Source organism: Desmodus rotundus, chromosome 1, assembly GCF_022682495.2.
Source record: "Desmodus rotundus isolate HL8 chromosome 1, HLdesRot8A.1, whole genome shotgun sequence".
NCBI lineage: Eukaryota > Metazoa > Chordata > Mammalia > Chiroptera > Phyllostomidae > Desmodus > Desmodus rotundus.
The window spans coordinates 3,230,113-3,366,416 of record NC_071387.1 but is presented as its reverse complement, the minus strand read 5'-3'; the positions used below and the strand labels follow the sequence as shown (position 1 = coordinate 3,366,416).

The 136,304-nt window shown below is 55.6% G+C and overlaps 2 protein-coding genes across 20 annotated transcripts in view; one reads left to right on the top strand and one right to left on the bottom strand.

Annotated features, from left to right (window-relative positions):
* The first annotated feature begins 23,423 nt into the window (after positions 1–23,423).
* Positions 23,424–79,619, top strand: NTNG2 (netrin G2). 11 transcript variants are annotated; one of them, XM_053919462.2, is made up of 11 exons: positions 23,434–24,011; positions 27,619–27,742; positions 27,981–28,663; positions 48,068–48,711; positions 66,245–66,417; positions 68,160–68,186; positions 72,023–72,097; positions 73,492–73,596; positions 74,973–75,140; positions 76,634–76,768; positions 77,398–79,619. In XM_053919462.2, the coding sequence occupies exons 3-11, from the start codon at positions 28,451–28,453 to the stop codon at positions 77,631–77,633; spliced, it is 1,776 nt and encodes a 591-aa protein (XP_053775437.1). In that variant the 5' UTR covers positions 23,434–24,011; positions 27,619–27,742; positions 27,981–28,450; the 3' UTR covers positions 77,634–79,619. The 11 variants fall into 11 exon arrangements, 10 of the variants coding, with proteins under 10 accessions (XP_071076979.1, XP_053775437.1, XP_053775438.1 ...); XM_053919464.2 differs by lacking the exon at positions 23,434–24,011 and adding an exon at positions 25,401–25,630; XM_053919465.1 differs by lacking the exon at positions 23,434–24,011 and adding an exon at positions 26,142–26,420.
* A 4,504-nt stretch (positions 79,620–84,123) lies between these two features.
* Positions 84,124–136,304, bottom strand: part of SETX (senataxin) — a 58,671-nt gene continuing 6,490 nt past the window's right edge. For 2 of the 9 annotated variants that reach the window (XM_053919455.2, XM_053919457.1), the window contains 25 exons: positions 135,628–135,723; positions 135,319–135,520; positions 133,915–134,125; positions 130,903–131,012; positions 129,544–129,763; positions 128,731–128,850; positions 126,156–126,327; positions 125,944–126,031; positions 120,829–125,442; positions 119,139–119,238; positions 111,766–111,939; positions 109,652–109,884; positions 108,353–108,520; positions 107,655–107,805; positions 101,395–101,496; positions 101,079–101,194; positions 99,192–99,263; positions 97,441–97,590; positions 96,493–96,600; positions 94,297–94,484; positions 93,611–93,703; positions 92,384–92,548; positions 91,086–91,184; positions 90,082–90,169; positions 84,124–86,640 (listed from right to left, as the gene is read on the bottom strand). In XM_053919455.2, coding sequence (XP_053775430.1) covers positions 85,906–86,640; positions 90,082–90,169; positions 91,086–91,184; positions 92,384–92,548; positions 93,611–93,703; positions 94,297–94,484; positions 96,493–96,600; positions 97,441–97,590; positions 99,192–99,263; positions 101,079–101,194; positions 101,395–101,496; positions 107,655–107,805; positions 108,353–108,520; positions 109,652–109,884; positions 111,766–111,939; positions 119,139–119,238; positions 120,829–125,442; positions 125,944–126,031; positions 126,156–126,327; positions 128,731–128,850; positions 129,544–129,763; positions 130,903–131,012; positions 133,915–134,125; positions 135,319–135,513 — 8,472 coding nt within the window. In that variant the 5' untranslated portion in view covers positions 135,514–135,520; positions 135,628–135,723 and the 3' untranslated portion in view covers positions 84,124–85,905. Of the gene's footprint in view, positions 86,641–90,081; positions 90,170–91,085; positions 91,185–92,383; positions 92,549–93,610; positions 93,704–94,296; positions 94,485–96,492; positions 96,601–97,440; positions 97,591–99,191; positions 99,264–101,078; positions 101,195–101,394; positions 101,497–107,654; positions 107,806–108,352; positions 108,521–109,651; positions 109,885–111,765; positions 111,940–119,138; positions 119,239–120,828; positions 125,443–125,943; positions 126,032–126,155; positions 126,328–128,730; positions 128,851–129,543; positions 129,764–130,902; positions 131,013–133,914; positions 134,126–135,318; positions 135,524–135,627; positions 135,724–136,304 lie in introns of all 9 variants that reach the window. The other 7 variants (XM_053919456.2, XM_053919461.2, XM_024562016.4 and 4 more) reach the window with 5 other exon arrangements.

Genomic DNA, 136,304 nt, shown 5'->3' with positions numbered 1-136,304 from the left:
GCTATTGATCGCCACCAGCAATCCATCATTTCTTTTCAATAAGCACCTCTCACGGTCCACCCCACTCTCCAGGAGTCTCCAAAATGAACCCAGCCGCTCGTGAAGAGTCCCTTTCCCCTGCTTCCTGTTCAAAGTATGGACTTGAGTTTCTTTCTTTTTTTAATTTATTTTTAGAGTGAGGGGAAGGGAGAAAGAGAGGGACAGAAATATCGACTGGTTGCCTCTTGCAAGCACCCATTTGGGGACCTGGCCCACAACCCAGGTGTGTGCCCTGACTGGGAATCATGTCGGCAACCCTTTGCTTCATAGGCCGGCGCTCAATCCTCTGAGCCACACCAGCCAGGGCCTGGTTTTAAGTGAGGATTTCCTCCACCCTCAGCCAGCGGCCCCCTGTTCCTGAAAACATAAAATAGAAAGCAGAAGCAGAGAGCCGATGTCTTTGCCATCGGTAGAAGCAGGGACAGCCAGCCAAGCCAGGCCCGCTGCCTTGCTAAGGATTTGCAAATGTGCCTGCTCTCCTTTCTCTCAGAACAAGGCCACGGAGAGCTCCTCCTAGCTTCTCCAGTCACACTGCCGTTTTATTGATAATTTAGCCCTGGGGTGGGGAGGCCTCGGGGATCAAAATACTACAATGCTACCAATTCATCAGCCCCAGCTGATGGGGTGTCAGAGGTTGCTGGTCGTTGCGGGGGAGGGTCACCTGTAATAATAGGGAAGACCTTGGCCGATGGCAACCTCTGGCCTGTCCTGTGCCCCTGGCCTTCCTGGGACCCTTCAGGACCCCAGAAGACTGGCTCAGACTTTGGCGTCAGCTAGACCCTCCGGGGGCCAAGGGCAAAGGGGAGAGGATGGTGCAGCAGATCTGGTGGTTTGGATTGCTGAGATCTGGCATAGGGACCCCCCTCGGAGTCTCCTTATGGATTATTTCACCGCCTGCCAACACGTGGTATGCTGGCCCTGGCGGGAAGAGCAACGGCTCCTGTGGAACTGGGCATGATGCTGAAGAATGCTAAGTCACAGTGAGAACGACTCCCTTTCCAAGTCTTTTTCAACCTTCACGTTGCTTAAAGGGAAGTTCCTGACTCAGGGCTCCTGCGTCTTCCACGCCTCCATGACACCCGCTACCCCCCCTCCGCAGCAAGGGGAGCCGTCCTCGGACTCCCTGGCCTCCGTTGGGGACAGAACCCCTGCAAATGGACAGCGTGGCTTGGCTTTCATTGGATTTATTTTCATAGTTCCCTCATGTTTGCAGCCAGTTGTAGTGATGGTCCAGTTACTTTCATGATATAAAGATTCCTTTCAAAGCACACGTATCGAAGGCGACTCAGAATAAAACCATGAAATAAGCAATAGTCTGGGCGCGCGCGGGCACAACAGTACGGGAGCAGGTGCGCCACCGGGAGCACGCACAGCAGAGTTTATTCTCGTGTTATCAAGCACCGTATTATTTTTCCACGCCCTGTGTTGGCCCCACCCTGTGCACAAGGGGGTGTTGGGAGGAGGCTTGGAGTTCCGGACACCTGGGTCGGTTGGAGTTGTCATAGAGATGAGGCCCTCGAAAACCGCCCCCAGGGTGGTGCTGGGAGAAGGAAGGTGGGGGCATTCAGGGAAACGAGAGGTGCCTCCGCCCCTGCCTTGCCTCCCAGTACAGGTGTGGGTGTCATACTGGACATGCAGTATATCCTTCCTGTCTACGCAGCATCCTCCTCCCTTCTCCTGGTATCAAGACTCACTTTCCTTCAGGGAATAGCAGTGATTGGTTCATAAGTGGGTGAGTGACACAGACCAGGCCAATAGAGTTCTTCCCTGAAAGTTTTCATACTGAATATAGGGGGGAAATCCTCTTTTTCCCTTGGTAAGAGAGAAGAAGGCTCCCCCACAGAGAAGAGCTGAGAGAAGAAGAGACAGAAAGGAAAACCCACTGATCCCCGTCAAGTCCCTGGACCTAGGGGACCCTTCCACCAACCTCTCTGTCTCTGTGGTCTCCTCCCCGAAACCAGTCTGCCTGCTGGTGGTCCTTGGCATAGAGGACCCTCCAGGACTTCAGAGGCCACGGCTACAGGGATGGGACCTAGGAACTATTACCCTTTTGACCTGGAACTTTTATTGTTCATAGAATTTGGTGGAAGGGAACAAAGGCATGCTAGGCAAAGGGCATTCATGCAGAAACAGAGGTACCTCATGGACCAGAAGTGGCAGTCAGCTGATCCTGGAGGGAGGGGCTCCTGGTGGGGGAAGGAGACTCCCCGAGGGCAGAGGGGCCGACTTGCCTTTGAGCCCTCCCTCAGCATTCCCCCTGAGAGTCCTCAGGGGACTCACTGACCGGCCGACTCTCAGGGCTCCAAACACACCTCCTACAAGAGTAGACTTTTACCCAGCTGCCCCATCGCCTCCTCTTGGGTTCAGTAGGAAGCAGGAGTGAGCCTCCCGGGGCTGGGTCTGCCCGACGCCAGCACGTGGGCTCAGGCGCTTGACCGGCCAAGAACAGCTTTGGGAAACACAGTCTTGCTGCCTCAGTAACTAGTGATGATAACTAAGAGCTGGCCTGTATCGGTCCCCGCGAAGTGCCAGGCTCTGGGCCTCACGCACCACGAGCCCTCTCTCGTCGAACCCTGCACTCACCTACGGGGTGGAGATTATTCCTACCTCATAGATGAGGAAACCGAGGCCCAGAGAATTTAAATAAGTCAATTATTCATGTATTGAGACATTAATTCCAAACCATCTGCTTGGGGGCCCCCCTGTAGGCAGTTTACATGAAATGTAGGCATATGGTGTCACTTCCAGTAGAGCACAGATGACAGAGAGAAGGAAATCATCCCAGCTCACCACTTACTGGGGGCCGGGCGTGGGTCCTCGTGCCTCGCATGCCTCGTCCGGGGGCGTCCTCTCGGGAGGGCTGCGGGTGTGAGACACAACGTGAGCAAGTCTAGTAACTCAGCCAAGGTCACTGGCAGCGGCAGGATGGGGACCCAACCCCAGGGGCATGTCAGCGTGAGCCTCCCTGAGTACACGGCACACTGGGGCGCCCGCCGCACACCCTGCCGTGGGCCGGGCCTTCCCCGGGGCCTCCTGTCTCTCCCCGGCTTCTCTCGCCAGCCTGCGTCTCCATGGCTCTGCCGTGAGGACGGCCACACCTGGGCCTGGGCACAAGTCGAGGCCTGGCTTCTCGAACGAGGCCAGGGTGGGGCAGGGGGAGCAGAGGGTGGGGACCCCCTCAGCATCCCTTCCTAAAAATGGGGATGTTTAGGTTACTTCAAGAGCAAATGAGAAAAGCCTAGGAAAGTTCTTATAAATGGGGGAGTGTGACCAAAAGGGAAGGGATGGGTACGGTTGATGATGTCATATACTACATGGATATTTCCTGTACCAACTGGGCATGGACCCCCCCTCCCACCCCAGACCCAGCTTCCCCAGAACAGGGAGATTTAGGAGTGAAGCCAAAGGGAGTCTGTGAAAAGCACCCTTGGCCATGCACTTACCCTCCCAGCACCCCGGAAATGAGGGGGCTGCCCCCAGTCTCAGATGAAGGCAGAGGCTTCGAAGGGGCGGTGACCCACCAGGGCAGGTGGCGGTCACATAGGGGGACCCAGCTCACCAGCCAGGAATCTGATGGCAAACCTCCCCTCGCACCCCCAACACCGTCCTGCGCTACAAGGTCCCAAATTGAAACCGCACAGGAAGGCGAATGTGGCGAAGTCCGGCCTCTGCCCGCCGTCCTCCCTCTCCCGCCCCGCCGTGGCAGGCAAGCATTTTACCCCCTTCTCACTCATCCTCTGCGTGCAAATGCAAACAGGAAGATGTGTGTGATGTATGTGTTCTTACTCCGCCTCTCTTGTTCTCATACAAAAGGCAGCGCACCCGAAGCGTTGATATTTGCTGCTGCTGCTGCAGCTGCTGGGTCACCAAAAGGCCTGTCCTGGGACCACCCGCAGCAGTGCATGCAGGTGGCTCCTCCTCTTTCACAGCTGCATGGTGTTCCTCCGCCCAGGGCTTGGCCCCCGATGAGCCTCCATAAATGGCCCGTTCACATGATAATATTGATAACTGGCAAAAACTTCTTTGGAGACCATTTCATTCCGTGGGAACAAAGGCCCGGAAAAGGTCATCCGATGTGTTAGCTGCAGTACAGGCCTTACTAGCCTCCTTTCCTAGTGGCCTTGACCCTGACAGGAAGGGCGGGTGGTGCTGGCCAGAGCGCCCCCCTCTGCTGCCGACTCCTGGAACCCATTCAGAGTGAGCCCACCACCTCAGCCACCTCGCCCAGGTGGCGGCAGCTAAAATGGGACGTGGCCCGGTTACAGGACCCTGAGAACCCTGAGGCACGGGACGAATCAGAGTGGGGCCTCCCCCTCCCCTTGGTGACACTCCCCAAGGACATCGCCACTTGCAGCAGCTGGGAGCTGGGCTCTGGCATCCGGGGAGGGGAGCCTGGCCCCGAGGCGACTGGGCCGCTCATGAGACCGCTGGGTCTCTGTTTGCTCCTCTCCGAAATGGAGCGACAAGGGGACCCACCCGCATGTTAGTGTTTGGGAGATTCAGGCATCACTGCGCTCACGCCAATTCCCACAATCCTCTGTAGCCGGAGGCGCGCCGCCCAGCCAGGGCGAGCACCGGTCACGGCAGGTTTAACCCCTTAGTGGTCGCTTTCCACGTCACTGGCATCATCAACGACAACAAAGAAAAGTCTGACCACAGTCATAGGCCTTGAAGCGCGAACTCACCCGTGCCAGGGGGCAGAGGCACGCACCCTCTCGCCACGTGACCTCAGGCAAACCCTTCCCCTCTCGGGTCTCAGAGGTCTCACCTGCGAAATGAGCGGGAAGGACCCCGAGGAGAAGCCCTGGGTCCATCCCAGCTCTGGGATGTGAAGATCCTATGAAGGGCTCCTGTGGCCTGTGTCCCCACATCCCCCAGGGGCGACAGATGCCCCCCCGGGCTCCGTGGAGACGGTGCCCCTTCCCAGTGAAGACCCTGCGCAGCTCTGCAGCCCCCTCTCCCCACCAACGGGAGCAGAGTGGGCTCCATGGAGAGGCTTTTAAACCTTCCTGGTCGCAGCCTGTATCGATTAGCCTCGTTCCTTAATGGGATTCTTCTGTGCTCTCCGCCCGCCTCCCTCTGCCAGCCTCCATTACTCTGGGCCTTTGCTGCTTCACACCTCCTTCTTCAGGGCCCTCGACTCTGAGCAAGGCTCCTTAAAGGGGGGTTGGGGGGGCAAGGAGACAAAACAAGCCACACAAGCCAGACTGCCCTCTGGGTGGCTGGGGGTCCTGAGCCTCTGCCTGTCACGAAGGATGGCTGATTGCTGAGCTCCCTGTCCTTGTCTGAGAGGATGCTGGCTCTTCGGTGGCTGCCCGTGTTGGGGTCACACACTCTCCTGAGCCCTGTTGATCCTCAGCCCCGGAGGAAGACCCTGCGCCCCCTCTTTCCTCCCCTCCCAGGTCCTGGTAAATGGGGACCCCTGTAGGTAGATGGCCTTGCCACAGCACCGGAAACCTCTGTCCCTTGTTGTTGCCAAAGAAGCCACCAAAAATGGCATTTGTGAGTGTTGCACCGCCGCCTCCTCCCTGGGCTCCTGGTCTTTGGGTTACGAGGTGGCTTGGGGGCCCATCTGTTGCTATGGATTCAAACTCATGGCACTTTGGTGCTGCTTCCTGGCCGCCTGCCGTTGGCTCCCTGACTTCCTCCATAGTCAAGTCAATAAGAAACCAGCTCACCCTGCTCTTTTTAGCTTTTATATTTCAGATCGATGTGAGGCCGAAGCCCATCAATGCCCCTCCAACGGGCTGCAAAAAGGCACAGCACTAAACAGGACTAGTTTTGAGATGGATCCAGGGAGGTTCCTGGTGAATGAGTTGCATCTCCCCCCCCCCCACTGCAATCTTCTATTCCCACGGCTGCACCGTCCCCCTCCGTTGCAGCCTGTTACCTCCCCGTGGCCACAGGGGGCTCGGTTTCCTTGCCTGGGCGCGAGAGTCCTGACCGCTGCACCCGTTCGTCACAAATGCTCCATCCAGGGCAGCCTCCAGTCCTGGCCCTGAGAGCCGTTGCTGTGTGCGGGGCGCCTTCTGTGACCCCCGGGGGGCATCCTCACAGGGCAACACTCCTGATGGCCAATCAATACTCCTGTTGCAAGTTACGATGTCAGCTGCCCTTGCTTCACATCCTCCAATAGCCCCCTTCTCCAGCCAGCGACGGAGTGGTGACGGGGTCACTCCGACTTTGTACTGGCCTCCGGGTTGCTTCTGCAGCTGTCGACACGTGTCCTCCCTCCAGGCCTGGGAGGGAGCAGGGCTGCCTGTGAGCTGGCCTTCCGCAGGCCCACACCGGTCGCTGCGGCGGGGCCGTAAACCGCCACACCCGTTTTGTTTTCGTCTTTGTTTTCAATAGTTTATAATTCAGGGGGCCACGGAGCGCAGCGGTTAAGAAAGCGGACTGGGGAGCCGGACGGGCCTGAGTTCAGGCTGGGTCTGCTACTCCTCAGCTCTGTGATTTTGGGCTCAGCAGCTTAACATTTCTGAGCTGCTGGTTTCCTTATCAGTAAATTGGGGGCCTGGTTGTCAGGGCTGGTGGGAGGTCACATAGGATAATACAGGAGGAGCCCCGCCTGCGTGTCTGGGCCACGGAAAGCTCTCGATCCTCTTCAGCAGTCGTCATCGTCACTGCGCACGTGTCTGCCTGAGCTCTGTGCCAGGCGCTTGCCAGAACTTTTCGGTACATACTTTAACTCACTGGGTCCTCAATAGAGGGGTAGCTAGCCCGTCATCACGACAGTTCCTAGAAAAGTCCCGGCAAATCCGAGAACTTGACCGACAGCAGTGCGGAGCTTAGAGGCACTTCTGTCAGAGGGTGGGAGGCCTTGCCGCAGGGGAGCTCGGACTGCCGGCTGGGGGCCGCCGAAAGGACGGACCACACACAGCACCGCTTGCCTGGCTTCCCGTCGTTCACTCTTTTCGCGCTGGTTTTTTTTTTTTTTTTTTTTTTTTGAGGTGACGTTCACATAACATAAATTAGCCATCTTCAAGGAACAATTCAGCGGCATTTAGCACATTGAGTGTTGTGGAACCACCACCTCTGCCCAGCTCCAAGACACTCTCACCACCCCAGCGCAAAGCCCGTGCCCACTGGCAGCCACTCCCCGCTCCCCGCCCGCGGCCCCTGGCAACCACCCTCTGCTCTGTGTCTACGGAGTTGCCTGCTCGGGACGCTTCGTGTAAGCGGGATCACGCAGCATGTGACCACTCGTGTCTGGCTTCCCGAACTTCACTGGCGATTCGGAAGTTCGCCCACGCGGCAGTGTGTCACGTTACTTCATTCCTTCTCACGGCTGGGCGATGTTCCCCAACACAGACCTAGCATAGCTTATTTCGCTATCATTCGTTGACGGACACCTGGGTTGCTTCCACTTTGGGCGGCTGTGAATCGTGCTGCTGTGAACGCGGGTGTGCAGCTCACACACTCTTGGTCTGCAGTACAGTCAGACATGCTGTTTGCACACCTGTCACTTCCCAATTCCTGCCTCTGGCCTTTGCACCTGCCTGTCTATCCCTGGTGGCCTTCTCTCCCCTCAGAGGACCTCTGCCCACACTCGGTTTCAGGCTACTTTCTCCAGGAAGCTTCCCCACTCTGCTTGGACAGGCCGGTGGCCCCTTCCCAGAAAGTTCCCATTGTGCCCAGCCATCTCCTGGCGAGCCCTTCTCTGTGTGGTTGGAGTTGCCCGGGCGTCCACCTTCGCTGATGAGGATGGGGCTGTGACGGCTCCGACCTCCGCTGCTTCCTCAGAGCCGAGCAAAGGACTGGATGCACAGGAGGTGCTTCTAAAACGTTCTCTGAGCCGGTGCCTGACCATCGTCTCTGCAGGTCTCCGTGGTAGCCCCACGGGGGTTCTGCCCCAGGAGCCATCACCAGATTTCGACCGGCCTGGGGGAGGGGAGCAGCCACCCTCAGTTAATATTCTGTGGCGAAAGGCCCCTTGGGAGACTTGTTGATTAAAAATACAATATGAAAATGGAAGCAAAGCTGCCATTAAAAATGATTAATTGGAGGCCTGCTCATTATTCTATTTGGGACAATGCTATTAATATTAATAACCCTTAAAAAATATTTCACATACAGGACCTTACGCTTTGTTTCTGCCCTTCCTATCGTGTGGTCTCATCCTTTATCCAACCTCTGCAAAGCCCGGATTCTTCCCCCAAATTGCCCCCTCTGGAGGACACCAGGCCAGAGCTTCTGCCACTTACTCGGTCAGGGACTGTCACCGTTGTTCTCCCCACCCCCAGCCACATGTGCTGGGCAGCTCACGTGGAAAGGTCGCCCCCTCCGCTGCAGCCAGGAAGCAGGTACTTGGTGCCTGTTCACAGTTTCATCTGGCAGTGCAGCGCCACAGCGGGCTGGGAAGAGGAGGACAATACCCGCCCCTGGGGGAGACAGCACAGCTGCCCCTAATGAGCCTGGCAGCAGAGAGAAGACAGGAGAATGAAAGGGCCACTTCCACAGGGGAGTTGGAGGAGGGCAACTCACCAGAGGGCAGAGTGCGAAGCTTGGGGGCAGCCTCCCTGGAGCCCGGCTGCCCCAGCTGGGACGCTCTGCCCCAAGCCCAGGAAGCTCCAATTAAAAATGTTAACCCCGGCACCAGGGCTTCGGACTCAGGGCCTGGGCGCAGCGGGAGCAGCAGCTCTGTTCTCAGGAAGGCTGGCGGGGCAGCCTGCAAGAAATTGAGGGAGGAAGTGGCGAGAACCAGGCCACGCTCGCCAGTTTGCCTGTCCTGGTGGGAGCAAGAAATCACTCCCTTGCCGTCAGTGCCTGTTGTTGGCCCCTGTGGCATCTTTGCCATCCACCTGCCACTCAGGGCGCCCTACCTCCACGATCAGAGGCAGTGGCCTGGCCTGGACCCGACGGACCCTGCCCAGTTTGTTCACTGGTGCCCAGTGCGGAGCTTGCACCCAGCCAGCGCTCCGCGATCACCCCCCAGTGATAACGATGACCTCATCGGGGGGCTGCTCCCTGATTCACAGTCACCAGGTCTCAAGTGTCTTTGAGAGCAATCAGAAGGAGGGCAGAGACTGTCCAGACAGCTCCGTTTGTCGTGGGAGGGTGGGTCTCGAACCGGCGTTTCGTAGTAGACATATACACACCAGGAATTCGGCAGGCCCTTTCTTCTCCGGGTCCATGGTGTGTTCATTGCTCCCCCCCCCCTTTAAGATAATTGGCATTCACTGGACACTGGGCACGCCGCGGGGGCTTCCGCGCACGGACTCACTGGGCCCGCGCACACACTGGGAGGCAGGCACAATGGCGGCCTTTCTCCGCAGCTGGGTGAGCACAACTTCATCAGTGTGTCCCAAAGAACAGGCAACCACGTCACCCGGCTCCCTCCCACGCACGCCTGAACTTGTGCTACGGCGTGTGCGCACACACAGACCTTCGGGGCCCTGTCTAGTGAACAGCTCATAGAGAAAGGTTTCACGAAGCATCAGAGGTTAAAAGAATCCCTCACTTTACCCACCAGGTGCCCTCCTGTGGCTGTGACCAGGGAACCAAGGCCCAGAGATTACAGGTAAATAACTTCCTGAGGTCACGCAGCTGGGAACTGGCAGACTAAAGGATACGGTGTTCATTTCTAAATGCAAATTTATTCAAACTCTAGGCTAATGGATGGCCTTCTGATCCGCTCTGATGGGAGCCTCTCCCAGCTTTTCCAGGGGAGCAAGCTGGTGCCCCCCAAGACCCCTAGCTCCGGGCAGCCACCCTGCTCCTGCCTGCTCCTGCCAGCGGCCGGCGTGTCTGCAGTCCCACCTCAGTGTGCTCCTCACCTGGTCAGATCACTGCAATCTCTCTTGATGACCAGGCGGTCTTCCCCAGCCTCCTTGTTCTGCCTTCAGTCCTCTTTAATTAAACAGCCGCTCTCCCTGGAAAGCAATTGAATTATCCAATTATGTGCTCCTAACCTGATTGCTATCATCGTCACCAGGGACCCGGTGACTCAGGTGTTGATGGGGCTCAAACAGGAACCAGCATGAATGAGCAGCAGAGATGGATGTAACTTCAACACCACTTCCCGCCCTGCCCACTCCACCCAGGGGGCAGTATATGGCCGGTCCTGAATAGTGACCAGTCCAGAACCCCGTGGCTGCACTGCCCGGGGCCTCACCTGTCACTACGCTCTCCTGAGTGGCTGCTTCCCTGCATGTCAATGTCTGCAAATGACAGGTGGGGAAGCACAGCCCCCCGGCACCCCCATCAGTCTGGCTGGACCCCTTGGACCTCCGTGTGGCCCCAGCAATATTCGGCTCCTCCCTGATCTTGTGTGGGTCTGCGCCTCTCCGAAGGGCTCCCTGCCAGAGCTGGATGTGGAAGATGAAGACTGCTGTCACCCGGCCACCGTCTCTCCCCACGGCCTTGAACCTGGGGCCTGAGCTTGGAGACATCTGATTTGCCCCCACCCTCTCTCTGCCGGGACCCAGCTCCCATCTCTGCTCAGAGGACAGTTCCAGGCATATTTGTGGGAATAAAGAATAACTATTAAAATAAAGTTCCAGTATTGTGTGCCTGTAGAGTAATAACCCTGTTATTGAATGTTTCCTATGTAGCAAGTGCTTTTAAATTAAATGGAATTGGTTTTATGTTTTGCTTTTTTTTTCTTACAGCCGTGTCCAGGTTCTGGTTGATTGGTTATTGCTTTTTTAAAAAGTTAAATGCATTGTGGTAACGATGGCTAACAGCATAGAAGTTTCAGGTGTACAGTTCTGTAAGACATCACCTCCAACCGCACCGTGCGCTGGCCACCCAAAGTCTAGTCTCCTCTGTCACCGGATGCTTGACCCCCTGCACCCTCCTTGTCCTCCCCCCACCTCTTATTTTCTGCTTTGTAGTTTGAAAAAATGTCACACCTACCCAAGAAGAGTGAAATTAATTCCCATATACCCTTCACGCGGATTGGCTAGTTGTCACGTGTTGGCCATACATGTGTCCCCATGCACACACATCACCTGTGTCGCGTGGGGGCTGCTTTGCTGAGTCATCTGAGACTGCATTTTGGACATCACACCCCTTCGTCACCAGGCACTCACACTGTCTCTATTAGTCACAAGGACATTCTCTGTCCTTAAGAAAAAAATTTTTTTTAAATTCATTGCGCTGAAATGCACGTAGCATAAAGTGGGCAATTCCGGGGCACTTGGCATGTTCTCCACGTGGTGCAGCCGCCACCTCGACCTTGTTCCAAAATACTTCTGTCACCCCAGGACCACACCCCGAGCCGTCCAGAAATCGCTCCCAAAGCTGCCCGCACCCCAGTCCCTGGCAACTGCCCGGCTTCGTGCTGAGGGACATTCTCCTTCACAGCCTCGGGACGGGGTCGGATTCAAGAATTTCACACGGATGTAGTATCACCCTGTAGAGAGAGTGTGTGCACGTTTTGCTAATTTCCCCAATATTATTCTTTTTAGCAATTTTATTTTTTTCCTTAACAAGGATCCAGTCCAAGGCTCCGCATGCATCGAGTTACCTTGCCTCTGTGTGCCTCTTTAACCTAGACCAGTGCCGTGGACCTTTAAAAGCATACATATTTATAATGTAATTATAACTATACTTATTGCAATATATTTAATGTATTAATTTTGATACATTAATATTTAACTAATTTGAGTAATGCTTAATTTATATTTAATATAATTATAATAAATATATTGTATTGTTTATTATATATAAAGCTTTAACTTTGGAAAAATTTTAGATTTATAGAAAAGTCACAAAGAGCCCAGCCCTAGCTAGTATGGCTCAGTGGATTGAACGCCGGCTTGCAAACCAACGGGTCACCAGTTCGATTCCCAGTCAAGGACTGGGTTGTGTGCCTGGGTTGCAGGCCAGGTCCCTAGTAGGGGGCATGCGAGAGGCAACCACATCGATGTTTCTTTCACTTTCTTTCAACCTCCCTTCCCCTCTCTCTAAAAATAAAAATAAAAATAAAAAATCTTTAAAAGTAGTCCAAAGAGTACAGTTTCCCCAGCTGACATCATCCCATATAACCATGGTACCCATGTCAAAACAAAGAAATCAGTGTTAATACACACCGTTAACTGAACTTCAGACTTTGGACTTCACGTGCTTTTCTGCCAGTGTCCTTTCCCTGCTCTAGGGTCCCACTCTGCACGTAGCTACGGTGGTCTTTCGTGAGGCTGATGGACTTGCGGTTCCTCGCGGGCTGTGTTGTCTGCACTTCCTCAGCACCTGTGTGATGCAGGTGTGGCGTGGCAGCTCCGGAGAGGAAGCAGGTCAGAGGAGGCGTGGCGGGGCCGAGATCACACTGTAACCGGAGAGGACGGACTCAAGCCCGTCAGTCCACTTCCCACGCTTGCTCTCCACCATCCGTGTCAATGCACATACACATTCTCGCCCTTGCTCACACACACACACACACACATCACACTTACACACACTCAGACACTCACAGCTTTATGGCCAGCCATATTCAGCAGCTGGCTAGCATAAAAAGTTTTCACGAAGCGTCAACTGTTAAAGGGATCTCTCACTTACCCACCAGGTGCATTCCCGAAGTTAGCTGGAGGAGAACCCACTGGGACGTTGGTGTGTGCCCATTGATTGCGCGCACTAGGTGCTCTGCGTGTGTTTCTTCCCCGGATCAGGGCACAGCTCTTGGTGGGAGGCGGGGTTGTACCCATCTTACAGGTGTGAGGACTGAGTCACCGAGAGGAGAAGTGATGCATTCCAGGTCGAATAGCCAGGTAGAAGCAGAGCTGGGACCCAAGCTCTGCTCCTTTTGCCCCCACTACCCCGGTCGTTAACCTCCAGGCTGGACGCGCTTCCAGATTCTCGAGCGCCCCAGTGCAGGGGCGGCCAGGAACGCCAGTGTGGGATGGCCGAGAGGCTCTGGGGCCTGGTGGAGCGAGGCCGCTTGCTATTGTGTCTCAGGGGCTCCTTTGCCTCAAGAGCGGGTGCCACCTTGTCACTCACACGGCATATGCTAATCCTGGGGCTCCGCTTTAATAACGGGCCCAGCTGGTACGAGCTTTGCTTTCCGCGAAGTGTGAATGCTGTTGCCATGGAATGCAGCCTTATACCCAGGGAGCAGGGATCGCCGGCAGGAGAAGCCGCTCTGGCTGTGCTTCCCTTACCCAAACCCCGTTTTCCTCTGTGCGTGGCAGCACCGATTTTCATCCTGGTGCGCACGGACAACCAGCGCACGCCCGATGTCCAGGCGCTCGGCGCCTAGCCTTCCCCACCCCCCGTGTGTTTACGAGCCACCCCCTCTTGGACAGGAGGGGGATGAAATAGCTCTTTTCCCCACTATGCACAAAAATAGCATGCAGCAGAGAGTGGAGCAAGGCTGGTCAAACATGCCAAACGTCAACACCTCGTTTTCAGTAGCGTGGCCGAGCTGCTCCTCCACCACCCTCAGGTCCTGTTAAAAGTTGGATTTAAAAGTCTCTCACAGGAAAGGTGGGCTGGGGACCCCAGTAGTGTTTGGCTTGGTGTGCACACACGGGACCGCCCTTCTCCAGACATGCTGTGTGGGGGCCGGGAGCCCCAGCTTCTGGACCAGCAGTCCTGGTTCGCTTCCTGCTAGCTGGGTGACCTTGGGCCAGCGACTTTCCTACTCTGAGCCTGTTTTCTCATTGCGAACAAGGGGGCCACAGCACAGAGCAGCGGGTGTGAGGGCGGCCGTTCCCGAGACGGGCCCGCACCCACCCACTGCTCAGTAAGGGGAGCAGCTCCTTTTCTTCCTGGGACTACCTCTCCTCCCTCCGTCCCTCCCTCCTTGGCAAACCGGGTGGGTGTGAGGTTGGAGGGGGTAAGGCCACCATGTGCCATCAGTGGTCCCTGCCTTCAGTTCTCCCCACCTGGGAGGGGATGGGAGCCATGTGCCCACACAGCTGCTGGACAAGTCAGCCTGCAATCACAACACACGCCAGCGTTTTCGGAGCGTGTGGCACACGGTTCGAAGCAGGCTTCGTGCACGTGCACTGTCTCTGCCGATCCTCAGAACGATCTTGTGGGGGAGGGGCAATTCTTAGTCCCATTCTGCAGATGAAGAGACTGAATTCAGAGAGCTTAGCTAACGTGTCCAAAGTCACACATGGCCTGGGGGCTGGGGCTGGGACTCAACCCTGGTTGTCTGCAGAGCCATGAGCTTCGTCACCACATTGTGCTGTCTCCCCGCTGAGCAGCCAGGGCCTCGGGGTTCCTCCAGGCCAGAAGGCTGGGGACGGCCCCTCAGAGGAGCATCATGGAGCCTCTGGAGGCATGGCGGACGTCCTGGAGACCCATGGAGGCAGAGGGCCTGGGCTCGAGGCTCAGATCCACCCTTTACCTGATATTTTGTCCCCAGCGGAAGACAGGAGACACCCAAGTATGTTCGGGGAATAGCCTCAAACATAGGCTCCCACCAACGGGAGCAAGTGGGGCCGGTGGGGCATTGTGATGGGGATGGCGGAGGCAGGCTGGGCTGGGGTTTAAGGGTCACAGGGAACCCTTGTTTTCTAGGCGACGAGAAGCTGAGTGTGGCTTGCTAAGGAATGAAAGGGAAGGCAGGGGTCTGGGGATGACGGAATCAAAAATAGGTGTCAGGAGCTGATGTCTCTTTTCACCTCCCCGACTAACACATACGTCCCCTGAGGTCCAGTGGAGGAGCCTTGTGCTTGGGTCTCACGGGGCCATCAGGGTCAGGATGTCCAATGATTTGGTGGTGCCGCTGCCTCCTGCTGTCCGTCAGCCAGCCCTCCCATCTCCAGTCCTCCTTCTCCTCCTCCTTCGGCTGTCACACGCTATCAGGAGGGATGGCTGGAAGCGCAAGCTGAGCGAACCTGGGCCCGGTGTGCTTTGAGTGGGACATGGGGCCTGTGCAGCTGGCTGTGTTTTGTCTCCCGTGTTGGAGGTCCTTGGCACCCTCGATCCGCTGTGGGAATTCCAGACGGATGGGGTGGGAGAGCTAGGTGGGCTGTTTTGATTAGTAGTGAAGCCAAGTAACATACACAGAGGCCTGTCTCTCTGTGTCTTATCGGGACGCTCAGAAGACTGTCCAGAGCGGTGGTTGTGAGAGCCTCATGCACCTCGGCAGAGCTGACAGCTGAGACGTCTACTCAGGGGAGGGGGAAGAGAGCAAGAGAGCGAGAGAGAGAATGTGCACCTCAAGAACTACAAGAATTTGATTTTAATATTGCAAATAGCTGCTATGCCAATCCTATTAATCCACTCATTACCCAGCCGAACCTGTGCACACAGGAGTCATTTACAATCAGCAGCCTCGGCCCCTCGTCATACTCGCCACTTGCTCATTCATTCATTCAGCAAATACTTACTGAGCACCTACTATGGGCCAGGCGCTGGGTGGCCTGTGTGGACCCAGACAGGCAAAGCCGTCCCATGTGGAGCTTGTAGGCCGTGGGGATGTGGAGAGGGGCCCGGCAACCAGGAAACCAAGTGCCCTATGGGAGGGTTCTGTGGGTGAGGAAGCAGAGGCTCTGGTGGGAGTGGCAGGGCCGTCTGCCTCCCGACGCGCCTGAGTCTCCTGAGGGCAGAACGAGCCATCTCGGTCCTCGTCTGTCGTTCCCCAGATGAGGCCCTTGGAGCGGGTGAAGAGCTGTCACCTTAAACACCTGCGAGGGGTCAGCCCTGGGCACTCACAGTCTGCACTGTTTCTGTCCTCATCTCCTGCTTGGAAACGAGGGGACTCACACAGGCAACGCTTCTCACAGTGGGCTAATGAGTGGCAGGGTGGGGATTCGAACATGTTCTCTCCCGAGGTCTTATTCCCCTACACCTCTTTCTTCCAAAGCCAGGCCTCTTCCCATGATCACCTGCTGCCTTCTTGACAGCCTGGGGCAGGTGCAGTCTGGGTGAGGAGGGGCCGGTGGGAAGGAGGAGGAGGGGAGGGCAGTCGGGGTCAAGATGAGCTAACGTCTGGGGACACTGAAACCCAAGGGCCCCCGACTCAGGAGGATATCAGCAGCCCTGGCCGGCCCTCGGAGGGTGGCCCTGCCAGGGCCCTGGAGGGCAGCAGGGCAGACACCACTGTGCTTACCGTGCCTGTCCCCCACACCGGCTGGAAGCGTCTGGAGCAGAGGCTGGTCTGCCTCTCCAGCCCCAACACAGAGCTTGGCATACAGTAGGCACTCAATAATAACTGTGTAGAGAAACAATGAATGGAGAGGCGGGTACCTAAACTGACCCTTACATTTCCCAGAAACATTGCTACTTTATCATCTGGGTCACTGCTCATAGGACGTGCTCCGTAAATGCGGGTTGCTTGGTTCATGGTTAACATCACCCTCGGTTAGAAGCATTTCCCAAGCACCTACTTGTATTTGGTCTGATTCTGGGCTCTCTATGGGGTGAACAGAGATTCATCCCCTGTCCCAGGCAGACATGACAAATCCATTGCCAAACAGCCATGACTAATCAACTGCGGCACTATGGCCCGGGGACTGGGGTCCCTCTCAGCACAGCCCGCTGGGCAGTCGACATTGCCAGTGGGAACTGGCCCCTTCTCTCTGTCCCCTGCATGGCTCCATGCCAGAGGCTGTTTGGGAGAGAGCAGCCAGGGTAGCCAGCGGAGCGCTCCCTCCTCTGTCAGCAGAAGCCACTCTTTTTTTCTCTGGTTATAAAGTGCAGAGTGGTGGGTGGGCCTGGCTGGGGAGAGGTTTGTGGTGACAAGAACTCACAGGTCCTGGGAGGCTGCCACGACTCTGCGGTGGGTGCTGCACCCCGAGGCACCTGCAGGACCGGATGTTGTCTCCCAAGGGGGCCAACCCACTGAGCTGGGCCCTGCCGGGTGCCTGGGGGTGGGGTCTTCCTGAGGCCACCCATAGGGGACTCTGTGGGACAGCAGCCAGCCCCATCACCCCAAACTCAGGGCTCTGCGTATGTGTGTGTAGGTGTGTGTGGTCAGCAGTGATAATTAGAACAGCTAACCACCTGCGGGCCGCAGGTGCTCACCAATCCAGGCAGGTGCCAGGTGAGCACAGGAGTGGGGGCCCGCCACCGTGCCAGGAGCTAGCTGAGGGAGCTGCTGGCTGGAGGGTTCCAGGGAAGGGTCCCAGGTGGCTCAGAAAACAGGTGGTGGGGGCTTCTCCGGGGACTCGGGGCTGCAGGCCTTACCACTTGGTAAATGATGGAGCATGTTCGTGTCTCACAAACAGGGTCTGTGCTCCTTGCATGGACCAGTTGCAGAGCAGCAGCCGCCGTCTCATGCCGAGAGGCTCTTTCTGGAAACGGTCCCGTCCCATTGGGCTAAGGAGGTCCAGTGTCGCCCTTGGGTGCCCCAGGCCCTGCAGGCACACCACAGTTGCTCGGTACACACTGGGCCGTTTGGCTACAGAAGGACGGCTCCCCGCTGTGCGCTGCGAAGGGGGTTCTGGAGCCGCTCCAGGCCCGTTTACCTGCCGCTGCCGCCTCTGTGTTTCCCCGTGGCCACGCTGTGTGCCACCTGGGTCTCACCTGTGCCTGCTCGAGGTGTGTTAATGTCAGGCTTCTAACAAGCCAGCTCTTGGCACGAGCGTCTCCTCTCCCTGGGGAGTTGTTGTTCTGTGGGTCATTCAGAGAAACGTTTGTCCTGGGCGAGCTTAGACACCCGCACCCGGAGGACCAGGGGCCGGCAGTTCCTGTTCATCCAGAGTAGTAGAACCAGGGCAGGTGGGCACCCTCAGGCAGCACCAGTTCATCCCACTCACGTGCTGGATGAGATCTGCAGCCTGGAGAGAGGGAGGGGGTCTGAGCTGGCACAGTGGGGGTCCAGGGCACTGGCTCTGGTCACACAGGCCTGGGTTTGCCTCCTGGAGGCTCGGAGCAAACTGTTTTGCCTGTCTGAGCCTCAGTGTCCCGTCTGCAAGGCGGAAACCAGCCAGGGCACCTCCCCCAGGGCATGGCCCAGGGTGCGTCACAGCCGACAGAGACTTCCCTAGAGAAAGTCCCACCGTCTCCTGTTCTCTGGGGCCGAGGATCAAGGCTGCACTGTAAGGACCAACAGAGAGCACAGGTGGCCGCTTCTGGAGGACGGGCGGTGCTTCTGGCTTCACACAGGTGCCCCAAACTGGGCTTAGAGATGAGTTAACTTGGACAGGAGAACAGGGGCTCACCACCCAATGTGGCCTAGTATTACACTCCCTTTGGCTTCTGGCGTCCCCCCAGTTTGACTGTCTCATGAATTCAAAGCCAAAGGCAGCATTTCCCCTTCCCGGTGGGCTGAGCATGTCCTGTTGCTCACTGGGACCCTGGGGAGTTGGAGGAGCCGTCCTGGCAGTGGGCACAGCATCGGACATCCTAGAGATTGTGGGGACAGCCAGCAAAGTCCACAGTGCAAGGGGACAGTGGCAGCTGCGAGCTGCCTCCATCCATTAGGCTAAGGGTCATGGTGTGAGAAATCAGACAGGTTTCCAAGGTCAAAAGTCACACTTTATGACTGATGGTCGCTGCACTGTCCTGGGGACTTCGAGCAGAGAGTGACCATGAGTGAGGGAGAGAGAGGGACATGCCCTCACACCCAGGAGCCCCCAGATGCACAGGCGTGAGCAGCAGCTGGTTCTGCCTGTGTGACCTTTAGACCAGAGACCTGCTGTCTGTCAAAGGCTCTGGGCGCCCACTGGGCACTAACGGGGCTGAAACCCCAGCTGTCTGCTGGTCCCCCAGGAACTGGGGGCGGGGGCAGCTCTCTCGAAGGAGCTGAGCAGCTTTGCTGGGAGGAGCTGGGCTTCTCCTGGGCTGAGGTCTCTCTCTGCTGCGCTGGCGGGGGCTCAGGGACAAACAGGACAGTCCCCTGTGGAAGGAATCCCAGCCATGGGGGGCGGCCCAGTGGCACATGCGCCCACGCAGCAGACCTGTTCTGATGGCCCACCCTGCTGCTCGCTGGCCGCGCGCCCCGGAGAAGAGCCAGGCCACTGGGTCCCCAGGTCTGCTAAGGAGGGGACCGAGTTGCCGGTGCCCTGCAGGGTTGTCAGGGAAGAGACAGTCCGGGAGTGTCCGCTCAGTTCAGAGAGCCTGCACCCATGACCCGCCGCAGGGCCCGGGCGCAAACACCAGCCTGCCCTCAGCCCCACCTGGGTTGCCCAGCACAGACTCAACCTGCGTGTCCTCCCCTGCATGGCGGGGAGGGTGACAGCGTCTTTCACAGGGCGGCAGGCACGCGGGAGCCCAGGACATCCTCGGATGGCTGCGGAAGGCCAGAGCCACCTGGTGTTAAGCACTTCCTAGAAACCAGCAGCTCATTAAATCCTCACACCGAGCCTCAGCATTGGACACCAGCATCATCCCTGTCTTCCAGAGGAGGCACCTGGGGCTTGGCAAGGGGAGGCCTTTGCCCAAGGTCGCACACTGGGGAACGGCGAGCGGGAGTATGAGTCCAGGGCTGTGGCACTCGGGAGCCCCAAATCCCAGCCATGACTACGGTAAGCACCATTGAAGATGTGGAAGGAGCCTTTAAAGGGAACCAGTCATCCCATTTAACAGCTGAGAAAACTGAGGCTCCAAGAGGGGAAGAGATTGGCCGCTGCCGCTGGAGCCAGGCCTGCGACTCCCGCGGCTGCCGCTCACATTGACCGCGCCCTCACCATGTGCTTCATGCGCGTCGTCGCAGGCAAATTTTGCAATAACCCTAGAAAGAGAGACTTTTACTTGTCTCAGCTTTCTTTTGGGTAAACTGAGGCAGGAAGGGGCAGTAGCTTACTCAAGGTCACACAGCTCATTAACAGGAGAGGCAGGACTCCCACCCCAAAGTCAAGCTCAAGAGCCCTGGTCCAGTGCCACCGGTCATACTGCCTCTCTGCAGAGTGCAAGCGGTCCTTGCCCAGCAGCCCGGGGCCCCAGCAGACCTACCCGACTGGGGAAAGGGGTCCTCGGGGTTCGAGGGGCCTGGCCGCACCAGGCAGGGCAGGGCACAGCAGGGCCCCAGGCTGGGAAGGCGCTGCCTGCTCCCCTCTGCCAGGGAGATGGGTGCAGAGCCGGGGCTGGCAAGCCCAGGCCGCCCGAACGCCAGTAGCCCCCTGCCTCCGGAAGAGAAGTTTATCCAACAAAACGCAGCGAGCAAAGAACACGCCTCCTCTGGGTGTCTGCGTAGGCGGCACACATCTCGGGAGACGTGTGGATGGAGGCGCCATATAAAATGCAATCAATTATGAATCACCATTACTGAATTAATCACAGCATGATTAATAAAGTAATAATAATTAATGGGAGTATGGTCTGGATGTTAGAGCGGAAAACTGACAGAGAGGAGTTAGGGTGCTTCTGGCAGCCTCTGCCACCGCCAGGGGTGGGGGCGGTGGGGGCGGTAACCGTGTGGAAGGCCCGGGGCCTGGGCCTCGGCCTCTCTCCACCGCCTCTGCCTTGGCCGTGAGGGTTGAGGGCCCAAGCTTGCCATGGAAGCCCCTAGACGGTCCTGGCCTGGTTCCCAGGAGCTCACCTCCTACTTACAGCCACGTCTCAGCTGCTCAAGGTCACGGGGACAAATCAAAATCTCAGTCTGGCATACTGGAGACGGTGTGAACAAGGCGAAGGGTGGCTTTGGGGCTTCACTGGCCTCTCGTCCGTGGAGGGAGCCCATTTTCTCGGTCTGTCTTTTTGTCTGTCTGCACGAGGATTTGCCGTGCCTTGGAAATCTCCAGAGGGTCTGGACCTCGTGTTAGCTCTCACTGCAAAGCTGGTAGACCACCTTTTGTCTGACTTCATCATTTCCTGCTCCTCGTCTTCCTCACTGACGCGTTTCCTCATTGTCAGAGTCAAGCACACAGGAAGAACACACACAATGATGCACGCCGTCGCCCCGTGTCCCTGTTCATGCGTTAGGGTGCTTACCACATGTGTGTATATGTGTACCCGTATATATATCCTTTCACAGACCTCTCTTTAAAGAACCAGACGGAAGAGAATTAAATGCATTGTTCTGCTTTTGGTGGGAGAGTCCACACGCACAATTCAAGTGAAACTGCTGTGGAGCCCAACCCCGCCCTTGAAGAGCAGGACTAGGCTGCTGGTGAGCGGGAGCCAGCGATGATTTGGGGGGAGATTCATGAACACTCTCCTGCCCCCGGTGCTCGGTCCCTTGTCATGGCTGGGAAAAGGTCATTTGTCATAAGGCACCGTGATGAAGTTTAAAAATGAACATCCCCTAACCACCTGGTCCCTACGTGGCTGGAATCCTATTTGTTCCCTGTCCTGGGAAATGAGGACATCACCGTTCACTCAAAAGGACCGTGTCTCTTGGAGGCTGCCGTGGCCCACTGTCAACTCAGGATCAGGGACCACCTCCCTGGGCCAATCCCCTCGTTATGCAGATGGAGAAACTGAGGCCAAGCACAGGGGAGTGATGACCCCAGGCCACATAGCTAGTTTGGAGCCGACCCCCCCAAAAAAACCCTGTTATCCTGACTTTCAGGTCAGAGGTCTCTCCACCACCCCACAATTCCCAGGGTCTGGAGTTGGGAAGACGGAGGGCAGGCTCCGGAGCGGGCCCCTGAGAACGCCTGCTGGCCTCCGAGTGCTGGAGGGGCGGGGGTCCGGGGAGGCGGGGGCTACAGGCTGTCATAGACATTGTTCCCTGTGGCACACAGCTTTGCCTCCGGGTCACAGAAGCCACCCTGGCAATGACAGAAGGACACCCCTCGGGCCCCTGCACCGTGTTTAAATGAACCGCAGTAAGCAGCGCCCTCCCCGTTTGTCCTGACAGCATCCAGACGGGTGCCCACGGAGGACCAGGGCGGTCCCCGGGAACTGGGGACCACGCCTGGGGGCTACAGCAGGCTGAGGGCTGCCTGCAGGCCCAGGGCTCAAAAATCAAACCGAGGACCCGTACTCCCTGAGGAGGAGCCTCCTCCTGCTAGACGCCGTGCGGCCGGTGCCAGGGGCTGCTGGGCATCTGCTCTCAAGGACAGTTTTGGGTGGCGGTGGGCCCCTCCCTGCAGGCTGGGGTCTGAGCCCACAGGCAGGAGGAGCCACTTGGCGGCCGTTTTGACCCGTCCTTAGAAAGAAAAGGCTCACTATTCACGTCTCCCAGATGGGGAAACTGAGGCCCACAAGCAACCTGTGCCGGGCCCCAAGTTAACCAGATGGTCAGGCAGTGGCAGAGTGCCACCAGGGGGGTGGGGGGGCGCCCCTGCAGGACCTGCCTCCCAGGCCTGAGACCTCCTTAGCTGTGTGACCTTAACAAGGAACTTAACACCTCTAAACGTCATCTCTACCTTGGGACTTGGCTTCGGGGAGTTGAATCACAGAGCTCTTGGGAAGAATCGGTGGAAAATACACAGACTGGTTTGCATGGAGCCTGGCATAAAACAGCCATTCAATAAATGTCAAATAATAATAATTATTGTTATTAAAGCACACGAGTCTTCAGCCCAGCGTCCTCTGCCCGCTCTGTGGCAGCGGCCTCCGTGTTATTCAGCAGCACAGCCCCTCCACGCACTCAGGGGGCGCCAGGCACCGGGAAGGGTTAGGGCGAGGGCAGCAGGTGGCGGAAGGGTGGGGCACTGAGGTGCCACATCTTGGTCCCATTCCTGACACCCTCTGTGACCTTGGACAAATCCCCCTCTTTCTCTCTCTGTCCTCAGGCTCTTTGTTCTTGATGCATCCAAACGAGGGTGCTGTCTGCTGTGCGCTGCTGTGAGAGCCCCCCCTGAAAACCACATGCCCCCTGGAAGCCCACAGAGGAGCTGTTCCCGTCACCCTGGGAGGCAGGCGGGCAGGAAACCTCCCCTTGCAGGGGGAGGGGATGAAGAGCCCAGGGCTGCCCAGGGCTGCCAACTGTGCGGCCTCTGCCCTGGCCCCTGCAGGAGTCCCCAGCACTCCCCCGGGCTGGCCGGGCCTGAGGCCCTCCTGCCCCGCTGCCCCCCTGCTCTGCGCTCCCTCCGAGATGGCTTGGCTTCTCAAAAGCAGGGCCCATCAGGGTGGAGGCGGCATGTGTCAGCTGGTATTCAGGCTCTGGGTGTGCGCTCCAATCGCTCCCCCTCCCCATCTCCCCAAATCCACCCACCCACCCCTTTACCCACTGCTTGGGGCCTTCTGGGCGGCAGCACTTCGCGGAGGGAGTCAGAGCAGCAGCCTTGAGCCCTTGGCTGTTGGGGTGGGCGGACTGATTCACTTGGTCCCCTCCCCGGTGCCACCGATGGGGCAGCCCCCACGCCCATGGGCGCTGGCACCCCGTCAGGCCCCAGGGTCCCTGTTTCAGGAAAGGAAGCTGCAGCCCTGCGGCGCCTGACCCGAGCTGGCTGAGGATGCGCCCTGCGCGCGGGGACCCGCTGGCCCCCGGGCCGGGAGGAGATGTTTAGGCAGCGACCCCCCAGGGCAGGCTCGCTCCCGCGGCCGCCTGCGGGGGCCACCCTGGCCGCGGGCCCGCCGGGACGCCCCTGCTCGCGGCGCCCCTCCCGGGGCCGTGGCGCGTCCCCCGAGCCTCGCTGTATTTCCTTCCTGCACCTTTAAGAAGACCGTTGCTCCGTGGTGGGATGGTGTGTTAAAGCCACACAGAGGAAGTTACGCAGCCCGGATCAGACCGAGAGATAAAAGCCCCGATGGTGATCGCGAGCGATGGCAGGAGGATGTAGCCTGGGCTTTAACTTGGAGCGGAGTGCAGGGGGGCCGTGAAGCGCCCCGCCACCCGGCCCGCCCCGCGCGGGGGGATGCCCCGGCGCCCCGACGAGCCGCCGCGAAGCCCACCCGGGCCGGGGGCAGCCCGGCGCCGGAGCGCGGGTCCTCTCCACGCCGCCCCGGGGGCCCGAAAAGTTTGCACTTGTTAGCGGCGACCTCCCGCTCGGCCGGGGCGGGCGATGCTGGCGGCGCGGGCGGCCCCCTCCCCCGGCCCGCGTCCCCGGGACGGCTGCGGGCGGCCCCCCCGGCGGCCGGAGGGCGCCCCAGCCCCGCGCTGACGGCCCCGGCGGCGGCGGGAGCGGCGCGGGGAAGGAGCAGCAGCTCGCAGCCCTCAGCCGGCGCCCCCACCCAGCGCCAGCCCGAGCAGGGAGGCGGCCCTCGGCCTCCCGGGTCTGCGCTCCGGGAAGCGGCTCCGAGCCGGGGTAAGGCGGGCGGGGAGAGCCCGGCCGGCGCGCGGGGGGAGCGCCGCTGCAGCTTTGCCAGCCTGGTTTCATTTTTAAAGGGCTTCGGGGGCCGTGCAGGCTCTCCCGGCCGCGAGCCCCTGACAGCCGCCCGGCGGAGGCTCGGATGCGAAAGTTGCCGGGTCGCGGCCGCCGGCGGCGGAGGACCGGAGCCGGAGAGGGGCGTGTGAGTGCGCGTTCGCAGCGGCGTCTTAAAGGAGTCGCCCGTCCTCCGGGCCGGCTTCTCCCCGCCGGGGGCTTCTTCCACCGAGCGTGGACGCGTGTGTGCGCGCGCGGGGGACGGATGTGGCGAGAATGCCTGGACTGTTCGCGGAAAGGAAATTCGCCCTCCTCTCGCGCCGCTGCCCCCTCCCCAATTTCACTGCCGCCCTGGAGCCCCCCCCCACCCCCCACCCCCTTCGCGTCTCTCCGAAAACTGGGCGTGAGTTGCGCGGCGAAACTCCGGGCCGGCCGGGACTGGAAACTTCTTTCCGCGCCGGGCGGGGTGGATTTCTGGGGGAGGGGTGGCGCAGGGACAGGCCCGGGGACGACGCGGAGTCGCACCCGAAGTGGGTGGCGCGCAGATGGGGGGCGCGGAAGCGGCGGGAAGGCGGGAAGAGGACCGCGGGCTCGCAGGGTCGCGGGCTCCGGAGTAAGTTGCCCGCGCGGGTCCGCGGCGGGGGGCGGGGGGGCGGCAGGGTCGCCGCCGGCAGCAGAGCCGGGGAAAAGGACGCGACTCGGGCGCCGCGCCGCCGGGCGTCTGCTAACGCGCGATGAGGGGCACCCTCGCGGCCGGCCCGGCCTTTGTCACGGGCGTGATTACTACTCGCTCCGCCGGCCTGCTCGCAACTTCGGAAGACGGGAAGCAGCCGTGGGGTCGCCCCGCACGTTCGCGCGCCGTGCACGCCGTTTGCGGCCGCCCCGGAGCGCGGACTCGCCCGGACCCCTCGGCGCGCGCGGCGGGAAGCGGACCCGCCCCGGCCCCCGCCGCCCCGCCGAGGCCTCGTCCTCGCGCCCCATCTTCCGCACCGAACTTTTCGGGGCTCCGCGGCCGCCGAGAGGGCGTGGGCTCGTCGGGAGGCGGAGAAGGGTCCTGTTCCGGGGCTGGGGCACCGAGGCTCCGGCCCCGCGGTGCTCGCGGTGAGAGGGGCACCTACGGAGCCCGGCCCTGCGCGGGGAGGGGAGCGGAGGGCGGGAAGGTGACCCCGGCGGGCTCCCCCTTCCCCCCCCCCGCCCCGGCACCACCCCCGAGGGCGGTTTCACCCTCCGTGGCTGCCCCCGCTGGGAAGGGCGCGGAAACCTCGGGGTGGCCGGGTCCCGGGAGCAGCCCCCAGCGCCCCCCGCCAGCGACCCCGGGGGCTCCGCGCCCGCGGCGGCAAGTTTCCCACGAGGGCGCAGCCCGCGAGTCCGGGAGGAGCCAGCTCGGAGAGGCGCTAATTCAATAAGACGGAGAAATCGGAGTTCAGAAATCCTGGCAAAATCTAATTCTCGGGTTTTAATACCCTGGCTATCAGCCCCCTCGGCTCCCGAGGACTCTTAAAAGAAAATAAAGCGCATCGATCCCATTTGTTTCGGGAGCTGCAGCTTCTTAATAATATCAGGTGAAGATTTATTTTCCGGGGAGAAAACGATCCGCCGGGATGCAAGCTCTGCTCGGAGTCCTCCCGGCTGCCTCTCCCTCCCGCTCTCCAGCCTCCGCGTTCCGGGGACTGTGGCGTCTCTCCGCCCCCTCCCTTTCTTTCTTTCTTTCTTTTTTTTCTCTCTTTTGGCAAAAACCGACTGTAATATTTGCGTGCTGAGTTCCCAATTCCCCCACGATGGCAGCAACGCCCAGCCGATTGACTGGTTGTGAACACGTTCATTACCCCGCTCCCGGCAGGTTTTGTTGTGGTCCGCCGCCCCCCCCCCCCGCCCCTTTTCCAGGGAACGCGTGGCATTTAAGCCCACAGAAGTGCAATGCAATTAGCAGATTTGCGAGTGGCCCCGCGCGCCCATGCCTCCCGGCCTCCGGGCCTCGCGGCCTCGCGTCCAGCGCGGCGGAGCCCCGAGCGGCCGGGCAGCCGCTGGTCCGGCGGGCGGAAGGAAGGAAGCCCGCAGCCCGGGCGCCCCAGGTGCCCCCCGCCGGCAGGAGCGCCCTACCTGTTAGTGAACAGTTGGGACGCCGCGGCTGGCAGATTTAATTAGGGACCTGCTGTTTCCTGGCGGCACCAAGCTCGCTTGGGTAGAGGGAGGCATCTAAACCTTTGCTGGCCCCGAGCTATTTTATTTTTACTACATTTTCTCGGGTTGTAAAAATAATCTCCAGGCGGGTTCTTTCTGAGAGTTTTCTAGCCAGAAGCGCATTCAAGGCCGGGCAGGCTCGATAACAGGTTTCTCTTTCAACAGCCAGAGGTGAGACAGGAGAACGTGGTCCCATTGCCCCTCATCCATCTCCATCAGGAGCTGCTTCAGCCAGAGGCGGGGGGGGGGGGCAGGGGCCGCCTTAATTCAGATTTACGATCTGGGCCTGGAGCTTGGGGCGCTGGCTTCTCCTGGGGAGGTGCGGCGCCGCCAGCCCCCTTGGGACAATGTCCTCCCCTCTGGTTTGTCATGTGGGGCAGGAGTGTGTTTGTGTCTTGGTGGAGAACAGGGTTTCACAGAAATGGAGCTGCTTCCTCTTCAGGGACGCGGTGTGCATGGAGGCTGGGGGTGGGGGGCGTCAGGTGGGAGTCAGGCTGGAGTGGGCGCCCCTCCGCAGCCCGCGGTGGGGAATTCGGAGCGATCACAACAGGCTGACAGCCAGGATAATCAATACCGCGGGCGCTTCTGCTGTGAGCCCCTGCGGTAACCTTTGCCCTGTTAGAGAGTATTTTGGGTCAGGACCCCACATGGGCTGGACTCACATTCTCCTGGCGATGTATCCAGTGCCCGAGCACACACCACACCCCTGGAGTCATGCTTTTGGCCCATATGACATTTGCCTTGGTTATGTCTGTTCGGGCTTCTAAAGAATTTCCAGTAGCTTAAAACGGTAAAGCAATAACCCCAGCAGCGATCCGATTCTAAACCTGCCCCGTCAGGCTGCTCCCAGAGTTTTGGCCTTGACCACAAAATCGAAATGACAAAGCACCGTCCCTTGTGTTGAAGTCTTCAACATCCCTAGTCTCTTGGAGTTAAAAATTAAACTCACCACTTCCGCGTTTGGAGAGATGCTGATCAGCACCTGCCTCCTGACCGTGGACCACTGTTTACCTGTACCTGAAAGCACTGCCCCGTGGGCACCCCTGTTTACAGTCTCACCTCTGCTTTGGCGTTTGGACATGTCGGTCCCGGTGCTGTAACGCAACCATTCCATCGTGGCTACTGGGGACGTCTCAGGGAGTCGCTGACCCCAAGCAGGGGCGCTTTGTTGAACTAACGCCCCCACGAACCGAGGAAAAGATGCGCCACCTTTTAAATAATGCACCCAGTTAACAAACGTGCAATATTAATAAAAACAACCCAGTTTCCTCGGGAGGCCGCGCTAATGCGGCCTCATTTTTTCGCACTTTGCCAGAGTGCTTTTGTTCCCACACATCTTTGCCCCCCTTCTCTTTTTAATTCGTTGCAGGTGTTGTGGCTAATGAGCTCTCCTCCCTCTTCCCATGAAAGACAAGCCAGACTCTTGAGTACCTGCCTGGGCTGAGCTGAAGTCCCAGAACTTCATAATAAGTTGCCAATGGCTACCAGCCAAGGTCAGCTGGCCCCCATTCGTGCCCGTCCCCACAAAAGCAGAGCCAAACAAGCTTCTCCCCAGTTAACACCTCAGTAGCTTTTTTATGGTCCAGTCCAGCCTCACAATCACTGTCACTTGAAGCCCGTGTGAAAAGAAATCTCGTTTATCGGTCTGAGATGCTGAGTGCAGTCCCGTAGAGGCACATGTGTCCAGCGAACACGCCCACCTCCTGATTTTCTTTTCTCTTTATGACACAGGCCGAGGGCTGTGCTGCGGTGGTGTGGGGCACATCACCCATGAAGGGCCCTTCAAAGCGCTGGACTGACTGGAAGGACAGAAATTAAAGGCAATCTGATCCGGCCCCATGCCAGATCCCCGTGGGCTTCCTCCCTATCCCATTTCCACCCTCTGTCACAATTTGAGAGTCTGCCTGACTTGATCAGATTCACCTCTGGGGGAGGTGCAATGCCAAGGTTAGGAGGACGCCGAGTTGTGGGCAACTTTCTGACCTGCCCATCAGCAGTCTGAGAAACGCTGGCTCTGAGTTTTCCGTGTCGGCCTTTTGGAAAAAACAGGCTCCTCGCTGTTCCTCCTCGGCAGCATTGCTCGAGTCCCTGGGACACCTGGCCTCTATCGCCTGGCAGATGTGGCATTTCCATGCCGGGGCCGCCAGTGCCGCCTGACCCAGCCGCTGCTTCTCCAGGGCCTCTCTGCGCACCGCACAGCCATGCTGGGCCTGCTGGCTCTCCTCCTGCCCTGCCTCCCCCTGGCCTCGGGGGACTATGACATCTGCAAGTCCTGGGTGACCTCGGAGGAGGGCCCCACCTGGGAGTTCTACGCCTGCCAGCCCAAGGTGATGCGTCTGAAGGACTATGTCAAGGTGAAGGTGGAGCCTTTGGGCATCACGTGTGGAGACCCCCCTGAGAGATTCTGCTCCCATGTAAGTCAGCCCACTGCTGTTGGGTTTGCTCAGGCCAGTGGGAGGCGGGGCCTGGGACAGACCCCTGGGATGGGCGAGCAGAGTGGGAGGGGCGAGTGCTAGATTGGCCGTCCTGCATTTTGGATTGGGGCCAGGTGTCTGCCCCACCTTGGAATGTGCCAAAGCCAAGGCCACCCTGAGGACTCTGGGATCCGGTGACATTATTCTCCGGGTGGGGAAACTCTTAGCCAGAGGACCACTGAATCCTGTTCTCTTGGGAAGACCACAGTTGTCAAAGTTCCAGCCTAGCAGATAGGCCCCGCCTCCCTTGTAGGAAGTCAGCATTCTGGGTGAATGAGCCAGGTGCCATTGGCAATGCTACACTCTGCCCTCCCTCTGCTCATCCCTTCTGCCTGACAGCCTCCTGTCCCCGCCCATCCAGCCCAGCACACAGTTTTGCCAGGCCAGGGTATACCAGGCACCGAGCTGGCACTTGGCGGGGGGAAGGCGCAATGGAAGGGCAGAGGGTCTGTGCCAGGGAGGGAGAAGGGGTCAGACCAGGATGGGCAGTGTGTCTGGGGCCCCTTCTGATGCCATCCCTGTGTGCCACGGAGCACTCTAGTACTCAAGCAATGGTAACAGCGGCAGTAGCAGGGGCCACTTCTGCAGGCTCCTTGAGTCTGTGGGCGGAGCCTGACACTCGGTCCCTTTGCAGAACCTCCCCTCCTCTCAGCCATGGTGATTCTGTAGGAGCTGGGGGGGGGGCGGGGGGGCGGGCTCTGGACTGGTGGCATCCCTGGGCCTCTGTGCCATCTTCTGTAAAATAGGCACACTAACAGCACGCACTCCTGTGCCGTTGTAAGGAGGACGTGAGCTCATTTATACATGTAAAATGCTCGGAATAGGGTCTGGCACCAAGCAGGTGCCCCCAGACAGTAGCTGTTGCCATTCTCAATCACACAAGTGGAGAAACTGAGGCTCAGAGTCGCACCAGGAAGTGGTGAGACTGAGTTGAATGTCCGGCCCCAAAGTCGCTGAGCTGACTGCCTGTCAAGAGGAGCTTTCCCTACTGGGCCTTGCTCTGGAGGCCCAGTGCCTTGCAGGGGGCCGGGCAGGAGCTTACGGAAGGGGCCCAGTATCATCTTTGGGGTGCCTGCTGCCTCCGTGTCCCTGGGGGAGCCTCCTGGTCTCTGGGTTTGTAGCTGAGCTGAGCCAGTGTCCCTACCAGGCTCCTGAGGAGGCCTCAATCCCTGGTGACAAGTCGGTCCCATCACAGAGCAGTCAGCCCAGGTGGGTAGCAGCTGGACTGAGGAGAGAGGGAGGGAGGGAGGGAAGGCTGGGAACTGGGGGCTGGAATCCATGGGGATCACTGCCCTGGGGTCCCCAGAGCTTCATTGGCTCAGGGACAGCAAGGAGGCTGGCCCCCTCAAGGTCAGGGGCAGGACCAGGGGAGCCCAGCTCTGAGCCTGCACCTTGGGCTGGCTGCCTCGCAGCTCAGCCTCGGCACACACTCCCTGGGCAGAGGCGACCTCTGCCCCTTGTGCTGGAGCCTTCACATTCACAGTATTTCTTCTGCTAAATGCTGATCATTGCCTTAATGTGCTGAGGGAGGGGTGGAGGTGGGGCTGCTAAGTCACAATTCACTGGGCCAGCTTCTGGTCAAGGACTGGAGTTGTGGAGAAGACCGTCAGATGCAAGTCCAAGGGCCTCTCCTGGCCAAAGCTGGCTTGGATGCCCATGGCCCTGGACCTCCACCCTCACCCAGAGAACCCAGTGCAGCTGCCAGGGTGGGTGGTCGCCCCATAGTCCAGCCTGAGCCCAGACAGGCATCCCTGGGCTTGTGAAGAGGCTTTTGATTCCACCTGCTTTTTCCCTGGGAAGACAGACAGGTGAAGAGGGAGGCAGGGAAAGAAGAAGAGATCTCTGACACCTCCCTCATAGGTGGGTCCTCAGTGTCTGGACACCTGTCTGATGGACTCGAATATTCCATTTTGGCCGATTGCCATGCACAGGTCACGAGGGTGGGCCACTGCCTCATCAGGTGGAAGGCGACCTTTCTTGGGAAAGGGTCCGGCTTCCAGCTCTGCAGGGAGCAGGGGGTCTCGTCCAGGTAGATTCACCCCCACAGCACTGTTGGTTGCAGTTTCTTCTGAGCAGCTCCTGTGCAAGTCTCATTAAGGGTCTCAAGGACGGTCTGAGGCGGGACTGTTCTAATCCCAGTTCAGGGATTAGAAGGTGTTGCCTAAATCCAGCCAAGGTCACCCAGTTTAGAAGGCAGGCTGGGAGCTTACCCGCCAGGTGGCTCGGTTCCCCCTCTCCTAGCTTTGGCATCTTCCTCCCTCACTGAGCAGAGGAAGGATGCAGCCCCGGCGTGTGTGTCCTGGGTTCAGTGTTGGCACGTAGTAGGTGCTCAATGTATGGCAGCTGTTACTTGCTTCTCTCTGTAGTCATTACTCCCTTGGTGGCGTCTCTGCCTTTCCTTCTTTGCCTCCCTTCTGCCTGGAGGATGCCACGCCCGGTACCTCCAGCCTCAGGGCTGCAGCAGATGGAGTGCACTCCTCCAGCCCAAACTCCTCCAGCCACAGCTGGTGTTCTTAACTGGCCACCAGGGGGCGCCTTAATGGTAGCTGGGCGGCCCACTGCCCCCTTAACCTGGCCATCCCTGGTTGGGTCCCTATTCCCAGGCAACCCTCCTGCAGCAGGCTGTGGGCTGTCCCAACATCCCACCAACTGGAGTGGGAGCCCCAGAGCACCCCGAGGGTGCAGAGGGCCAAGGGGCAGCTGCCCTTTCCAGGGTTCGCAGTACAGACCCTGTCTCGCCGCAGGCTCGTGTCCTTCAGCAAAGCCGCCTGAGAACTGAATTGTAAATTTCAGCCTGTGAGGAAGGGGCGGGGGAAGGAAGACTAAGATAAATGAATAAATAAAAACTGATTGGCTCTAAATGCACGGTGAGAATTAATAGGGATGAGCTGTCAACCGAGGGTTCTTGGGCAAGGGCGAGAGCTCAGTGGGGCTGCAGGAGAAGAGAGGCGCCCACCACCCCCTGATTCGCAGGGCCTGGCTGGAGGGGCTGCAAGGCAGAGGGCAGGAGGGAAAGGCAGTGCCCAGAGAGGGCTCTCAACCCTTGAGGGCAACTGCCACTTCTGGACCCCCCTCATGTGCCAGTGGGCATGAGGAGCAGCCCCACAGTGCTCTGAAAGAGAGGGGACTGCTGCCCTGAAAGGGGGGAAACCCTTTCCTTGCATCTCTGAGACAAAAGCTAAAAACCCTTGAGCTTCAGGAGAGAGCTGGTGAGGAAGGAGAGAGAGAGAGAGAGACGATGCCAGCACCAGCTGCAGACCAGGCAGGCGGTGTTCAAAGCGATCCCACAGATACCAGCCTGAGACCCAAAGTGTGGTCCTTGGCCCAGGTGCAGAGCCTCCCCTTGTTGGAAATGCAGAGTGCCAGGTCCCACCCCGGACCTGTCCCACTCTGCATTCTGGCCCAAGCCCACAGAGGAGAGCACGGAGACGGCCCTGGCAGTCTCTCCCCTCTCCCAGTCCCACCTCTCCAGTGGGCAGACCCGAGGTCGCCGTAGGCAAGGAAACTCGAGATGACCCCTGCAGAGCCAAGTCAGCAGCAAGAGGGACACAGCAGACAGCAGGGACAAAGACGGGGCCCTTCGTCCCACCCCACGACAGCCCTCGAGACGTGTCCTCCTCCTTGCCTGTGCCCAGCCGTCCCCTTCACCTGCAGCGCCTCCCTTTGCTTTCTTTCTGAGGCCTTCCCGTTCACCTGGATAACCCTGCTCAGTTTTGGAGGTTCAGGTGGGACTCCACCTGCTCCTGGAGGCTTTCCCTGACTGGCTGGCCCAGGTGGGTTAGAATGTCCCCATCCGGGCACGTCCCTGTCATTGTTCTCATGGACATGGCCTGATGGTCAGTGCTCAGGGCCCTGGGCTGGATAGGTGGAGGTGGGCATCCCGTGCTGCATGACCTCTGGCATGAGGCTTAACCTCCTGGAGCCTTATCTCCTTAAACTGGGGCTATTCCTAAAATACACCCACGGGACGGCCCTGAGCACCATGCCTGGCCCACGGAAGATGCTCGTTTCGCTAGTTATTGGACTCCTGACGGCTGCTCCTCTCTGGTTTGTGAGCTCCTCAGAGGCAGGGCTGTCTTGTTCGTCTTTGCCTCCCTCCCTGTTGGCTCAGTCAGGGCTCAGGAAGCATTTGCAGAGAGAATGGGTGGGCGGGAAGGACAGTGAGGTCCCGGAAGGCCTTGCAGATGAGGGGAGAGCCGAGCCGAGTCCTGCAGGGAGCACTAGGGCTCCGACCAGGACAGAGCGCGGAGGCTCTGGAGCCTCTGTTCTGTCCTCGAGCGTCCCTGTCCTGTGGGAGTCGTGATGAGATGACACCAGGAGGTCTGCACAGCTCTGTCCTTAAGCAGGAAGTGACTTTGGAACCTGAGCTTCCCCCAACCCTTCGTTACAGCCACTCAGTGTCTTGAAGCGCCTGAGGCAGGGCCCAGCTGAGGACAAGAATAGTTCCACGCGTGACATCTTGTTGCACAGTGAGGTGACAGGACGGGCGGCTCTGCTGCGAGGTCTGAGGCGCAGGAGCGAGCCCTTGCCCCTGACTCTTCTGAAGAGAGTGGGTTTGGGGCCAGAGCCCCTTGGAGGGGAGGGGGCAGTACGACTGGAGCTTGAGGTGGCGGGGGGCCGGGGGGGGGTGGGAAGGGCCTGGGGGAGACATCTTTCCAAAGAGAGTCAGAGACTGCGAGGTTCTAGAACTTTCCAGCAAACATAGACCCACCTTTCCCAGGCTCCTCCTCCTCTTCTGTATCTACACTCCCCCGCCCTGGTTTTCAGTGCATCTCCGTTTTTCTCCACGCACGATGAGGCGGGGGACGGATGATGGAGAGACGGCAGGCTGCCCCCTCGGTGGATGAGAACTCGGGATTTGGGATGGGGCAAAAGGGGCTCCTGCTTTTCCCGCCTCTCGGGGTTGTTGCTCCGAGGCTCGGTTTTCTTACCTGAAAATGGGGGTGATGCCAGACACGCCTCGAAAGCAGCTCGCGCCGATGAGAGGACCAGGCATGTGGAAGGCCCCGGCTGCGTGCCCAGCACCAAATGAGGTTCCGAAATGCAGAAGCTTCTCTCTATCCTAGAACATAGCTTGGGAGACAAGAGGGGTGAAAGCAGAAAACACAGACTGAAGCTGATCCCATTGGCCAAGTGTGGGATGTGAGGGGTAGTCGCGTGGGCCCTGGCGGTTCTGGGCGCTGGGCACCGGGGCGGTCCAGGGTGGTCTGTGGCCTCCAAGGGCTGGAAGGTTCAGAGGAGCAATGGGCCCGGGCGGAAGCAATGGCATGAACACAGATGCGGAGGAAGGGGGTTCAGGTGACATGTGGGGGGATCGTGTGAGTGACCAGGACAAGCTACTCCGCCTACTCTGCTCCTCGAAGCACCCCCCACAGCCGTAGGGGTGGGGTGTTACGGTGCCATTTGATGGATGAATAGAGCAAGGCTTCCCAAGGCCCCCTAAATGGCTCAACCTCCCTCTGTCCAGCTCAAAGCCAATCTCTAGGGTCTGGGGGAAGGCCAAGGGTGTGGCTGGAGGGAGAGGAGGAGGGGACAGTAGGCAGGCAGAGGCCTGGGGGACCCACAGGGCATGGAGGGCCCCAAGGCTGGACAGGGCTTGGCAGCTTCAAAGGATCAGCTCCGGGGCCCTGCCGTCACCGCCCCAGCAACGGCCTGGGCTGCAGAGCTCTGTCCCCGTCACACAGCCCACCACCCAGGCACCCCTGCCTCAGGCCTGGTTGAGCCCATGTGGCCCATGCCGGTGCCGGGCTTCTTCCTGGGGGCCCAGAAAGTGGGAAACGGCAGACGAGGCAGGAACCCGTTCTGTTCGGCTCTGGTTTACGGGTTCTGATTTGTTTTTCTTCAGCAGCAGATTTGCTGAAATATATGAAAATGTGTTTCTAATTCCCCGAGCACACGCCAACTGCTGGCGGGGGGCGGGAAGGGGGGGCGGCGTGTTAGAGCAGAGCCAGCGCTGGCTGGGAGCCAGGCCGCTCTCAGCCCGGCGGAGTCTCCCACTGCCGGGACACCAGGCCAAGCCCCCAGCCTCAGTGTCCCCAACTGCGAGGACGCTGGGGCTGGGCCAGATGGGCCAGTTCCTGGGGGACGGGTTGCCAGATACCCTGGAATTTGGGGAAGTGTAGGCTGGGGTTTAGCCCTGCTCGCAGACCGACAGGATGGAGGACTCCAGGCACAAAGCGGCATTCTGGTGTGAATCCTGTCCCCAGCGCTGGGTTCAAGTTCAAATTCAAATTCCTGTACCATAGTATTCTCATAAATGAACGTCAAAACAAAAACAAAGCCAAGTGCTAAAAAATATAATGCGACATTGCAAATAATTTGAATTATCTTTAAGTTTTAATTGCTACCACTTTCGAACAGCATCGTGTTCGTTTCCGGTGTCCGGCGCGATGATTTGTTGCACACCCTTGTGCGGCAGGGCCGCCGCCGGTTCAGTGAGCGTCTATCACCACACACGGTTAAAGCCTGTTTTTTGCGATGAAGGCATTTTTAAATGTTTTCTTTAATTTTTAAATGGAGGTGAAATTTATATCACACAAAATTAACCCCTGAAAAATTTCATTGCTGTAATTAATATATATATATATGACATGAAATTTGCCTTTGTATCCACTTATAAGTGGACAGTGTCCTGGCATTTAGCACGTTCACGATGCTGTGCCTCTGTCCATTCTGGAACATTTCCACCCGCCCCAGCAGGACATCTGGTCCCCACTGGCAGTCTCTCCCCAGTGCTCCCTCCTCTGGTCCGGTGACCACCTGTCCAGGGATTTGCCCATTCCAGATACTTCACACACAATGTGAGACGTTTGGGTCCAGCTTCTTTCACTCAGCATATTGCTTTCCTGGTTCCTCCGTGGGGTAGCAGCGACCAGCACCCGCTCCTTTTCATGGCCGAGTAATATTCCACCGAATCATCTACCACGGTTTGCTCATCCATCTATCTGCTGACGGGCAGCGGACTGTCTCCACTTTCCAGCCCCCATGAAGCAAATTGTTATGAACATGGTGTACGTGGTGTACAGGTTTTTTTTCACGGATATATGATTTCCTTTCTCTTAGGTAGATACCTAGGAGTGAAATTGCTGGGTCAGATGGTAATTTTTGTAGTTAAGTTTTTGAGGAGCTGCCAAAGTGGTTTCCACAGCAGCTGTACCTTTTCCATCCCCATCAGCCCTGCACAAGGTTCCCGTTCCCCGCATCCTTGCCGGCACTTGTATTCTTTTCCACTTTTGTTTCTTATTATGGTCGACCTAGTACGTGTGAAGTGGCATCTCATCGTGGTTTTGACTTGCACTTCCCGAATGATTAATGATGCTGGGCATCGTCTGCTTACTGGCCATCTTATCTGTCTTTATAGAAATGTCTATTCAAGTCCTTTGCCCACTTTTTCATTGGGCTGTTGTCTCTGTCGTTGAGTTGTTCGTGTTCTCCATACATTCTGGGGCTAGGCCCTCGCCAGCCCTGATGCGACAAGACTGCCCCCGTTCTACAGTGACCTTGCACTCACTCTCTCGACCGAGTCCATTGATGTACAAAGAATCTTTTAGTCAGGGCTAATTTATCTGTTGCTTCATTTTGTGTCTCATCCGGGAAACCACCGCGAAATCCAAGGTTATGAATGTCTGCTCCTCTGTCTTCTTCTGAGACCTGTAGAGTTTTAGCTCTTCTGTTCAGGTTTTGACCCATTTTTAGTTAATCTCTGTACATGGTGTGAGATAACGCGCCCAGCTTCATTCTTTTGCATGTGGACGTCCAGTTCTCCCGACACCCTTTGCTGAAGCAACTCTTCTTTTTGCCAAATGTTCTCGGTGCCCTTCTTGAAAACCAGTCGACCACAGATGTGAGCGTTTCTCCCGGCGTCCCGTGTCACTGCGCCGAGGCTGAGCACTCCACGCAGCACCCACACAGCCATCCCAGACCGCCCCCCCTGCATGGCGGAGGCTCTACTTACACCTCGTTGTCCCTGTGTCGTCACATGTGTGGAGACTGAGACTCCAGTACGGAGGGGCAGAGCCCAGGCTCCAGCCCAGACCCTTGTCATTTAACCACTGGGCCGTGGTGAAGCCTGAGGACGGGAAGCCCACGTGCTCACCCCGGCCCCCCCCATGTGTGTGTGTGGGCGTGTGTACACATGCATATATGCGCATGCACACACAGGAGCACACGTGCATATGCATATAAATACACGCGCATGCACACACACACACGACACGGAGCTGCGAACACTCGAGGCTTCCAGATCGCCCTGCGTGCCCCTGTGGGCCCCGTAGACTGGCCCCCTCTCAGGGCGCCTTTAAGATTGCGATGTTGTCGTGTGCAGCTCGGTATGTGTGTGGGTGTGGCCATTTATGCCCAGTGAGCATCCCGTCCGTGCCAGCCTGCCTTCCCAGCCCAGCACAGAGGCAGGGGAGGGGTGCCAGGGCTTCCCCCCACCCCGCCGCCCTGGCAGACCCGGCAGAGTCCGCGAGCCCGCTCCTTTCATGGCACGTACCAGCTCTGGGGATGGCGAGACGGCTTTGCCCTGGGCAGCCTGGCCTGTTTTTCTGGGGAAAAGTGGGGGGAAAATGCACCCAACAAGGGACAATAATGGACCTAAAAATAGAGGTGGAGGGAGCAGCAGGGAGGGGTGGGTGGGTGTCATTTGCCTTCTACACGGCCTGTCTCTCTGGGACCATGCGGCCTGCCCCTCCCACTCAGGGTCCCCAAGAGTCTGGCTGCCTCTCAGCCTGAGCCAGAGGCATGGGAAAGAGGAGAAGTAGGAAGGGGGCGGGGGAGCCAGGTGCCACCTCAAGATGGAGAACGGTCCCATCGCAGGGTGCTGGGGGCAGTGGCCTCAACCTTGGCTGCACAGGGGAGTCTCCCGGGGAGCCGTCAACTGCAGGCTGCTCAGGCTGAGACCTGTCCCTGAGGGGCTGGTGTGGTTGGCAGCAGTAGGACAGCCTCCTACTCCTACGCTCTTCAAAGGCCCCAAGCCCCGGTAGCGGCTGGGTCCCCCAGAGTGGAGAAGGCAGGGCCGGTCTGTGTGGACCCGGACTCTGCCAGGCCCCATCCCACACGGGGGCTCCTCAGAGGGCTGCACAGGGGAGTCCCAGAGCTCCTGGTGCTCCCCACCCAGGTTGCATGGCCTCTGGGGGGTGCCTGGGCGTTGGGATTTGGCACAGCCCCCCGGCTGCCAGCGGTCCCCCCAGGACTGCGCTGGGCCCTTTCCAGCCTTAGCACGGTGCTGTTGTTTCAATTCTAAGACCCGAGGGGGGTAGTTTGCTCTCAGAACCGTTCCTGGTATCTCTGAGCTGCAGGCACCCCATCCTTGCCCTGGCCCTCTGGGGGCTGGGGGGGCCAGATCCCCACTTGCCCTTTGTGCCCAGGTTCTTCACCTTTCCTCCCGGGAGGTGCCGGCAGCCAGCCTCAGGGCCTTCCTGCAGCTGCTACACATCAAGCCTGCCAGCTCCAGGCCCCCTTGGCCTTGTCTCCTGCGCACCCCACCAGGCTCCTGGCCTAGCCTAATGCATTAACCCTCCTCTCCCTGTAGCCTTTTGCATGTCTGATCTGGCCCCTTTGCTTGGCTGCTCTACATGGGGAACCCTCCTCACAGCCTGGTCCATCGACCTCCACCTGTGTACATCCAGCCCACCTATGCTTGCAAGCCTGTCCTTCTGAAATCTCACCACCCCCAGGAAGCCTTCCAGGTTTGCCTCCCATGCCATTCACAGCACCAAGCATGAGTGACTGCTCTGGTGGTCACAGCAACGTGGTCAAACCCCCCCCCCATAAAGGGTTAGAGTGCCCATGTTCCCAGACATGCGCCTGGCCCCTGGGGGCCTCTGTCCCTCACCTATAAAGTGGGGATGATGGCTGACATCCTGGCCTTTCCTCGGATCGCTGTACTGGGCTCCCCAACCTGCCCGGGCACCTGAGTCACCACAGAGGGTTCTTCTCGGTTGCTTTGCTGAATGGCTGGCTTGCTTGCAATCTGGAGCAGGGGTTCTGGCCTCCGGGCCATGCATATTTACACACCCCTCCCCTTCCCAGGGACTGCGAGGGGTGACCAGGCCTGATGGCTGCTTCTCCAGGGCCGTTTCCCACACAGAGGACATGCAGCAATAGTTGGTGAATGAATATGTGAATGAATGTAGCATGAATGAATGAATGTGTGAATGAATATGTACTAGTTCAGCATGGCCACCGCCCCCCCCACCAAGGGCTTCAGCCACAGAGTGAGGCACCTGTCCAGGTGTGTCCAGGTATGGGGCATGGCCAGGACGTCTTACTCATCCTCTGCCCCACGGGGGGAAATGGCTTCAATAGTAAAATAATCCCTAAGAATTGTGTCTGTGGTTTGCAGACACAAAAATTCACTGCACTGTCCCTCAGCCAGGGGCTCACCGTGCAGCGAGAGGCGGCTAGGCCAAGTGGGCTCTTCCCAGAGCACGTGGGAACCCCAGGCACCCCTGCCGCCCTGGGCTCAGCAGAGGGTGTGCAGTGAGGCGCCTCCCCTGTGCCTCCCCAACCTCGGACATGAGATCGGGATTTTGCCTTACCTCATGGGGTTGCCAGGAATAGAGAGAGTGAAATTTCATGCGGAAGATCATCCCGACGAAGTCTGGTGCGATACAGGTCTCCATGTGGACGCTTTAGAAAGAAAAAGGAGAGAGGGGACAGGTGTGGGAGGGTGGGAGAGGCGGGCAGAGCCAGGGGCAGTTCGGGTTTGGACTTCATCCAGAGGGGGGTGGCTCTGGGACCCAGCAGGGCAGCTGAAAACACAGGGGTGGCTTATAAAGGACATCTGGTGGCCGGTGAGGGCGGGAGGCAGGAAGGGGTGGTGGTGGCAGGGCAGGGGGCAGACAGAGGCAAAGGGGATCAAGCTTCCATCTCACTCCCCTATCAGTGGACTCCCCTTGCAGGGTGTCATGCCCCCCCACCCCCCACCAGTCCTGGGCCTCTTTTAGGCCCCAGCCAGGCCCCATTGTTCTGCTTCTCAGAAAGAAGGCCAAGGGCACCTCTCAGGGAAGCAGAGGGGGCTCTGCAAAGGCCCCAGGGACCCAGTGACATGCAGCCGCCCACCCTGAGCACTCTAGCCAGACCTGCGGAGGGCCCCGGCCGCCCTGCCCCCAGCCCGCCCCCTCCGCAGCATGCTCCGTGCCGCTCTTTTTTGCTCCGTGATAAAATATTTATGTCAGCAGGCAGGCCCTCTCTGGGAAGGCTGCCTGCGTCTAGCGTATGCTCTGCACGAGCTTTTAAAGAGCAGGACGTTTTTCCTACTCTCTAAGCATTTTCTGAGTCCTGAATCAATAATGCACTTTGCGGGGCTGCTCTTCCTCCGCGCCCGCCCCCCCCCTTTCCTTTTCTTTTGTCTCTCTCCCTTTTCTTTGATTCTTCTTTCTTTCTTTCATCCTCCCATCTCTCCCAATTTAGTTTTATTTACTTAAAAAACAATTAAATGGAAGTGCTGAGCTGTTTGGGTGGGGAGGCTCCAGGGGGTGGGGTGGGGTGGGGTGGGGAGGACTGCAGAGGCTGGGCAGCAGCCCTGCCCCGCGGGCCAGCTCCCGGGGGGAACAGGTTGTGCTGGAGGCGCCAGGAGCAGGGGCGGCAGGGCCTGCCCTCTGGCCCTGGCGGGGAGGCTCTAGAGCTCCTGGCCCCAGGAGGAGGGCTTGGGCTAGCCCAGCCTCCTGCTCTCCGTCTTCTAATCAATTAGCAAATGTTCACAGCATAACCAGAGAAAACAGGACTAACATGTAAAAGAAAGGGGGCCCAGAGCTAAGAAAATACGTGGAATGTGAACTAAAATGTATTACCAAACTTTCCGGGGAGTGAGCAGTTCAGTGTGGCCAATCTTTTTTTGTGTGGTAATGAGTTCTCTGACACCAGGGTATGCAGATAGAGAGGGAGCCGTTCCTTCTCTGAGACACATGTCCACATGTGTCTGGTCCACTCAGTGGTACCAGGAGCTAGGGTGTGGAAGTTGCCTGTGGGGGGAGGGGCACAGGGGCCAGCCAGGATAGAACTTCCCACTCCAAACGTTCCCAAAAATCTATCTGTTGTACCCAGGACAAAGCAGAATGTGTCCTTTTTAATATTTTTAAGGAATACAATTTAATTTCCTGGAGAGAGTAACCCTTGTCTAGCCAGAGCCTTGGCAAGACCCCAGTCTGTCCCCTCCAGCTGTTCCCCCTGCCCTCTGACCTGGGCTTCCCCGAGAACTCTCCCCTGGACAGCTCGGGGCTCCCCACCCCGGCCAGAAGGCCCTGGGAAAGGCTCTGTGGGGGGAACCAGAGCTGGAGGGGAGCACAGGGGTCCCTGCCTGGCTGCTGGAACAGCCTCTCAGCCAGCTGCTTCCAGCTCCCCTTAGTAACTGCACAGCCCTCCTGCGTGATGCCAGGCCAGTCACCTGCTGTTCTCGAGTCCAGGCTCAGACAGAAGGTTCTAGAAGGAGGTCTCCCTTTCCCCCCCAAACAATGTGGGGACCCAGGGCAGAGTGGAGAGCCACTCTGGGCAATGAGATGCAGTCCCTCCCGTGAGGGCCAGGCCTGCAGGTTCGTGGGGCCACAGAGACTCTGGGTCCTAGGCAGATCTCTGCCCTGCAGGCGTCCACAGGGGCTGGTCAAGGTCAGGGCCTGAGGGTGGGTTGGGGGCCATCACCGAGGCTTTGGAGGCTCTCCGCCAGGGAGGGTGAGTCCCAGGGAGACGCCTGGCCCTGGCTCTGGGCCCTTCCCTGCCTGAGTAATGGTTGGGCTGGGAAGACACGGCTCCAGTGAGAAAAGAAAACCCCCCAAAAAGAGAAGCTCTGTGGGCAGCTGCCGCTCCTGCCCCGAAATGCCACACAGGTCAGTTTCCGCAGGTCCCCAAACGGGGAGCTGTGACCTTGCCGCTGTGGCTCCAGAGGGAAGGGCAAAGAAGCCTGTGGGCGGGGAGGGAGTTAGAGGCAGCCAGCAAGAATCAATGAAACCAGAGAGGAAGGGAGGGGGTGGAGAGAAAGAGAGAAGGGGGGGGAGGAGGGAGTTAGAGACAGAGCCGGTCAAGGCATCTAGAATTAGAATCTGCTCCCAGCAGAACCTCCGTTTCCGCTTTGTTAATAATTTATCCCCACTGCAACTTTTCTTACCAATAAATAGGAAATCGTTTGTCAGGGAGAATTCCCCTGGCACGGCTCTCTCCCCAGAGTAGGGGAGGTGGGGCCGTGTCTGCTCCCTTCCCCCGCAGGGACCTGGGGACCACGGCTCTGAGATGTGGGGAGGTCACTTGTCAGAACTCAGTCATTTCATGAATGGGGCAGCTGAGGCACAGAGAGGGCAAAGCCCAGCCCAGGGTCCCACGGCGGGTTAGGGACCGTCTCCCGAATCCTAACCCCAGGCCCCCATGGGTAAGCGTACTTATGATCACAGATTCACAGGCCTGCCCTGGCTGGGAGAGTTTCCCCAAAGCTCTGGAGACATCACGCAGGGGGAGGGTGGGTCCAGCTCTGTCTTCCTGCCTCCCGCTTTGCTCCTGCTGGTGCCGCCTAGCCTGCCCACCCCCCACCGTGTCCCTGCATCCCAGTGATGGGGTGATGGCCATGCTCCCTGTCCCTCCCCTCAGCACCATTCCCAGGGCTCTCCCTGGCAGCCCCCTCCACCACCTCCCACCAGCAGATGCCTCCAGCCCCAGCTGAGGTGGACAGGGCTGAGGAAGAGCAATAGCTGCTGAACCTCTCCCTGGGCCTGCCCACACGCCTCGGTGGCAGCGCCGTGGGCTGTCTGCCTCAGGTGGAAGCCCTGTCTCGAGAGTGGGGCCCGGGGCGGGGTGGCAGCATCCCTTCCATTTTGGGTGAAGGGCACCGTTTCCCGGCTTGTCTCCGAGCCTGACTGCCTGGCTCCTTGTCCCACCTCTGCCCCCAAGGAGGGGTGGGTGACCTCAAGCACTCCTCTGCCTCTCCTGGCCTGTAGGCTGTGGACAGCCGGACCCAGCTCTCCAGGCAATCCTGAGCAGTGTGTAAGGCAGCCGAGGCCTTGCCTTTGCTGATGGCGATGGTCGTGGTGCTGTCTCCCTGCCTCCGCTGCTTGTGGGCCAGGCCACGTGGGTGCTGGCCTCGTGGCCTCTGGTGTCATTCTCAGCCCAATGAGGTCAGTGTTGTCAGCCTTCCGGGGTCCATTCAGTGGACAGAACTTTGTGGAGTGAGCGCCAGGGGCTAGGAGGGCAGGAAGGAACGAGGCGGAAGAGGCCACTGTCCTCAAGGCCCTTCCCCTCCCTCCAGCTGCAGAGCTGGTGTGGCCAGCGAGCGGCTGTGCAGTTCTCTCCCTGCTGGCCGGCTGCAGACTGCTGCTGCATGAGTCCCCAAACCTGCCTCATCGCCCCCAGCAACTGCGAGATTCTGTCCCAACGCAGGCTTGTGAAGGCGCTTGTTCCTCTTCCTGAGACTCTGTCCCAGTTCGGGTGGCGGCCCCTCCTCGGGCGCCTTGGCCAGGGGCTCAGAGGCCCACGCAGCCGGACTCCCAGGGGCGCGGTTACCTCCGTGCCTGCCGACAGCGACCTTCCCACTCAATTACACTTTTGCCGGCAGCTTGTCTGCGGTGTTTACAGCCTGGCCTCTGACTCCCACTGCACCCTTTGCACAGAAAGCAACATAAAAGCAAGAACATTTAAGAGACCATCACAAGGTTTGAAAAGCGTGGCAGGAAATGGCTTCTCCATGGAGCTGTGCCCCTGAGTGTCTGTGGAGACAGCAGAGGTGCAGATACAATGGACGTGGTCTCCCCAAGGTTCCCTGGGTTGGGTCCCCCCCACCCTGAGTCCCGAGGAAGTGAGGAGGGGCCGGCAAATGCTCGGCTTCTGGTCCATGGATTGGAGATAAGGCCGGGAGGTCCCGGGCATCGCTGGGAGAAGGTGTGAGTAAGGCGAGGGGCCCACCCAGCCCAGCTGGGCATGTGGCTGCCACTCAGTAAACGGTGCAGTGGTCGCCTTCGTCCCAGCCAGCAGTAGTCCCAACTGGGATGTCCGGCTTTCCCGTTAGGGAGCCTCAGTCGCTGTATGCGACGCTGCTGTTACATAATCACTGCTAGCAACTGGGCACGTATTTCATACCCAGCTTCTCACAAGATGGTGGGTGGGAAAAACAGACTCAGAGAGGGAAAGCAACTTTCTCCAGGTCACACAGCTTCAAGGGGAAGAGCGGAGACAGAATCCAGGGCCTTCTGATCCCAAAGCCTGTTTCTTTAACTGCTCCAGACTCCAGAATAGGGGTCCCCAGCTGGGGACATGGGGCTCCACAAACCCCCCTGAATTTGCATGGAAAATGGGGTGCATTACATTACATTTTTCTGGAGAAACCTCCAGGCTTTTCATCAGGGGTATGATGTATATATGTATTTTTGGTGATTCATGAAATGTCTCAAGAAACAGTTACTGCTTTTGATAATATCAAAGATTGGTTTTGGTGCCCTTCTGAAAGGCTACACGTGTGCCTCAGCCCTTCCTAGTGTACCCCCTGGCAGGGGCCGCTGTTTGGGACTGTTCATTTCTTTATGAAATCCCATCTCACAGACACAAGAAGGTGGCAAAGGCTGACCCCCCAGCCTGGCAGCTGTCAGACGGAGGTGGGGTGGGGGGTACACCCACTTCCCATAACCAGGCTGCTCCTGGAGCCCTCCCAGTGCGCCCAGTGCAGCCCTGCCAGCACCTTCAGTGGGAGCCACGCCCCGCGCTCCTAAAGGGTTAATGGAACCCCGAGATCTTGGGGCAGGAGGGTGGTGGAAGGAAGAAAAGGAGAGGCCTGTTGGCGACGGCTGGGGATTTATTTATTGTACTCGCTCTGCAGCCGGTGTGGGCTGTAAATACACAGGCTGATTCATTAGTTTCTGACCATCTGCTTCCCAGAGTGGGGACGGGGGCAGGGGGCCAGTGGGGCCTGCGGGTTAGGGCAGCGAGGCTGGCAGCCAGGCTGGAGCCCCTGTCCCCTGGCAGAACTGGCCGTGTCAGTCTTCTCGGTGACAGACAGGCTGGTGAGGCTGGAGTCTGTGAGGGATCCGATGTCCCCCAGTGGGGACCACCGGAGGCGGGGCAGGGTGAGGGAAGGTAAAGCAGGAGGACAGAGAAGGACTAGGGGAGAAAGATGGGGTGGGGGTGACTCACAGCAGTTAGTGGTTGACAGAAATAATATCAACAGTCAATTAGATATATTAATACTAACCTATTGTTATTATATTAATAACTGATTAATATAATGACAATAACCACTATAATTTAGTGAGCAGTCACTGAGGTCCAGGCCACATAGGGAGACTTCACGACCCTGTCCCGGATAAGCACACTCACAACCCCCTGACGGATGACAAGGGAATTGGCTTTAAAGACAGAGTCAAGCAAGGAGGGCTTCCTGGAGGAGGGCCCTGAGCACCAGGAGGAGGGAGCACAGGTTCAGAGGCGAGAGGGGACAAGGCGGCCAGGGAGAAGGCTCAGCCTTCAGTGCTGTGCTGATGAGAGTTTTGCAGGGGGACGAGGAAACGGGACGGCACCTGGTGACGGCGTGCTGAGAAACTAGGCTCATGGAGGCGGCCCCAGAGAGGCTTCCAGGGAAATCACCAAAAACTCACAGTTCTGGCCCACCCCCGAGCCATTCCTCCATCCCGGCCCACTTTGGCTTGCCTGGGGTGAGGCCAGTCTTAGTTTGCTAGGGACTCGGTGGCTTAGTTAACCAACAGATTTATTTTCTCAGGTTCTGGAGGCTTCCAGTCCAAGATTAAGGTTCGGTGGACCCTTGAAGGCCAAGGCAGGGTTGGCTTCTTCTGCGGTCTGTCCTCTTGGCTTGCTAATGACCAAGGAGCACCCTGTTGCGCCTTTTTGAGTGGCCTTTCTTGTGCACACACACGCATCCCTGTGCCCCTCTGGGCATGCAAATTGCTCCTTCTTGTGAGGGCGCCAGCCAGGCTGGGTCAGGGCCCAAGCTGAGGACCTTTGCACTTCATCCCCTCTTTCAGGGCCCATCTCCAAGTACAGTCACATGGTGAGGTGCTGGGGTTAGGGCTTCACTGTGTGAATGGGGGGGTGGACACAGGTTACCCCTAACCAGGCACCAGGAGCAGTAGAAGGAGGTGGCCTGGGGCTGAGGGAAGGCGACGGTTGCTGGCTGGGGGTGGGGGTGCTGACTTGGTTGTGGACTGTGCCCTCCTGCCCCCAATGTCCAGGCATGAACTCCGGGACAGCCGCTCCCTGCTCTTGGCCCTGAGTGACACAACCAGAGCCCCTTCTGCCTCTGAGTTTGGGGCGCCCCTCCCCACTATAGGCCAAGCGACGGGAGAGGACCGTCCATCACAGGCAGGCCAGCCTCCCTGTCCCCAGTGGGAAGCCTTGCCTCTGCAGGCCACTGAGCCATCCTGTGGGGCCTCTCACCCCCGCCCCCATTCAGGGTGGCAGCCCAGGGCCCCAGCTCGAGGCAGAAGCAGCTCAGACTTCCTGTGGCTGAATCAGGCCCCTCTGCCTCCTGTGCTGCCCATGAGGCCTCCAGCATTTCGGGACACCCCTGAGGCTGTCCGAGACAGGAGCAGGTTCACCCTCAGAAAACAGCATGGGCCTCAGTTTCCCCCGGTGTTCAATGGGGGCTGGACTCAGTAGTGAGCCCCTTCAACCCTGAGCTCTCTGCAGTCCCAGGAATCACAGGGCTGGCCAGGTGGGGTGAGCAGTGGTGGCACAGGGGTGGGGGAGCCAAGGTCAGAGCTATTTTGGTCAAGGAGGCCTTTGTGAGACCTGCCTCAGTCAACCCCAGGGCCAGCCTGCCCACTGCGGGGGCCCGGGGGGGGGGGGCTGGGGACATGTCCACCCCTGGAGGGATCAAAGGCAGCGTCCTGGGGCCATGGCAGGGACAGGTGTGTGTGGCCCAGCCCCTCGGGAGGTGGGAGGCGGCACCCCACCGCCCCCAGGAGCCAAATGGCTCATTGTAGAGTGAGCAGCTTTAACTCAGATCTAAGCCACTTGTCAATGAGCAAACGGGAGACCTGAAATATTCATCAAAAAAGCCGCGAGTGGTCCGGGAGCTGTGCAGTTCTTAGTGACGGGTTTTAGTTTTTAATTAATAGACTGTAGCTTGTGGAGCAGGCTTCAGTGTGCAGAAAGTTGAGCAGACAGTCCAGAGAGCTCAGCTCGCGGCTCCCCCACACAGCCTCCCCTCTCACAGCGCCGGCCATTCACCGGTGTGCTCGCTCCAGCTGGCGAGCCAACACCGATGGTCGTTGTGAGCTCACGCCCACAGTTCACAGTGTGGTCTGCTCTGGGTGTGCCCGTCAGTGGGTTTGGACAAATGCCGATGTCACCCACCCACCACAAGTGTCACGCAGGGTCGTCCCCCTGCCCTGAAATGCCCCTGGGCAACCAGCCGCTGTGTCAGCGACATTTTCAGGTCTCCGTGTGGGTTTGCATGGGGGGCCGGACCTGGGGAAAGGATGTGAGCTGCCGTGGAGGGGAGGCACCACGGGTCCCCCGGGCCTCTCAGAGGTGGGGGGCAGTAAGCCAGTGGGGCCGTGCCCTGCATGGCTCATCACTGTCCCCCATGGGGCCTGCCAGGCCAAGGACCTAGACATGACCGGCCACAAGGATGCAGCCCCTTGAGAGGAAGCCATCAGCGTCCTGCCGGTGTGCCCAGGTCACGCAGGGGGCAGACGCGCAGGCTGCGCCAGGAACAGGTGACTGTCGGGCTCAGCCCCGAGGGGTTCCTAGCTCTTCCAGCGGGGGCCTTGGGCAGGGCCGCTGCCTCCTCGAGGCCAGGTTTCCCCACTGAAGTGTGAAGAGGGTGCTCCCGCTCTGAGTGTGGAGGTGAGCCAGTAAACCGGGGAGCAAGTGCGCCCGCACCGAGTGTCAGCTCAGCAGACACTCTCGGTGAGTGTGGGAGACGCTCGAAGAGTCAGGAGTGTGGGAGGGAGTTCCCGAGGCGGACAGAGTGGAGGGCGCGTCACAGCGTGGGAGGGCCAACTGCAAGGGCTCAGAGGCCGGGGCAGGGGGGGCTTTGAGGACAGTGAGCTCAGGTGGGCTAAGCTCCCGGAGGTCTGGACCTGCGGCTCCAGGTGTCAGGGTCAATGTGCTGAAGAGTTAGGCCTGTGCCCTCCAGGCAATGGGGCGTCAGGGGGCCCAGGGAGCAGGCGACTAACCCCGCCTCCCTTGACCGTCTGCACATAAGGCAGGGACAGCTGTGTGTTTTCCTGGGCAGCCAGAATGTGGCATGAGTTTGGGGGGAGTGGGTACAAGTCACCTGCCCAGGAGGTGCTTCATTATGGTGCCTGGGCAGGGGACGACACAGACTCCGTGACCTCTGGCCGGGCACGCGGTGGACCAGGCCGCACAGAGCAGCCAGCGCCCAGCCTTGCCTCCCCCTCCCCCCCGCAGGAGAACCCCTACCTGTGCAGCAACGAGTGCGACGCCTCGAACCCAGATCTGGCCCACCCGCCCCGGCTCATGTTCGACCGGGAGGACGAGGGGCTGGCCACCTACTGGCAGAGTGTCACCTGGAGCCGCTACCCCAGCCCGCTGGAGGCCAACATCACCCTTTCCTGGAACAAGAGCGTGGAGCTGACGGACGACGTGGTGGTGACCTTCGAGTACGGCCGGCCCACCATCATGGTCCTGGAGAAGTCCCTGGACAACGGGCGCACATGGCAGCCCTACCAGTTCTACGCGGAGGACTGCGCCGAGGCCTTCGGCATGCCCGCCCGCCGGGCCCGCGACCTGCCGGCCTCCGGCGCCCACCGTGTGCTCTGCACCGAGGAGTACTCGCGCTGGGCGGGCTCCAAGAAGGAGAAGCATGTGCGCTTCGAGGTGCGGGACCGCTTCGCCATCTTTGCAGGCCCCGACCTGCGCAACACAGACAACCTGTACACGCGGCTGGAGAGCGCCAAGGGCCTCAAGGACTTCTTCACCCTCACTGACCTGCGCCTGCGGCTGCTGCGCCCAGCACTGGGCGGCACCTACGTGCAGCGGGAGAACCTCTACAAGTACTTCTACGCCATCTCCAACATCGAGGTCATCGGCAGGTAAGGCCATCTGCAGGGCGCCGGGAGGTTGCCTGGCGTTGCCCGGGTTTCTCCCTGGAGGGAGGCGGACAGTGGATGACCAGCGTCTGAGAGCCCGGGCTGCTGCAGCCTGCGGCCCTCGGAGGTCTGCGGAGAACGAGTGGAGCTGGGCAGTGTGGGCAGCGCCTGGGCTAGAGCCCAGTGCTCGGGTGGCGCTCTGTTGCTGCCCGCCGATTCAGTGACTGGCGCTCCTGTCCCCAGACCACCCTCCGGCTCTGTGATTTGCTAGAAGGACCCACCAAACCTAGCACAGCTGGTACAGTCACAGTTAGCTTATGACAAGGAAAAGGTACAGAGGGAAACCAGAAACAGGACCAGGGGCGCAGGACCGGCACCCAGGACTCTGTGCAAGGTCCCAGCCTTCTCCACACACACACACACACACACACACACACACACACACCCCACCCCGCTGCGCAGACAGCGCTGGGCTCCTCCAGGGAAAGTGTGTGAGAACGCACACAGGCTGCTGCCCCCTGGGGGGCCCCGCTGCACCTGGCGTCTAGGGTTTTTACTGGGACTTAATCACGTAGGCACAGCTTGACCCTGGTCGCCAGTCCCCTGGCCTGGAGGTCAGGCTGGTAGCATGTGGCCCAGGGCCCCCACCAGAAATCACATTGTTAGCATGAACTGTCTAGCGCCCCAGGTAAACAAACACACTCATCAGGCAGGACACTCCCAATGGCTCAGCCGGGAGCCAGTCAAGGGCCAAACTTTTCTTTAAAGCAGAGTATGTGGGCAGCTGAGGCTTGCCTAGTTAGTCCTTCACTCGCAGCTTTGGACAAGACTGTTTTGAGGACCCTTTGCAGGAAGGTAGAAGCAGCCTGTGATCCCCGGGAACTGTTGAGATTCCAGACAACGTGCTGGCCTGTCGGGGCCAGGACCGCATCCCAGACCACCTCGTCTGCTCTCAGGGGTGAGGCTTGGAGGCCCTGCCACTGGGCGCCGGGGGGCAGCAGGGTGCACAGTCAGGCTGCTCTAAGAGGATCTCCTGGGCCAGCAGCATCGGCATCCCCGGGAAGTTTGCTAGAAATTCAGATTCTCAGGCCCCGCGCCAGACCTGCCTCGTCGTGAACCCAGACGTGGGCCTGGCAGTCTGTGTGCTCACGAGCGCCCCAGCGGTCCGGGTGCCCACTCAAGTCTCAGAAGCCCTGCTGTGATGGCTGAGGGTAGGGGCCCCGGGGCCAGACAGCCTGGGCCGGATCCCTGGCTCTGCTCTCCCCTGGCTGGCAGGACAAGGACCACTCTGTGCCTCAGTTTCCCCACCTGTAGAACTGGGATAACGATCCTGCTTCTCTCCTTGGATGGTACTGAGAGTAAAACCAGTTAAAGTTGATGACACATTCTGAACAATTATGTGTCTGGTACGTAGCACATGCTAATTTCTTAAAATTCTATTTGTTGGATAAACTAAATAGAGGTCAAAGTAATGGCGTCGGAGAGCTGCGGCAGGCGGAGGAAGGCCCAGGTTGAGGCCCGAGGCTGCCAGGGCGATGTGGGCAGGGCCAATCCAAGCCCAGTGGGGGCGGCGTCCTTGGGTGTTGCCCCACAGTGTGCTGGGAGGGCTGCTGAGTGTGAGGTCTGAGGGTGGACAGGCAACTCGCCATGTCGCGTGCTTCGATAACGCGGTTTCTATAAAATGCGTAGTATGCCGGTGTGCGTCCTCTGTGCATCTTGAGCAGACGTGGGAAAGCAGTCTGTGAGCCCAGGCCCAGGAAGGCCTCGCCGAGACGGGGAAAGGCCAGACACGCGTGCGCTGCACGGTCGGTCGTCGTGCTTGCCCCTGAGGGCCGGTTGGGCAGGGGCTGCGTGGCGCCTTCGGCTGCAGCCACATTTGCATTTTACTTCACTCGCACTCTGCGTGTGGGCTCCAGCTGGGCCGAGGCAAAGGCAAGCAGTTCATGAGGCGGTGTCAGGTTCAAGGCCAGCCGGTGATCTCGAGACAGGTGCACATGCAGGGACCTGTGGTTCTGACACCTGGACCTCTAACCCCCCCCACTCGGGCAGGGTATTTTAAATCAAGAATGTTTTGGAAGCCCGACATAGGGCCAGCGCTGTGGATGCCAGGGGTCAAGGTTTGGCTCCTGTGCCCACTTCTCATGTGTGTGTCCAGGATTTGGGTATCTGGTCGTCTTGGTGACCTCTGCCTGCCCTAGGGTGCAGTGGTGGTGCTGGCTGAAGACCCTCCCTCTGCCCAGCCATCCAGCCAGGCTTAGCGGACCCCACGCCTGTGGGGGCTTCAGCCCCTCCTCTGACTTGCTTTGGGGCAAGAGTCTAACCAAGGGGCACCTGCCACTTCATTAGGTGGCGCAGGCGGGGTCTTGAGGTTGGGCGGGCTGCAGGGTCCGGGCTGGATGGTAACATCCGGGCCAGCAGTGTCCCCAAACCTCCCATGATAAAGTTGGTCTCGGGGGGACTTGCGGATGTGGGACAGAGCACACCAAGGAAGGGCCAGAGGGGCAAGAAAGAGCCTCGGGTCTTCAGCATCATCCAAATTAAAAGCACGTGCTGGTGCTGAGGTACCTGGGGGCCGTGCGCTGGATTCCAGCCCCCTCTGCACCCTCTCTGTGCCTCAGTTTCCCACCCATAACGTGAGGATCAGGGCTGCCTGGAGCCCGCGTCCCCCTGGCAAGGTGGCAGGGCGGTCCCTGCCCAGAGGCTCCCAGGTCCCCTTGGCTCCCAGCCTCTGCGGGTGGTGGCAGCAGTCGTGGTGGTGGCAGAAGTAGGGCCATCAATTTACAGATAGAGTAAGTACTCTTCAGGCCACTGGTTGGCAGGCCAGCTGCAGCTTGGCTATCGATTAATCAGGTCTGGTCAGATGGTTGGGGAAGGGCTGCGACAGCCTCTCTTTTCCTTTCAAATTCCTCATGGGAGAGCCCAGCTATGCCAGGGAGCTGGTCAGGCCCAGAGGGACAGTACAGGGCGTCAGAGGTGGGTGTGGGGCCCATCCTGAGTGGGCACCAGGGACCCCTAGGGCTCTCAGGTTCTGGGCTCCTTCAGAATTTCATGACCCAGATAGACAGGTGCCTCCCCCGTGGCCTAGTCACAATAGCAGCTGGTATTTATTGAGCATTTGCTACAGGGCCACTTCCTATTGAGCAGATTTAACCAATAGTCAATTGCTTCCCTCCCGACCCCTGGTGGCTGTTGGATCTCTGAGCTCCACAAGCAGAGCATATGGCATTGAGCAAGCCGGACCTGATCTCCACCCCATGGAGCTTTCCCCACAGGGCAGTGCGTCCCTCCGACACGTGTTTTCAGATGAGCATGTGAGGTCAGGGGATGTAAGGCGAGCACACAGCTAAACTAAACACCAGGCAGCTGAGATCCCACCCCACATGTCCAAGCTCCAGTCCATCTCTGTGTGGGACTGTGCCACCCGCCTCCCTCCTGAGGGCCAAGGTCTTTGATACTGTGGCTATTCCCAGCTCTGTCAGCTATTTCCAACTTCAAGGGGGACCCAGCTGGCAGGGCAGGCAGGAGACACAGGGCAGAGGCCCCTGGCCCGTGGGGGAGGAGCCAGAGCAGCTGGAGAAGCCCAGGGCCTGGGGGGATGAGGAACAAGAACTAGTCATGGGTGAGAAGAGGGGCTGAGGAGCTGCAGCCCCACAGGGTGGGGCAGGGTGGGGCAGGGCAGCAGAGAGCCTCCAGTCCCTCGAGGCCACTGCCCCCACTGGCCTTCACCAGACTGAGCCGCATCTGCATGGTGGAGCTACAGCAGGACCTCGCCGACTTATAGTGAAGTGACGCATTAGAAGAGGGTGTCCAGCGTCCCATTCCTCTGGTGCGGTGTCCAGAGAGGTAAAGGACAGCGGCACGGGGCCAGGGCTGCCTGGAAAGGAGAGCGTGACCACACTGGCCCCCAGACACTGCTGCTGGGAAGGAAGCAGGAAGCATGCTTTTTTGGATCAGTGGGGGTTACTCACCTAAATGTCTGGAGGGGTCTGGAAGACAACGTATGTGGGTACCATGGACCAAGAGAGGCAATAGGGAAGGGTGGGGTCTGTGGAGAAGTGGAGCGAGCAGGCCCCTCCCAGGACAACAGACCAGTATTGCCAGGTCTTTTGGTATTGCAAAGAGAAGGCGCATTGCATATATATATATATGTGAAACGTGCCACAAAATTTTTGGAAAACCTCGTGCGGGTCAAATGAAACACACTGCCGTTCACAAGCTGCCGGTGGCTCCTCTGCTCTGGCATTTCCATGTCTTCTCGCGGCAGAGATCACACAGCCCCTAGGCTACTAGAAGTCAGCAGGCCACCAGCAGGGCAGGCACTCTGGGCTCTGGGGCATGTGCAAAGCAGCCTCACCAAGCCTGCCAACTCCAGGTCTGAGGGGCTTGGTCCTCCTATCCTCACCCCCAGGCCCTGCCTAGGGGCAAATTCTTCTGCTCAGAAAATTCTCAGAGGTTCCAGGGAAGCAGTCCAGCGGGGCTTTGGCCAGCCAGGGACAGGAAGTAAAGAGTGAGCTCCCCATTCTTGGAGGTATGCAAGCCAAGCAGGGTGGCGTTTGTGGGCGAGGAGGGCGCGAGGGCCTGAGCCCCTGCTCTGTGCAACAGGAGCAGACGTTGATGAAGTGAACAGGAAGTACAGACGCCGTTTTAAAATGTGGAGGGTGGTGGGTGCCGGGCATTGCGTCCTCACCCCTTTCTACCTGGGAGGAGGCTGAAGTCCTTGGAGAGATGAGACCCGCTAGGCCCCGAGGCTGGATGGGCACATCTGACCCCGGACCGGCTGAGCCTGTGGGCTCCCCCAGATTCTGCTGGGGTCCCTGAGCCACTGACATGCCTGGTTTTCTTCTCCCTTGAGCCCTCCCCCTTTCTTGCCTTCTTGTCTTCTTCCATAAACGTCCTGTTCCTATCGACCACCGGTAACTAGAGATGGACGGAACTTGCGACGAGAATAGAAACTGCAGGAGGGAAGAGGACCTGGCTCTGTTGGGGGGGGGGAGCATGGGTGGGGGCCGGAGAGACCACACCCCTCACTCACAGTGCGGGGGCCCTGTTCCTAGCCTCCTCCTCTGCGGAGCTGCAGGGGAAACAGGCCGGAAGGGAAGTGTGGGTGCCCAGGCTCCTCTGCAGTCCCCCTGCAGGGCGTTGGGGGGCGGCGGGCCAGGCCTTCCTCCTTCAGTACCATCAACTCTCATCTGCTGAGCAATCTGACGGGGCCGAGGGGCGTTCTGAGCCTCCTTTGCGTGTTTCCTCATTGGGTCTGCCCTGTGACAATCACCGTCCCCGGACCCAGACGAGGAAACGAGGCTTGGGGGTTAAGGAGGCGGCGAATGTAGGCATTTGGATGGCTGCTGCCGGAAAAACAGGAAAGGACGGTGTCAGCGCAGATGTGGGAGTTGGACCCGCGCCCCGGAGGGTGTACGTGGTGCAGCGCTGCCAGAAAGGCTGCCGTCCCTCAGAAACCAGAGAGGACGCCACAGGCCCCGGTGCTCCAAAGGAACCGGGAGCAGGGACGCCAGCGGACATGTGCGCGCGTCCGGAGGGGCACCACTCACCACGGCCGAAGGTGGAAACGGCCCGGCGTCCATCACAGATGGTGGGCCAACAAAACGCGGTCCGTCCGCACGAGGGAATAGTGTCCAGCCTTTAAAGAGGAAGGACACCCTGCCGCCTGCCACCACAGGGACGAGCTCTGAGACACGACGCGGAGTGAAACAAGCCGGTCACAGGAGGGCAGACCCTGGGTGACTCCACCAGCAGGAATGCGATGCACAAGGGCGATTAAATTCACAGCAACGGAAAGTAGAAGGAGGGTCGCCGGGGGCCGGGGGAGGGAGAGGGCAGAGTCATTGTTCACTGGGCGTGGAGCTGCTGTTTGGGACGGTGTGGGAAGTTCTAGAAACAGTTAACTATAGTGGTCGCACAATAATGCAGGTGTACTTAGTGTCACTGAACTATCCACTTAACATGGTAAAGTAGTAAGTTTCATGTTGTGTATTTTATTATAACTTTTTTTTTAAAAAAAAAGAAGAAATGGATGGGTGGATAGTTTCTGTGTCAGACCGTCCAGGTGTAAAACCCTGGCTCAGGTGTGAGCCTGGGCAAGTCACTGCACCTGTCTGCGGCTCGTTCCTGCCTCCCCAAAACAGGGACGACGGCTGTGGGGTGTCAGTGAGATAGGCCACGAAGAGCGTCTAGAGCCGTGGCTGGGCCGTGGCTGGGCCCGTCAGCAAATGTCTGGGCCGTGGCTGGGCCCCGTCAGCATGTGGCAAGTCCCAGTGTCACCACTGCCAACGACACGGCAGGGGTGCGGGGCGCACCCTGGAGACTCTCCTGCCGGCCCATGGGCGTTTAGGGGAGCCACGTGGGAACCTGTGCTCAGTGTTGGGCGTGCCGCGAGCAATCCGCCAGGGAGAGGGCCCCGTCTTTGTTCCCAAAGGTGGCCCGTGACCCCTAAATATTTGAAGAGTCAGTCTTGTGTTCTGTTTTCTGTTTTCTCAACCCAACACGGATGAGCCCAGCTCGCTGGGATGGGGATTTCGTTAGGTGTTCGCGCTCCTGCGACTGAATCTGTGAAGCTCGCAGAACCGTTGCTTCCCACCAAAGAGTGGGCATACTCAGAACCAGGGCCGTCTGCTGAGAGCTGGAGGTCGGGGAGCAGAGCTGGGCTGAGGCGGGTGCAGGAGGTCCCCTCTGAGTGTCTCTGTCTGGTCCGCTCCCCCGGCAGGTGTCACCCCACCCTTAGAGGGAGGGGCAGAGGGGGCCCCGTATTTGGCCAGGGTCACAGATGTGGGGAGCCCTTAGTGAGTTGGGAATGGAGTCACTCACAGGAAGGCCTTCCCAGCTGTGCTGGGAGCATGGCGCCCCCCTTTCTTTTGCTGAGTGACAAGGATTTCATTCTGAGAGTTTTCTCGCTGTCGTATTAATTCATTCAACAGTTTTCTTTAATGGGCACTTGCGTGAGGTTCCTAGGGCTGCCATCATGAGCTGCCATACGTGAGGTGGGCTGTAAACAGCCCAAACGCGCTCCGTACAGCTCTGGAGGCCTGGAGTCTGGTCAAGGTGCGGTGGGGCCTTTATACCTGCTGTTCCCTGGCCCCCACCAGCTCTCACTCACCCGTAGGGCTCGCCTGCAAAGCTGCACCCTCTCAGGCCTTCCCAGCCCCCTGGGCCCTGGTGCCAGGTCGGTTCTCCCAGCCCCCCTACCACTCCCCTCGGTGGGTTTCTTTCCGGCACCTCCACTCATTTGTTTGTTCCCATCTCCACACTAGTGGGTGAGGCCCGGGTCCTTGGGGTCTGTGGCCCCGCCTCTTAGGGGTTGACTTGTGTCCCCCAGAAAAACACGCTGAAGTTCTAACTCTGGGTGCCTGTGAGTGACCTTTTAGGGAGGTATGGTCTTTGCAGATGTGATTAAGATATAAATTAAGACGAGACGATAATGGGTTAGGACAGATGCTAATCCAACATGACTGCTGGCCTTCTGCGAAGAGACACAGGGTGAGCCCCGCACAGGGCAGAGAACCAGAGGGAAGGCAGGTGGGAAGACAAAGGAGGGGCGGCTGCCTGGTGCCGTGGCCCAGGAACACCCATGGCTGCCAGCCCCACGCACGGCAGGGGCTCAGGGACGGGGAGCGCCTCTTATTGGGCGGGCCATAAAGTCCATTAGGTTTTTTCCGTAAAATGACACATTTTTCATTTTCACCAATCACTGTATTGACTTGGATATTTTGAGTATGTCGTCTGTCTCCCGCTATCGGCTTCTAGTAGGGAGAGGCCGGGGTGCTGCTGAACACCTTCCAGTGTGTGAGACAGCCCCACGGCCGAGAACTATTTGGCCAAAATGTCAATAGTACCAAGAAACTTGGCAAACCACTTTTGACATGTTTGATCAGTCAGCACCTCCTCCACACACTGCGCAAATCTTTTTTTTTTGCGTTTCAGTTGTGTTTTTACCTTCGAGAAATACGGAAGCACAGTAAACCGAAAACCTTGCATATCTGCTTCCACCTTCAATATTAAATGGCTGCACGAAAATTCACCAGTTTGGATTAAGTTTTTTTAAATGCACACTGATACGACAGCTGTCACAGTACAATCTAACAAAACTGTTTCAAATGAAATTAAAGACAACTAAGCGCTACTAGAGGCAGCGTACGGAGAAAACATAACGGACTTTTTGGCCGACCCAATCTTTCCGAGGAGTTGGGATCGAGTCCCCTGAACACAACCACTTCCGGGAGCATCACTCGCGGGGACCCTCTCCTGCCACCTGGAATCTCTGGACTTTGTCTCCCGGCTCTGCCCCCTCAGTCAGCAGCTGTGCAGGAAAGAGAAGCTCATTTTAATGTGAGCTGTCGCCAACGCGACTTCAGCAGAGGGTTGCTGCCCACAATGTATCAGGGATGGAGCCACGTGGACGGACCGGGGGACTCAGCGCCGGGCCTCTGGCTGCTGGGCTGGAACAGGCTCCTGCACCCGCCTGCCAGCTCTGTGACTTGCAGGCCCTTAGGAGCCAGAATTGAGGCAAAGGGGATAGGGCTAGACAGCGGCCATCAGATAGGGGAGGAGGCCGTCGAACGCAGACCACAGCCCAGGCCTGACTCTCTACCCCTCAGCAGAGGGAGGCTGGGCGCGTCGTTTTGAAGGATCTCTGGCGCGTCCACCCATTCATTATCAAACAGGCGTTACACTCAGAGCCTCCCTCGTAGGTGCCCCCTGCAGGCCACACATGGGTTCCTGCCCCAGCCACACACTCAACTCCACTGCCACAAGCATGCAGGAGCCCTCGGTCAGCATGGGCCTTGACCTTGGGGAGTCTCGCTGCTTCTCCCCCGAGGGAGTGGCCCATTCAGTGCCTGGGATCCCGGAGACTAGTCCCACCCTTCGGGGGAATGTGCCCCCTCTCGTTCCTTCCCAGCCCTCCGGCCCCATCTCGCAGCCTGTGCAGGCTCCTAACGTGGACCCCATCACCACCACCCCCCCGGGAGTGGCACAGGGCACCAGGATTTTGCTGGGGGAGGTGGCTGGCCTCTCACCCTTCCTTCTTACCCCTTCGATGCGGAGGAGTTTTGTCCCAAACACAAACCCAGCCGTGTCACTTTACTGCATGGGGACCGTCAGTGGCTTCGAGTTGACCTTGGACTCAAGTCTACATTCTGTGACTCCACTCACAGGGTCCCCGAGCTTCCCCCCACCTCCCTGGACAGCCTGGGCTGTTTCTTCCGCCTGGAACACAGCCCCGCCCTCCCCGGACCCCCTCGGCCCCCAGGGCTTGGCTCAGAAAGTAGCTCCGTCCGTCTGTCCCCTTCTCTGGCCTTCAAGATGAGGAGCGCTCCCGCCACATTGTCCTAGCTCTGGTGGCCACACGGACACACCTGGCCCGGGCCCCGAGAGAGCTGGCAGCACACTTGTCAGATTCACCCACTCTCACAGTCACGAACAAATGAGCTCACTTACATGAACGGACCAGCCTCGCTGCCGGCCACTCTGTCCAGGGCAGGAAGGGACGGGAACGCAGACGCTGCGAGGCAGGGAGAAAACCTCCGCTGGGCGCGCTCCCACCCACGCCCAGCTGCCACGCATGTTTCCTGGCCCCTCACCTGTGCCCACCACCTGGGCCGGGCCCCTTCCTCTGCAGCGGTGGCGCCTCCCACAGGGGAAGGAGTGATTTTGCTTCAGTGAGTTCACTTGGTTGACCCATCGAGTCACCCCCCAGACCGTCACCCCCAGACCACGCAGCACCAGAATCCACCAGCCCCCTCCCTGGGCCTGTCTCCTGTTTGCTGGGAAGCTGCGTCTGGCCTCGTAATGGGTACTAGGATTTAGCAGTGGACTGCAGGCGGCCGTGTACGTTAAAGCGCTTAATAGAAAAGGACTTCACACAGCCGCCCAAATTTGATTTGGCCACTGAACTCAATTGCCGGCCAATCCTGTTCCAGGAGGAGCGCCAGCCGGCGTCCATCCACATTACCCTGGGAAAGCCGGGTCGCGTCAGGCGACCTCGGCCGCCCAGACCTCGCGCTCCGCACTCTGCTGGCACTGCCCCATCCTGGGGTCTCGGGCCTTGACGGGGCACGCTCTCCACACTCCTGCACCCCTTCCCTCTAACGCCCCAGGCCTGCTCTGTTCCACTGATGAGCTGCAAGTCACCAGGCAGAGGTGATAGACCACCGAGAACCCCCAGGGTCCTGGGCTCTCCCCTGGGCCCGCTGGTGCACCCCATGTCTAAGGGGCTCCGGTTAGTGCCCTGGAGTCCTGGCGGGGGCCCGTGAGGGGAGCCAACACGGCCCCTCCCCCCTGCCCAGCTCTGGCACCGTCTACAGCTCACCCAGACTCCCTGCTTCCTTGGTTTTCCCCCCGAGGAGCCGATGACATCACTCTTTCCGGCAGCCAGGGGTTGACCTACATTCCTCCCGCCCTCCCTCCTGTCTGGGAGGCTCTCCAAACACCCTGCTCCTCTCCCGGGGAGGAGGGGAGGGCCCAGATCACGATTTTCCCGGAGCGACGGGGCCCGGCCTGTGTCCAGATGGCACTCCCGCCAGCAGCTCCCGGGCACCGCCTGCCCCTCCCCGCGAGGCCCAGCACGCTCAGCCTGGCACTGGCTGGTGCCCCTGCTATCCTGGGCCCCGTCCTGTGTCTGTCAGGCACCCCGCCGGGCCCAGCAGATGGACGGGACGGGGTGAAGTCAGCATGCCAGTTGTCCCCTGGCAGAGGCAGAGTGTGCTTCCCATGATCTTGGGGTGTCCAGGACAGCATTCCCCAGAGCTGAGGCCTGGTGCTGCCTCCAGCCTCCTGGGGTCTCCTGGGGCTCGTTAGGGACTCGTCAGTTCGAGGGAAAGGAACAGCTTACTGGAGCCGGTGGCTGTGGCCGTCTCTCTGGTGGACAGGCAGCAGGGCCAGCTTCCTGGGGGCAGTGGGTACCCCCCATGGCAGGCCTCGAGAGAGGTCAGGGGTCACAGAGGGCCAGGACTCAGCCACGTGGGAGAGCAGGTGGCAGGTGGGGCCGCCAGATAAAATGCAGACTGCATTTAATGTTGTATTTTAGATAAAGAATTAATCATTTTTAGTACTCATACTAAAAACATTGATTGTTTACCTGAAACTCAAATTCAGCCAGGCGTCCTATATTTTTATTTGCTGAATCTGGTGACCATAGTGACAGGAGGGGTGACTTGGACATGGGGACGAGACTGTGTCACCTTTGTGGGCCCCAGAGGCCTGGAGAACATGTCAGTCCTGTCTGCTCTGGGCCCTGCTGGCTGCTGAGAGAGGCCGGGGCACGAGGGGACACGCCCCTTGGGCCTGAGCACGTGGGGGACACAGAGCAAGGCCCGTCCCTCTCCCGGGAACCCCCACGCCCACTCTCACTTGCTGGCCATCAACAGCAACAAGAAGAATAGCCGGAGTTTTGGGAGCGCTGTCTGCGTGCCAGGCCCAGAGCCAGGCCCTCCCCAGGGACAGCCCTGCCACGTAGGGACAGCCCAGTCCCCGTTTTACAGACCAGGAGTCACAGCCCCTGAGCGTGGTCACAGCCGCCGCACGCGGCCCTGGCCTTGGTGACACTGACTGGCCCAGATGCGGACAGAAGCTTCTGTGCAGGACCTCGAACACGGAGAGCCACGGGGTGCCGCGACGGTCTGAGACCCGGAGAAGTGACGAGCTCAAGGTCACCAGCAGATCTGCAGCAGGATCTGGCACAGATCTGGCTGCTGACTCAGCATCCACCTCCCTCCCTCCCTCTCTCTCTCTGCTTCCCCTCCCCCCGCCCCGCTCACTGGAGACACCATCCAAAGAGTTAAAGGCGTGGGAGGTGGGAAGGGGACAGCAGGCCCCGTGGGCTGGCCGGCCTTGCACTGTCCCTCTGCTCATTATTAAATAATGCTTCCTGATGGATGAGCCAAAAAGTGCTGTGTCGCGGGGGCAGGCAAGCAGCTGATGGTTTTCTCGTGAGATTGATGGTTCTCGAAGGTCAAATTCAGAAAGCGATTCCTTGGGAAAATTGATCCCATGGATGCAGGGAAAGGTTTTGGCTGCAGGCGTAGCCGGGAGTCTGGATGGGAGCAGAAGCCGGTGCTGGGCGGGAGGGTCGGAAAGGGGGGGGCTCTTCCTTCCGTGGCTGCATTTCCTGGCCAAGGCCTGGGTCTTGGAATTGGGAAGCAGGGCCATGAGCGTGGGTAGCAAGGCATGGGGAGGGTCTGCTTCGGTGCCCCCGCCCCTGGTCTTCATTATCCACTTGGAATCCACAGAAGGTGAGCACTAGGGGTGGGAGAGTGGTCATGAGGTCCCACTCCAGTGCCCGACATCTCTGGGTTCAAATGCCGCCTCCTCCAGCCAGACTGGGCCGAGAATCCTGCATCCTCACCTATGAATCGGGAGAGAGGTGCTTCCGCCCTTGCACACTAGCAGCACCTGCTCACGTAGGAGCACCCGATAAACGGTGTGCTCTGCCTCCCAGGGCCCCCGGAATGGGGAAAAGAAACCCAGGAGGCCAGCAGCCCAAGGAGGGGGAGGCCACACCTGTGTTTGAGGGACACGTGGGCTGGCCGGGCGTCTCTGAGCCAAAGTCTGTCTGAGAACCAGCCCTGGAGACTCCCCAGGCTGCTGCCCAGGAGCCTGCTTGAGACCCTTCCTAGGGTGGGGTCCACCCACTGTGTGGCCACGGGCAACTTACTTACGGCCTCTTTCCGGGTTTGTAAAAGGGAGCTCCTGGCCATACGCCTTTCACAGGACTGTTGCGGCGGGCCGAGTGTTCATTCGAGGGGCGGTCCTGGGACAGCGCCTGGTGTCGGCTCCTTCACCCGCGGCCTCTCTCTGAGGCACAGTGTGATGGGCTCGCGTGAACGGCACCAGCAGAGACGTTGCAGTAAAACCATTTCCCAGGCCCCGTCACCTCCCGCCGTTTTGGTGTTTATAGAACGCCGCTGCTGAGATCGAGTTCCCGCCCCACAGAATACACGCATTTTCCCCGCACAACTCCATGGCTTCCAGCATATTCGCCCCATTCAACAATAGAACGTTTTCATCACCCTGAAGAGAAGCTCGCTGCCCTTGGCCGGCACCCTCAGTCCCCCCGCCCCCAGCCACTTAAACACCCGCTGTCTCTGTGGCTTTGCCTCTTCTGGACATCTTCTGTGAATGGAGTCACACGTTGCGTGGCCTTTGGGTCTGGCTCCTGTCACTTAGCACGTTGTGTTCGAGGTGGGTCCACGTCACAGCGAGTATTGGTTCTTCGATCCTTTTAGTGGCTCAGTAACATTCCATCGCACAAACGCGCCACATCTTGCTTTTCTGTTCATGGACATTTGGGCTGCTTCCAGCTTCTGGCGGTTACGCGGGACGCAGGTGTGAGCGTGCATGTACAAGGTTTCGTGTGGACACGTGCTTCATTTCTCCTGGGCACACAGCCAGGAGCGGAATCGCTGGGTCTGTGAAAATTCTGAGGGTCCCCTACGGAGGACCTGTCCGATTGCTTTCCGAGGCGTCTGCACCGTTCGACCGTCGATTTCTCCGCATCCGCCCCAACACTTGCTATTCCCTGTGTCCTTGGTAACAGCCGGCCACACGGGTGAGGCGGGCACTCCGTGGCCATGGCTGTGGCCGTGTTGAATTCCTGCTCCTGAGGGTTAAAGGCGGCGAGTGTCCTGTGTTGCCCGTTTGCACACCTTCTCTGGAGAAGTGTCCTTTCAGGTTCTTCCCCGCTGATAAACATTGAGTTATTTGCATTTTACTGTTGAGTTGTAAGACCGCGTCATCCATTCGTAGGGTGAAGTCGTATCCACAGGGTAGACAGAAATCCCTTATCAGAGACGCCGTTGGCAAAGTTCCTCTCCCACCCCGGGGGCCGTCCTGTCACTTTCGGGGAGGTGCTCTGAAGCGCCAGAGAATTCTCTGGACCTTTGTTCTGCCGGGAGGCAGCGTGCTAACGTCTCGCTTTTGCGGGAGGGTATCCCGCGTTATTTCCTTATTTAACGATTTACTTCCGTCACTGTACTTTTACAGTTTGGCCTCACACTCGGAACACTATGCCAAGTGTGAGGAGTGTGTCACTTAAAGGAAATCCACAATCACCATCGGACTGTTTTACCGCTCACGCGTGTCCGCCAGGCAGTCTCACGCACACTCGGCCCGGAAACACTGATTACCATGCGTGCTGGGAGGAGGGAGCATGCAGCAGCGGGTGATCTGATTGGAGGAGGGACCGTGAAACGCCTCCCTGGAGAAGTGACATTTGACCTGGAACCTACACTTCCTCTAGGTGTTAGCTTTAGGAGGAGGGGTGGGGCCTGGCAGCATTGTTCAGGCAAGGAAACCGCAAGTGCAAAGGTCCAGAGGAAAGCACAGTCGGAATCGGGAGGGAGACACACACAGGGGCACGGAGGGACAGGCCCTATGCACAGACCCCACTCACACACACAGAGGCAGCTCCCCCAGAGCTCACTGCAAAAGTCAGGGAAAGAAAGAAGCCCCTCCACTGGCTGAGTTCTGTTTCTCTGTTGTCCGGCGGGGCTCCCCCCACACCGTGGGGGCTCCTCCTGGCAGCCCTACCAGCGGGGAGGTGCTTACCTCTTTGGCAGAGGAGTGCTGTGCGCATCCCAGGCCCGCCGGGGAGGGCGGAGAAGCCGAGGCACCCTCCGGGGGATGGGGCTGGTGGGAGGTCCAGGAGAGACACCTGGGTTGGGTCAGGAGTCGCTGACCGCAGGGCCTTGGGCAGCCTCTCCCCACCCGTAGACCCCCCAACTCATTACAACGTGCTTCTTGGGTGCAACAGGGCTTCCACACACTTTTAACAAGCCGAGGGCAGTGTTCCCACCAAGGTCAGGACGGCAAACTTTCCTTTATATAGCTGGTGTCTAAAAATGCCTCGTCCTCGGGCCAGACACTGGAGCATGCTCCCGGTTCCCCACTGCTGGCTGTGTCCCTCTCGGCCAGCTCTGTGGGATAGTGAAGAGGAATTGGGGTGGGGGCCACGGGGCAGGGGTGAAGGCATCGGGGAGCAGCGTACATGTCAGCTGCTAGGCTAAGCACAGGCCCTTTCTCTACCGCAGATCACCTCTGGGGTCCCCAGTGCCAACAGGTGCCTGCCTGTCCCCCCAGTGCCCTTCCCAGGGCGGGGCACAGAAAGGCCCGCGGTATTCAAAATGGGGCAGAGGGAGGGCTACAGCAGTTCATGTAGGAAACCAGTAACAATGATCAGTCAGTGGTAGTACAGGGATGAGCTGTGTGTTTCGCACACGACACCGGGGAACCTGCTTTTGCCTCAGCCCGAGAGCGTGACCGTGGGCTGCAGCTCCAGGGAAATGGGGGACTGGCTTTGCCACGTGCCACTGACTTCGCTCCGTGTCATGGATTCACCGCGACAGGGTGCGTGTCCAGGCTGGAGGGGAAGCGGGGTCCACCCTTGGGCCTGGGACTTGAGCGCTCTTCTCAGCCCTGGGGTCTTACTCCTTCCGGAAGGTTCTCCCCTCCTCACCCGAGTAACGCTTGGTCCTCCTTCAGGTCTTAGCTTGAAGGTGCTCTTCCCGGTGCCGCCACCTCGCACGTGACTCAGTCAGGCCCCGGGGCTCCGGCCCCTCCCAATAACACCACCTGCAGCAACGGGCGTCATTAAAGACTTGCGTGATTGCCGTTTTTGAACTGAGTCTTCATTAGCCTTTAGGTTTTAGGCGAGGAGAAAATCAGGCAGATTGCACAGAAAGTTCCTGGTCCCCTTGCTTCCCCTGCACAGCCTCCCCTCGGGTGAACCTCTGGCGTTAGTGGGAGCATTTGTGACAGCGGACGGACCCACAGTGACACATTATTAACGGGCTTCCCTCTTGGTGGTGTAGTTCTGTGGGTCATGTGTCCGCCGTGACAGTGTCATGCAGAACCGCTCCACCTGCTCACCGCCGACCCCCCCTCACTGATTTCTTAGGTATCTCCCTGCTGGACCCCACACTTCATCAGAGTAGGGGCCGCATCTGCTTTATAGCCACTGTCCCCAGCTCAGAGCCTGGCGCATAGCAGGTGCCCTAGAAATATTTTTGTTTGCACAGTTTGATAAAATATAGGGTTCTACTTAGCATGTTACTCTGCAATTTGCTTTTTACTAATGTTGAAATATATCCTGGACATGTGCCCGTGACAGAATATAGAGCATTGTCTCTCTTCCACTTGTCACTGTGGAAGATTTCCAACGTGCCCACAAGAACAGGAAGTACTACAGTGCACGGCCAGGCCCCCGTCGGCCCGCGTCGGCGGCTACCCGCGCGCCGCTGCTCCTGTCTCACCTCTGCCTCTGCCCGAGTTCTCCCTTTCTGCTGTTCCGAAGCAGACCCCAGACATCAGGCATTCATCCGTCCAGGTTTCCACGTGAATCTCTAAAACCATAACCTCGGGACTATCACTGCACCCAGTAAATGTTCGTTCAATTCACCAAGTATAGTCGGCGTTCACATTCCCACTGTCTCGTGAAGACACGTAGTTTGTTCGAGTTTGGAGGTTGTTTGAATGGAGATCCTGGCGAGGTCTGCGCCGTGCTGCCGGGTGGTCTGCCTTCCAGGCTCCTCTCCACCTGGGCCCTCCTCCCTCCGCGTCGGATTCTGCAGTTTGCCTGCTCAGGAAGCTGGGCCGGCGCTTCGGGGTCCCCCCATCTGGATGCTGCTGGTTGTGTCCCCCTGGTGTTGTTCAGTATGTTTCCCTGTCCCCTCTATTTCCTGTAAATTCGTAGCTGGGCCCGGAGGCTTCATCCCATTCAGGTTCAATTTGTTTTGACAAGACTGCTTTGGGGCCGGGCGTGCCCTTCTTTCCGTCTGGAAAGTTCCCTCTGGTTGTGTCTCTGTGATGCGCCAGGCGGTTGGGACTCAGAGCCTCGAGCCTTCATCCAGTGGGGCTGCTACCTGGCGACCTTCTAATTCCATCATTCCTTCTTTGACGTTTGCTGGAATGTTTCTATGAAACAGTCGCCCCGTCACCTGTGGGTCTCCCAGAGGTGCAGTCTGTGACAGAGAGGCGGGGCGAACGCTCCTTCCGTTTAGTTACCAGTTTGCAGAACGACGAGGTGCCTGTAAATATCTGAACGAGTGAATGGTACACACGTGGATGGGCTGACAGGGGTGTGGGAGTCCGGCAGTTTTTCTCTCCGCCCTTAAGGGTGTGGGCGTGGCCACAGTTGCCAGCAGAAGTGCCGCCTGGGGCCAGGTCGGTCCACCACTCCATGCAAGGGGCTCCTGCTACCTGTCAACCCACCTCAGTCCAGCGCAGAGTCAGGAGCTGGGCCGCTGAAAGTACAGCCTCTGGGACAAGGGCACCTTGGCACCCCACCCCAGCCAAGACGTAGTGAGCCCTTGAACCCCTGATCAAAGAGAAACCAGCAGCCAGGTCCAGGGCGGCCTGCATCCTGGGCAAGGGCTGCCATGGCGATCCCTTGGCGGGAGGGGACTTGGGCTGCGTGTGTCCCGGCAGAGAATCCGGGCTGGACTGGGGCTTCTCGGGTCCCTGCCAGGTCAGCCCGACACTCCCCACGCCTGCGCCCGGGCTCGCTGACGCTGTCCCTGTGTCCCCGCAGGTGCAAGTGTAACCTGCACGCCAGCCTGTGCTCCGTGCGCGAGGGCAGCCTGCAGTGCGAGTGTGAGCACAACACCACGGGCCCCGACTGCGGCCGCTGCCGCAAGAACTTCCGCACCCGGTCCTGGCGGGCCGGCTCCTACCTGCCGCTGCCCCACGGCTCTCCCAACGCGTGTACGTATGGCCGGGCCGCTGTGCCCCGCCCTCCGGCCTCGACCCCAGAAGCCGAGGGCACCCCCGAGCTGCAGGGGAGAAGGGCCCGGGCTGACCTGGGTGGGGCACTTCCAGACCCGCCCTGAGTGGTGTCACTGGTGCATGACATTGGTCAGGCACTTGGACAGAGAGGCTGCGCTCAGCCCAGCTTCCCACCCAGCCCCCCAGCAGTCCTGCTGGGGGTGTCACTGTCACCCCAACCTCCAGACAGACAAAACGAGGCCCAGCGCCCTGGGCGCCTGCCTGGGTTTCAACACACTTGCTTCCAAAGCCAGGCCTGGGCAGTGGCCTCTGGCACCTGGACAGCCACCCGCCCACCTGGGCACGTCACAGGAGCCCCTCTGACCCACCCATGAAAGATTTGGGTGACTTGGAGCTGTTCAAAGCTGACAGCCCCACCATGAGGCTGCGATGGGCATGCTGTGTGTGTCCTGGGCAGGCGGGTGGGCCCTTGCCAGGCACTCACAGCACAGGTGACCTTCAAGGGCACAGAGCATGCTCTGAGCACAGACACCCCTGCCCCCGGGCACCCTCCTCCCAAGCGCCCCCACCCTTGCCACCGGGACCACCTCCTGAGCCTTCCTTCAGCCTGGCCACTCCCTCGCTGACTGGCTACCTCTCTGGTGTTCGCCTGTCCTGCGGCCTCCCCTCCCCCTCTCCTCCCTGCGCCCCACTCTCCTTCCAGAAGAGTCCCCCAGCATCTCCGAACCCCCACAGACCAAGACTCTGCCCTGCGGGTCACGCCCAGTGGCAGACAGACAGGCCGGGCCAGGCCTCAGCTCTGCACCTCCCCTCCCCCCAGTCCTATCCGGGCAGCTGAAGCTTCCTTGTTTGGGGTGCTGCCCCTGCTCCCCACCTCCCCAGGGTCTCCAGGGGCAAGGTGGGGCCGGCGTGCTCCACATCCTCAGCCAAAAGCTTTTTCACCTGGGTCCCCACCTTTGCTGGGGCAGCCAGGAGAAGAGCGCTCCAAGAGACACAGAATGAAACAAGCCCCCCCATGTCCCCATCTCAGCAACAGTCCCAAACACCCAGGGGGCCAAGCGCTGGACTACAGCCCCACCTCCACCTCCTCCCGCAGGGCCCCCTCCACCCTCCTCTCTGCAGACACAGGCCTTTCCTTACCTGGGGGCTCGGGGCTCCAGAAACTTCAGTGCTGCAGAGTGAAACCCTGACTTAGCCACGCCCCCTTCCAAGGCCCTGTGAGGCCATTCCCCCCTACACACCTCGTGCCCCCTCCCACCCCCACTCTGAATCCAAACGCCCTCCCCTCCCCCAGTGTCTCTTTGGCCTGGATCTTCCTGTCCCTGTGGCTTGGGACGCGCCCTTGCCCCCCATGGCACTCACGTTCTCTGACTCCCATTGCCCCCCAACAGCCTCCCGCCTCCTTGTCCTGCACCCCAAGAGTCTAATGAGAGAGGCGCACGTGCGCCCCCAGCAGAGTGCGTGGCCCTTGTGAGCAGGCCCCCTGACGGGATGAGCCATGGTTCTGAGGCTCAGTTTCTCTGTCTGCAAAATGGGCTAAGAGCGGCCCCTCCCTTTCAGGGTGGCAGCCATACATGTCTCGGTCCCTGCAAAGTGGGGGCTCACAATGGCTGGGGACTGTAAGCTTCCTTCCCCGGCCCTGCCCCACCCCCCAGCAGGGAAGAGGGGGTCTGGGTCCTTGCTTCTGCAGCCACCACGCTGTGACCCTTCTCTCCCCACAGGTGCTGCTGCAGGCTCCGCTGTTGGCAGTAAGTACACAGCTGGGTCCCCACCCTGGGGACAGTGACAGGGATCCGCAATGCACGAGCCTCTTTGCATGTCCTGGAAAGAGCAGGAGACAAAAGCAGGGGGTCCCCGGCCCTGCTGGGCTCTCAGGCCGCCCCACTGCCCCCAGTTGTGCATCCTCGCCTCTAGCCGCCCCTTCCCCTCCCCTTTCGCTGGCCCTGCAGCCACCCCCACCCCCCCCCACAACTTCTCCCTCAAGCTTCTTGGTTAGTGCTGCTTTGGAAAGGTCCCGGAGACCCCTGGGTGAATCCCGGCCCCACCTCCAGCCAGGCAAGAGTGGGGGTCACCATCTTCCCCACCAGACCAGTGGCAGAGTCCCCCCTGCACCTGCCCACGGGGCCCGCCCCCCTCTGCGGCTATGAGCTGTGTCGAGACTGGGGCGTCCAGAGTAGGCAGGCCACCCGCAGCAGGGATGGAGGCATCCCGCGAGCTCATGGAGGAAGGAGAGGGAGGGCAGGCAGGCATGGGTGCCCGGCAGTGGGCGCCCGGTCTCACTCCGAGTCGGGTGCGGGCCCACTGGGCAGTCGCAGTGGCGCTTTAGCCCTGGCACCGCAGAGGGGGTGGCTGTCTGCTCCGAGAGTGCCTACCGGGGCCGAGCAAGCTCAGACTCGCATTTGGGGGCACGGCCTCCCTCCACCAGGGCTCTTTGGGCCATACCTGGCCCTGGTGGCACCTGCTGGGACACCAATGGAAGAGAGTACCCGAGGCAGGTGGATCTGGAGGGGACCCAGGTCCACACAGTGGGGCCCTAAGTTCTTCTCTGGGCTGCCCCACGACCCCACCCTCTCTCACCAAGCATCAACAGGTCCCGGAAAGACCCCCTCCCCAAAGCCCCTGTGGGCACTGTGGCCATGAGGGGGAACCCGACCACTCTTGTCCCCTCCACATCCACTGCTCGGGCCCCCGTGGCCCCCAGAAGCCCACCGCCCACAGGTGGGGGTCCAGGCACAGCCCAGATGCCCCACCTTTCCCAGTTCCTGCCCGGCCCCCGCCTCTCACTGTGGCATGCCATGAGGCGGTGGGGTCACTGGCCCTGGGGAGGGTGGGCATGGCTCCTAGAGAAGCTAGGACCCTACAGCCACCAGAGTGTGTGGTCGAGGGGCCTCCGGGCCAGCTGGGCCCCCATCAGGGGTTCAAGGCTCCCTTCAAGCTCCTAGAGTCTTCTTCCTCTCCACAACCCCTGCCCCCCGCGCCCCCGCCCAAGGCACTGCTTGGAAGGGCAGCAAGACCAGCATGGCCAAAAGAACAGGGTGACCTAGAAGGAGGGGCCTGTGGCAGCAAGGCCACACACAGTTCACCCAAAGCTAGCGTCCTCCCCCATGGGATCCCCCACACCCTGCTCTGCCCGGGCCCCTCGGCAGCCCGGCCCTGCAAGTGGACCCTCAGGGCCGCCCCAGAAGGCAGGGCAGATGGGGCCACTGCGCCAGGTGTTTGGAATCTGGGCTGCAGGGCACTCCGGGTCAGGCCAGGGCCTGGCTTCCCGCCCATGTCAACCAGAGCGGCCATGGCTGGAGCCCACCCTAACGGCAGGCTTGCAAACACGGCTCTCTGGGCCTTACTCCCCTCTGAAGTGGGACTGGCTGTGCTTGAGGCTTGGGGTGCTGCGTGGCCCTCTGGTCCCACCTGGGGTCTCACCAGACTGCTCCCTGCAGGGGCCAGGCGCCCCAAAGGGACCCAGGGCGGCATACCGCAGCTCTCCTCCTCCTCCTTCACCCTCTTCCATGGGAGGCACTGGTGGGAGGTGGGGCCAGCCAGGAGGGTCGAGGGTTTCAGGGGACCCTTGTGGCTCTGGAATCGCCTGCAAGGTAGAGGATGGTGGGGCGTGGGCACTCTGGGAATCCAGTCATAGGTTGACCCGGCCGCCCAAGACTGGTGCTTTTCTTGCTGAGCCTGTGATGGGCAGACTGGAACAAAACTAGTCGTGGCAGGCCCATGTCTGCCCATCCCGGTGGTCTGTCTGGGTGGGGGACTGAACACTCTTGCGTACATGCCGAGGACCCCGGACTCCATTTTCTGAGCTGCTTCTGATGTGGAGCAAGGGCACAGGGCTCACCGCAGAGCAGGACACTTAGGGGAGAAGCCAGGGCCGTAAGCTGAGGAGACGAGGAAGGTTGGACTTGGGAGAAGGTGCCCCTTTTCCACAATGGATGTCCAGTGAGGCCGTGGTCAGCTGTGCAGCCTGAGCCTGGCACCAGGGCATTAGGGGAGAAGGGGTGCCAGGGCGGCAGCCTGGGGCCGCAGGTGCCCCCGTCTGGGGGTCACCACGCCTCCTGAGCAGCGGACGCCCGTGCCTGGGCCCCGGCTGTACTGGACGCCGCTAAGGAAGACAGTCGCTGCAGTGGTGGGGGTGCCACCGCGGCCCGAGTCGCAGCTCTGCAAGGAGGGGGCTGCCGGTTCCCTCCCCCCCCCAGGAGCGGGCGTTCACGCTTGGGAAGAGGCGGCTGGGCTGAGGGTGTGAAAATGTGCCTCAGTAAAGCTGTTGGAGGAGAAAAAATTAAGAAGTGAAAGAGGCACCCGGCAGGGCTGAACTCTGGGCGGGGCTCGCTGACCCCCGGGGGGTTCCTGCCACTCTCTGCCCAGTGCCATTGCCCTGAGGCCCTGGCCCGGGGGGGGGGGGGGGGGCGCTGTGAGGTGGTGCCGGTCATTTCCACCTGGCTCACAGAGCTCCTGACTCCCAGGGAACAGACGGGGCCTCCACCTGCCCTTGGCACAGGACACAGGCCTCTGTAAGAACGTTCTCCCAGCACACCTGAGTCTGTCCCTGGAGAGCCCAGCGGGGGCCTTTCCCCCCCAGATCCCTGTCCCTGGAAAGGTCAGGAGTCTCTCCAGGTACCTCCTGGCAGGTACTTTGGGCTCTTTGGCCAGGGTCCAGCTGGCCGGGGAACCGCTGGCCCAGCTGTTTCTCCTTCCTGCCAATGTCAAACTGTCTGAAGGGTGGGGGCCACCTGGTGGAAAAGGCCACCCCCAGCCACTAATCCCCGCCTCAGGAGCGGGCGGGAGAGGCGCCACAGCCAGAAGCCTTGGGGCAGGTTCCCTGTGCCCCTGAACACTGCAGTAATGTCAGCGAGATGCCCGAAGTCTCCCAGGTCCCAGCTGGACAGTCTCCCGCACTTTCTAGCTGGTAGATTTTCTTTTTCTTTCCCTACCAACCGGCATCCCCCGTAATCCCTTTAGAAGTGGAAAGAATCCGATTTCTCCACCGTCCCTCTGGGTTTGTCCTTTGAAATTCGGCGCCAGCTGCTGCTTCCCCAGCTGTGTGTCCATCCAGTTGGGCTTGGAGACGGCCCTGTGGCATTTAGGGGTTGACTTACACAGGGGTCCCTGGTGAAAATGGGCCCAAGCCAGGGGTTGGAGGGAAGGTGGTGGCCGGAGCGGCAGGCCAGACGCTGGAGGGCATGCATCCCTGCGGCGGGTCGGACGGGAGGCCACGCGCCTCCTTTACAGCCATCAGCCCGAGACCAGCACGAGGTCTGGGCCCAGGTGTGGGACTCAGCATCACTCTGCCCTTCAGTGGGGATGGGACCACACAGGAAGGGCAGAAGAGTTCCCGAGTCAGAGGTCCTGCTGCAGACAGCACTGCCCGAAGTCTCCGGCACAGAGGTGCCTGTCCGCCAGTGGTGCAGACGCTGCCTCTCTCGCACATGCGGACCTCGCTCTCTCCGGCAGGGGCAGACAGCCACTTCTTACATTGCCCCGTCTGACAGGGGGCCTGTGGGGCAGTGATGCCTCAGAATGTCCCCAGGACACCCCTAGCCCCATCCTCTTGCGTGACTTGCTGTCTTCTCTTCTTTCCCCCAAGAGTGGATCAGGCCGTGGACAGCAGCCCCCCCAGGGGAGAAACCCCCCTGGCCCCAGGGGTCCTCCAGTGCACAAGGTATGGGGGGGGGATTCTTCTTCTTAGACCCACAGGCCCCTCCCCCTTAGTGGAGATAGCAGCTGTATACTGCGGGGACCTGGGATGGGGGCCTCAGGGGACTGAGGGTAGAGCCTTGGTGCTCTACTTGACCCCCACCTACCTCTCACCTGATTAGGGTCAGTGACATCACCAGACCCTTTTAATCACACATCCCCCCCCAAGTACTGGGGAGCCAAGTGCAGGCGTGATGGAGCACTGAGTGTCAGGGCTTCCTGCAGGGGGCGACTGCGAGCACAGCAGGTACATAACAGAAGTATGGGGTCCTGGCCGTCGGGGCGGCAGGCCCAGCGGGCAAAGGCTTGGCGGTGGGATGGCCAAGAGCGGCCCACCTGGCTGGGGAAGGTGTGTTCGATGAAGGGGGGCTGAGGCGGTGGCCAGCGCTGGTGGCAGGCCTGGAGCCTCTGCCCCGACTGCAGGGGAGGAGGCGTGCACGGCCCGTTTGCAGCCACAGATGGGCGTGCACATGGGGCACAAGGGCCTGCGCGAGTCTCCAAGAACGACAGCCACCCTCGTCCCAGCCCACCTGTTCCCTGGACGTTTGACTCTAATGCCCCATCAGGCAGGAACACTGTCTCTCCCCCCCCCCCCCCCCCCCCCCCCCCCCCCCGCCCCAATTCAGTTCCCCTCCGCACCAGCTCCTGCTCCAGCTCCGGGCCGAGAGCAGGGCTTTGAGCGCCCTCTGCTGGCAGGATGTTATGGAGCAGGAACCAGAATTCGTGAGGGAAGGTCTGCAGTTAGTTCCCAGCAGCGGACAGTTAGTGGGGGCTGGAGCCACCACTTCCCTGCCCTGCACTGGCTGGGACACCAGACTCCCGGGGTCCCAGCAGGCTCGCCCAAACTTGTGGGGTGGGTCCTGGACAGTCTGTGCCCTGGAACGTGTGCCAGAGGGGAACCATGGATGGGAAAGCCCTGGCTGTGGCTGGAGCAGGGAGAAGCTTTGGAAGGAGGAGGGATGCCAAAGGCGTGACTGCCACGCACACTCGGGAGGTGATGCTCACGGGGGTCTGGAGGGCGCGGACAGGAGAGCACAGGAGAAGCCATGTTTTCGACCCGCCGCAAGACTGACTGGCTTCAGCACGGTGCTTCGTGCGCTGTGGGGGATCCCGCAGTGGAGAAGTGATTCGGGGGTCTGCCCAGCTGGGTGTGTCGACGCTCTCCAAGGCGGGGACCAAAGGCAGGCTGATTCTGTGTGCTCCTGGATGTGCTCGGTCACCTCCACTCCGAGCAGGTACCAGAGCTGCCCAGAGCTTGCCAGGGCTCCTTGGGAGCCTTTGCTGGGCTTTCCAGGGCGCAGACAGCCCACCCCGGGCAGCTGGACTGTGTCTGACAGAAGAGTTTCTCATCTCTCTAAGCTGCGGGCGCCTTCACCACTGCCCCCACCCCCGCCCCTGCCAAGGCCTCCACACCTTTCCAGCTCAGGCCCAAATCTCAAGTGATGCCTCTTGAAGAGTTCCAAGGTAAGAGGAAGGCCCCAGGGCCGGGTCAGCCCTCCTTCAGTAGCTCCCCCCAATCTCCACTGGAAGAAACTGAGGCAGGATGGAAGGCCAACACTAGGGTCAGAAACCCTCCCAGGAAGCTGGGTCAAGGTGAAGCTGAGCCTCTCTTCCCTCCAGCACTAACCCCCCCCCCCCAAGGGAGCTGGGAACAGACGTGAGTCAGAGGCACTGCAGGCACCGAGGAGCAGCTGCCAGAAAGAGCCTGTCCTGGCTCCCCTGGGCGGTGTGGCCTGGGGCTCAGCTTGATTGAAGCAAGATCTGGGACACAGGGGTCACCACACTACTCCTTGGGACACTTGGAGGATGCCCTGCCTTCTCGTCCCTGGAGGGACAAGGTAAAGGGGCAGGTCCAGGAGGCCCATCTCCTCCTGGGTCCATCTCAGAGGCTCATTTCTCCGAGGTCTCCCATGGCCTCAGCCCCTGACACCTGGTCCTTCCTGCTCTCCTGTCACAGAAGGGAGGCTGGGTCCTCTGGAGACACCCAGCTGGTGCTCCAGGGAGAGTGGCTGGCACCCTCTCTTGTTCAGGGGCAGCCACACTGGCTTTCTTATTCAAGGAGGTGTTGAGCCCCATTGGAGGGACACAAAGAAATGTCCCCCATTCTTGTGTCAGGGAAGGTGACCCTCCTCACCAAATCCCACCCTTTCACGAGGGGGTGGAATCCACCTCCAATCCATGGGGCCTCGCCTCAGGTGGTCACAGGGCTGGGGAGACAGCGGCCTGGTGCAGTGATGGGGTCCTGCGGTTGGAGTCCGAAGCTGGGCCAAGACTGGGGGGAGGGGAAGCGAGCGGGCCCTCTGGTGTCAGTCAGATTTGCAGAACCGCTCAGGCTAATAAGAAATGGCCCTGCAGGTGGCGTTTTTCCTTCCAAACATCTTCCAAAGCAGCATGGGGAGGAAGCTTCTGGCCCTTTCCATCCATCCTGTCCAGCATCCATGCACGCACCTACCCTTCACTGAGCCTCTGGGGGCACAGTGACGAGCACCCTGAACCAAGGCACCGCCCTCCCTGGGTGCACAGTCCGGTGGCCATTCCCCCCACCCCCGCATGAATCATTCCTAACCACCCTGGCATCTCCTGACATCTCTGCTAACAGCACCTCTCCCTGGTGCACCCGGCAGGTGCTGCCCACTGGCCCTCCCTGGACCCCGGCCCAAAGCTGGCAGGCCCATCTCTTCCCCAAACCTCCCTGCACCAGGCCCGATGCCCTGTAGGCCCCAGGGCTGGCCCTTCCTCTCCCTGTGCCCCAGTTTCCCTGCATGCCGGGGGCGGGGGCAGCTGGAGGGCGAGGCCCCCTGCACCCCCTGAGCCTGGTGTCTTCCGCGCCACCGGCCCAGACTGCGAGTGCTACGGCCACTCCAACCGCTGCAGCTACATCGACTTCCTCAACGTGGTGACCTGTGTCAGCTGCAAGCACAACACGCGAGGCCAGCACTGCCAGCACTGCCGCCTGGGCTTCTACCGCAACGGCTCCGCCGAGCTGGACGACGAGAACGTGTGCATCGGTGAGCCGGGCGGGCGGGCGTGCTGCCGGGCAGCGTGGGGCTGGTGGGGCTGGTATGGGGCGCACACTGGCCCAGCAGTGCCAGGCAGGGTCTGAACAGCCCTGGGTCAGAGCCCACGGGTGGCTGTGGAAATTCCCTTTCCAGGGCCCATGCCCCGCTGGCCTCTTTAAAGACAGAAGCCCCCAAATCTGCCCTGTCAATCATGTCCCGGTTTGGTTCCTCCCCGGCACTGGAGATTCAGAGCCACTGGCTGGGGTCAAAGACTAGTTCTAGTCTTAGGGAAGCTATCCTCACCCCCACCCACCTGTTCCCTGGATGTTTGACTCTAATGCCCTGTTAGGCAGGAACGCCACCTGCCCCTGTCTGGATTCAATTCCCCTCCGCACCAGCTCTGGCTCCAGGCTGTGAGCAGGGCTCTGAGAGCCCTCTGCTGGCAGGGCGCACTTGGGCAATTCCCTTCTGCCGGCCTCCTTGGTTCCTCTGCTTGTAAAATCAGGAGATGGATCAGATCAAAGGTTTTCAACCCTTTTCTGTGGCTAAAACCCAGAAAATTCTCAAGTGAAATTCTTCTAATGCTTTATGAGCACAGCCCCAGTGGGCTTCTTTCAAACTCTGCTCCAGAACTGGCTTTGGGATCCTGGACCTGGGCAGAGACAGGCCATCCCGAAAGGCCAAAACCATGGCCCCCAACCAACACCCACCATGCCCATCACCCCTGCCCCGGTCTCCAGTAGAGGCCAAATCCAGCCCTGGTGCCCAACCCCCTGGGGCTCCCACTGCCCACCCCCAGGCCAGCTCTGGCTTGGAAGAGGAGGGGCCACCCACACAGCAGGAGCTGTCGGTCTGAATCAAGGCAGTGGCCTCCAGGTAATTCCATCAACTCCAAAGGGACCCAAAGAGAACTGTGCTGCAGATGTCACTCGGCCAGCTGCAGGGTCAGGGCTGGGCCTCCGGATCCGATTAGAGGCGCTCCCTGCCCCCCAGTGTCCGTCTGCCTTAACCCCCAGGCCCAGCACTGGGCTTCACCGATCCCTGGAGCAGGGACATTTGTCCGTGCCGTGCATGGGCCCCAGGAGACCAACTGGGGAGGCTGGAGTCCTCTGAGGCTGCTCCCGCAGGGGCCCTGGAAGGACCTACGGATGCGGGCTACACCCCCGCCCCCAACACACACACACACACACACACCTACCACAGGCCCTGGACAGAGGCCCCCGGCCTCTGATGAGGCTCCTTGCACCTGTCAGAGCTCTTTGGAAGTGCCCACTATGGTCACAGATGGGGAGACTGAGGCCCAGAGAGGGGAAGGGTCTGTCCCAGACCACACAGCGCCGGAGGGAGAGGGGCGCCAGGGAATGAAGTCGGTTTTCCATCAAGTTCGGACCCCCGCCATCTAGCCGAGGGCTCATGGGGGCACGGTGTGCGGAGCTGGCCAGGCGGGATGGGGTCCATGCCCACAAGTCGCCCTGAACGCACATGGTGCCCTGTCTGTCCAGAGTGCAACTGCAACCAAATCGGCTCCGTGCACGATCGGTGCAACGAGACGGGCTTCTGCGAGTGCCGCGAAGGCGCGGCGGGACCCAAGTGCGACGACTGCCTCCCCACACACTACTGGCGCCAGGGCTGTTACCGTGAGTGCGCGCCCGCTGGTGGGCGGGGCCTGGTGCTGTGGGGGCGGCGGTGGGCGGGGCGCCGGGAAGCTAATGCTGCCGGGGCAGGGGCCCGGTGTGTTGGCAGAGCTTAGAGAGGTGCCCTGACGTTGCCAGAGACAGTGTAGGGGATGGTGGGCGGGTCCAGGTGCGGAGACGGCCTGTGCAACTGCCGATAAGGTCGGGGTCAGGTGGGAATCACCAGAGGCTGAGCTGCAGCTGTTTGGGAAGGGGGTTGGAGGCAAAGTGGAGCTGGGGGTGGGTTGGCATTGGCTGGGAGAGGAAGGCAGCGAGGCTGTCCAAGGAAAAGGCCTGGTAGAGACATGGCGTGAGCCAAGGTAAGACGATGGGAAAGCGCTGCAGCCACACGGAACAGCACTAAGGCCAGAGCCAGGAGCGGGGAGAGCCAGGGGTTGTAGCGGAAGGGAGGCAGAGGCCAGGTCTCCTTGGACGTAGTCACCAACCACGCAGGGACGCTTCACGCCGAGTGCGCCCTGGCCCAAGCTGCGCCCCCAGGAGGAGCACATCTCCAGTCTCAGAAGCTCCAACCGGAGGGGGAGGGAGAGTAGGACTGGGCCACTACTCGAGTTAACTGCTCCTTCACCGCGCAGCCAATGTGTGCGATGATGACCAGCTGCTCTGCCAAAACGGCGGCACCTGCGTGCAGAACCAGCGCTGCGCCTGTCCGCGCGGCTACACCGGCGCTCGCTGCGAGCAGCCCCGCTGCGACCACGCAGATGACGACGGGGGCCTGGACTGCGACCACGCGCCCGGGGCCGCGCCGCGCCCCACCACCCTGCTCGGCTGCCTCCTGCTGCTGAGTCTGGCCGCCCGCCTCGGCTGCTGAGCCCGCCGGAGGACCCACGGCCGGCGAAGGCGGGTCTGCGCGCTGTGCACCCTAGGCCCTGCGCCCCGGGGGCCGGGCGGCAAGAAGGGTGCGGCCCGAGCTGCTCCCAGGTGCTACTCAGCGGAGTCCTCCGCGCTCCTCCCGACCCCCTCCGTGGCACCTGCCCCTGCCCCTGCAGCAGGGGGCACTGAGGGATCCTGACCCCAGCGGCCTGCTATTTTGGTCTTAGTTTTTCTATCTCCCGCAGCCCCTTTCATTTTTTGCTGGCGGTGAGACAAAGGGCAGAGAGAAACGCTGCTCACCCAACACCCCAAGCGTGCGCGCGCGCGCACACACCTGCTGCGGACACCCCCTGCGCCTGGCCCTGGCTTTCCCTCAGCCAGCGGACCTGAAGTCCAGCTGCTACAACTCTAGTCGCGGACTTCATTCTCTTTATATTCTTTCTCCGTTTTCCTCTGCAACCCACCAGACGCCGGGCGGAAAGACGCCTGGGTCCAGGAGCTCCTTGTCTGGGGGAGGGAGAAGGAAGGAGTTGCAGGGGGCGGGGGAGGGGCTGGAAACTCCCTTTTGTAGAGAACTATTTTTGTTTGTGTTAACCATCCCCTACAGGGAGGGGCAGGAGCGGGACTCTGGTCGCCACGGTGTGGTTGGTGTGTAACTGGACAGAGTAAAGGTCTGCTCGCTGCTGCCTCCGGGGCCTGCGTTCTTTGTGTTCATTTGGGATTTCAACAGGAGCCCACAGAACAGCCTTAACGGACCCTTGTCACTTTGAGGACACATTCTCCAGGCCCTTCTGTAAATGAAAACAGGCAGCCCCGCCCACCACAGGCGGGGCCAGCAGAGCACTCTCTCCTGAGCCAGGAGTGTTGCCCTGCCAGGGGCCCACTTACTCCCCAAACTTGGGAGGGTGCCTCCCTCCTTCCACTGAAAACAAAACACGACCCAGTTTATTGCACTTTTCCTCAGCTGTCCTCAAATCTGCAAGCACAAGGTGGGCGTTGGTACGGTTGCTGAGCAGCATTCTGGTACAGCGTCGCTTCCAGGCTCAGGTTCACAAATCACGATGGTAGTTGCTTTCAGAACTGCCCACCCTGAGCCTCAGGCCCAGCGTCTGCAGGGCTGCTGCCTCCTTCAGGAGCCCTGAGTCCCAAGCTGGGCACGGGGGAGGGGGGGCAAGGGGGCCCAGCGGCAGCTGGAGAGCTGAGAGGAAGTGCTAAAGGATGAGGCTCATCAGCAGAGAGACCCTTTCCTAGGGAGGGTGTCCTGGGTGTTTCCAGCTCTTGGGGGTCGCACCCAGATTCCCCTCCCCACACACTTCCTAGCAGCCAGGCGGTAACCCAGGGCTGCCTGGGTCCCCCTGGCCCCTCCAGTACCTGCCCAGGGCAGGTCAGACCTGCCACACTCCCTCAAGCCCCGGCAGGCAACGCTAAGAGCCAGCTGAGCAAACCTGGCCTTGGGAGTGAGGTCACAGGAGGAGCTACAACTGATACTAAACAGAACCAGCTGCATTTCAAGGCCACCCCCAGCCCAGGCTGCAGGGCTCAGCTCCCAGCCCCCCAACGCAAGTGCCTTCTGTCTGTCCCTGTGGCCCCACCACCTTCCTCAGAGCCCATTCGCCGCCAAACTGAAACACGTCTGGGGCTCCGTGTGTGCAGGAGTGGCTGTGGGCCAGTTCTGGCCAATATGATGGACGGGTGGGGCTTCCAGAAAGTTCCTCAGAAACCTCCCCTCCCTGCACTCCACACCCAACCTCAGCTGGCCCTGTTTTGGGCCCTGGCTTTGCTGTCTCCCCTCCCCCTACCGCTCAGGCAGCAGGCTGTGGGGAGGGCCCACCTGGCCCTGCTGGGTGTGAGACACTGGTGGAAGTCGAAGGTGGAAGCTGTCTTCCTGAGGCCCTGGCAGGGCCGGGGACCTTCCCTGGTTACCAACCTCCGCACTTCTTAACGTGTGACAAAAAATAAACTTTGGTGCGATTAACAACTGGAATTTGGCTTTTCTGTTACCTGCAGACTCAGCAATTCCTAAGTCATAGGCTCCACCCCCAGCATCCACCCCCAGTCCCCAGAGACCCAAACCCTTCCTCCCCTCCCTGGGCCGCGGCCCCCACGCTGTACAGCGCTCGCCACCAAGACCTGATTCCAGCAGTGTTAGGCTGGGGAGTCAGGACCTGGCCACCTTGGGTCGCCTCCTTCCAGAACAGGACCTGCCAGCACCCTCCACCTGCGAGTAAGAACGAGGGGCAGCCAGCCCAAACCCACCTGGAGGAACCACCAACGCAGGCTGCCATTGGTAAACAAGTCGCCTTCATCCTGGTCACCACGGCCCTAAACCATAAGGGAGTCCGGTCATTCACCACCCACCTCCACACTCTAGTCTCGAGTCCAGCTCCTGGGCTGGACAGACAGTCTAGGGACTGGGCGTGTGGGCTCCTAAGGGAGGGAATTAGATGGAATGGGGGGACGCCACCCCAGCGGGGCTGTGTTGCTTCAGTGACACTTTGAGGTGAGGGGCCGGCCTCCCGCCCCTCAGTGCTGCCACTGGTAGAGCAGCTGCTCACAGGCCAACGAGGCGGGGGTTGGGGGGGTTGGGGGGGGCTCCCATCAGAAGCTCTGGGTTGACATCAACAGCTTCTACCGCACACCCCCACCTTGTGTCACCCTGGGTGTGTCCCCAGGAATCTCCAGATGGGTGTGGGAGGAGAGGGTCCCCGGTGGCCATGCTGTCCTCCCGGACCCCTCCCAGCCAGTCCAAGACCAGAGCTGCATCGGCCTGCCTACAAGCAAGGGCCAGGCAGGAGGAACAGGCTGCAAATCAGAGTGGCACCCCAGTTCCCCAGGGCGGGGCCCGGCACTGACCCCAGCCGCAGGCTGGAGGGAGGGCTGCCAGTGGCCACTGGGAAAACACATCTTGCAGGCAGCTGAGAGGTTAGCAGAGCCCAGCGTCCTCTCCCAGCTACAGTGCCCTGGCCCCCAGAGCCGTTCTGACGTGGGGTTCTGAGAGGGGAAGAGAAGAGGCTCCCATCTGCTGTCTGGGGACATACAGCCAGTGTTTGCAGAGCTGCGCAGCGTGATGACCTTCGCCTTCCCCCAAGGACAGCTTTCTCCACCTCAGTGCCACCGACCTCTGGGGCTAGGTGGCCCCTCCCTGTCCTGTGCACTGCAGGAGGTCTGCAGCAGGCCTGGCCTGGAGCCACCACGTGCCAGCAGTACCTCCCTCCCCCTGTGACAGCCAGAAGCGTCCCCAGACATGCAAACTGTAAGCAAACTTGCCCAGGTGGAGAACCACTGACCCGACAGAAGGGACGGCCACACTCTCTTCACCGGAGGTGATGTGGAGGCTGGGAGAGGGGACAGAACTTGCCCCAAGTCCCACTTACTAAGAAGGAGAGGCACAGACAGCCTGACTCCAGACCAGGGCCCCAGCAGGGGGCATCCCCTCAGAGCTGGGCCCCAACTGCTCCTGCCCCCGCCCTCCCCCCTACTGCAGCACAGCGCCCTGGGGGGCGGGGCGGTCAGGGGTCAGGCCTCCCCACCCACTTCCTCCTCTTAATAAGCAGACGCTGAACCTGCAATTTCTGCCGCCTCTGCCACTGGTCCGGCTGTGCAGTGTCCACGGGCACCCGGGGAGCAGCAGTGGGCACTGTTGGGGCTGGGCCAGGCCGGAGTGGGCGGGGGTGGAGGGACTCCTGGCCCTGGCCCAGCGCCATGGGCTGGGGGCCAATCTGCCTCCATCCCCGTGGGGACCCCCCTCCACCCACACCCCGCAGCATAACTCGGGCCAGAAGAGTTTAGAGAAAAGGCCTGGGGAAGAAAAGCTTTGCTTGCTCATTTTTCCTTTTTCAAACACAGATCACGACTGTAGGGAAGTTAGAAATACGGAAAGGCAAGATGGTAGTTTCTGAACTAAACTCACCCCCAATTCTCCACCCAGTGCGAGTGACTGTTCACATCCTCACTCCTGTCTCCAGTGCTTTTCCACGAATCAGCCGCATGCAGCAGCCTCCCCAGCGTGTGTCTCACGGATGCGGACACTGAGCTGAGTGCCACCCCACCCATGCAGCCACCGTATGGCTGTGGCCACTGCAGCTCCCAGGGCGTCCTGGTCTCAGAGCCAAGGCACTGTACCCAAAGGCAACTCTGGGCGACCCAGGCAAAAAAGGCGATTTGAAGGATCTTGGACCCCCAGGCCCCGAGGACCAAGCTTGACAGATGTGCGGGGAGGGCCCCAGGAAGCCACGGCAACACCCAGGGTCCTGCCTGCAGTGGCCAGAGCGCCCCTGCTGCCGTCCCTGTGGCCACCTCGGTCCACAGACCTGCCTTCAGTTGGCAACCCAGCCTCACCCCCTGTTGTGGGCCCAGCCCTGCGTGTCCGTGACCAGTGCTTCCCACTCTACCCAGGGAGGTGGGCTGTCTGTCCCCGGCCAGAGGAAGGGTGCAGGAAACAACACAGGCCAGCAGAGAGGGGAGGCAAGTTGCCCGGGCGCTCACAGCCCGAGAGAGGCCAAGTCCAGATGCAAGCCCAGTCTTGGCACAGGAGCCCAAGATGGTGACACCGAGCCGCGCAGCCGTCCCCCTTCCCTCTACCTTACTTACTTTTTTACACAGTGACAGCTCTGTTTTCTGCGTGCCCTCCACCAGCCTCCATCACAGCACCTAGCGGCGTTACCCTGAACGTAAAAGAAGGTCTTTGAAGACAGACATGGAAGGCAGCGCGCCAGCCTTTGGCTTTCTGCCCCCTCCTAGCACCCTCTTCCCCACCTGGACCTGTGGGCCGAGGGACTCCGGCTCCCGGCAGGATGTACCATGGCCTGGGCCACACGCCCCTTGGGCGGGACAGGGTCTGGCTGGCACCTGGAGTCACCGAGGCTGTGGCTGTGCTGCTGGTGGCCTAAGGGGAAGGTGGTCCCAAAGGCACAAGGGCACGCACTCTGGAGTCCGGCCACCTGGATGACCGTGGGCAAGGTACCCCGTCCGTGTTCCTCAGTCTTCTCTCCTGTGAAAGGGGGTGTCCAAAGTGCTGTCTCATCGTGGCGCGACGGTGAGGATGAAACAAGCCGATGCGCGCAGTGTCCCCAACAGTGTGGCCCACACGGTCACCCAGCCGGCTGTAGTTACCCATCTCCCCCCACTGCGGGTGTGGGACCCCACATGCTCTACGGTGGTGGGGGAGCGCGTGCAGCGGCCCCTCCTATTAGGAACGTGTGATTCTTGCGCTGCCCTAGTGAGTGCGCTGGCGCTGATTTCACCACCGGCCTCTCAGTGCCCTTGGGCTCAGGGGCGCTGACAGGGCTGGTTTCACAGAGGGCTGGAAGAGCCGGGATTGCCCATCAGTGGCCTGGCAGTCACTGTGGACACACCCAGTCCCCAAGTTGCAAAGTCGGCCCCAATTGGCTAACCTCATCCACTTGGCCCCGGATAACGAGACCAGAAGTCTGGGGCAGAGCCCAGGAGAGGAGAGTTTCAGCAGCTCCCACGTGACCACAGCGTAGCTGTGGGTGGACGACGCCATCCAGCGCCTCCCTCTGCAGCAATGCTGCTTGGGAACGGGCAGCCAAGTGCAGCACCCAGGGCTCGAGCTGCGAGGACACCAGCGCACAGGGCCGCCGCCCGCCACGCCATGGGCACCCCTTGTGCCATTTGACTTGGCGAGTGCCCTCTGTGCATGACAGTGACAGTAAGCCAGGCCTTGAAGGGTGACGGAGGGGTCCCACACGCACAGTGACTGCCTTGTGGAGCCGCACGACACCGTGTCCCACCCAAGCCGAAGCTCGAGTTCAGCTTTTTCCCTGGGCCATTTACTCCTCAGCCAGCGAGCGGTGAGGCCCAGGAGGCGGGGGTGGCGCTGCGCCGGGATGGTCGGAGGGACTTTAGATACCCTGCTGCAGCTCGGAGGAGCTCCTCAGCATCAGGCCACCGCAGGGCACGCATCTCTCAGCAGCCCAGGCTGTGTTCACTGTGCCCTGTAACTCCCCAAAAGGCACTTCCCCCTCCCAGGCGATCTGTACAACCGGCTGGAACAAGCCAGTGGCTGGGTGAGGCTGTCTGCTCCCTTGTCCTGGGGACAGCGACACTGAGGCTGAGGGCACGTGCCTTTGAACAGGCATGGCCTGGCAAGTCTGCACTCCTTGACGTTACCACTTCTATAAAACGTGTTCCGGTCAGTAGCCACCAGCAGTTAGCCCTGACCGGGACATCTACACCCTGCCCCCATCAGGGGTGCCCCAGAGCTCTTTTCGTGGGTCACTGTTCATTTGCCCCCATCCCCAACCTCAGCCTAACTCTGGGGAGCAAACTTCAGTGTCTGATGTACCACCATGGCTGGGCCAGCTGGGCCGGCTGGCCAGTACACCTCGGCACCGTCCAAGCAAGACTCCAAAGAGAGCTGGGAAGCCAGAGGTGGGGCGGGGGCTGAATGGCAAGCCTGAACAAAGCGAGGCTGACGGCAGGCCACAGGTCACCTGGGAAATACGCCATACCTTAGGTCGCTGACACAGAACTCCTAATCCATGTCAGTCGTGTTTCCACATTTTAATTCTGCTATTTTGTCTTAAAATGTAGGTTTTAACAAGGACAACAGATCGAATATTTTCCAAATCCCTGCTAGGAATTCAGAGCATAGAAAAGTCAAAGCTACAGCAAAAAATTATAATGTGCACAACTAGCTTCAGAAAATAGTTTAGTGCATCTTCGATATAAAACTCATTTACAGATTATTCACACGTACTTATCAAAACGGGCTCCTGATACCCGAAAACATGTAACCAAACGACATGTGCACAGTGAGCCCGTGGCAAGTTCCACTGAGGCAGCAAAGGAAGCGATCCCACTTGCGTGGAAAGAACAGACAGTGAGAGAAGACGCGTTCTCGCCACAAGCCCTTTCTCGCCTTGCAGCGAGCTGACCGCCCTCCACGACACTGCTGTGTGACAGCCACCTCGAGAAAGGCCGGATGGCATGCATGAAAGGCTTTATGCAAATGCTTTTACCAACTGAACAAGGAACAGTTTCTAGGGCAAGGCCAGGCAGGCCTGTTCTGCCAGGAGGGGCTGTCGGGGCCCAGGCGCCAAGCTTTCCCGGAAGTAACACTGCTCGGGCCTGCAGTCCTCACACCAACCGTTTGGTCTCACCTCCTGCACAAGCTTACAGCGTTTTTAAATTCTAGATGGTCATCACTCCGAGGTTCTGCTAAATTGAGCATTTTACCAAGATAGTAGGAAAGTAAACAAAGTAACAATGAGATCTGTGCCGTCTGGACACCAGGGAGGGGACACGGGTCATGGAAAAGTGCAGTGCGGAGACTTCTGGCAACCAGATGCTGCTTTTTAACTCTTAGCAATCTACTTCAGTAGAAATTTCTGAGTAGCACGAGCCCTTTCTGCTTAAAAAGCAGACAACAAAGAAGATTTCAAATGGGGCCCGTTCAGCTCCAGGGCTCGTTCCCCGCCTGAGGAGCGGGTGGGCTGGAGAGGGCCGCCCCAAACCTGGCTCCAGCACCGCCAGCCGCTGCTGCTCACGCGGGACATTTGCAGGCAGTCCGTGCGTGCTCGGGAAGCTGGCTCTGAGACGTGCCGCCCCGCCCTCGTCCAGGCCCCCTGCCAGGTGCTCTCACCATGTTTTCACAGGTTAACAGAGTTCCCAAAGGCCACACAGGGAATGCCAGCTGTCGCCCTGGCCTGAACTCCAAGGACTCGCACGCTCTTCTAGCCTCCTCTCGGAGCAGGTGCTCCTTTCCCACCTGACCCAGGACGCCTGCCTGGTGACCAGGACCCCTGGGGAAGATGTGGCCTGACCTTTCAGAGGCCTGTCTCACAAGGGCTGAGAAGGCCTGCCCTCCTCCTGCTTTTCTTTCTTCTCGTAAAATAAAGTTGATTCTGACAAAAATGATCAACATTTTAAGCAGGGGGAAGAAAAGTGGTCTACCAGATTAAATTTTAAAAGGACTCTGCGGTTTGCTACATGAACGTACATCTCAGCTTCTACGGCACTCACTTGCTCGGACCCGACCCTTTTACAGGAGAACTAGACCTGCGTTTCAAGCCTGCAGCCTCAGGGGCATCACAACTAACACTCACGTGCCCTTTGGGAGGGTTTGCAGTGGACGGGAAGGGGCCGAGGGTGACCCCCAGGCCCAGGGGCCAGGCTGCGTTCCCCATGTTCCCAGCAGCACACGATCCTCTGAGGGGAAAATAAGTCTCATCTGTGTAGTCCTACTGGCCGGTCACCTGAAGCTGGCGGCAGTGCTTGTGGCCGACCTGGCCTGTCACCTGGCTTTACTACAGTTTTCTTTTCTTTGAACTGCTGTCCTCCTCCTCCGGCCTCCTACTGTCCCAGCCAGAGTTCCTCTTGGTGTGATGGCTCCCAGAGCTAGGCATCTCCTGGTCCCAGTCCCTGAAAGCCCTGGCGTCTCTTTGGTAGCTGTGGCCCCACTCCTGGTCATACACACTTGTATTTGCGGCGGCGGCGCTGGCAGCAGGAGGTTCACATGGCGCGTACGGCCTGTGGCTGCTCCCCGTGGCCGTGGACCACTCCATGGTGCTGCCCAGCACCTGGGGACTCACAGGGAAGCTGGGCTCGCCCAAGGGAGGCGTTGCTCCATGGTGTTGGGGGCTCAAGGGCTCTGGGTCCCTCAGGCACTTCCCTTGGGCTTCGGAGCTCAGGCCCATCCTCCTAAGCAGTCGTGGGTCCCGAAGCTGGTCCTTAACAGGAGGCCTCTCAGGGTCCTTTGCAGCAACAGTAACAGCAGCTTCCTTGGGGTCAGGGGCTGTGGTGTATAGGAAAGAAGCAAGCAACGCCTTGATAATCTCGCTGTCCGGCCTGCTGCTGGGCGAGCCACCCCGGGGGCTGAACCCCTCCAGGGTTAGGCAAGGGGGGTGGGTCCCACTTCGCTGCAGCGTGGGCTTGAGTTTCAGGATCTTCATCGCGTCGTGTTTGTAGTTTCTGTCGCAGGTCTTGATGATGGCGCCACGCCTCTGTGCATCCTGAATCAGGTGGTTCCAGTGCTGATTGTCCTTGAAGCCAAGAGAAGGAAGAAAGAGTTACATCCCCACAAACACTCACGTGCTCGGGAATCACAGGGGTCCGGCTTCACCTCTGAACAAAGAGAGAAGCAGACTTTCGTACACAGGTTCTCCAGAACCCATCATTGGTGAGACAAGGCTGAGAGGGAAACCCGTCAGCGCTGGCCCGACAAAGCCCCGCAGAGACAAGTCGTCACGGGCACGGGAGAGCGGCCACGTGCAGCCCTGCGCCCCAGGCAGCAACCTCATGGAGCTATTTCAATGTCAACCAATGAAATGAGATGCAATCAAGAATTCAGTGGCACCAGCCACATTTCAAGTGCACAGCGGCCACCTGTGACCAGCGACACATGTGCTGGACAGTGCGGAGAGAGTGCCCCCGGCACCCCAGGGGGTCCCCTGGTGCTGCAGATCCCCTCTCGCCTGTTTCTTGGCCAGGCTAATGACATGGAAGAGGAAGGCTTTGGCTTCAGAAAGCCCCAACTTTTGAGTGCCTATGGCTATTCTAGAAAAAGGTCCATAGCTTTCATCGAATTCCCAAAGGCCTCCCAAACTCCAAAGGGCTAAAGCATCTTCATCCCCTGAAGTCCTACTCCAAGGACACACACTGGTGGGCCACCCTCTGCCTCTGCTCTGGGGGGCCAAGGTTCTAAAAGCGCCTCTGAGGAAAGAACTGCCGTCCCCCGGCCTGCACCTCTCCCCTCTCTTCCCCGTAGTAGTTTCCTCAGCAACACGTAGAAAAGAGGACAGAGTGAGCCCGAGGGAGAAAGACACACAGGCGGAAGGAGGGAGAGAGGAAGGGGCCCAGCTGCCCTGAGCCCCACACTGCCGCCCAGGAGGCGGACGGCGCAGGGTCGCTGCCCATGCGGCATTGCCTCGGTGGGCCCAGGTCACTGGGCCTCTCCGCGCCGGCTCCTTGGCTGTGAGCAGCCATGTTTCATGCACCTGATCCTAAATGCTCGCTGCGTGGCACTGTCCCAGCCCTGAAGCCAGAGCCGCGCCATCTCCTGGAGGAGGGCCCAGGGTCAAGTGCCACCACCCGGACTCGCAGTCAATAAGCAAGTGCACAAAGGACACGCCCTGGCTCTCTCCTGGCCCTCACAGCTGCCTTCTGACCAGGCAGACCTTCCCAGCCTGAGCCCCCAGGGAGTGCAGACGGGGCTGCAAGCTGGAGGCAGCGGAGACCAGAGCGCCAACCGTTGGCAATGCGGGTCGGCAGTGTGCACACAGGCAAGGGCGTCGGTCCCAGCCTCAGAACAGTGGGTGTTTGACACCAAAGAGAGTGACTTTTAAGAATATCTGAACCTATTTGCTTAATTTGCAATTTTTATGTATAAGCATGAGCGATGCGATAAAAATCTGCCTGAGTCTGAAAGAGTTCCTCCAGTACATATAAAAATACATATAAAACAGAAGTTTTCAGCAAAAACCAGGTGTTATGTCCCAGTGTAACAGTGGCACACCGAGTGACACTGCATGTCGGAACCGACGGCTGCCTGGATCGAACACGGCAACCCACAGGGGTGTGAGCTCCAGAGGAGTCACGCACACCATGCGCCCCAACAGGCCCACGTGAGCAGCACGGGGCTCCGGGGCTCCCCCTTCCCCTCTCTAGCCCTGTGGCTGAGACATAGGCGGATGCAGACGGCCTGCTGCCACCGTGGCCGTCTCCCACACCTAAACACGGTGCCTCATCCAATCCGAGGATCGCCAATGCTGTTTTGAAAAGGTGCTATTTATCTTGGTTTCACAGAAGAAACCAAGCGTCTTAACCACTGATTCCATTTCCGTAAGGGAGACAGAGCTAGAGAAGGCAACACTAAAGCAGCCCCCAGGGCAACAAAAGGTGCGACACCTGAATGGCAAGTTGGGCGTGAAGGTAACGTCACAGCTAGAGGTCAGCGGTCTTCAAATTCGTGCACGTGTGACCCTGGGGCTCACAAAGGCTCTCTGGGGGGGAGGGGGTGAAAAACGTACAAGAATCGATTTCCTGCGCTGGGCTACCTCTGCCCTTCCACTCCGTGCTTCCCTACCACAGTGGCGCTCATCCACCCCAATCTGACCGCAGGGTGCACTGCCCGGGCACGAGAAAACCCCTGGGTGCCAAATAAAGGGGGCCGTACCAATCGGGATGACCATGAGAGCGCCTTCAATGCAGGCACCGCCAAGAGACACAGCTCTAGTAACATTTTACTTTTCAGGTTTAAACGTTATCAAAATGCAACTGTGTAAAAACAGTCATTGTAACAGATTATTCAAGTGACAGTAAATCCTTTTTAACACTCAGATCCTCAAGGCCACAGAAAAAAATTGCTTTTTAAAAAGCCTTTTACTTTAGGATAACTATAGGTTCACAGGAATTTGCGAAGGAAAGTAGAGAGCAGTTCCATGCACCCCTCACAGTTTATACAAGCAGTTACGAAAAAAATTTTAACTTTTAATTTATATACAAATTTGTGTGGCAGAGAAGAACAGTGAGAGTAACAGAAAGGTTTTTAATCAGGAAAATGTATAACCCCACTCGATTTTATCCTCAACAAGGACAAGGGAAATTCAGTGTCGAAGAGCAGAAAGAGCAACACTGACCCCCATTCCACTGCGTGCACTTAAGAGTGATGTATTAGGTTTATTTTTAAAAGCTTCATTTTAAATTGTCAACACTTATAATACGCTGGAAACAAAGCCTTGAACCATACTTAAAAACAGGAGGTACACAGCCTTAAAAAATTATTTCAAGGGGGTGCACAAACAGCAGAAGCTGAAGACCCCAGAGCTAGTAAGAAAGAGAACGACTGTGTTTGAGCGCCCTCTGGTGGTGCTGACCAACACGGGGCGATCTCTGCTAAGGTAACTCATGACTGCTAAGAGAAATTAGGAAAGCGAAAAGCTGTCACCCCTAATGAGACAAGGAACAAACACCTGCTCTACCCAGTTGTGATACCCACTTGTGCAGCAATCACGCCACACGTCTCCCTACCAAACGAGCCCCCCTGTCGCCTTCCCAAGAGGAGCGTCTGCACCAGGTCCCAGGGACGCAGCAGTCCTGCGCCAAGTGCCAGGGCAGAAGGAGACCCAAGCTTACACCTGCACCCGCTCACTGTGGCAGGAAGCCGGGCCAACCACAGCCACACTGAGCAGTTCTAGCACTTCACACATCACCTTATCGACCCTACAATGTAGGTGCAATTTTTTTACCAGGCCATCTTGAGAGGACTACCCAGGGTAGCTGTGGCTACCCAGGCCCTGGGCTGAGGCAGGCGAGTGGCCCCTGTGGATAAAAGCTCCAGGGAGGACAGACAGCGGAAAGAGGCTCCTTACTTCATGTCTCCATGGATCCCTGACACCACTCCCATGCTGACAGGCATAGAAAGTAACCTCAACCCACGACCACGGCCAAGCGCTGGGTTCCCTGGTCTCCGAGGCCGCACCTACCATCAAGGTCCGCAGGTGTCCGAGGATGAAGAGGCTGTACTTGGCTCGTGTGATGGCGACAGTCAGTCTCTGCAAGCTCGCCAGAAACCTAGGCGATCAACAAAAAAAGTTACTTCTTTGTACACGGTGCCTTGGTGGTTGCAGTGTGGGTGAGACACAGGCAGTTTTTAGCCGGTTTTCCATGGGCTCCTTTGACTTTTAAAGTCACAGTGCTTTCTCGCTCTTCCTCCCAATGCAGGGTACCCAGCACACAGCCAGTCCTGCTGAAAACAGGGCACAGAACTCCATCGCCTTCCTTCAAAGGGATGAGCCTGTCAGTTTCCTACTTTGACTTGAATGAGATACTGGGAATTTTGACAGTATGACTTCTAAGCCTGAAAGATGTCTTAAAAATACCAGACTTAGATCAATTAACCTTAAATTTAAGTGTATCTGGGAATATAAAATACTGTGGAACTGGTACAGAAACAACAGAGAAGAGCGCTCAGAAACGCAGATCTGGTGCCCAACGCAGACGGAATGTCCAATCAGACGGTCCTGAAACGAGTGGCCCCCACGTGCGCACGCAGACCACCTCCACGCAGGGGTGGAGACGACATCTGTGACTGTTTTCTTTAAGAGCAATTAAATGTATTTACAACTTGTAAATCTCACCTGTCACTTATGAGAGGAAAAAACCTCAGGGCACCGAGACGCGAGGGAGTTTCTGTCACCCGCTACACACCCACTGCGCCCCCTTGTCCTCTTTGGAAGTAAGCTGACCGTACTTAAAGTGAACAAACTCAGCCAAAGCAGAAACCACCACGGGGAGGAAAAACCACGTCACGACACATCCCGTGGGAGAGGAGCGGGCCCATGCAAACACATTTGATGCCATGATGTATTTATTCTTATTAAAAACAGAACAGACTCACACCGTGTCACGGGTTAATGGACAATGTCAGGACAGGCAGGACCAACAGTGGATTAACTTCACAGCGGGAAAAATCAATGCCATTACTCACCCGATCGAACCTTGCACAGCGTTCGCTCTGACGCACGTGACGATGATGCAGTCTTTCTGACGACCCTGAAACGCGTCCACGGTATCCACCTCCGCCAGCCTGTTCACAAAGAGAGACGTCACTGGAGAAAGACACGCATTAAACACACGTTCCTACAGCAATAGTCTTCAGAAGGGGTTCGTAGTATCTGCAGTTTTGGAAATACAGCTCACTCAACACAAAACTCGTCGTTTTCAAGTACAGTCGCTACGCTGGGCGACTGTCTTCACCGACTGCACACTTCCACTGGCCGGGAGAGAGCCCCTGTCTCAACTGCCCCTCCCCGCAGGCCCCGGCAACCACGAATGTCCCCTCCATCTCCGAGGAGCCTGCTGTGCTGGACACCTCGGGGAGATGGAGCCACACGCCACGTGGCCTTTGGGCCTGGCTGTTCTCCCTCAGCACGTTCTCAAGGCGCACCTGCGCCGTCACAGGTGTCAGAGCTCCTTTTCTCTTACAGCTGAGTATTTGCACAGGTGCACCAAAATTTACGTACCCATTTACAAAGCCTGTTGGGAGTGCTTGATTACTAACTGTTTCTTTGCTTTTTAGAGGTCTGTTCGAATCTTCTGTTTTCCTAGAGCCGATTTTTGTAGTTTGTGTGTTTCTAGGTCAGGAAACTTTTGAGTCAATGGATTTCCAATACTTAATTTTTAATTTTATTACTGAGGTAAAAAGATGACAAGAACGTGATCTTCACTCTATGTATAAAGACACTAAAAGGGTTAATGAGGGGTATCCAATCTGAGACCACCGGCCACGGGCAGCCCAGGAGGGCTGTGAGTGTGGCCCAACACAAAATCATAAATTTACTTAAGACACTGACATATTTTTGTGGTGACGTGTGGCAATGTATTTAATGTGTGGTCCAAGACAACTCTTCTTCCAGTGTGGCCCAGAGATGCCCAAAGGTTGCACAGCCCTGGGTTAAATCGTTTATTCTAAGTGACAATGCGACTCCTTGAGTCTCGCCAGAACTGGGACTGAGGGAACAAGCTGCGAACTAAATGGAAGGGAATGGCCCGGAGAGCTCTGAGGTCCATCGCACTGCCAGGTAGCAGGTGGCGGTCAGTGTTCCGCAGGTGGGGGGGCTCTGTCCACAGGGCTGTGAGCGTGCCCACCCAAAACCCAGTGCCCTGGGCCTGACCACGACCCTGGCCTGAGACCACTCCCCACGTTTCCTTCCCTTGCAGTCCCTCTTTCTTCTCTTTAATTCAGCTTAAAAACTGAAAATATCTGTAGAAATGGAGATGCCTCACCCTTTTCCTTCAAATTCTTTGTCCAGCTCCTTCTGAATCATCATCTTCTGCGCCTTGTAATGGGTTATGATGCCAACGTTCCGGAAAGTAACATCCTTTCTTTTGTCTTTAAGAAGTTTAATCAATTCTATGACCACTTTTATTTCTTGAACATTCACATATGAGCTAAAAGATGGACAGAAGAACACATTAAAAATAACAGCAGTCCGATGGCTAACTGAAGGTCCACTTGGTTTCCGTGACAGCAAAGGCAGGTTCGATCGTCACTCACACCAGCAGTGACTCAGAAAGGCAGTTATACCGGCCCTTAGCGTACTAGTGCGAACAGATACAAAATAACGAGCTGGTGAAACAAAGTTGTAAGAGAGAAAAAAGTTTTAAGTCAACTGAGGCTTAGGCACCAATTTCTTAACATCTGGTGCTTAACATTTCTTAAACAACTGTTAAAACAGGAACAGCAGTGGTGAGAACGGAAGTGTAACAGAGAGGATACGAGCAGTGAGATCTGCTATCTCCCATACACTGAGAAAGGCGCTTCAGGTGTGTTCTCTTTCTTTTTTCCATCCTGCCCCGAAGACGTGTTTTATTGAATTTAGAGACAGAGGAAGACAGGGAGAGAGAAGGAGAGAAACAAACATCCATGTGAGAGGCAGACAAATCGGCTGCCTCCTGCACATGCCCCAGCTGGGGATCGAACACACAACCCAGGCACCTGCCCTGACTAGGGATGGAACCCGAAACCCTTTGGTGCACAGGACGACACTCGACACTCCAGCCAGCCGAGCCCCTGCCCAGATGGCTGCGTCACCTTCTCAGCGCCCCAGCCCCGCTGTGCGAATCGCGCACCACAGGAGCAGGGAAAGCCGACCACATAGACTCCTGCGACCCGGCCCCGGAGATGAACGCGAGGGGGTCCTGCAGCAGCCCCATCCTTACTGTGCTCCTCGCTGGCCTCCCCCTGCCCTCCCAACTCGTCACCCCACAGCCTTGCTCAGAGCTGCAGCCACGGCCCAACCTGCTCCAGTGCCTGCACCAAATGGGAGGTACTACGGTCCCCACTACGCACTTCGGGACCCAAAGGCTGGAACACAGACAAGGACAGTAGCGGCTTAGGTTTTCAACAGGAGATGCCATAAACAACCTGGCTCAATAAAGATGGGTGCGCTGCCTTCAGACAGAGGTATGCGTACAGACCTCCCCACGGAGTGAGAACAGAGGGACACGTACTCGTTATCCCGTCTCTCCAAGCCATCTCCGACATCGAACACGAGGTAGGGCTGAAATGGCCACTCTGACGAGCACCGAATGGTCTCCGTCACTCTGCAAAAGAACAGACACCGTTCAGAGCACAGTCTGGTTACCTGAACAACAGATTAACCATTATCACCATTTTCCTTGTAGAGGAGGAAGCTGGGGGAAATAAGGGCACAAGAAGGGCCGCCTTCTACTGAAATGTGATTTAATGAAAGGTAGAAAACGAAGTTTATTTCTATTCTAGTGCTTGAGAGAATGAGCGATGTAATTAAAACATAACAATTACAGTGGAAAGTTACTCATAACACAGGGAGTTAAAAAAAAAGCAAGCCACTGAATACTATGTAGAGTATGCTATGATTTTCTTTCTGAGTTAAAAAAAATTAAAAAGATACGCACAGTACAAAAACCAGAAAAAGATACACCAAAATGTTACCAGTAACTATTCTGGGTAGTATAAACACCACTGGTTTTCCACCCTTCTTTTTTTGCTTATCTACATTTGCTATAATCCACGTGACTTTTATAATTAGAGAAAGTTATTAAATTTTGGATTTATGCTTTTTATCACAAGACTTAAGAACACAGTAAAATAGCTCTTCTTTCTAAGCAGCTAACCCTACACACGAAACCAGTGGACGAGGATGAGGGGACCCCACCTGTTGGTTTTCAGGTTCCTGCTATACACGTAATTGGAGGGGAAGAGGCAGATGTCGGGGTGCATCCTGTACTGGACATTCAGCTGCAGGACAGGTAGCCTGCCACTCACGTTGTGCTCCACGTTCTCCTCCAGCAGCTTGCAGAAGCGGGCCATCATCGACTGGTCGTAGCCGTACTCCTGCGCCTTCTGTTGGGGGGGGGGGGGGGGCAGTAAAGCAGCTACCTCTGAGGGTCCGCCACCCTCTCCCCATGGGCACAGCAACAATCACTGAGCTCCAGCCTGCCCACAGTGAGGTTCGGGGCCCACAACCGACAACCGCTGGTCAGAGTCAGAGAGGGAAGATATTTCTGACCCTGGCCCTTGGAAAGCCGTGCAGCTTGGCCATAGAAGTTGAGGCACTGCCTCTCCCTTTAGAAAACCCACACCCTGCATGTGAAAGGGGTGGGACTTTGTGACTCACCACAGCTGAGGCTGCACTGATGCGAACACCTGACTCAACGATGAAAACTCACAGATTTTAACAATTATTTCTGGGACATGGCCTCAACCATTGTAAACAAGCCCTTTCAAAGACCACCTGCTTCATCCCTCCCTCCGAGCTGATTTCATACACCCGCAGCCTGAAAGACAGCCGCCTGCCTGATGAGGGAAGAGAACGCTGTGGTGTGACCATGTTTGTCCCTTGAGACGTACTTTCCAGTGTCAGCCTCGTACCAAGACTCGGAAAGCACTGCATGGCACCGTCTGGAAGCGGAAATGTGCTCTGAAAGTGCACTAAGATGGGACCCCTCCACAGGGGGGCGGGCACGGGCACTGGAGTCTCACCCCCCAGCTGCGGGTGGGGAGAAAAGGTTTTACGTCCAAATAATAGATTATTTATATGTCATTTTAACTAAATAAAATAGTATTAATAGACATTTGACAATGTCATTTACACCCCCCCCCAGAAAAACTTATTCACATTAGCCAAAACCTCACTGTGACTCTTCTCTCTGGAGAAAAAGGACGACTCACATGAGGTAACACACCTACTTCCAGAAAAAGAGCTGAGCCCGCCCACAAGATGATGTGTCAGGGTCTTCCTGGTCTGTCTGCTGACTGGAAAGACACTGGCTGTCATCCGCCGAGCCCTCCACGTGCGTGCACAAGCACACACCTGACAACCGCCCGACGCCCACCCGCGGGACATGTCCGTGCCTGTTACCCACTGGGACGTGAGCTGCGGGAGGGCAGGGACTGCGGCCCCAGCGCCTAAACACGGCCGGCACTCAGCGAGCACAGGCTGAGGAAGGGGATGTGTGAACCATGGGTGACCAGCGGGTCTGTTCAAATACTCACTGAGCTGTTCACAGTTATCCCCCCAGAAAGAGGTTGAAGAAGTCAACTTTGTACTTATCTTCTGAACTTTCCTCAGTAAGCCTGCATTATTTTTGCAACCAGAAGGAAGCCCAAATGGGTTTTTCTCGTTTTTGCTGTTTTGAATCAATCACTAAGTGGGCAGTAGTGCTGAGGCTCATCAACAGCCTTTTCATCCCGCAGCCCTCAGAGTCGGACCAACACACCTGGGAGGTGAGCGCAACCTCACTGCAGAGCCCTGGCCCCGCCCCGGCCCGAAGGCCCCACACCTCTGCTGCCCCCCGCCTGCTCAGTACCAGTGTCGCTGGGACAGGAAACACACGGGGCGGACCACGAGGTGAGGGCTCACTGTCACCTTCCCGTCCCGAGGGTGTGAGGGTCACAACAGTTTCTTGTACCACAGGGCACAGAATTCTGAAACTGGAAACGTACTCTAAAGACAATTTCTCTTTATAATGTTTTCCTCAAACTTGCACATATATAAATTCTAATCAGGAGGCTGGGACTCTTTTCCTTGCTTTTAAAGTTTTTCTTTTGTTATTGTTTTGGTGTTTATGTTATCCAAGTAAGTCAGATATGGCCCTTAAAACAGCGGTGCATGGCCCGTCCTAGAGAAGGGTCCCTCGGGGTCACTCCTGGTCCCTGGTGCGGCCTGAACAAAGGGGCATTTTCAGAGATGTGGACTATTGAGACTCAAACTGCGACTCTCTTTTCCCAGCCTTTCCGACACTCTTCCCTGCAAGTAAGAGACAATGATCCAACAAAGACGCCCCCACCCACAAAAAAACTCCAAAGCAGCCCCTTCCACGTTAGAGCAGTTGGAACCCGAGGAACTCACCAGGGAGATGACTGTGGGGGGCAGCTGCTTTGGGTCCCCCACGAGGATCAGCTTGTTGCAGCGGTGGATCAGTGGGGTGAGGGTTTCGACCTCACAAGCCTGCCCGGCCTGCGAAACAGAGTAGGGAACGGAGGCCCATCTGAGTGGTCTGTGCTTCTCACTCAGTCGTGGGCAGTGTCCCCGACTCCCAAATGCCCTGGCCGTTCAGAGAAGAGCCTCACTTTCTCCTTCTGCCCCAAATACTAAGGCAAGGGTTTTCTTCAGAGGAAAAAAACAACAAAGCAAACACTCTTCACTGAAAACACACACACACACACACACACACACTTTAAAGCCAGCCACCACTCAGATGCCACGGAGACTTGGAAGGCAGCACCAGGCCAGAGGGCCATGGATGGAATGTCCCAGGTTTGTGGTCCTTGTCCCTGCTGCGACTGTGTGTGTCCCCACCGACCCCGCGTTTCTCCTTGGTTCTCAGGAGGCCTTTCGAGTGCAAGACTGGGCGTTCCTTCCACTGCACGCTGTGTCCGTCAGTCCTTCCTCATGCCCACCTCTGGACTCCAACTGGGTGACCGCGGGACCGTGGACCTCCTGTAGCTAACACCTGTCTGCTCAACGAATGAACCAGGACAGCGCCGCAGCTCAGAGCTGTGCAAAGGCACATTTAAAATGCTTCAGCAGGTAAGCTGAGACACTGCAAGGAGCAGCTCAGACAACCCTTGGGCGGGGTTTTGTGAGGAACTGGGCGTCCTTACCAGTAAAACCCCAACACTGGAAGGGCGATTTTGACTGTGGGGAGTCATTGGCAGCCTATGTCAACACGAACGAACACACGTGTCGTGGCAGGTAAACTCAGAAGCAAAGACCACTGTGTCAACATCTCAGCAGCCCCGTTGTCTACGACCCCTCATGGCACTGTCCAGGCTGGACAGCGGACTGCTTACTGACCTCGTCGACGATGACACAGCTGAAGGGGACACCCCCTTGCCCCCGGAAGGCAGACTCGAGCAGCAAGCCGCCGCTCGTGCTCAGGGTGCAGCAGATGATGTGGGACTCCAGGATGATGATGCTCTGGGTTTTCTGTGGGCGCCCTTGAACCTGAGACGACAAGCAAAGGTTCGTTGTTATTCAGTTGTACATAAATTCTTGACTACAGTAGGCCTACTTTTACTATAAAACACCCACCTTTATTATGTGACAGAGCAATATTTAGTAAATATAAGGGGAGAACCTCAACCTACAGAGAGAGCAGAGACACTCAAGATATCCAGAAACCACCAGAAAAACTCATTGCTTTGCAGTACAGTCTAAGCTTAGAATCAGATTTCGGTACACCAAGAAAAACTTGCTCAGGGTCTAATTTTGTCAAAGGCAATGACACCTCTTACTGCCGGAGACAGATGCACATAGGCAGGTATCAGAGGAAGTGGAGACTGATTAATTCTACTGAGCTGTGAAGCGACTGTCTGAGTAAAACCAAGGTCAGAACTAAGCTGGACTGTGTGTTTTTCTGTTCGCTTTTAAGTACATAAGGATATTCTGTCTTTTCTAAAGGCTGGCACCACCAACAAAGACTGGCAAACTGACCACCGCTCTCCTCCCAGTTAGAAACCCTGGCCATCCCCATCACGCCACATACAGCTCACCCTGAACACCGTGGGGGTCCGGGGCACCAACCCTGCCATGCAGATGAAAACCCTAGGACGACAGCTCAGCCTGCCCCCCTCAGACCAAAACCACAGCTGCACCGGGCAGGACCAGGCCTTGGGACGGCCCCCCGCCCAGGTCGTGCTCTAATCGGGGACTCAGCTGGCCTGCTTCCACTCCCAAAAGTCAGCAGCGACCCATGGCTGCACAGGACACATCCAGCCGTGGGCTCCGGGGCTCGCATGTGAGCTCTGGGCAGAGGGGGCAACTGTGGCCCCCCAGGGCTCCTGTGCTGATGCTCTGCCACCTACCTCCTCTCGGTCATCAGTGAGAAAATAGCCAAGCACCATGGCCGCAGAACAATGTGACTAACAACAAAACCCACGCTGCCTGTAAACATGAACTTCATCCTTCGATTCAGGAAAACTGAGTGTGGGCTCAGTGTAAAATTTTAACAAAAAGCTCTCCACCTAATTTTAATTAAACAAACTACTAATGGAAATATGCATTACATTCAGTTGTATTTACGCAGCCACACAGAGAAGGCTGACAACACACTGAAGACAACACTCTCCTCACACCGTCTTCCGCGCCCGCCCTGCCCCCCAGGTGAAGCGCTGCGCTATCTGAAGCAGCACAATGCAGAGCCCCCAGCACCGCTGCGCCTGAACTCAGACAGGTGCCCCTCCGCCCCTCCGTGGGGAGAACCCCCCAAACCCACTCTCATCACTCATCGGCTCGTGTCATAACCGACTCTGCAGTTTGAGGGGAAGGAAGCAGAGCACCTAATGAGAGGCTTTTTAATACGCACCAGACCTGGAAGAGGAACACCTATTTTACCATCACTTACTTCTTAGAGATCTCAGGCGGTGTAAGAATTCATCATCTGGCTCAATAAACAAATGTAAATGGACGTGTAATTATACCACTGTCTCCACTTTTGTATTTGTTTCAAATTTCTCATAGAAATGTTTAAAACGTAACTGATAAAAGCCCACGGGTTTTCTGCACTATGTCATAATTAGGAAATGTCATATAGCTCAACTACTTACCTCTTTAATTTTAGAAGCAAGTTCCTGCCTTTCTTTGGAAACGTGGGCAATTCTTTCATCTAATTCTCGCCTCTGGAAAAAATTAGAATGCCATCACTAAAATTAAACAAGCATTTCAGAACGCTCTCCAACGGACTGCTTCACTTTGAAAAGGGGAGCCTACACTTGACCTGCGACAAACACACTCATCGGTCTGCTTTCCCCTCACAGGTGAGGCCCATACTCCTGCATCACCGCAGGGGGCCGAGCTCAGCTCCTCCACCGCACTGCTGCCTCCGCACCGCTGCCTCTGCACCCGCTCGGTGTGGCCGAGCAGCCCGCAGACCTTCACGGACCCCAGCCCCTTCCCACAACAGGTGCCCAAGGCAGCAGCCTGTCACAGCTGACACCAGCTCCTGAGAGGGTTTCTACGGCAGCCTGGACACCAGCGGTCTTCCAGCCACCACCCCCCGCACCCCTGGCACATTCCCCCCGCCATGCTCCCCAGATAAAGTCTGTGGTTTGGACTGGCCCATCCAGCTTCAGCGCAGGAACCCCAAAGCACTCTACACTCAGACCCTGATAAAGGCATGCGCCCCAGGTGCTGCCTCTCTGTTTGCCCTCAGCCTTGACCTCCTGTGTGGCCTCCCGAGGCAAGCTGTGCCCTTCCTCCACGAGTAATAAATTTCGCTATTTCATCTAAAGATGCTGTCTCTCCCTGTCTGTTGCTGCAGAGCACTCTCCACCCAGCACCCTGTACTCCCCTTTGCAGTCCACACGAATTTGATAAATTCTTCACACTGTGTAGGATGCCCTTAGGTCCAGTGTATGGCCTGTAAGCTACTTCTGAGCACCCCAACCCTTGGGCCGCCATTCCTTCACTCGTTTCTAGGGGGTTCGAATGAGGCCATCAATCATACCTCAGTCATCTCTGGACACAGTGACAGGCCTGTAATACACACTTGGTCCATTATGGCACCTGGCCCTTTAAAAGCATGGATTAGAGCTGCCTGCACACCAGGAACTAACCCAAGCTTTTCCTTAGAACTGGTGCACGGGTAACAGGAGGGCTCTCTCCACCTGGGGCTTTTCTGAGCTGGGTGGTAGAGCCCAGAGATGCTGGCTCCCATCTTCTCCGGGAGGAGAGGCGGCTGACACACAGACAAGCCAATCAGAGGTGGAGAAATGACATCGCTGGCTGAAGCTAACCCACTCCTAGCTGCCCCAAGTGAAGACACCAGTGAATTTCCTTTCGTCTAACTTGAATTGAGTTTCTTCAACTTGTAATCCAAAGATACCCAATGAATTCAGTACAGCTTTAACAGAAGGCAGGCAACAGCAAACTACAGCCTGTGGGCCAAACTCAACTCACCACCTGTTGATGTAAATAAAGTTTTATTGGAACACAGCCACACCCCTTCGTTAATGTGTGTCTCCTGCTGCTTCTGTGCTACCGCAGCAGAGATGAGTTGAGGAAACAGACCTGCAAAGTCTAAACCATTTACTATCTTGACCTTTTCAAATTAAAAAAAAAAAGTTTGTGAAACCCTGATAGAAACCCTGATATAAGGCAAACCACTTTTGTATACATTTTTATCAACAAATTATACTATTCTACAGTAAAAAATGGCATCAAATATTCATCTAGTTTGTGCACCTACGATTTATTAAAAACATTAACCAGCCCTGCCTTGTGTGGCTCAGTGGACTGAGCGCCGGCCTGTGAACCAAAGGGTTGCCAGTTCAACTGCCAGTCAGGGCACAGGCCTGGGTTGCTGGCCGGGTCCCTAGCTGGAGGGTGAGAGAGGCAACCGATGGACGTTTCTCTTCCTCTCTTTCTCCCTCCCTCCTCCTTTCTCTACAAATAAATAACATCTTAAAAAAATTAACCAAAAAATGTTTGGATACCTGCATTTCCCTCCCACCTCGGCACAGAGCACGCTGGCGGGAAAGTTCATCTAGCTGATGGTCTAGGTATTCCTTTCTTCTATGCATCTCCTGAACGTAAGATGGTAAATCTTTTTCTAAAAAAAAAAAAAAAACAGATAAAGAATTATGTGCCAACTCTCACACACACACACAGGCACACCAACGAGAGAGACTGCAACTGGTCCTCCAAGTCGGACCCCCTCCAGGGCGGCCACAACACGCTAAATGCCCAACCTCACCCACTGCGCAGGGGGAGGTGGAGCCGATGTCGGCGTGAACCGTACTCGGTACTCACTCATTCTGTGGCTGACTTGGTTGTCCAAACTGAATTTTAGGACCTCGTTATTAATAGACTTTTCTGGCCCCAGACGTACTAAATTGATGTCTCCACAGTTTCCTGTTGGTGAAAAGCACACTCATGAGATTAAAAGGACACTACCAGCCTCTGTCCATTGTGACGGGGGTTTCTGAGCACACATGAGCAGTCACAGAGAAGGGGCCGACTCGGACTGTCGTTACTGGAGGGGAGCGCCACTAGAAGCTTCTTCACACACATTGTTTTAGAGATTCTTCCCAGCAACCCTGGCCAGGAAGAACCCATCACTTCTCCTCACAAAAGCTGGCCAGGTCATGTGCAGACACTGCACTGCGGAGATGAGATTCTATTACACTAATCTTCTGGAACTGGTTTTCAGAACATTCCCGTAGTCCAGTGCATTTGAAAAGTGGTGAGTGAAAACAGATTTCTTACCCATAGAATATTTCAAAAATATATAAAGACATATTTATACACATTTGAATTTCTGAAACAATCTTATTTGATCATCAATCCTTTTCTGCAGAATACTTAGAACAAAGTTTCTGAAACCCCGTTCCACATCGCGTTCTACTCCACTAACTAGAAACGCCCCATCAGTTATGACGGACGCCCTTAAAGCTGCAGGGCGAGTTCGTAAGAAGGCAAGACAGACCTCGGAGCCAACGAGGAGAGCGAGCTGGGATCCAGAGCCGACAGCCCGGAGCTGCTGCGGCCTCCCGGGGGTGAAGGGTGAGAAATGGCCGCGGCCTCCGTGCTCAGATGGTTTTTAATCTACGTTCAATAAAATGCGGAGATTTAAAAATCTTTGGTTTTACAGAGTTGGACAAATGTCTACACTGGTACTGGTGAAAGTCCCCCTCCAATCAAGGCACAGAGGTTTTATAATGTGGGCCTGAACTTCAGGGCCCGCTAGAAAGCAACAGGCGTGACAGGCAGCGGGATGAAAGGGAAAGGAGCCGGTCTTGTCCTGGAGGAGCTGGGAAACATGCTCTCTCTTCTGGGACGTTCCAACCACAGGCCTGTGCCACATGCAGATTTACAGGCTAAACATGCAATGTACAAAGGTGGCCCTCAGGACTGGCCCATCTCAACTGTATCGCTGGCCTATTCAGAAATACAGTTGAGATTTTAAAAATGAGAATACAAGGAACAACTTTATACCAATATATTTGAAAACCTAAGATAGAGTGAAATTCTTTTAAACATGTGAACTAGCAAAATTCACTCAAATCCAGAAAATGTGAATAAAGCCTTATCAGTTAAAGACATTTAGACGGCAAGTAAAAACTCACGCCTCTGTCAAAAGCAAAGACAGAACAAACAGCACTAAAAACAAATGAACCTTCAGGGGCAAGGTCATGTGTCACACACAAAGCATTCCCAAGGAAAACACGCTTCGCCTCAGCTGCACTTTCAGTCCCTGTAACTTCAACACCAGCACTAGAAAAAGTAGGACAGAAAAATTACAGGCTGGCCTCATTTAGGAATAGCCGTTTTAAAAATTCTAAATAAAACATCAGTAATCCAGGCATGTGTTAAAAAATAGTAATACACAACCAAGTTGGCTTTAAGAATCAGAGATAAAAGTAATTTACCATGTTAACAGATTAAAGAAAAACTTCACTACTATTTCCGCAAATGCAAAAAAAGTCCCCCAAATGCCATCAAATCCAACATCCACCCCTGACCGAAACGGGAAGGAGAAGGGAGCGAGACCCAGGAGAGGGCACATGCCAGGACCCCAGACACAGCTGCCACACTGCAGGGTGAGTCGCCATGTGTCCTCATGGGCACCCGCACGACAGCCAGCACCACGGGAAGCCGTGAAAGTGGTGAACGTGGAACAGTGGGGATGAAGGAAGAAGCTCCCTTTACTGACAGAAGCTATTTACTCTCCAGGAAAAAACATGACGCCGCCCCTCACCCCCTCAGTGCCCACAGGGCAGGGCTCACCCACCAGCCCTGGGCGGCCCGCAAGGACTGGGCCCCGCAAGCTCCCCGGCACGGCTCCGGGTCAGGCACGCTGCTACAACTGCTTCTCACAGAATTTGGCACTGTCTGGAAAACGGAAGACACACAAGTCTTCCACTCCAAGATTTTCGCTCTAGCTGGACCTGCGGCAGACCAGTGACCTGCTCCTGTGGTGTGAAGTGCACTTCCCCCGTCAGCAGTAAAAAAGGCTTTACAAGACAACTTACCCTCACTACCTGTCCTCTGATCTCTTCTGTTTTTTTCTGCTCTCTCTTATCTTGTTTAAATACACTAGTTCTGGTTGCCCCAAACTGACCTACAGCCCACCAGTGATGGTCACAAGCCACCATCTGAAAAGCGCTGCCCCGGAGAGCTGCAGGAAGACAGAGAGACACGGGGAGGAACCTAGAGCTCGCTCTGCTCCGTGTGCTGCCTCCGCCTGGTGTCCGCAACACAGCAGAGTCCCCTGACTGGCCTCGGTGAACTCTCCTGCACCTGCACTGGACAACAGCTGCAACGAGGCTGAAATAACGAACAGTGGGAGAGAGGCTTCCCGTCACAGCCACTTCAACATCACAGCTGAGCTGCAGAACCACCACTGCTTAGATCCGCCAGAAACCAACCATGGGATTAGAGAAACCACGCCCATCTGGACTGGCAGGAGGGGCCCAGATGCCAAACAGGCTGGCCCCACACCCACGTGTGGTGGATAACAATTCGGGAGGGATATCTCCAGAGAGAGGAGTCCCAGCCCCACACCAGGCCCCCAGTCCAGGTTCCCATGCCAGGAAGATAAGTCCCCACAACTTCTGGATGCAAAACCAGCAGGGACTAAGTCAGTGGAAGAAACTGCTGGAGCCCAAAGCAGATCCTCTTAAAGAACCCACACACGGACTCACCTACTCAGACTCACTCCTCAGGGCTCCAGCACCGAGATGGCAGCTTGAGGAGCACCAGTGGCATGCAGGGGGAGGCTGAGGTGTCTGGCATCAAGGCCAGCAGAGGCCACTGTCCCTTTTGTAAGCCCTCCCCACACAAAGCTGGTAAGCTGGTGCCATATCTGAGACTCCATCAACCTGGCTGACACTGGTTGACCTACTTTGGAAATCCCCAGAGACTCTACCCACCCAACTTAATGGCCTACCCAAGCTTCTTTTCCATATGAATGGTCTTGGCTCAAGTGGCAGAACTTCCTAAATCTTCTCAAGCAAGCAGCAGCTGGCCTGAGTGAGTCCCCTGGCCCAGAACTAGCAGCCTAGATTCACAGCGTGGCTTCCCCTGGGAATCTCCAAGCCCAGCACAAGGAGCAGCCATCTCAGATTGCCTTACAGCTCAGGCAGGGTGGCCCCAGGCAAACACAGGCAGGGTCTGACCTTGGCCTGCACCACCGGGAAAGCCCAGGGCCAGCGCACCCAGTGGACAGCACCACCACCCTGCACAGCTGATCCTCCCCAGACGGCGGAGGGTGGTGGTCAGTGGTCACAGCCAGTCCTTGCAGCTGACTGGCCTGGGCACATCCCTCCTATTGACCTGCCAACAGCAATCAAGGCTCAACCACAAGAGGAGGGTGTACTCAGCCCACACAAAGGGTGCACCTCGAGTACCCACCTTGGGTGACAGGGGAGGCTGTGCCACTGGACTCTATAGGACACCTACTATAGGCCACACGACCAAGACATGGAGTCAAACCAGCTCTAGAAACAAACACAGGGAGACTGCCAAAACGAGGAGACAAAGAAACACGGCCCAAATGAAGGAACAGATCAAAACTCCAGAAAAAGAGCTAAACAAAATGGAGATAAGCAATCTATCAGATGCAGAGTTTGGAACACTGGTTATCAGGAAGCTCAAGGAACTCAGTGAGGACCTCAGCAACATAAAAATGATCCAGTCAGAAATGAAGGATGTAAGAAACATTCAAAGACATGGAAAGCAGGGACCTAGAGCCAAGTGTTCTACCCAGAAAAGCTATCATTTCAAATCGAAGGGCAACTAACGCGCTTCCAGACAAGAAAGATACTAAAGGAGTTCATCATCACCAAGCCAGTATCATGTAAGATGTCAAAGGAACTTACTGAAGAAAAAGATCAAAACTGTGAACGTTAAAGTGGCAATAAATACAAATCTATTAACAGTTGAATCAAAACAACAAGCTAAGGAAACAAGGAGAGCAGAGACAGAATCACGGATACAGAGAGCATTGTGATGGTTGGCCGACTGTGGGGGGGAAGTTGGGGGAATGGGGGAGAGGTACGGGGACTAAGAAGTACAAATGAGTAGTTACAGAATAGCCCTGGGGAGGTAAAGTACAGTGTAGGAAATGAAGCAGCCTAAGAACTTACACCATGACCCATGGACATGAATAATGGTGGAGGACTGACTGCCTGAGCGGAGAGGCTGGTGGGTGCAGAGGGTAAAGGGGGGAAAATGGGGACAACTATGACAGCATAACCGATAAAATATAACTTTTTAAAAAAGATTTATTTATTATTTATTTTTAGAGGGGGGAAGGGAGGGAGAGAAACATCAATGTGTTTCTTACATTGGTTGAACAATGGGTTGCCTCTTGTGCGTCCCCAACTGGGGACCTGGCCAGCAACCCAGGCATGTGCCCTGACTGGGAATCGAACTGGTGACCCTTTGGTTCTCAGGCCAGCACTCAATCCACTGAGCTATACCACCCAGGACCAATAAAATATAATTTTAAAAAATGGAAGAGAAGCTAACTGTCTATCAACAGGTAACAGACACACTATGTGCCCCCACAGTGAGGTGCCCCTCAGCAGCCACCTCGAATGGCCGTGCTGACAGAGGAACGTGTAGACCCACAACCCTCACAAACGCAACGGTGGCTGGGAAAGCTGCGGACTGACAATGTATTGTAAGCTTTACAAGCCAATGAATCCCCTGTGTAGGTAACACATGCTTGGTGAAAAGGAAATCGAGCATGGCCCCCTCCGAACAAAGGTGGTGGGCGCTGGCTTCTCCAGCGGCTGGGTGGGGCCTGCGAGAAGGCTCTGGCCCAAAGGGAGTCCGCAGAGGTGCTACAGGCAGCGTCTGGGAACTTCCCTGAACACAAGGCGAGGACGCTCCCTGCGCCCTTTCTCCACATTTCCCGAGGGCCACTGCTGCTGGATGCGCGGCAGCAGGAGACACAGCCGCCTCCACCTGGAGGTGCGCTCGGGAAGAAGGCCACACACAGGGCAGCAGTGGACCGAGGGACCCCGGGCCTCCAGACGCGCTCCAGCACCAGTGCTGGCCTGCCCATCTCTGGCCTCCTGACTGAGAAGGAACGAACTTCTATCACATTTAAGCCACTGTATTTGGAGTCGCTCACACTTGCAGCCAAATCTAATCCTAACCGATGAAAGGCTCTGTAAGGTAACCTCTTCAAGAAAAACAAAACTTGGTCAGGAAAGACAAGACATAAGAGCTTGAAAACACAGCCTAACACAGAGCCCGGCCACACCACTCAAAGCAGGTGGGGTGGGCAAGTGTTAAGTGAACAGGAGTTCTCCATCTTCACGCAAGCCACCTGTGGCCGTGCTCTTCACCAGAGTCAGCGGGGCTGAGAAAGTGGCCCTGCGGGCTCGTCCAGCCTACTCTGCAGCCTCTCCTCCTACGACATGCGTGCAGAGGGTTGTTTCTTAACACAGCCCACGGGACAGGTCTCAGAACTGGGGACACAGCCAGCACCGCTCCAGCTTCTCGGTCACCGAGTGTCTGCTAAGCCCCAGGCACGGTCTCACACCCGGACGCTGCCGGGAAGGAGTCAGTAACCCTCACCCTTGGGGAGTGTGCCCCATTCCAGCTGGACTCAAGTCGCTGTTACGGAGAGAAATGCCTGCTGGCACCCTCCCACCCTCACCCCCCGCCCCCGGCCTGTTCTGAAGTGCCCTCCAGGTTTCCCCTAGAACCCACTTCCTCTGAAAGCACCCCCCAACCCTCATGTGATGGCGTCAAGGGCCCTCGGAGGTGTCTGAAAGCACCCACAATCAGTCCCCCTGGAGAGCTGCGACCGCCCGCCCGCTTCCTCACCAGACCCGCCTCTCAGAGGCTGCGCTGTTGAACGCTAGGGCTCAGCACAGCACCTGGCACAGAGGACACGCTCAGTAACACGTGCTCAAAGAATCGCCAAGGACAAATGGGCCACAGCCTTATGGACAAGTCATGACCAGGTCTGGCTTGCTCTGTCACTCAAAGCTGCCCACACTAAACACCAAAAACACAACAAAACAGATCAAAAGTCCACATAAGTATCATACCCATAGGATTCTTCTTGTCTTTACACCTTTCTTTGAATTCGATGATAATTTTTTTCATCAGCTCGTCCACCGCTGCGTTGGAAGGCGCACACACGAGCACGCGGTTCTGCTTGATCTTGGCGTTCGAGTTTTCATTGAAGTGCCCCCTCCTCTGGTTCCACAGTTCGCCACAGGCACCAGACAGACAAAGAATACTAATGAGGTCTATTATGTCGTTTTATCCTTTTTCCCTATTTCCACATATGTTTGCAAGTTCCCCTTACAAAGAGTTAAAAATACATAAAAGCATCTACACCTCACATTGATATGTAAGTTACTCTGGCATAAAGCCTTACCCCAGCTTCTTTGCACCTTACTTTCCTAGTCACTTATTTTACTCAGGTGTATTCAATCCAACCAGAACTCCGCCACCCAGGGAGACACTCACGACCGTCTCCGAGCAGACGGGACCTGCGACGAAGCCAGCAGACCTCCGCCTGGCCCCTGTGATAGTGTCACCCAAAATAGCACTTTCTGCCCTTTTCCTTCTTAGAACCTTCTCAACCTCTGTCACCCCTGTCTCTGATAAAACTCCACACGAAACCAGAAAGACACACAGACGTGAGGGAAGAGGCACGCCAGGGCTTATTCACACGCCGGCTGGTTCACGCCCAGCAGCAGCGCACCCTCAGTCACAGCGCTCACCCCGCCGTCTCTACCTCTGTCAGCAGGCGGTACAGGAGGCCAACGATGGTTTTCGATTTCCCTGTTCCGGGTGGCCCGTGAATGAGGCAGATCTTGGCAACTGCCGGGGAGTGTTTCACCATGGCGTACGCGGTTTCTATTGCTTTCTTCTGTTCTTCGTTGAAATCTCTTAGGTAGGCAGTCTACACAAAAGATGCGAGTGAGGACGGGCAAGAGCCCAGAGAGACCCACCCTTCAACTCAAAACCACTCTCACTCCTGGGAAGAAAGATACTTAGGAATGTCTGTAGGCTTCAGCCCATCAGCGAACACGACGACCGTATTTCTACTTGTGATTCTTACCGAGATGATGACAATAGCCGTGACTGGTGTGGCTCAACTGGTTGGAGAATTGTCTCCTAAACCAAAAGGTTACCTTTGATCCCTGGTCAGTGCACATGTATGGGTTGCGGGTTCGGTCCCTGGCTGGGGGCACATGAGAGGCAACCGACTGACCAACTTTTCTCTCTCACGCTGATGTTTCTATTCCTCTCCTTCTCCTTCCCCACCCCTCTCTCTAAAAATAAATAAATAAGCTCTTGGAAAAGATGATCCCAATGAATGAACTGTTCTGTTCTTCGCTGCTATTTCTTCTATGGTCCCCCCGTCTTAGTCAACCCTCTCCCTGCAGAGTAAGAACGAGAGATACAGAGCCAAGAGCATGGCTGTGGGGTCAGATCTTGGTCCAAACCCCAGTCTCGCTCACAAGCTGGGTCTCCCAAAACTCCTCGCCTCTCTTAGCCCCAGCCTTTGTTGCCCTTTCACTCTGGGACTCCTAAGGGTGAGAACTGACTGAGATGAAGGACACAAAAGCCCTAGCACACAGCAGAGGTTCAAAAATGTCACTTTCCTGTGGTCTTTCTCTGTGTTAATTTCCTGGAATCACACGCACCTCTTCCAGTGAGACAGGTGCTCGCACACAATGACAACTTCCTCTCCACACTTGTAACAGTGCCACTCAGCTCCCCTACTCCTGAACTCGCAGCACCTGACGACATTTAGGTAGGGCGCTCCCCCGATGTGCGCACACGGCTCTTCAAGCACACCTATGACTGTTTCCAGCGCCCTCCCCTCCTCCCGAGGACGGCTGCCTACCCTGATGCACGCCCAGCGACACCAGGGACTGCAGAGCCCCGCCCAGCACCCCCGTGTGCACATGGGCGGTGTGTTAGTTGCAGACACGCGGGAATACGCAGCAGCGAAACAGAACCTGAAGCCTCACCACCCTGACAGGACATTTTCTGACTTCCCTGTCAGCACATAACCATCACTCACAATTCTCTCCGACGCTGCAGTCAGTAAGTCTTTCGTACAGAAGTCCATGGGGTTTGGGTTCAGGATAGCTCTGGCCAGCTGGTTCCGACCATTCAACAAAGCCATGGCTTTCAATTTCCTTTGTGTAGTTACCAGAGAACTGACTACAACACATTTTACAAATTCATTCAGATTGACTGGCAAGTCATCTTGAGTCTGGATGCAAAGGAAACATTCGTATTTCCCATTACGCACTAGTATCAAGAAAGAGAAAAAGCAGTTTCAGTGACCAGTGAGTAACAGTGTCCAGCTCAACAGGTTATTCAGAAACTGTATTTTGTAACGTATGTTTCTCTATGACATGTGACTTAAATATTCACGCAGTCAACCCTTCTCGCAGGCCTCCCAGGAACCAGGCCACGTTTGGACCCTCCAGAGGCTTCTGCTCTCAGAAGGGAAAGGTAGACCACTGATGTCGGCTGGGGGTGAGTGCTCTGCAGGAAGCAACAAGGGGGCGAGGGTAGGCGGGGTGGGGTGGGGTGGGGGGATTCCTGCAGGCAGGAGTCAGGGGAGGTCTTCCTGACCAGGTGGCATCTGAACAGACACTTGCAAAACGGCCCCTCAGGAGGCTCCTGCTGTCATCCAGGTGAACGCTGATGGCCGGATGGACCGGGATGTAGTAGCCGCGGTGGGCCTGGGCTCAGGGTACATTGCAAAGGAAGAGCCGACAGGTTTGCTGATGGAGTAGACGTAGGGTGTGAGAGAGTGAGATCGAGGGTGACTCCCGGGGGTCTGGCCCGAGCCATAGGAAGAGTGGCCCCACTAAGATGGGAAAAACTCTAAAGACTAGCAGGTATCGGGCAGAAAATCGAGTGTTTCTTTTTTGGATGAGGTCTGAACTACGGAGATGCCCGACGCTTAGATACAGGAGGAGTTTGGGGAAGGAGAGTACCTGAGAAATATAAATTTGGCCAATGTAATCATTTGCGAGAGTCAGAAGCACTCACACCCCTGTTACCACCCCGCTGAACGCGCTCCACTCGAAGAGCTTGCGCTCTGGCGGTGCCCACAACAGCGGGACGCGCTACAGCACGGCCCGGCGCCGAACTTCAAGCGGCTTAGTTGCTGTTTTTCAAATGCAGTGCAAAAAGGCAAAGGAACCATGAAATCACGTTCTCCTCACATCGCTGGGACTAAGGAGGCAACAATGTCAAAAAGGCGGCGTGGCACAGAATGAACAGGCACTCGGCTGGACCTGCCGTTGGGTGCTGAGGCTGACCTGGGCTGAGGTCCCTGGGCCTTGGCTTCCTGACGGGCAGGATCAAATAACTCTTCCTGCTTTGCAGGGCTAGCATTGTTTTTGCTCTGCTATCCGAGGAAGAGAGGTCCCTATGACCCCACGGAGACAGTAAACCCCTCAGGTTGCCTCACAATTAGTTATCTGCTCAGTCTTCGCACTAATCACGAGCCAGAACACCAAGGTGAAACGTGATTCAAGATGCAGCAGATGGGTCTCTCACAGGCTGTTTCACAGTAAACATGACGACAGATGAAGAAACACATGTAAGAAGAGGACGTTACAAATGAAACCTTTTAAATTACAAGCTTAGAGCAGTAAATACTGGACCTTCTCCCGATGAGCTGAGAAAAACCATGAAGGAAGGACTCTGAGGCATCAGCCTGGCAAACACAGGCCCGAAACTAAACGTGCAGCTGGCCCTCGGACAACGCAGGGCTTGCAGCGCCCACCCGCCCCCGCATGGTCAAAATCCTGTGTGCGACGTCTGACCCCCCAAACGCTTGACTCCTCCTAGCCTACTGCTAACCACAAGTTGTCCTGGTAACAGTCCATTAATACATGTTTTGAGTGCTATCTGTATTTACACTGTATTCTTACAACAAAGTAAGCTGGAGAAATGGTAGCATTACTATGAAAATCATAAGGAAGAGAAAACACACTTACAGCATTTACGGAAGAAAGAACCCGCATATAAGTGACCCCACGCAGCTGAAGCCCATGGTGGTCAAGGGTCAGCTGTAGAGCAAACACATGGCTGACGAAGGACAATTTGGGGGGAACTAAAAACAAGCTGAGCGCCGACGGGCTTCCCTCCGATGTCTCGTCATGTACTTACGGACTGATGTGCGGCGGAATTTATGGACATAAGCACAGTGATGTTCACGGGGACCCTGGGTGGGATTCCCCTCTACATCTCTCTTCTCTCCACTCTGTCTTTCAGGAACCAAAAACACCAAATCATTCTCCTTCGGATGAAGCTGTTTAGAGAGTTCGCAATCCTCAAGAGAAACTACAGAAGAGTAAGAAGTCAGTATTTATCTTAACAGAATTATCTTAATTATTTTAAGGAAGGTTAACTAGAGGACCTTAAACCCTGTGCCAAGTCCCAGCGTGTAGAAAGCACTAGCAATTCACACACACTTCAAAACGGCTACTCTGCAAATACTGATTACACAGAATCATCAAATTTTTCTTAAAACTCCTTAAAAAGGTGAAACAGATGAAAACATAATATTCGGAAGTAGCTGATTTCCTTCCCTTGACATTTTAGTTTTTAACCAAGGAATTTTCTCTTTGTTCCCCACTTTTAAAACCCCCTGGGAAAAACCCCAAAACAGACCCCAGTGTGTGCAGGAACTCGGGGCCTGCTGGTGGCGTTTCAGACGAGGGAAGAGGGGCGCATGTACTAACAGGGCTGGGAACCCAGAGCCTGCCCCGGGGCTGCCAACTCCAGCAGCCACACACAGAGCTCAAGCACAAGGTCCTGGCACTAGGCAGACTGGACCACTGAATCAGGAAGGGTTCAAATGCAGCACACGTAAGAAATATCTATCTGGCCTTGGCTGGTATGGCTCAGTGGATTGAGTGCCGACCTGCAAACCAAAGGGTCACCGGTTCAATTCCCAATCAGGGCACATGCCTGGGATGCAGGCCAGGTCCAAAGCAGGGGGCGCATGAGAGGCAACCACACATTGATGTTTCTCTCCCTCTCTTTCTCCCTCCCTTCCCCTCTCTCTAAAAATAAATAAATAAAATCTTAAAAAAAAAAAAAAAAGGAAGTATCTATCTGAAGGCGTCAGAGAGCAAACACAACAGCAAACCCCTCTGCTGAGACCCAGAAGGCATGAGCGCAGTACTCCCTATGAACATCCGGGAACTGCAGCCCACAGGTCAAGCACTGCCTGGGACGACCTCGTTGGACTACAGACGACAGCTGGAGGCAGAGCCTGCACCGAGTGGGTCCCTGGCAGGCCTCCTGCTTCAGATTTGGAAGGACTACTACACCCAAGGATGAATCTGCAATCACCTGGGTACTTCAGAATAACTCAGTTCCTTAAAGAGGATTAAGATGACACCACCCTGCTAGTGCCCCCCAGAGGCCCGGGGGAAGCGAAGGACAATCCACTCTGGTAGAAGACAGTGTATCATCCTAGGACTCAATGATTTTTATAAACAGCATCCCAGGGGAGAGAAGAGACACACAAACAGGCAGGACCGATACACGAGGAGGACCTCGCAGGGGCTGCAGAACAGGACCCATGCCAGGAACGCTGAGTGAGCACACCGGAGACAGCACACGCAGCGGGATGGGGGCACACACAGGTAACGTCTGGTGCAGGCTCTGCCTTATCGATGGAGACACTTAAAGTATCTATTAAAACCATCGACCTGGATGAATCAAGGATGCACACTCTAAGTTTTAGCCTAGCTACTAACATAGTAAAAGAGGTATAATTTATGAAACAGAAAAGAAAAAAATGAAAAGTTGTTTAAAAATGGGAAAAAAATAAAGAAGTAATCAACCAAACAAAAGAAGATAATAAATGCAATATATAATTAGGTTAACTTGTTTCTACTATTTTTCATTTTACGGTTGGCTCTTTTTTATTAATCTCTGTTGATTTAATGACTCAAAAGTCTCATGTACCAAAAGGAAGCTCTCAAAGACTAGCAGGTCCTGCCTAAGCAGCTCTGCAGTAACATGAAGGGGCCAATTACAGAGGACTGAAACACAAGTACGTTTAAGTCAATGTGTTTAGAATGAAGTAATTTTTAAAAAGCTGACTGGTCAACACCAGCGTTTGCAGTGAATTAACTCCTTATTCTGAAAACTGACCAGGAGTCAAGTACCCGTTCTGCACACCTCCATGAAGTCCAACAAAATAACCAAACGGCACGACAAGGTTTCTCTTCACAGAGCTGTTCCCACTAATAAATGAAGAAATGATCAAATAAAAACACCACCATTTTGTGTCCTTGCATAAATTAATCAATCAAAGCTTTAAGCATAATAGCTGTAAATATTACAGAACAAGACAAAATCAGGACTTCTTGCCAAAATGGAGGCAGAGGTACATATACTTTGCCTCCTCGCACAACCAAAAGAAGGTCAACAACTAATTTAAAAACAAAAATTAACCAGAACTGCCAGAAAATCGAACTGTATGGAAGTCCAACAACCAAGGAGCTAAAGAAGAAACATTCATCCAGACCTGCAGGAGGGGCGGAGACAGGCAGCCGGGCAGAGGACTCGCGGCAAGGCAGCATTTGGCGGACCGGGTGGTCCCAACCTAAAACGTTCCAATGTCCGAATCATAGGGGTACCAGAAGGAGAAGAGGAAGAGCAAGAAATTGAAAACTTATTTGAGACCTGGTTGGTGTGGCTCAGTGGATTGAGCACTGGCCTGTGAACTGAAGGGTCACCTATTCAGTTCCTGGTCAGGGCACGTGTCTGGGTAGAGGGCCAGGTCCCCAGTTGAGCGCCTTATGAGAGGCAACCAATATCTCTCTGACACTGATGTTTCTCTCCCTCTCTTTCTCCCTACCTTCCCCTCTCTCTCTGAAAGTAAATAAATAAAATCTTTCAAAAAAAAAGAAAAGAAAACTTATTTGAACAAATAATGAAGGAGAACTTCCCCAATCTGGCAAAGGAAATTGACTTCCAGAAAGTCCAGGAAGCTCAGAGAGTCCCAAAGAAGTTGGACCCAAGGAAGCACACACCAAGGCACATCATCATTACATTACCCAAATTAAAGAGGAGAGAATCTTAAAAGCAGCAAGAGAAAAGGAGACAGTTACCTACAAAGAAGTTCCCATAAGACTATCAGCTGATTTCTCAAAAGAAACCTTGCAGGCAATAAGGGGCTGGAAAGAAGTATTCCAAGTCACAAAAGGCAAGGACCTACATCCAAGATTTCTCTATCCAGGAAAGCTATCATTTAGAACGGAAGGGCAGATAAAGTGCTTCCCAGATAAGGTCAAGCTAAAGGAGTTCATCATCACCAAGCCCTTATTTTATGAAATGTTAAAGGGACTTACCTAAGAAAAAGATGATCAAAAATATGAACAGTAAAATGACAATAAACTCACAACTATCAACAACTGAACCTAAAAACAAAAATGAACTAAAGCAAACAACTAGAAAGGAACAGATTCACAGGAATTGAGAGCACATGGAGAGTTATCAGCAGGGAGGGGGAGGAAGGAGAATGGGGGAAAAGGTACAGGGAATAAGAAGTATAAATAGTAGGTAGAAAATAGACAGGGGGAGGTTAAGAACAGTATAGGAAATGGAGAAACCAATGAACTTATTATATGTACAACCCATGGACATTAACTGGGTGGGGGGAATGTGGGTGGGAGAAGGGGAGAGGGTGGGGGGGAATGAAGGGGAGAAAAAAATGGGACAACTGTAATAGCATAATCAATAGAATATATTTTAAAAAAAGAAGAAATCAGACATCAGGCATGTCCTTATAAAGGAAAATAACACCATCCATGAAAGTTTGCCAAAGATAATAAATCAAACTTTAATGTGATCAAACCCATAGATCTAATTATCAATTTATAGGAAATGCAGAAGATTAAAAAAAAAACCAGTGTATACCACCAGGAGGCTGCAATCAGCAAAACACAGAGATTCAGTGACCCCCAGGATCAAGGACCCTATTTCTAAATCACAGAGGGAAAAATTAACGAGAGAGTTACAGTTACAGAACCATACCAACCAATGTCAGTGAGTGGACTTAATTTGGATTTTAATCCAAACCAGCTGAAAAAATGTGTTATTTATGAGGAAACTGGAAATTTGAACACTCACTAGCTATCTGATATTAAGGAACTGTTAATATTTTAGCAACAAAGTATTACTTTATTATGATCTTTAAGGTCAGTATCTTTTAGATATTCACTGAAATGAAATTACAAATGACAAAAAAATCTAACCAAAGAGAACCTGCAAAACTTCTCCACAGAAAACTATAAAACATTACTGAAAGTAAACCTAAATAACCGATGATATATACTTCATGCATTAGTTAGAAAATCAGTATTAGAAAGATGTCAATTCTTAACAAGTTTTCACATTTTCTTCTCTAAAACTCACTTGGAAAGCAAAGGACACTAATGGCCAAGGCATTCTCACGGCAAAACAAGGCAGAAGGACTATTTACTGGATGTTAAACCTTACAAAGCCAGATGACACGGGCACCAGGGAGCCCAGAAACAGACCCACACACTAGGTGGGCACGAAGTGCGTGACCAACCCGGCTCTGCGGAGCAGACAGGAGGGTCTCTTCAATAAAGAGCGCCGCACCGGGCGACTCCGCCGCCCTTGAGAACAGAACAGAAACGTGACCCTGCATCTCATTCCTGCACAAAATCCAGCTCCAAGTTGCTGGACACCAAATCCTCTAGAAAAGGGGTTGGCAAGCTTCTTCTGTAAAGAGCCAGACCTCTTCTGTGCGGGCCACATATGGTGCCTGCGGCTTCCTCACCCTCTTCTCCCAAAGCCCTTTCAAATGTGCGCCTCAGCCCGGGACAACACAGACAGGGCACGGGTAGATCTGCAAACTGAGCTTGCTTGCTGACGCCTCTTCCTGACGTTAAGACAGCATCTTCAGGACCCCCCACAGGAAGGAGCTCTTAAATGAGGCACAGATCACTAACCTCATACACACAAGCATTTATGTTAAAAATAAGAAACTCTTCAGAAGAATAAAACACGAATTTTTTAGGACATCGCTGAGAGTCAAAATGCGAGCCCAAGTGGCAGATATGCTTGTGTCCAGATTCTCTAAAGAACCACTACAGATCAGTGAGAAACAGACAACCCACTGAATAGGCACTTCCTGGAAGAGGTTATGGAAGCCCCTACACTAAGTCTGTGAAAAGGCGCTCAACCTCGCTGACTATGACAAAGGCCACTACAAAATAGGTGCACGAGAGAGCATCAGTACACGCACTGTAATGACTAAAATGAACTCGCCCATCGGCACGAACGTGTTGGGGGAGACACAAAACCACATGATTTCTCATGCATTGCTGGTGCAGCACTATTTTGCACAGCAGGCTTGGCATTATCTACCTGTGCTGAACTCAGGCACACCAAGACCCCTCAGTCCACCTGCAGACAGGCGCAGCCAAGACGCACTCACTAAAGCACCGAGGGACAGGAGGGGTCACAGCAGCATTACCCATAAACCCCTGTGTGAGACAGTGAAGGCAGCAGCCCTGAAGCATCTGCACCCCCCACCAATACTTTTCCCTTTGCTGACTTTGCTTTGCAGCCCTTCGTCCCAGTAAGTCACCGCCAGACGCACACAAACACGCTGAGTTCTCTCAGCGAATCACTGAGCTCAGGGATGGTCTGGAAACCCGACACACAGGTCAAACTGCTGGAAAAAGTGTCTGCCCGCAGTAAACTGTGACGCAGTCACACGATGCTCCACTAGCCTGACGACGAAAAGTAACGAATGTGCACGCAGAACGGATGAGCTGTACAGACATGCTAAACAAAAGCAGCCAGGGACGAGAGCGAATACTGTGTAAGTCTATCTTACGATTGAGTAAATGCCAGCCAGCCAATTTAGTGATTTAAGTATTATTTACAACAATGCTTCCCAATTAAGAAGAAAACCACCTCCCTAACAGAAAAAAGGACAAAGGGCACAAACAATAACCTGTCCCCAGCCCCCACTCAAACATGAATGACCAGTGAAGATCTGGGAACAAAACCACAACCTCAAATGCGATACATTTCCACATACAAAACTGAAAAAAGAGTTTTAAACAAGCAGACGACAGAGACGCACACTCCCACACCCTGCGTCAGAGGTGGAAATGCGTCCGGGGGCGGGCAGAGGCGGTCTGAATGAACGGTCTCACGCCTGCTGCTGCACGTCGGACCCGGCACGGAGACTCACTCAGTGTGTGCGACACAGAAAAACCACGAATACTGCCCACGGCTAACTCGAAGTGACCTGTTCAATGCAACTACGGAGTGTGCTTACAACGGAATACCTGTAGATGTTAAATCTGCTGTCATGATCCTTTTAATGACTCTGAAAAGACATCCGCAATGCAGCAAGTGAAAGGATGTCAAGTGCAAGCTTCATGAAGGCAGAAATTCTGTTTCCTTAACAGCTGCCTTCCCAGCATCCACCGTCATACATGCTCAGACAGTATTTACGAGGTGAGACAAAAGTAGGTTTACAGTTGATTGTATGGAGAATAATAATTAACAGCCCCAGCTGGTGTGGCTCAGTGGATTGAGTGCCAGCCTGCAAACCAAAGGGTGGCTGGTTTGATTTTCTGTCTAGGGCACATGCCTGGCTTGGGGGCCAGCTCCCCAGTGGGGGGGCATGCAGGAGGCAACCACACATTGATGTTTCTCTCCCTCCCTTCCCCTCTCTCTAAAAGTAAATAAAATTTTTTTAAAAAGTGAAATATTAAACAAATAAGAATAACCTCTGTTTTGCATACTTACAGCTGCAAACCTACTTTTGTCTCACCCTGCATAAAACCAACAAATATTTGCTGAATGAATGGTCACAAAATGGGTCCAACGACCCCACCACCCACCCACCCCCACCCCCCACACCCGCAGGTGGGGAGAGAACCTGGCGGTAGGACGTACGCTAGTGTGCTCACAGGGCTGTCTCTGCATGGCAGCAATGCGGGTGGTCCCTTTCGCTGCTGGCTAGTGTCACCTGACGTCCTACAGTGAACACACAGTGCCTTTCCCTGAAACAGACCCGTGTGCTCTCTTTCTCAGGGAGCTCTATGGAGTAGGGCGGATTCAGGGGAGTGGGCAGGGTTCATGCTTCTTATGTTGAAGATGAGTAACACCTAAGTGTGACTGTGAGCTTCACACTAATCATGACATGAGCAGGCAGGTGGCAGGAAGATTTGCTCGGGGTCTGTACACAGTTACTACAACCCTCAGCCCGCCGAGCCCCCTCTCTCGCCCTCTCTCTCACACCCGGCTGCCACGGACAGTCTGGGCTGTGGTCAAGAAAGACTAAACCCACACATTTATTATCCGTAACTGTCCAGTAATTATCCTCATTAAGACTTTAAACAGATTCTCTGTAAGAGGTTACAAATTCAGCTGAAGAAAACTATGTCCCAGAAAATTTAAACACTCCCTTGAGCAGAAATCTCCAATTACTACATAGTACATTCCAAGTTACATAAGAAAGAACTTACCCACAAACTCCCAGCATTTTTTGTATTCTACAGGAAATTTTCGTAAATGCAACTCATAGAATCTTTCTTTATTTGGAGAGTTGATCCATTCCTGTGCTACCTATACAAAGCAAATAAAATAAAATAAAAAGCAAATTAAGAGAGCCAAAACATTGTGGAAAGCCAATGCTGAACAGCAAAACTTTCCAAAGTAAGCCACAGTAAAATGCAGAACCCAGAAACCCAAGTGACAGAAACACTAAAAATTAATTCGGGACTTCTAGTTTCCTGTTCTGCATGTAAGATCATAGAAGTTGTCACTCTACCCTAACACGTAAAAAGCTGAACCAGGTGAAAAATTAACTTCTCTAACATTCAACACAGAAGTGAGGCCGCTGCCCCCAAACTGCAGACAGACAGGTGGACAGATAATCACCACTGACCAGAGCAGAACCTGCACGGAGAAACCTCTGGGTCAAAACAGGAAAACCTGGCCTTTACTTGACAAATTGCTGGAGGCTCAGTATGAACTCTAAATGCTAAACACCCTAGGGGAGCCCAGTATAAGGCGCCCCACACTTGAGTTTTACCTCTTCGGAGCTCTACCGGGTCCCCACAGGGAACACTGGAGAAAATTCCCTTTGCTTCCAGCAGAAGGGAGGGCACAAGGAACTACCGTATTTTGCCGTGTATAATGCACACCCACATTTCTGACCCAAACTTTCAGGAAAAAAATCTTTCATTTTAATTTTTTATTGATTTATATTTAGAAACAAAGCCGATTATCATATTCCAAGGTATTATTTTGCATATGGATATCATTATTGCTTTCTAGAGTCACACTCTTAACACATAAGCATAAAGAATTAAAAACATTTACATAAGACACAGAATTAGTACTACCCACATACAATGTGTACCCTTCTTTTTCCCTCAAAAATTTGGGCCAAAAAACGCACACTATACGTGGCAAAATCTGGTCTTTTGAAAAAAGGACACCAGAGCGAGCGTTCAGATCTTTGTCACTGCTCTACTGGGGGGGGGGGGGGGGGGGGGGGCGCGTGTACTTCACCAGAGTCTAACCTGGTGGGCTTCTATCAGAACCTAATACACTTGGGAGAAGAGAACCAACTCCAGCCCACTGCAGCCATGGTGCCCCACCTACGGAGGTGGGGACTGACTACCCAGTGTAAGGTGCCCAGGCCAGAGGCACGGGCTCTCTGGAAGACCAAGGCCGAGTGGCAGGATGGCAGAACACGCACCCTCTCTGACAACTCCCCACATGACAAAAGGCCGACTTACTGCTGCTCCGTTACCTAGAAATTTAGGATTTACGGGGGGGGGGGGGGGGGGGCGGGGTTGCTGCTTCCTCTTCAAGGAAACCTGAGTGAAGGCCCACATTACTTTTCAAAACAACCACACACGTGGGAACTCTCTCCTCTGAGAAGCCTTCCCTTCCCTTTGTGTTGAAGCAGTTCCCCTGGGCTAGCTCGGCCTGGTGCACCAGCACCGAATTGTCTGTACGCTCCACCAGGGCAGAGCCGAAGCAAGTGTCTCCTCCGTACCAGCAGCACCTCGGACAGCGTCGCACAAAGTGTTTGTGAAACCCAGAAGCTACATCACGACACTGGCTGTTTCAACTGCTATGGCTCTGCATGGTCAAAAAGCAACTTCAAAGACTGAATGATATACAGTGAAAACACATACTTACTGTTTCAAAAGTATTCACTACCATCAAAGGGAGAAAAACATTAAAATAATCGCCAGAATCTTGAAATCTGACAGGCACAGGTCTTGAGATGGTCTGACAAAGACTTGCTGGGAGCCCGCACTGGTCAAAGTTCACAAACATCTCGTATTTCCATTTCAAGACCTCTTTAACGAAGGTGTCAGAGATGGACTGTGACGAAGTGCTGTCCAGAGAAGACGAAAGAGGTTTGCTTTCACCAAATGGGAGTTTGTAAGCATGCCTGCTGGAATTACTTGGAGTTGGAGAAAGAACGTTGCACAAACCCTTCACTTCACCCAATGGCTTCGGAGACACCAGAGAAGCCGGAGACCGAAAAACGTTGCACAAACTCTTCCCTTCACCCACTGGCTTCGGAGACACCGGAGAGGTCGGAGACTGAAGAAGGCTGCACAAACCCTTCCCTTCACTCAATAGCTTCGGAGACACCGGAGAGGCTGGAGACCGAAGAAGGTTGCACAAACCCTTCCCTTCACCCAATGGCTTCGGAGACACCGGAGAGGCCGGAGACCGAAGAAGGTTGCACAAACCCTTCCCTTCACCCAATGGCTTCGGAGACACCGGAGAGGCCGGAGACCGAAGAAGGTTGCACAAACCCTTCCCTTCACCCAATGGCTTTGGAGACACCGGAGAGGCTGGAGATCTAAGAAGGTTGCACAAACCCTTCCCTTCACCCAATGGCTTCGGAGACACCGGAGAGGCTGGAGATCTAAGAAGGTTGCACAAACCCTTCCCTTCACCCAATGGCTTTGGAGACACTGGAGGGGCTGGCTGTGGTACCACTTTCAAAGCAGACCGTCCTCCACTTGACTTATTTTTTAGAGCTGGAAGTGCTGAGCTACTTTCCAAAGACTTGGAAAGATGAGCAGTTCGTGAAGTACTACTTGAGCTGAAAATCTTAGTGGTGGAAGGTCGCAAAGGTTTAGATGCAGAAAGAGGCAAACCAGGTTTGAGAAAGACATCTTCATCTGCTGCTTTGGCTTCAGAGTGTTTCAAGCAGCAGTCACCCTGGGTCTTCACAGTTTCAACACAACCCTGGTACTTACATTTTGTGCTACTCAAAGACTCCAACTGAGGCTGGTGTGCAGAACCTTCTTCCACCTGAACTCTGTGTTTTCCACGGACCACTTCGATGAGCTCGTCATCGTTCTGCATTTGCGAACATAAGTCCATATCTTCAGGATCGCGCTGTGTTAGAAAGAGATCATTTCCCTCCGTGTCACTGTCGCCGTCAGGCTCTGCCTTTTTCAAAGCTGCCACCTCTAGGTGATGTCCCATCAGGTCCCCTCTCCCTGGAGGGTCTTCTGAAGTGGAGACCATGATTTCACTAGTTGGTCTTCCTCCATTTAACACTGGGGAATTACACGGGTCCACCTGAGGAACAGTCCGTGCCTTCGCAGGTCCTTGTTCGGGAGACGTGCACTGTACTGACTGGTTTCCACTGCCGTCAGACGTGACCTCAGCCCCTACACTGCTACTCCAACCCGACTTGCCCGGCTCTGGCGTGACTGCGTCGGAGTGCTGCGCTGCTCGTGCTCCTGCTCCTGCTCCTGAAGCATTTGTACTTTTAGACTCAAAAAGCCTTTGTCTGTTTTGTTTAGATCTCTGTCTTGTCTGCCTCTGAAACTGAAGATCTTGACTTACAAGCAGTTTCTTATCTTTCACAGGAAGAGTCTGAGGAGAAATCAGTTTAGTCTTTTTTCGGGTGTCAATCACCCCAACGTTTTTGCCGTGGTCACGTAACTGCACTATGCAGTCCAAAGATCGCTGAGACAGCTCAAAGGCCCGGCGACGCCCCTTCTTCAGGCCGAGCCGCTCCACAGTGGAGGCTGGCTCGGGGCACTGGCGGTCTTTCTTCGGTGGCACTATGAAAGGGGCTGTCCTGCAGCTGATGTAATGTGAGCTCTTACTCTGCCCTCTTTTAGTATCTGAATGTGTCTTCTTAGCAGTTTTAGAAACTGGGGCTCTCCGGACGGGTTTGGAGTAAGTACAAGGCTTTGGCGAAGACTTCTTCAGGGAGACCGAGGTGGTTCTCTGAACACTTGCTTTGGGAGAGGTCCTTATGCCTGTACTTCTGTTATTTTTGGTTAGCGCTCTCTCATTATCAGACTGGTCCTCGTTTCTGACAGAAGATGAAGGCCTTAAACCATCTTTAGTCATCGGTCTTTCAATTTTTTTCCTCTTAGGTTTTTTGACTTGAACTTCACAAGATTCCTCAACAGTACTACTGCTTGGTGGTTGTGCATGTTCAATGTCCTCGGTTCCTTTTTTAGTAACTTCTTCAGACATAGGATAATCTGTATCATAACCCCAATCATTTGTGGTATCAGCTATAGGAGTCCAACATGAATTTTTTTCATCCCCTTGAACTGAATTCCTATTGTCTGGTTTCTGATCTTGCCAAACCGAAAATACTTCCTTTTGGCTTTCAAACTCAAAAACCTGAGAATCGGAGTCCTCAAACTCCACGGGGGAATTTGTCCTTTCTTCTTCTGTACTCTTCCTTTCCGTGTTCGTACCAGCCGCTGAAGCACGCCGCTCCAGACATTCCTCCTCAGCACGCGCTTTGTCTCGTTTCGTGCGTTTCCCCAAACCCAGAACCCCTTCGTCGTCAGCATTATCTTCAGAATCTGAAATGATGATAACTTGTCCACAGCAGGTTTCCCTGTTATCATTTTGGTTGACTCTGAACCCTTTTTTACCTTTTGCTTTTCTTTGTAGCTGGGGCGAGCTTTTTGAGACTGAATCTGATGGAAACGTAGAAACACTGGCTTGAGCCATCAATGATAATTTGTGGAGATCTCTGTCTACCTGAGAATCTGTTAAGATGTCAGACTGCAGACTGACGCTTGGGACCTGTTCTATCAAGTTAGAAGAAACCTGATCAGCACCTTTGCTAATTTTCTTTCGTCCTGACTCAGGTGAACTCACAGGATCTTTAAAAGGAGATGCTCCATGCATGGAAGTATTGGTCACTTCTGGAAACGAGACCAAATCTTTTGTATCAACGTGACATTCCTGTATTAGACAATCATTTTCATGGGGAAAAAAACCACCTAACTCTTCCTTCTTCAATTGTTTTTGTTTCGGCGATACACTGTTTGGAGATCTGTGCCCTCCGGTTTTGTTCTCCAGATCATCATCAGAGTCTAAAGTGAGATCGTGTAGGAAGCTATCCCCTTTCTGACCTTTTGTATCTTTCCTTGAACAGACGTTCTCAATGTTAGGTTCAGTCAGGTCTCCCTCCAATTTCACAGCTCTACTGACCAAAGCACTTTTCCTGCGTTGCTTCTTTATTACATGTGACAACTTAGCACAGATTTCACTTTTCTGTGCCCTGGTTTTTGCTTTTGAGGTTCTGCCAGGGACAGCATCCTGTGAAGAGAAATCCTGCTTTGACGTGGACCCCTTCTCCAGAGGATCTGTACTGGAGTCAGTCAACGGACGCATGGACGTAATCGCTCCTTGGTCACACCCCCTTCCTGGACCACTTCTTGAAGTACGGTTCTGTGGTGTACTTGAGGAATTATCTTTTACAGACTTCTGCTTCCTTGTACGTATTTTAACTTGATCTTGGGCTCTTTCGGGGAAAAGGTTTTTACTCTGCTTTAAGCATGACTCAGCTGACAGATGGCTCTCTAGTTTCAAATCTTTTATATAATTTTTCTCATCTTCTTCTATACTGTTACTTGCTTTGCCTAATACGCTGCTCTGTTGCACCTGACATACGTCAGCTTTCAATGGTTTAGCAAACGTTGGGCTTTCCAGACAGCGCATGTCTCTTTCACACGCCTCCCCTACTGGTTCACCTTCTTCTTTGACACAAGATGCAGGAGTTGTTTTACAGGAAGGAGCCGGCCCCACCAGAGCGGCGTGCTGAGGCACTCTGAGTCTGATGTTTCTAATAATTTGCTTTAAACAGGTTTGTAGGTCTTGGGTTTCCTGACTAGTCAACTGCCAACCTAGAGATAAATTTCCTCGCAGGAATAAGTTGAGTTTATCCCAGAATCGCTTACAAAGTGTCTGCTGCCCAAGCTGATAACCTTCTTTAAGGAGACTTCTAATCAGCTGCACACAAGCAAGCTGGACTGAGTTAGATGGCATTGGATGCAGGGACAGAGATGTCACTGCTGTTCCTTTGGAGCCGCTGCCGGCCGACTTCTCGGAACTGCGCACGAACGCAGTGGTGGGGAGCTTGGCACACTTCACAATGGCCTCCACCCACTGCTGGGAGCTGACCCAGAGCAAGTGAAGGCACTTCCTGCTTCTATGGAGCTCGATCACTGACACCAAAATCAGGAAAAAAAACTCAGTGACTTTGTCACATGTGACAACGGTCCGGTTGAGGACATCCTTCACTTGGGAGTACAGATGGTGAATCACCTCTAGTATGTACACCACGCCCAGGTCCTTAAGGTCCATGAGGGACTGAACGAAAGGGATGAACCACAGAAATGTGCTATTGTGAACGCGCATGTCTTGACCGATATCTGACTGAAGCACATTGGCCAAAGTCTCCATTTCTTCGTACATGTTCGGGCAGTAATCTGGGCAAACGGCTGATCGCCTCCCTGAGTCCTGCAACACAGAAACACTGGCATTCAGACAAACAAGGACCATTCCTGAGAGGGTTAGCACACAAGTTGTAAACAAGAAAATAGATGGCTCAGTTTTCCTATTTTGGTTTACACATATACATACCCCGAGAAATTGAAAACGCAGCTCAATTTTGAGGGTCAGGGTGCATGTAAGGCGAATTTACAACACCTCCATGTCCCCGGGCCCTCTTCCCATTAGCTGGCTTTGATTTCTAATCACATCCCTTATCTACCCCTACCCCGTAAACCTCCCACGCTTTCCACGTACACGTACTTAAAAACTAACCTTGCAAGGTGTGCATGCTGTAGTCTGTTATTCCCTCATGCATAATACATCTGACTCAACCAAAAAGCCTTTATGAAGCAGCTGACTCAGAACAGCTGCAGAGCGTAAAATTAACAATTCAACTAATCATGGAAAACATGATTTTACAATATAAAGGCAATACAATGTCATCTAAGTTCTCAAAATGCTTTATACCTTTTTGGTTTTTTCAGGATTGTAATTGTACACAATCTGGCTGCAAGTCACCAAATCATCCAGACACGACTCTGGTTCAGACTTGGTCCTTAAATATTAAGAACAGAGAGAGTCACAGAAAGGAAGAGCAAGGAAAAACCCAGCTATCGTCCAGCTACGACAGCCCGCCTTACAGAGGTAACTTTAAAACCCTGACACATGACAGAACTAACCTCACGGAGCTGTTCCGGATACTCTGGATCTCTCTGTTGTAGCTCACGTTGTTGATAATGGTCTGAAATGCCTCGATTGGATCAATAAGTTGACCCCAGACCTTAGACCCCAGGCGATCCAGAATCACCATGAAACAGTGCAATGCTGGCCAGAAAGGATCTTCGCTATCATCTGAAGTACAATGGAGTTGTTTTAGAAAAGATACTAAACTATATTGAGAATTAAGCATTCTTTTTTTTTTTTTTTTTTTGAGAGAGAGAGAAAGAAGGGGGAAGGGAGAGAGAAAGAAACACTGATGTATGAGAGAAACATCGATCAGCTGCCTCTTGTACATACCCTGACTAGGGACTGACCCCATGACCCAGGCATGTGCCCAAACTGGGAATCGAACCGACGACCTTTAGCTTTGTGGGATGATGCCCAAAGAACTCAGCCACACTGGTCAGAACTGAGATTTAAACATTCTTTACCTAGGTAGCAACGAAACTCAAAACAAAGCAGCAACTAATTGAAAGTAAAGCATTGCCAATTACAGGCTTTCAACACTGGCAAATTTTAAAATTGCTCTTGCATTTTTTTCAAGCAATACTCTATGCCTCTCTAAGACATTTTTAAAAGGGGAACACTCAGGGACAGTCTAGCTAAACTCAACTTTCTTGCCATTTGCCACACCTGAAACAATCTTTACTACCCGACTTCTCCTAGAACTCCCTTCCTTTAAAACAACAGAAGTAGAGGAAAGAAAGGGAAGAGAAAAACTTGGTGTTTACAGATGTAAACAAAGCCCGAGTCACCAGAAACCCTGGCTCGCATGGTCTGCAGCTGCGTGCCCTGGTCTGGTGCACAGCACCAGAGCCTTCCCGGGCTCACAGGGGAGCAGCACACACTGCCTGCAGCCACCATGTCTCAGCGTGGCTCTGCTGGTGTCTCCTTTCACCAAGGGCCAGGAATTTCCATGACTGACAAGCTCTAACCTCCAGGCCTTTCCCTCTTCTCTGTCGGATGTGCGTGCACTGGCAAGAGACTGCCCTGCTCAAAGACCTTCAACTGCTCCTTTAAGTCTTCTAAGAAAACTCCAAGTCCTCAGTCAAGCACCTTCCAAGTGTTCCTCCCTCTGCCTCTTTCCAGCCACACTCCCATAGCTGTTCCCTCTCTGCAGCAAAAACAGACAGCTGGCTTCCTCTCAAACAAGAACAAGAATGCCACCTATCAAAATCCAATTCACTGAAGTCCAGCTCAAAAGCTTCCTCACATGCCAAACATTCCCTGGCCATTCAGCCTTCTACAGCACCCTTCTGACCCAAGTGCTCTAACTCCCTGTCACTGTCTCTAATCTGGTCACCCTAGAACCCCCACCCAGCTTTATTGCCCTCGGGGCTCTTCAACTCTACTTTGTCACACAGTCAGCCCTGTAGACCTGGACTACACTTTTTTACCCTCTATTGCAGCCAACACCCTGTCTCAGGTCTTGTCAGTTGTCAGATGAAGGAAGAGAGTTACCAGCTAGGTGAAGACAACTAAGACAGGCCTCAAAGAGGCACGGCTCCCTGAGGGCAGGGGCTGGCCAGACCAGGAGAAGAGCAGCGTCTGTGCTGGCCCACGGAGAGAAGTGAGTGGTGTCTGCAGGCGCTGCTGGCAGACACACCAGCAGTGCCCTTCATCAGAAACAGTCTAGCAAGAAAACACATGCAACCCAACAAAGAAGGACATTTACATATTTTAGAATCTCCCACAGATGAGTTTATATCCACACCGAAGCTTCCTAAAAAGAAGTCAGCATGAAAAAGTTGTGTTTGTTATGTTTTCACAGGATCTGGCATGCTTGCTCTGTAGTGATTCATTCTGCCATCAGGAAGACAAGGTTAGATACACTTATTTAAGCACAGACCCTCCCTGATCAGCTTGGTACAACCATGAGCAAAAGGAAGGTGGGGTCCAATACTGTGAACTTGACTGCAAGTTTTAGACCCTATGTCCTAGACTTGATGAGCAGCACTGTTCCTGAGAACTTTCTGTGACGATGGAAACGTTCTATGTTTGTGTGGTTCGATACAGTAGCCACCAGTAGCACGTGTGGCTGCTGAGCTCTTGAAATATAACCAGTGGACCTGAAAAACTAAATTTTTAATTTAAATTTAAATAGACACATTTGGCTAACAGTCGCCATCTTGGACAGTAAAGCAACAGAGAACCAAAATAAAATGAAGAGCCAGGAAAAAGACAGACATGGGGACAGGGGAGGCCTCCCCCCCCCCCCCCAGTTTCGGATACCACGCCACTAGCAATTCATCCCCTGTGGAGTCCAGTCTTTATTCTCCCACTAACTGGGTGTTGCAACATTGAAAAGCAAGTTGACCTCCTTGGGTTTCGATCTCTTCTTTTACGAAAGTAAGGTGCTGAATTAAACTCTAAAGCTCCCTTCTGATTTAGAGCTCTGAATCTGTAACCTAAACCAAAAAATGTCCATTTTCTTTTCTCCACGCCATACACCCAATTTTTGCAGTGACACCAGCATTTTAAAATTGCATCATAATCATCAGTACTCCAAAGCATGTAGCAAATAAAGCTGATTACCCTGTGACTGCCTCTCCATGGTGTGCAGTATTGACTGCATGAAGTCATTCTGCTTGTCTGAGCCCAACAGCAGCGAGTCCATGGCCTGCTCCTCAAGAATGGTCAGCAGCATGCAGATCCCTGCAAGAGCATTCAGAGTCTCTGTGAGCTGACCGAATCACACCATCCTAACGCTGCCTCTGGTTTAGGTGGCAAGAGTAACAAGGCAGAAAGCTGAAGCAAGAGAGAAGCCAGTTCTTCACGCATTCAACTCTGATATTTTCATTACAACTGCTCCTAAGTAACAGGGCTCAGATCGATTTGAGGATAAACAAGGGACCATGGTACAAACTTGGTTAAAAAACAATTTCTAAGATGACTACCACACAATCTATATTTCATGAAATCTAAGAAGGCTTCAATTTTAAGATCACCATATTTCAATTACCAACCACTGCCAAATACGACACATGACTGTAAGACCTAGAATCAATGGAGGGTGGAACTGTTTGGAGACATAAGCCTCTTTTAAAAAGAGATCAAACCCTGTTAGAGTCAACTACTCTATTAATATTTTTTACATCTAAAATTGCTTCAAATTAAAGACCTATTTGCTATACTTGAAAATGTACCTCTTAAGCAGATGGTTTCCAGGATGAAAGTTTAAAATCAAGACGTCTAATACTCACATCAACCTAATGAAGAAAGACTGGAGGCGGAAATCCTGTATTTAGCAATTTGGGTAAGATTACCCAGAGAGATCACCTCCTTTGCAGGATCCTCAAAAGAACGGTATGAAAATACTAATCACACCGCGCGTGTGACCACACTCACCTAGCCAGTAGTTTTTGTAGCTGGCAGTGTCATACATGTGTGAGGGCAGGATAATCAGTCTGCCCTTCTCGAGGACAGAAGAAGTATAAATGTCCGGGTTTTCTAAAAGCCCCAACTCGATGACCTTGAAGAGGCATGTCAAAACCTCCTGTAAGTCGTAATAATCGTCTCTCTCCACTTTTCCCAAGCCTTTCGCCGTCAGGATAGCCCAGCGCCGAACCTAGAAGCATAACACACGCATTACTTCATTTAACAAACAACCGCCTACGTCCAGGAAAACACCAGTTAAGAAACTAGGATTCGCTATAGGTATTAAAAGATACAAGATACTAATTAATGCAATGTGTGAACCTTCTTTGATCCTGATTTGAATAAACTAAATCCTGATAAACCCTTATGAGATCATCACTTCCATTCATTTAAACACCGGGTAGAAATGACACTGAAAAATTACTTTAGGTGGAGTGACAGTATTGTTTCTTTCCCCCTCAAGTCCTTACCGACTTGCAGTCAAGTCGGCAGAGCAGGCGAATGCTGCACTCGCCTCCGCCCACGACCACCCCACATCACCACTCGGTTACAGAACCACCGCTCCTGCGCGCCGCCTGGAGACCAGCTGAACAGAACTCCTACGACTAAGGACATAAGGACGAAGCCATGTTGAGACTGCAAAAATGAATGAATAAAACATCCTTGTCTTAGGAACACGTTCTTAAGTCATTTACGGATGAGATGTTCCGGTGCCGCACGTTCGCTCCGACCAACCCGAAGGGGAAGTAACACTGACTCTGTACTGAGAGCTGACGGGGCCCAGTGATGGACACACAAGGTTCACTGTACCATTCTATTGCCTATGTTTGTAATTTTCCGTAACACTTCGAAAAGGGAAGAAAAAATGAAAACAGAAACCTCAAAGGAAAAACTTATGGGACAAGCTCAAGGTCAGGGTTCAACACTCCAGTGTTGCTCTCTGCTTCTGTTCCTGACTTAGTACTATTCTGACTCATGTTCCTCTTCATTTCTAGCACCTAGGAATTGAATTCCCTTCCCTTCTCTGCCCCCTCTACTCCCCTCCTACACCTTAAACAATCTCATCTATTTACAAAATAATGGTTTCAAACACTGTAGCTGTTTGGAGTGGGGCAGGCAGATGGGAAAAGCAAGACAGAACAGTCATCCTTCACTGGTTCAGGCCACACACTGAAAAAGTCCAAACCGTTCCCTTATTTGTCTTTCAAGCTAAAGCAGGACCTGTCAGAAGTATTCTGACAAACATTTTTAATACACATCAAAATCTCGATTACAGTTGTATGTGCAAAAATAACACACGACCTTCCACCGCCTGACAGTCATACTCACCATTTCATTAGGATGGACCAAAAACAAATAGATCCCAGGCTGTTTCTCAAACACCTGAAAGGAGCAATTAGCTTGTTCCATCCGACAAAGTGCTTCCACACATAACTCATCTAAATAGGAAAAATAAGGCAGTAAACATAAGACACACAATTTATCAGCTTATTGATTCCCTAAATCTGGCTCCTTCAGTTGTTTGTAAGTTAGGTGGAAACTTGCTCCTTGCAAATGTAGGAGCGCTATGTACCCGCCACAGTGCAGGTCCTGTGCCTTAGTCTGACTGTACCAGTATACACTTCTTTTCATTTTTTACTCTTGGCATATTATCTCCACAGGTTTCGTCTTAAAATATGGCATAGATCAAATTCCATTTGCATTTTACATTTTGATTTATGTTAACTTTATTTGATACTGGAGTGATAAAGTCAGTCATCTTCTGCCCTGGCTGGGAGGCTCAGTTCGTTGGAGCATCATCCCATAGACCAGAAGGCTGTGGGTTCGATTCCCAGTCAGGGCACATACCTCAGTTGCAGGTTCCATCCCCAGTTGGAGCGAGTACAGGAGGCAACCAACTGATGTTTCTCGCATCGATGTTTCTCTCCCCCACCCATCTTCCTTTCTCCCTCTCTAAAGTCAATGCAAATATCTTCAGTGAGGATTAGAAAAAACAAGAAAGTCTGCTTCCTTCCCCCACCTTCAGCCCCCCAGTGACTATTATGTCCAACTCTCATTTACTGAAGAATGCATTCTCTCCACTGGTTTGAAATGCTACTATCACCAAACACTAAATTCCCAAATACACCTGGTTTACTTCTGCAGACTAAACCGTTCTACTACGTGAGCACTAACTCCTGCTGCTTTATGGAAATGTCTTCATTTATCTTTCGAAAGTGTCCTCCAGCCCTGGCTGGTGTGGCTCAGTGGACTGAGCACCGGCCTGCAAACCAAAGGGTCATTGGTTCGATTCCCAGTCGGGGCACATGCCTAGGTTATAGGCCAGGTCCCCAGTTGGGGGCGCATGAGAGGCAACCACACATTGATGTTTCTCTCTTTCTCCCTCCCTCCCCCTGTGTCTAAAAATAAATAAAATCTTTAAAAAAAAAAAGTGTCCTTCATAGACCCACACATTCGCCCTATCAGATAAATCAACTTTACTCTGTTAAGCTTCAAAGAATATTGTTAGTGATAGTGGCTGGCTTTGGGGAGGAGGGAATAACGATGTGAAAAGCATGAGGGGAACCCTGGCCAGGTAGCTCAATTGGTTAGAGCATCATCCTAATCTGCCAAGGCTGCAGGTTCAATCCCAGGTCAACACACATACAAGAACTAGTGAATGCGTGGATGAGTAGAACAAATCAGTGTTTCTCTCTCAAACAATTAAAAAATCTATTAATGAATGAATTAAAATAATAAAATAGCCCTGGCTGATGTGGCTCAGTGGATTGAGTGCCAGCCTGTGAACCAAAGGGTCACAGGTTCGATTCCCAGTCAGGGCACATGCCTGGGTTGCAGGCCAGGTCCCCAGTAGAGGGTGCACGAGAGGCAACCACACATTGATATTTCTTTCCCTCTCTTTCTCCCTCCCTTCCCCGTCTAAAAATAAATAGATAAAAAAATCTTAAAAAAATAATAATAAATAAAATAAAATAAAATAAATGAAAACAGAAACACACAAGGGGAGCGCCTGGGGTATTGATATTGTCTCTTTATCTGGGTGGCGGACACAGAAGCGTGTTCAGTTTGTCAGAAAACATCGAGCTCATTAACTTTTCTGGATATAGTATTCTTTTTTTAAAAAAATATTTTATTTATTTTTTTGAGAGAGGGGAAGGGAGGGAGAAAGAGAGGGAGAGAAACATCAATGTGCGGTTGCCTCCCGTGTGTCCCCCACTGGGGGACTAGCCTACAACCCAGGCACATGCCCTGACTGGGAATCGAACCAGCGACCCTTTGCTTCACAGTCTGGTACTCACTCCACTGAGCCACACCAGCCAGGGATGGATATAATATTTTTTAATAAATATTTGAAAAATGACTTGTTAGAATTTTAAAATGTTTTTAGTGTATTTAGATGTAATCAAATCTTTAGATCAACTTCCAGTTCACTGAAAACACAGAGGACAAATTAAGGAATATCACAAGAAAGCAACTAGAAAAATCCAGAAAGCGCCTTATTCTACAGGGTAACTACGTGGTCTCAGCAAGTCAGCGAAGGGAAAGAAAACAGACAGACAGACAAAAACCACTCCAACAAAAAGGCACTCGCGCTTCCGCTGTTGGGATGCGTGCTCCCTGACTGGACTCTAACTTAAGCAAACCAGCCCCAAACCGTATGTTGTGTCCACTGGGACAGTGTGAATACGGACTAGATATTAGAATACCCGAAAGGTGTTACTTGGTAGGATTTGCTAGGTCAGGAAATCGTCTTCCCCTCGAAGCACGTCATACTGAGAAACGCAACCATGAACGAGCAAACCTGCAGCGGCTGTAACCTGCCAGGCCACTGTGAGTGACGGAACCAACTGCAGCCCGGCGGTCTCGGCGGGAAGGACTCTGCCTCTGCCCGGCCCTGCCCCCGACACCCAGAGGCACGCTGCAATGCCTGGAGACGTTTTTGATTTTCTCAACTGGGGCGGGAGGGGAGCAGAGGCCAGGGATGCTGGCCCACAGCCTGCAGCAGGCAGGGCAGTCCCCACAACCAGCAATCACCCAGTCTAAAATGTCCACGGTGCCAAGGGTGAGAACAACCCAAGAACAAAAATTAACTGAATGGAGAGAGGGATAAACTACGTAACGAAGCAAGATGTTAGCTTCCACAGTGAATCTGTGTGGTGTTCATTACATAATTAACCTTCTTTATGTTTGGAAACTTGGAAAGCAAAATGTTGGAAAAAATATGAGCAAGCACCCTAATTATATGTTTAACAAACAGCTTTTCATACAGATAGACCTAAATTCTCACATTTCTTGAAACAATAAAACTGACCTAACTTGCGTAACACCCAGGATACTCACTGACGCGCTCATGTAAGAGCAGGTAAGGGTATTTCAGGATTTCAAGAATAGGAACTCGAAGCTTATTCTCAAAGTCTTGGCCAGTAAAGTCGAACAGCTGTGCCTCTCCGTTGTTGTCCACTATATACAACTCGTCGTCGTCTTCAATTTCTCCCCTCATGGACTTCTCAAAGTGGTTGATGAGACGTAAGGTTTCCAATTCCCATAAAACCTGCAGGAAAAGAAAAACGGGCAGTGTGCGTTGTATCTCGTTATCAACAAAATATACTGGATATGATGAACTTTCTAAAAGCCCTGACCTGAGCATAAAAATTCAGAAACCTGCCCTGGCTGGTGTGGCTCAGTGGATTGAGTGCCAGCCTGTGAACCAAAAGGTCACCAGTTTGATTCCCAGTTGGGGCACAGGCCTGGGTTTGTGGGCTGGGTCCTCAGTTGGGGGAGTGCAAGAGGCAACCAACTGATATCTCTCTCACGTCAATGTCTCTCCTCTCTTTCTCACTTCCTTCCCTCTCTCTAAATAAATAAATTAAATCTTAAAAAAAAATCCAGAAACTTAAGAAGTGCTGGCCCTCATGTATTCTGTGCATCTGAAGAGCCACCGACCACGGCCACTTCGTGCAGGACACACTGAGCACGCCGAGCACGAGAGGGCCAACACTGTCCGTGCACAGTCGCACCATCAGTAGTCAGCATCCCTCCCGAGTCGGTTAGAAAGGACGAGAGAAGTCGGAGCTTCTCTGTCAAAGCCAAGAACTAGGCCTTCCCTGCTTTCCTTTCTATGTTCCAGCCATCGGTACCTACAATGTCTTCAGCACCAAGACACTGGTTAGCTTCATAACCAGGAAACTTTGTAAATGCAGAAGTTTTCCCAACAGATTCCTAACTACTCATCCCTCCCTATCTCTACATAGCTCTATGGTCTGTGCTGTTTTCTCATCACATAAATGCAATAGCCAAATATGCAAAGCTATGTATTCAAAATCATGTTTAACTTTGGCTACTATGACTGGAAAATATGTTCGCCCTTAGAGGTTTTTAAAAAATAAAAAGAGAAAAAAAATCAATGAAAAAAAAATAGCCCAAGCCATTCAGACACATGAATTTTAACGATGTCAAATATGCTGACATAAAAAGATGAACCAACACCCCCACCATATATCACTTCATTTCATAAAATTGTTTTATACGAAACTGACTAAGTATGAGGTCAGAAATTCTGCTTTAGGTTTCAATTCAATTTAATTGGTCAGTGACCACTGACTCAGCACCGACTATATAGCAGGCGGTGAATTAGGTACTTGAAAGTTTAAAGTATCAGTTCCCTGAATGCTCCCAAAAGAGCTCAAATGCATTCTCCTGCGGGTCACCAAGCTCCAACAATATTCCCCACCCCACACGACTTACCTCGTGCAGGAAGGGCAGCTCGTCCCGTGCCCTGTGGTACTCAATCACGCACTCTAAGCAGTAGCAGAGGTCTTCGTCTGCTGTTTGGAACTCGCCTGCTGGTTGCAACTCGCCGGCCTGGGCCCTGGTCGCATAGCGCTGCAGGAAGTCAGCGGTGGAGGCACCTCCGGGAGTGCACCAGCAGCAAGTGCTCATCCTGAACCTGCTTCCGGAGGGAGCAGAGGGCAGAGCATCGGCAAAAACCCAAACACTTCAGGCCTATTCTGTGTGAAGAACAGTACGCTTCCTACTAAGGACCCTCGTCCTCACCTTAAGATGTGCCTCCAGCACTTCCAGAATAGTCTTCTAGCCAGCTTGACAGTTACTGACTAAACTCAAATCTGAGAACACTCAAAAAAGCCTTTTCTTTGACACATGAAAAATATAATAAAACGAAAGCATTTTGTTAGTAATAAACATAAGGAAATATACAGTTGTTCTATAGAAAAGGCTCAAAACTACGTAATACTGATGGAAAATATATTGAGACAGAGAACTCTGTGTTTTCAAGGCATAGATACTGAAATGTTCTACCAATGTACTTAAACTGAGTCAAAGGCTCAGGAAATATTTTACATTCCCAAAAAGCACATTCCAGAAATCCCTGGAAGCATAAAAATCCATACAAAGTAATCCATACCAATAGCAAAAACTCATATAGAGAAAAAGACTTTCGCTTGTTTAAAAGTGTATTTGCCTGTGAATTTGCCATAGCGAATACACTCACTGCGCATCAATGCACTGTAATAGCTACGAATGTTAACCTACTGCTACTAAGCTTGCTACTTATTTTTTGGTTATCTCCAACTTTTTGTTTTTATACCATCAGAGCCTCCCTCTACCACCCAAACTCAAATGAAAAGGTTAAGATTAAATACTTTTCCAAATATTAGCAGGCTCAAGGAGAGCAAAGTAGTAAGACTGTACCAGGAAATCCCCAAACCCAA

Bases quoted from the DNA above. Each gene is read 5' to 3' on its own strand.
- NTNG2 (XM_053919463.2), top strand. From the start codon at position 28,451: ATGCTGGGCCTGCTGGCTCTCCTCCTGCCCTGCCTCCCCCTGGCCTCG. The intron at 28,664-48,067 runs GTAAGTCAGCCC...TCCCCCCCGCAG, and splicing joins CTGAGAGATTCTGCTCCCAT to GAGAACCCCTACCTGTGCAG. The intron at 66,418-68,159 runs GTACGTATGGCC...CTCTCCCCACAG, and splicing joins CCACGGCTCTCCCAACGCGT to GTGCTGCTGCAGGCTCCGCT.